Source organism: Hordeum vulgare, chromosome 7H (genome assembly GCF_904849725.1).
Source record: "Hordeum vulgare subsp. vulgare chromosome 7H, MorexV3_pseudomolecules_assembly, whole genome shotgun sequence".
NCBI classification, from domain to species: Eukaryota; Viridiplantae; Streptophyta; class Magnoliopsida; order Poales; family Poaceae; genus Hordeum; species Hordeum vulgare.
The window spans coordinates 235,523,402-235,667,580 of record NC_058524.1 but is presented as its reverse complement, the minus strand read 5'-3'; positions in this window follow the sequence as shown (position 1 = coordinate 235,667,580).

Sequence of the window (144,179 nt, the reverse complement as noted above, 5' to 3'; positions counted from 1 at the left end):
TCAGAAATTCCAATCGGAGAACTACATGCACAAAAATAGAAAGCACAGTGAAAAGTTGATCGCACCTCGTTGGGAGGTGGCCACATCCACGGTATCTACGTCCATGTGGTCCTCGTCTCCTTGCATCGGTGATGTCATGGAAGTTGTAGCTTTGACAAAGAAACTCCATTCGGTCAACATCAACAAAGAAAATTCACTCGGATCAAACGAAAAGGATGAACACTTACGTTGAGGCGACTGGTACGGAGATCCTCATCTGAGGCAGGGCCTTCCAAGACTTTGGCTCACTTGGCTTTGGCTGCTTCGCAGACTTCTTCGCCGACTCGCCATATGCTCCCCTAACCCTCGTGGTGCTTCGGCTACTTGACGCCAAGGCCTTGTTTGGCGTGGCTGCTGGATCATGGAGTTGCTTAGTCCGAGGTTCGACGCGAGAAGGAGATGAGACCTCCTCCTCACTCTCTTTCGAGTCCTCCTCGCTCTCCTCGTTGTCTTCAACGTAGTCATCTTTGGCACTATTATCGATGCTCCTTTCTTGAACATGAAGCAGGGCACCATTTGGTACTGGCGAATACAGGTTCGTCCACACCTCCGAAGTACATATCACCAAGTCAGTCGATAGAAATTGGAGTGACTCGACTACAATTCAAAGATATACAACAATACGCGACTCACCACATTGTCCGGCTGATTCTGAGAAGAATAGGGTAAAACCCGCTTGGATCCTAGAGGATTGTCGCAAGGACCAGTAATGCTTCGGATCCACTTCGCCAACATGTCCTCGTCGACCTCCTCCAGATGAGACCGAGTGGAGTCTTCAGGACCCGAGTAATGCCACATGGCATGATCTCTAACCTGGAGAGGCTGGATACGCCGTGCGATGAACGTCTCCCGCAAATCCATCCATGTCACCCCGCCACGAACCAGGCCAATCAATGCATTCACTATGGGATCTACTTGTTTTTTCTCCTCACTCGACATCTTCAAAGTCCTAGGAGCCTTTAGTCGCTCTAAAGTAAAAGGAGGAAGACCACTCGACATGCCTGGAGAGGCAAGATCGTTGCAATAAAACCAAGTGGATTGCCAATTGCGAACTGACTCGGGGATGGTCATATGGGGATAGGTGCTTTTGCTCCTCTTTTGGAGCCCTAAACCCCCGCACAATTGTATAACTTGAGTTTTGTCGTCGGTCGGATTAGCTTTCTTCACCGACTGAGAGCGCACAGTGAAGAGATACTTAAACAACCCCCAACGGGGAGGACATCCCAAGAAGCACTCACATAGAGCCACGAATGCGGAAAGATGAGCAATAGCATTGAGAGGAAAGTGATGCAATTGAGCCCCGAAGAAATTCAATAACCCACGAATAAAGGGGTGAGGAGGCAGGGAGAAACCTTGCTCGATGCCGGTCAAGAGGAGGACCCGTTCCCCTTCGTGCGGCTCTGGCTCGACCTCTTCGCCGGGCAACCTCCATGATTTCTCCGCCAGCATCCCATGCTCCACGAGCTCCAGGAGATCTTCCTTCCGGACAGAGGAAGGGAGGAAATCCCCCTGGATCCATCTTGGCGGCAACGCCACTCGACCGCCTGATTTCTTTTGCTTGCCGCCCTTCTTCTTGAGCCGCAACAGCTTGCTGGTCTGCCCCTTGGTCATCTTGGCGACAACGCAATCTAATCTAGAGTGCAAAGTTTGGAGGGCGAGAGTGGATGAAGAACAGATAAGAAGAACAATGTTGTTCAAACCCTAGGGCCAGTTGGATTTATAATTGGCCGACCGAGTCTCTGGCTTGTGGGACCGCCAGATCCTTGCCTATCCCTTTACCAGGAGATGCGAGATACGTGGCGAAGATCATGGTGCGGTAACTGAGGCATCGCCTCCCACTTGCCTGACAGTTGCATCATCACCGCGAGGCGCGCGGTAACCAAAAATTTCGAATCCTGGGAAATCCAGGACTGACGGGGTGATCCGTCACATCTCAAGATCCTGTTAGTCACTCGGATCTACTTCAATTCTCAATTTCACTCGTACGTGCTAATCAACGGAATCGATGAGGGCGAATGATGAAGACTTCAATCAACGCATAATTTGGCAAGACCTTGAAGCACGTTCAAGTTCGGTCTGCTGCTACAAGATTTACATCGATACCTTCACCACTCGGACACTAATCCATTCAGGGGATAATGACGGGGATATAGCCCTAGGGTAGGGTCATAGGCCTGACCTATACGTCCTACCCAAGGACACCTCGTTATTAGTTTAAGGACTGCAAGGGAAATTCCGACTGGATCATGACAACATCGAATCCACTCGGTTCGAAACCACTCAGAGGATTCCTCATTCACTCGATAGCGCCCGAAGCCAGTCGACACAGAAGACCAGAAGCCACCCCAGGAGGCCAACGGGTAGGCGTTCAGCTGGTCGTAGGAGACAACATTTATTACGCACGTTATCAGTAACATACACATTTAAACCCCACTACTCGCACCCTTGCATGACGGGCATTGATGAGGGGTTGCGCACTATATAAGCCACCCCTCCCCTCTGGCACAAGGGTTCACATCCCTGTAACATTCATTATTCCACTCGACACAAGCTCCAAGAGCACTGAGACGTAGGGTTGTTACCTCCACTCAGAGGGGCCTGAACTCATACAACCTTGCCGTATCTAGGACTCTTCCCTCTCCATTCGTACCCTACTCATCTACTGTCAGGCTTATACCCGCGACAGTAGCCTTGACAGAAACTTATTTCTATCCCGCGCCACCATCTGGTTGAACCAAAGGTTCTACAATCTCATCATTCTATCTTCCTCCCACTCAATTCTTTCGAGAGAAACTCTTTCTCAAGAAAAGCTCCGTTCTTAGCGACAAAAACTTTGCCCTCGGATCTAAGATAGAAGGTATACCTGATGAGAAGTTGATGGATATACTTCTCGCCCCTCGTTGATTACCCCTAGTGGAAGGTGGAGATGTAGTTAGCAGCAGATTTCCCTTACACGGGGACTGTAAGGTTTATAGAACCAGGAGGACTCCGAGGATCAACAACTAGGTGTCCGCTGCTCTGGCGCTAACAGAAGACATGGACCTGCACACACAACAAATAACTTTGCTCCCAACAAGTTCAGAGAGGTTGTCAATCTCTCCGGACTTGTAGTTTGCAAAGGATCAAAACACAAGCGGGAATAGCGATAGTGATTGCAAGGGAAAAGTAAATAAAAAAAGTAAATGGCGGAGGTGTAAACAATGGTGGTAATATGGACCAGAGTCCCATGATGTTCACTAGTGATGTCTCTCTCCCAAAAGACGAGAAACAACTATGTTGGGTAAACAAATTACAGATGGGCAATTGATAGAATTATAAACACACCACAGTGCTAATCATGCTACAAGAAAGTTAGAGGCTCAAAAGTAATGGGCTGTATGCCAAGACAAGTACATCGTTTATCAATCAGCATCCACTCTCTAATCATCAATCTTGAGATATCTATCCAGAACATCTCGCTGGTATTAAGTTGCGAGCCCCACCCAAAGTGTAAACTGAAAGCAACGGAAAACTACATTAACAAACTTTGCGTAAGGTAAGCAATCCTTGCAACCGTGGTTACAAGCACCATTGTTTTCTCCCTGGTGGTAACAACACTTCCCCTTGTCTCATGTTTCTGTCACTCAAGCTAGACATCAGGGGGCATGAACTCAAAATCATGCATAACACTCCCTCTTGGAGTTACAATCTACTACTTGGCCAAAGCAATGAAAAGCAACGGAGAACATGCATGAATTACTTAAGAACATAATATAAAAGGAGAACCAAATATATAACTCATCACAATCTGAACATAATCTCATAATCCATCGGATCCCAGCAAACTCAGCATAGCAATAGTAGGTAAATTACATAGATGCCTTGATCATGTAGGGCAACTCACAAGGGCTAAGCATTGAAGCACAAGATTGGAGAGAAGACATCACATACCTACTGCTCATGGACTCATGGTCCAAGGAGGACTACTCACGACACGTTCGGGAAGCGTCCATGGTGTTGGAGAAGCTCCCAGAGGTCAATCCTCCGTCCGGGAGGGTGCCGGGAAGAGGTCTTCTGGCGCTCCCGATCTCGAAAGCACTACGGCGGCGGAATGGTGGGGAAATTCACGATTCTGGATATATCTTTAGGGTTTTCCGCCTGAGGGGTAAATATAGGCCAAAGGAGGGCGCGAGGGGGTGGACTAGCCGCCCAGGCGGCCTGGTGACATGGCCAGGAGGGGGACCGCGCCAAGTGGCCGCTTCGGTGAGGCATGGCTCCCCTCTGGCCCACCTTGGTGCTTCGTGAATCTTCCGTCACGCTGATTTTTATATATTTTTCTCGGGATTTTCGGGGCGTTGTAAATTGGGGTGAAGTCCCTGCAATTGAAAGACATCAGCAGACAGAAACTGGCACTGGGTGCACTGAGTTAGTAGGTTAGTCCAAATATGTGTAAAAAGGTATAAAAGTGTAGCAAAACATATAACAATGTCACCCAAAAGAGCATGGAACAAACAGAAATTATAGATACCTTTGGGACGTATCAACACCCCCGAGCTTAATTCCCGCTCGTCCTCGAGTAGGTAAATGATAACACAAATAATTTCTGTGGTGACATGATAACACACATATAAGAACTTCAAAGTAAAGCAAGTAAGATATGCAATTCAAGTCAAGACAATAACAAGTAAGAGTCTATATTTTGTATTGAAAATAACAAAGTAAGAACATAAAGGTGCAAGAGCTCTCGCTGTCCGTGACTCGAATATCTCCAAATGGTGCTTGCGTGCAAGAAGTGGGAGATGGGTTTAGAGCATAAAAATATTATATAGTTTAATTGAGAACTCAATCTACTAAAAATTCACACTTGGTCTCCTTCAGAATCTTATTTTGACTCATCCCCAGACCACTAGTTAGGCACAAGTCAAAATGATCCTCTCCCTTTCGATTTTGAGCACTCATGTAATGGATGAGCGCAAGCATGATATGTTGGCACTTAGTATGGCAAAGATAATAATGATGGGGAAGGAAGACAAAAAAAGGTGTGAAAGGCTCACATCAATGAGGATAACCATAGGTGAGAGAAAGCCAAATGATAGATATGATGTGTGGAGTAGGGATTGCCATGCAATGGATGCACATATGAGCTAAGGTAAGCTCTCCAATGGAACTAGTGGGGGTGCATCCAACTTTCTTTCTCATGAAGACTTAGTGATCATTTGAGGAGGCTCATCATTGGAATATACAAGCCAAGTTCTATAGTGTAAGGGTCCCCACATAGTTATGCATGAATGTTAATCTCTATGGAGTACAAATATAACAATGGAATAGGAGTGTGGATCCTTCAAAAGGAATAGTAGTGTTGCCCCCTTCTCACTTTTTATTTTTTCCTTTTTTTATTTTTTTGTGGCCTCTTTGGCTCTTTCTATTTATCTCTCATTTGTCCTCTTTGGGTTCTTTTTATGTGTCCTCTTTTGGGATCTTTTAATTTGTCCTCTTTCGGATCTTTTCCTCACTTAAGGGTAACACTCTATATTTTGCAAGAATAAAAAGAACATCTTCACACTTTTTAAGAAGTACTCAACATAAACACAAATGAAAACTATCATGATCTATGCAAATGTATGCCTATGTTAGTGTAGGAGGATATGCAATGAAACTAGCGCGTCATGTAGCAATAATAAGGGAAAGGCCCACCTAGCATGCGGATCCTCGATCAAGCAAAAACATGTATGACATGAAGATCAAGTCATGAGATGGTGGATGTTGCATGGCAATGTATCTCGGAAAGGCTATGGAAATGCCTTAATAGGTAGGTATGGTGGCTGTTTTGAGGAAGGATATTGAAATGATGTGGATGTCGCCTACAGGGGGGGTGAATAGGAGCTTTAAAATAATTACGGTTTAGGCTTGAACAAATGCGGAATAAAACTAACGTTTAATTTGTCAAGCACAAAACCTACAACAACTAGGCTCACCTATGTGCACCAACAACATATGCTAAGCAAGATAAACAACTAAGTGATAGCAAGATATATGACAATAAACAATATGGCTATCACAAAGTAAAGTGCAAAAGTAAAGGGTTCGGGTAAGAGATAACCGAGGCACACGGAGACGATGATGTATCCCGAAGTTCACACCCTTGCGGATGCTAATCTCCATTGGAGCGGTGTGGAGGCACAATGCTCCCCAAGATGCCACTAAGGCCACTGTAATCTCCTCACGCCCTCGCACAATGCAAGATGTCGTGATTCCACTAAGGGACCCTTGAGGGCGGTCACCGAACCCATACAAATGGCAACCCTTGGGGGTGGTTATCGGTACCCGTACAAATTGATCGGGGCAATCTCCACAACCTAATTGGAGACCCCGACGCTTGCCCGGAGCTTTACACCACAATGATTGAGCTCCAAGACACCACCAAGATTCTAGGACGCCAAAGCATCCACGAAGAACAATCTCTAGGGTACTAAGTACCAAAAGGTAATATGGCTTCTCAAACTTCACTTCCACGTATCACCGTGGAGAACTCAAACCGATGCAACTCATGCAATGGCAAGAACACACGAAGTGGTCAAGTCCCTCACACTCAAATCCCTCCACAACAACAAAAGCTATGGAGAAATATGAGAGGAAGAACAAGGAGTTTACAAAGAACTCCAAGATCTAGAACCAAGGGGTTCCCCTCACATAGAGGAGAAAGTGATTGGTGGAGATGTGGATCTAGATCTCCTCTCTCTTTTCCCTCAAGAACTAGCAAGAATCATTGGAGGGATTGAGAGTTATCAAGCTCTAAGAAGGTCAACAATGGGGGAAGAACACGAGCACAATGGATAGAAAAGACCAAGGGGGAATAAGACCCCTTTTATATAGTGGGGGAAGCAATCAGACCGTTACCCCCACTTACAGCCCGCGCACAGCGGTACTACCACTCGCGAGGAGAGGTACTACCGCTAGCCCTGGCGGTACTACCGCTAGCCGTGGCGGTACTACCGCTAGCACCTGGCGGTACTACCGCTCGAGAAAGTCTTCGCAAAAAGTCCCCCGGAGAACAACCGCTCAAGGAGAGGTACTACCGTCCCGAAGCGGTACTACCGCCCACCCGATGAAGACTAGTTGATTGCTCCCCCATACTCACTATGGGTGAGCCACTCTTCAACATATCTTCACAAGTCCATTGCCACCACAATGGACGGCAAGCTTGAAGCATGATATATTCGTGCTGATCCACTTGAACTTGTACACCGCAATCTTGATGACGATCACCACTTGACGTCATGCTTCATGGGTTGTATGAGATCTTCCTTTTGACGCAAGCCCATGGAAACATAACTACCCCCACATAGAACCCTCACGAAGACCATGGGTTAGTACACAAACACGTAAAGGACAATGCTTACCATACCGTGGGATCACTTGATCCCTCTCGGTACATCTTCTACGCTTTGTGTGTTGATCATCTTGATTTACTCTGTGTGTGACGATCTTGATCAACCTTGTGTCTCTATGACCATTCTTTGGATAATACCTTGAATACCATCTTGGTCATCATATAAACTCCTTGAACCCAACAGATGGACTTCAAGAAGTGCCTATGGACAAATCCTATAAATATAACTTAAGGCAACCATTAGTCCATAGGAATTGTCATCAATTAGCAAAACCACATATGGAGAAATATGCTCTAACAATCTCCCCCATTTTGGTAATTGATGAAAACCACCTAAATAGAGTTTATATAAGGAAAATAAGCATAACCATGCACACCGATGCAAAGCAATAATGCATGCGTACAAGATGTAAATGCTTATGCAATAAAAGCAAAACCCTTGCACAAAGATAGATGAGACAACCAAAACTTTGTTGAGGAGTGCAAGAAGATAGATGAGACAATAAGCATATCACTTGCACCAAACAAATGGTTGAGCAACATGTAAAAGAAGCAACTTAAGAATAGGCTCAACCAAAATAATGTGTGTGAGTCATGGCAAAGCACTTGAGAAGACTAAGATAAGGATGAGCATTACTCATCAACATAGTCTTGATGAAATGAGAAACAAAGTGCAAGAAATATCATTCCCACACACACACACTAGAAAATGGGTTCACAAGCTTACTAATAAACAAAATAAGAACCAATGCTTGTGACAACCCATCGTCAAGAAAGGAAATAAGAACCTTGTCAAGAGGAGGGATACCAATCGAAATGGCAAAACCTTTATCAAGACAAGCATGAGGAAAAATAATCTTCACGGCCAAGGAGTGCATCAAGATGTAGGAATATAAGATACGCACTCAAGACAAATCCTTTCACGAAGCCACCAAAAATTGAAAAAGGAAATGCAACGATGGACATGAAAGAAAAGAGGATATAAATTAGAGATGTAACTTCTCTCATGTGTAAAATATTCTAAGTAGAAGACAATCATGATGATATATATCCACAAAGAAGGATGTACACACGAAATGGTTACAAGAAGGAACAAACAAGATATCCAAAAGGAAGTCATAAATATATAAATAAGATCTTTGCTTGGAAGCATATCACATGGCCTAATATTTTCTTATTGTACAATATGAACTTCCAACATATGAACATCAAAGACATCCCATCTAGCAATAAGACATCATCGTTCGGATGCTTTGATAAAGGAAACAAGAACTACAAGAACGAATCAAGAGATTCATGCCATGATGCAACGTGGCCAAGAAAAGACAGGTTTGGGCTTTTGCAAGAAATGAATGCATGAAATAGGTACTTGTTACCGCGACAACATTGGATTGATGTAGTAGATAGTTGTTCGTTGATCATCCTAATTTGGCTCCAATAATCACATGGTCTCAACACCTTCCTTCTAGGTGAGCCGAGCATCCAACGCATCTCCAATTGTTCCCGGAACAAAAAAACAAACAAAATGGTGCCCAAGCTCATTGGGACCAAAGAGTTAGAAAACCAACAATACATAGGACAAACTCCACATACATATGTGCACATAGATATGAATTTGAATTTCATGCAAACTTTAGCCAATTTATGACAAGGTGGAGTTTCCCCTATATATTGGGTCAAAGAAAGAAAGCAAGCAAAAGAAGCCATATATAGTAAATATGCATGCTCAAGGCTTTCAAGAATCAACTTAACAAAAAGTTTATAATACACCAAAAGACAAGGTATCAAGTAATAATAAGATACCAAACAGAAAACCATCACTTGAAGGACATCAATTAAAAGATACCTCAAGGAATGAGATATCCATTGACACATGCCAAATAAAAGGAAACAAGATACCAATTCAAGGAAAACAAACACGAGGTATCTAGTTTACAAAAGAGAGCTTGGTTCCAACAAACCAAACCCTCGACAAATTTTCATGATGGCACAAAGCATCATAAAGATCAAAACTTGCCTCCCATCAACACACACTTGATGAGGATCAAAAGATTTTATGATGGGCGAGTAAAGAGAGTGTTCTAAAGAAAATAGGATAGCTCCCCAAGAGATGTGCATTATATATAATTTGCATTTAAATACAAAATGCACAAGATGGGATCATCACTTTATCTATATCTATAAAAACACTAGACATGTTAAAATAGATCTACAAGAGGCAAGGAAGACAAACGAAACACAAAATCCAATGTAAAAAAAGATTAGCAATTCCTACCACATGATGGGAATACCAATTGTCAAGGAAAACAAGTATTTTGGAAATAATACTCATTGGTAGATCGCAAATATATCCAACATCATCTTTACCCATAAAACGCAAGCAAATGACACTTGTAGAGCTAACATGCCACCTAGGAACAAGATAATTTACAATATCAACACTAAGTGGCAATACCTCAAATGTACACATTTTCTAGGCTTGTAATATGCACATATCATATTACTCCCCCATAATGTGATAACCCAACAATATTAACAAGTGGCAAATTAAAACCAACAAGAGATAATTAATGGACCATATAGAATTTGAATTTCTCATGAGTAAGACATACCACATAGAGACTAGATAATCTTGAAATATCAATAGTAAGTGGTACTCCCCATGTATAAACATTTATAGGATTGTGAGGTGTGCAAAGCACATCACTCCCCCACAATGGGATAATCCATTAATCTCTCACAAGAGCCAACAAAGATACAAACAAGATGCAATAAGGCTCAATACAAGACTCACATGTACATGATGTGCAAACCAACATACACATACCCGATTACTCAAGATAAGCAAGTTGGAAGCACAACATATACAAACACATGCAAGGTACAAAACCACAACATGCAAAGGGGCAAGTAACTAACAATGTAAACAGTTTAAGTACAAGTTACCGTAAGGAGGCACATTGGATATAAGATAGAAACTCAATAATCCAAATGGCTTGGCTTGAGATAATATGAATGATCAAGACCCCTTAATTCTTCATTATATATCAAAGTCTCCAATGTCCTCCACAATCACCTATTGATCAAGTTTGAGCTTGTTGGTCCCCAACCACGTTGGGTCCTAAGAGGTTAGTCACAATAGGCTTGGCAACCCAAATGGTACTTTTCTTGACACCACTTTGAGTACCAACAAACTTGGCAAACACATTGCCAACCTTATCCTTCCCAAGATAATATATATCATCAATAATGATTGGGTTGGATAAATTACCTCTCGTGCATGAAGAAGCGAAGTGACCCTTCTCACGACATAAGTAGCGACATCTACCCTTTAATTTCTTCCCTATTGATTTCTCAACATGAGGAGTGTTTGCTTGGGTCTTCTTGGGAAGAGGCGTTTCTTCAACTTGTAGTTGAGTATGTGATTGAACTTGTGGCCGCTTCCATTGTTGCTTGTGACTTTGGGACTTCTTCTTTAGTGGGAAAGATCTAACATGGTGCCCTTCAATTTTTCACTTGAAGCAAATAATCTCGGCTGAATTCTTGACTTGTTCTTGGCCCTTCTTATTTAAGTGTTTGGATTTCTTCTTCTTGTTGGAGTTGAATCCAAGTCCATCTTTGTCATTCGGGGATTTTTTACCACACAAGACATTGTTGAGTGTGGACATCCCTTCATGACTCTTTTCCAGGTCTTTCTTCAAAGAAGTGACTTGGGCCTTGAGCTCTTCGATTTCCTCTACATGGTTAGTATCAACACAAGTACTAGAGGAAGTATACACTTCATTGTTAGAGCAACAAGGAATGGAAAGTAATTCATCACAAGAGGTAGAAACATTATGAGTAGAAGAATTACGAGGCCTAGCACATGACAATATAGCATTTTGACTAGAAGTAGTGCGATTGTCCACATGAGGCTCACTTGATGTTACCTTGGTAGTAATAGCCTCACGAGCTAATTTTAGCGCATTATGGGATGCTAGAAGATCATCATGAGTGCTTGTGAGCATTACATGACATTCTTCCAATTTCCCATAATTGCTAGATAGCAACTTGATACATCTCGAACGTATCTATATTTTTTGATGGTTCCATGCTATTATCTTGTCAAACTTTGGATGTTTTCTATGCTTTTATATCTTGTTTGGGACTAACTTATTAACTCAGTGCCAAGTGCCAGTTCCTGTTTTTTCCGTGTTTTTGACCCTTTTGAGAGGAGAATATTAAACGGATTCCAAATGGAATAAAACCTCCGAAAAGATTTTTTCCGGAACAGAAGATACGCAGGGAGCTTGAGAACCAAGGCACAAGGAACTAGGGGAAGCCACAAGCCCCCTAACCGCGGCCTGTGGGGGCCCGCACCTAGTAGGCTTGTGGGCCCCCTGTGGCTCCTCTACCCTACTTCTTCTGCCTATAAATCCCCAAAAAATCCAAAACCACGGGAGAGAGCCCCGAAAATACTTTTCCGCTACCGCAAGCTTCCATCTCAGCAAGATCCCATCTGGGGCATGTTCTGGTGCCCTGCCAGAGGAGGGATTCGGACACGGAGGGCTTCTTCATCAACACCATTGCCTCTCCAATGATGCGTGAGTAGTTCACGATAGACCTTCGGGTCCATAGCTAGTAGCTAGACGGCTTCTTCTATCTCTTGGATATTCAATACAAAGTTCTCGATGATCTTCATGGAGATCTATCCGAGGTAATCTTCTTTTGCGGTGTGTTTGTTGAGATCCGATGAATTGTGGATTTATGATCAGATTATCTATGAATCTTATTTATGTTTCTTCTAATCTCTTATATGCATGATTTCATATACTTGTAATTCTCTTCTAGTTGTGGGTTTTGTTTGGCCAACTTGATCTATGATTCTTGCAACGGGAGAAGTTCTTGGTTTTGGGTTCATACCGTCCGGTGACCTCACCCAGTGACATAAGGGGTAGCGAGGCACACATCATGTTGTTGCCATCAAGGGTAAAAAGATGGGTTTTATATCTATTGCATGAATTTATCCCTCTACATCATGTCATCTTGCTTAAGGCGTTACTATTTTTGTCATGAACTCAATACACTAGATGCGTGCTGGATAGCGGTCGATGTGTGGAGTAATAGTAGTAGATGGAGAAAGTATCGGTCTACTTGTCTCGGACGTGATGCCTATATGTATGATCATTGCCTTATATATCGTCATGGCTTTGCAGAGTTCTATCAATTGCTCGACAGTAATTCGTTCACCCACCGTAATATTTGCTATCATGAGAGAAGCCTCTAGTGAACACTATGGCCCCCGGGTCTACTTCACATCATATTTTCAGCCTTACACTTTTACTTTGTTGCACTTTCCGCCTTCAGATCTCACCTTGCAATCAACCGTGAAGGGATCGACAACCCCTTTGTAGCGTTGGGTGCAAGTTTGTTGTTTTTGCGCAGGTACGGTGGAGACTTGGCTTGATACTCCTACTGGATTGATACCTTGGTTCTCAAACTGAGGGAAATACTTACTGCTACTGTGCTGCATCACCCTTTCTGTTGGAATTATGCCCTAGAGGCAATAATAAATATAGTTATTATTATAATTCCTATATCAAGATAATCGTTTATTATCCATGCTATAATTGTATTGAATGAAGACTTATATACATGTGTGGATACATAGACAAAACACTGTCCCTAGCAAGCCTCTAGTTGGCTAGCCAGTTGATCAAAGATAGTCAGGGTCTTCTAATTATGAACAAGGTGTTGTTTCTTGATAACTGGATCACATCATTAGGAGAATCACGTGATGGACTAGACCCAAACTAATGGACGTAGCATATTGATCGTGTCATTTTGTTGCTACTGTTTTCTGTGTGTCAAGTATTTGTTCCTATGACCATGAGATCATATAACTCACTGACACCGAAGGAATGCTTTGTGTGTATCAAACGTCGCAACGTAACTGGGTGACTATAAAGATGCTCTATAGGTATCTCCGAAGGTGTTCGTTGAGTTAGTACGGATCGAGACTGGGATTTGTCACTCCGTGTGATGGAGAGGTATCTCGGGGCCCACTCGATAGTACAACATCACACACAAGCCTTGCAAGCAATGTGACTTAGTGTAAGTTGTGGGATCTTGTATTACGGAACGAGTAAAGAGACTTGCCGATAAACGAGATTGAAATAGGTATGCGGATACTGACGATCGAATCTCGGGCAAGTAACATACCGAAGGACAAAGGGAATGACATATGGGATTATATGAATCCTTGGCACTGAGGTTCAAACGATAAGATCTTCGTAGAATATGTAGGATCCAATATAGGCATCCAGGTCCCGCTATTGGATATTGACCGAGGACTCTCTCGGGTCATGTCTACATAGTTCTCGAACCTGCAGGGTCTGCACACTTAAGGTTCAACGTTGTTTTATGCGTATTTGAGTTATATGGTTGGTTACCGAATGTTGTTCGGAGTCCCGGATGAGATCACGGACGTCACGAGGGTTTCCGGAATGGTCCGGAAACGAAGATTGATATATAGGATGACCTCATTTGGTTACCGGAAGGTTTTCGTGCATTACCGGAAAAGTTTCGAGCTCATCGGAAGTGTACTGGGAGTGCCGGGGACCATCAGGAGGGGTGTCACGCCCCCAGGGGTCCTCGGGCGGAGCTCGGGCGGAGCCCTGCTGAGATTAGGTCACCTCCAACCTCCGGAGCGCCATCACGCTGCCGGAGAACTCATCTACCTCTCTGTCTCTCTTGCTGGATCAAGAAGGCAGAGATCATCGTCGAGCTGTACGTGTGCTGAACGCGGAGGTGTCGTCCGTTCGGCACTAGATCGTGGGACTGATCGTGGGACGGTTCGCGGGGCGGATCGAGGGACGTGAGGACGTTCCACTACATCAACCGCGTTCACTAACGCTTCTGCTGTGCGATCTACAAGGGTACGTAAATCGAATATCCCCTCTCGTAGATGGACATCACCATGATAGGTCTTCATGCGCGTAGGAAATTTTTTGTTTCCCATGCGACGTTCCCCAACAGTGGCATCATGAGCTAGGTTCATGCGTAGATGTCTTCTCGAGTAGAACACAAAAGTTTTTGTGGGCGGTGATGTGCGTTTTGCTGCCCTCCTTAGTCTTTTCTTGATTCCGCGGTATTGTTGGATTGAAGCGGCTTGGACCGACATTACTCGTACGCTTACAAGAGACTGGTTTCATCGCTACGAGTAACCCCGTTGCTCAAAGATGACTGGCAAGTGTCAGTTTCTCCAACTTTAGTTGAATCGGATTTGACCGAGGAGGTCCTTGTATAAGGTTAAATAGCAATTCATATATCTCCGTTGTGTTGTTTGCGTAAGTAAGATGCGATCCTACTCGATACCCATGGTGACCACGTAAAACATGCAACAACAAAATTAGAGGACATCTAACTTGTTTTTGCAGGGTATGCTTGTGATGTGATATGGCCAACGATGTGATGTGATATATTGGATGTATGAGATGATCATGTTGTAATAGATAATATCGACTTGCACGTCGATGGTACGGCAACCGACAGGAGCCATAGGGTTGTCTTTAAACTAACGTTTGTGCTTGCAGATGCGTTTACTATTTTGCTAGGATGTAGCTTTACTAGTAATAGCATGAGTAGCGCGACAACCCCGATGGCGACACGTTGATGGAGATCATGGTGTGACGCCGGTGACAAGAAGATCGTGCCGGTGCTTTGGTGATGGAGATCAAGAAGCACATGATGATGGCCATATCATGTCACTTATGAATTGCATGTGATGTTAATCCTTTATGCACCTTATCTTGCTTAGAACAATGGTAGCATTATGAGGTGATCTCTCACTAAAATTTCAAGACGAAATTGTGTTCTCCCCGACTGTGCACCGTTGCGATAGTTCTTTGTTTCGAGACACCACGTGATGATCGGGTGTGATAGACTCAACGTTCACATACAACGGGTGAAAAACAGTTGCACACGCGGAACACTCGGGTTAAGCTTGACGAGCCTAGCATGTGCAGACATGGCCTCGGAACACATGAGACCGAAAGGTCGAGCATGAATCGTATAGTTGATATGATTAGCATAGAGATGCTTACCACTGAAACTATTCTCGACTCACGTGATGATCGGACTTGAGATAGTGGATTTGGATCATGTACCACTCAAGTGACTAGAGATATGTACTTTTTGAGTGGGAGTTCTTAAGTAATATGATTAATTGAACTAATTGTCATGAACATAGTCTAATGGTCTTTGCGAATTACGATGTAGCTTGCGCTATAGCTCTACTGTTTTTATATGTTCCTAGAGAAAATTTAGTTGAAAGTTGATAGTAGCAAACTTTGCAGACTGAGTGTGTAGAACCGAGGATTGTCCTCGTTGCTGCGCAGAAGGCTTATGTCCTTAATGCACCACTCGGTGTGCTGCACCTCGAGCGTCGTCTGTAGATGTTGTGAACATCCGACATACACGTTTCTGATGACTACACGATAGTTCAGTACAAAATACTTAATGGCTTAGAAGCAAGGCGCCGAAGACGTTTTGAAACGTCACGGAACATGAGAGATGTTCTAAAGAGATGAAATTGTGATTTCATGCTTGTGCCCTTGTTAAGAGGTATGAGACCTCCGACAAGATTCTTTGTCCACGAAGTAAAGGATAAAATCTCAATCATTGAGCGTGTGCTCAGATTATCTGAGTAGGACAATCGCTTGAATCAAGTGGGAGTTGATCTTCCAGATAAGATACTGATGGTTCTCCAAAGTCACTGCCACCAAGTTGTGAGAGCTTCGTGATGAACTATAACATATCAGGGATAGATACAATGATCCTTGAGCGATTCGCGATGTTTGACACTGCGAGAGTAGAAATCAAGAAGGAGCATCAATAGTTGATGGTTAGTAAAACCACTAAGTTTCGAGAAAGGCAAGGGCTAGAAGGGATACTTCATGAAACGGCAAAGCAGTTGCTGCATTAATGAAGAGACCCTAGATTAAACCCAAGCCCGGGACTAAGTGCTTCTGTTATGAGGGGAACGGTCACTGAGGCGGAGCAACTCTAGATACTTGGTAGATAAGAAGGTTGGCAAAAGTCGAAAGAAGTATATTTGATATACATGATGTTGATGTGTACTTTACTAGTACTCCTAGTAGCACGAGGGTATTGGATACCGGTTCGGTTGCTAAGTGATTAGTAACACGAAATGAAAGCTACAGCATAAACGGAGACTAGCTAAAGGCGAGGTGACGATACGTGTTGGAAGTGTTTCCAAGGTTGATATGATCAAACGTCGCACGCTCCCTCTACCATCGGGATTGGTGTTAAACCTAAATAATTGTTATTTGGTGCTTGCGTTAAGCATGAACATGATTGGATCGTGTTTATTGCAATACGATTATTCATTTAAATAGAATAATGGTTACTCTATTTGCTTGAATAATCACCTTCAATGGTTTATTGAATCTCGATCGTAGTGTCACACATGTTCATGATATTGGTGCCAAAAGATACGAGGTAATGATGATAGTACCACTTACTTGTGGCACTTCCGCTTGAGTCATGTTGGTATAAATTGCATGAAGAGGCTCCATGCTTATGGATCTTTATACTCACTTGATTTTGAATCACGAGTGACATGCAAATCATACCACATGAGCAAGGCCTTGTTTTCATTGAGATGAAACAAGATAGTAACTTGTTGGAAGTGATACATTTTGATGTATGCAGTCCAATGGGTGCTGAGGCACGTAGTGGATATCATTATGTTCTTACTTCAATGACGATTTGAGTAGATACAAGAGTATTTACTTAATGAATCACAAGTCTGAAATATTGAAAAGTTCAATTTTGTTTCGGAGTGAAGTTCGTCATAACAAAAGGATAAACTGTCCACGAGATGATCATAGAAATGAATATCTAAGTTACGAGCTTTGGTACGCAGTTAAGACAATGTGGAAATTGTTTCGCAGTTCATGCCACCTGGAACATCATAGTGTGATGATGTGTCTGAACGTCATAGCCACGCACTATTTGGTATGGTGCATGCTATGATGTCTCTTATCGATTTGCCGTTATTGTTTTGGGGTTATGCATTAGACACAGCTGCATTCACTTTAAATAGGGCACTATCAAAATCCGTTGAGACGACACCATACGAACTGTGGTATGGCAAAAGGCCAAAGTTGTCATTTCTTAAAGTTTGGGGTTGTGATGCTTATGTCAAAAAGCTTCAGCCTGAAAAGCTGGAACCCAAAGCGGAAAAGTGCATCTTCATAGGTTACCCAAAAGAGACAGTTGGGTACACCTTCTATCTCAAATCCGAGGGCAAAGTGTTTGTTGCTAAAAACGGAGCTTTCCTCGAGAAGGAGTTTCTCTCGAGAGAATTGAGTGGGAGGAAGATAGAACTTGATGAGGTTGTCGAACCTCTCATCCCTCTAGATGGTGGCGCAGGGCAAGGGGAAACCTCTGTCATTGCGACGCCGGTTGAGGAGGAAGTTAATGATGATAATCATGAAACTCTGGTTCAAGTTCTAATCGAACCACGCAGGTCGACGAGACCACGTGCTGCTCCAGAGTGGTACGGTAATCCCATCATGTCAATCATGTTGTTAGACAACAATGAACCTGCAAATTATGAAGAAGCAATGGTGGGCCCAGATTCCAACAAATGCCTAGAGGCCATGAAGTCCGAGATAGGATCCATGTATGAGAACAAAGTATGGACTTTGGAAGTAAAACCTAAGGGCCGCAAGGCTATTCAGAACAAATGGATCTTTAAGAAGAAGACGGACGCTGACGGCAATGTGACCGTTTATAAAGCTCGACTTGTGGCAAAGGGTTTTTCACAAGTTCAAGGAGTTGACTACGATGAGACATTCTCACCCGTAGCGATGCTTAAGTCCGTCAGAATCATGTTAGCAATAGCTGCATTTTTGGATTATGAAATCTGGCAGATGGATGTCAAAACGGCGTTCCTTAACGGTTTCATTAAGAAAGAGTTGTATATGATGCAACCCGAAGGTTTTGTCGATCCTAAGAATGCTAACAAGGTGTGCAAGCCCCAGCGATCCATTTATGGGCTGGTGCAAGCATCTCGGAGTTGGAACAAACGCTTTGATGAGGTGATCAAAGCATTTGGGTTATACAAGTGGTTGGAGAATCTTGTATTTACAAGAAAGTGAGTGGGAGCTCTGTGGCATTTCTAATATTATATGTGGATGACATATTGCTGATTGGAAACAACGTAGAGTTTTTGGAGAGCATAAAGGATTACTTGAATAAAAGTTTCTCTATGAAGGACCTAGGAGAAGCTGCTTACATTCTAGGCATTAAGATCTACAGGGATAGATCGAAACGCCTCATAGGACTTTCACAAAGCACATACCTTGATAAAGTTTTGAAGAGGTTCAAAATGGAACAGTCCAAGAAAGGGTTCTTGCCAGTTTTACAAGGTACGAGATTGAGTAAGACTCAGTGCCCAGCAACTGATGAGGATAGAGAGCATATGAGCACCGTCCCCTATGCTTCAGCCATAGGTTCTATCATGTATGCAATACTGTGCACTAGACCGGACGTTAGCTTGGCCATAAGTATGGCAGGCAGGTTCCAGAGTAATCCAGGAGTGGATCACTGGACGGCGGTCAAGAATATCCTGAAGTACCAGAAAAGGACTAAGGAGATGTTTCTCGTATATGGAGGTGACGAAGAGCTCGCCGTAAAGGGTTACGTCGATACAAGCTTTGACACAGATCCGGACGACTCTGAGTCGCAGACCGGATACGTATTTATTCTTAATGAGGGTGCGGTAAGGGTGCAGTTCCAAGCAAAGCGTCGTAGCAGATTCTACATGTGAAGCGGAGTACATGGCTGCCTCTGAGGCGGCTAAGGAGGGTGTCTGGATGAAGCAGTTCATGACGGATCTTGGAGTAGTGCCAAGCGCACTGAATCCAATAACCTTGTTCTGTGACAACACGGGTGCCATTGCCCTAGCAAAGGAACCACAGTTTCACAAGAAGTCCAGACACATCAAACGACGCTTCAACCTCATCCGCGACTACGTCGAAGGGGAGGACGTAAATATATGCAAAGTGCACACGGATCTGAACGTAGCAGACCCGCTGACTAAACCTCTTCCACGGGCAAAGCATGATCAACACCAGAACTGTATGGGTGTTAGATTTATTAGAATGTAATTCACATGATGATGTGAGGGCTAGATTATTGACTCTAGTGCAAGTGGGAGACTGTTGGAATTATTCCCTAGAGGCAATAATAAATATAGTTATTATTATAATTCCTGTATCAAGATAATCGTTTATTATCCATGCTATAATTGTATTGAATGAAGACTTATATACATGTGTGGATACATAGACAAAACACTATCCCTAGCAAGCCTCTAGTTGGCTAGCCAGTTGATCAAAGTTAGTCAGGGTCTTCTGATTATGAACAAGGTGTTGTTTCTTGATAACTGGATCACGTCATTAGGAGAATCATGTGATGGACTAGACCCAAACTAATAGACGTAGCATATTGATCGTGTCATTTTGTTGCTACTGTTTTCTGCGTGTCAAGTATTTGTTCCTATGACCATGAGATCATATAACTCACTGACACCGGAGGAATGCTTTGTGTGTATCAAACGTCGCAACGTAACTGGGTGACTATAAAGATGCTCTACAGGTATCTCCGAAGGTGTTCGTTGAGTTAGTATGGATCGAGACTGGGATTTGTGAATCCGTGTGACGGAGAGGTATCTCGGGGCCCACTCGGTAATACAACATCACACACAAGCCTTGCAAGCAATGTGACTTAGTGTAAGTTGCGGGATCTTGTATTACGGAACGAGTAAAGAGACTTGTCGGTAAACGAGATTGAAATAGGTATGCGGATACTGACGAACGAATCTCGGGCAAGTAACATACCGAAGGACAAAGGGAATGACATACGGGATTATATGAATCCTTGGCACTGAGGTTCAAACGATAAGATCTTCGTAGAATATGTAGGATCCAATATGGGCATCCAAGTCCCGCTATTGGATATTGACCGAGGAGTCTCTCGGGTCATGTCTACATAGTTCTCAAACCCGCAGGGTCTGCACACTTAAGGTTCAACGTTGTTTTATGCGTATTTGAGTTATATGGTTGGTTACCGAATGTTGTTTGGAGTCCCGGATGAGATCACGGACGTCACGAGGGTTTCCGGAATGGTCCGGAAACGAAGATTGATATATAGGATGACCTAATTTGGTTACCGGAAGGTTTTCGTGCATTACCGGAAAAGTTTCGAGCTCATCGGTAGTGTACTGGGAGTGCCGGGAGGGGTGCCAGGGACCATTAGGAGGGTTGTCACGCCCCAAGGGGTCTCATGGGCTATGGGAAGAGATAAACCAGCCCCTAGTGGACTGGAATAAGTTCCCACTAAGGCCCATAAGGTTTGAGAAGGGAAAAACACAAGGTGGAAAGAGTTTCCAAGTGGGAAGGTGGAATCCTACTCCAAGTAGGATTGGAGTAGGACTCCTCCACCTCCAATTTCGGCCAAACCTTTAGGTTTTGAGGCTGCCTCCTCCCCTCCCTCCCTCCTATATATAGTGGGGTTTTAGGGCTGATTTGAGACAACTTTGCCACGGCAGCCCGACCACATATCTCCACGGTTTTACCTCTAGATCGCATTTCTGGGGAGCTCGGGCGGAGCCCTGCTGAGATTAGGTCACCACCAACCTCCGGAGCGCCGTTATGCTCCCAGAGAACTCATCTACCTCTCCATATCTCTTGCTGGATCAAGAAGGCCGAGATCATCGTCGAGCTGTACGTGTGCTGAAAGCGGAGGTGCCGTCCGTTCGGCACTAGATCGTGGGACTGATCGCGGGACGGTTCGCGGGGCGGATCGAGGGACGTGAGGTCGTTCCACTACATCCACCGCGTTCACTAACGCTTCTACTGTGCGATCTACAAGGGTACGTAGATCGAATATCCCCTCTCGTAGATGGACATCACCATGATAGGTCTTCGTGCGCGTAGGAAATTTTTTGTTTCCCATGCGACGTTCCCCAACACTTTCCTCTTCAAGGGAAAAACCAACGCAAGCTCAAGAGGTAGCAAGAAGAATTTATGGCGCCGTTGCCGGGGAGCATCAAGTAAAGCTTATCCAAGTAACCGTTGCAAACTCATCTCTTGCATTTACTTTTTTTTGCCTCTCGTTTTCCTCTCCCCAATTCTGAAAAACAAAAGTTTACAAAAATATTTGCCTTTTTCGTTCGCCCTTTTCTTTCGCTTGCTTTCTGTTCGCTTGTGTGCTTGTCTGCTTGTTGAAGTCACCATGACTGAAAACACCAAAATTTGTGACTTCTCGAATAATAATAATAATGATTATATTAGTACTCCGATTGTTCCCGCCACTAGTGCGGAATTATATGAAATCAACGTTGCTTTGCTGAATCTTGTTATGAAAGAGCAATTCTCCGGCCTTAATAGTGAAGATGTCGCATCCCATCTTAATACCTTCATTGACTTATACGATATGCAAAAGAAGAAAGATGTGGATAATGATGTGATTAAATTGAAGCTATTTCCGTTCTCGTTGCGAGATCGAGCAAGAACTTGGTTTTCATCTTTGCCCAAAAATAGTGTTGTTTCTTGGAACAAGTGCAAAGATGCTTATATATCCAAGTATTTTCCGCCGGCTAAGATTATCTTTCTCCATAATGATATCATGAATTTTAAGCAACTTGATCATGAACATGTTGCACAATCTTGGGAGAGAATGAAATTGATGATTAGAAATTGTCCCGCTCATGGCTTGAGTCTTTGGATGATTATACAAATCTTCTATGATGGTTTGAATTTTGCTTCTAGAAATATCTTGGACTCCGCATCCGGTGGAACCTTCATGGAAATGACATTAGGAGAAGCCACAAAACTCCTAGACAATATCATGACAAACTATTCCCACGGGCACACTTAAAGGTCACCTACTAGTAAAAAAGTACACGCTATAGAAGAAATTAACTCGTTGAGTGCTAAGATGGATGAGTTAATGAAATTGTTTGCTAGTAAAGGTGCTCGTTTAGATCCAAATGATATGCCCCTGTCTTCCTTGATTGAGAGTATCAATGAAAGCTTGGATATTAATTTTGTTGGTAGGAATAATTTTGGCAACAACAATGCTTTTAGAGGAAACTATATTCCTAGGCCTTTCCCTAGTAATCCCTCTAAAAACTTTGGAAAATCCTACAACAATTCTGATGGAAATCACAATAAATTACCCTCTGATCTAGAGAATAATATTAAAGAGTTTATCAACTCGCAAAATATTTTCAATGCGTCCAAAGAAGAAAACTACTCAAAATTGATGATTTGGCTAGGAGCGTTGATAGAATGTCTCTTGATATTGATGCTTTGAAAGTTAGATGTGCTCCTCCCAATATCAATATGGATGAAACTTTGAAAGCTATGCTTGTTTCCATGAATGAGAGTAAAGAAAGAACCGCTCAAATTTGTGCTAGACATGAATGGCTTAAAAAGATGTGTTCTCGTGATGAGAATCACGAAGATCTTAAAGTTCTTGGTGTGACTCCCATTGAATCCTTTTTTCTAATGTCTAACCTAATGATGATGGGGCTGGATATGAATCCACTTTGGTTGAAAAACACCCCAATGATTCGGAATCCATATATCTTGATGCTAAAAGTATTGAAAGTGGAGTAGAGGATATCAAAACTTTGAGTAGTAATGAAACTACTACTTTGGATTTCAAGGAATTCAAATATGATAGTTGCACTTTGATTGAATGTATTTCCTTGATGCAATCCAAGCTAAACTCTCCACACGCTTATAGCGAAAAGAAGGCCTTTACCGATCATATCGTCGATGCTATGATGAAATCTCTTGAAGAGAAACTTGAATTGGAAGTTTCTATTCCTAGAAAACTTCATGATGAGTGGGAACCTACTATCAAAATCAATATAAAAAACTATGAATGCAATGCTTTGTGTGATTTGGGTGCTAGTGTTTCCGCGGTTCCAAAGTATTTATTTGATGTTCTAGGCTTCAATGAGATTGATGAGTCCTCTCTTAATTTGCATCTTGCGGATTCTACTGTTAAGAAACCTATGGGAAGGATCAATGATGTTCTTATTATTGCAAATAGGAACTATGTACCCGTAGATTTCATGGTGCTTGATATTGATTGCAATCCTACATGTCCTATCATTCTTGTTAGACCTTTCCTAAGGACTATTGGTGTTGTCATTGATATGAAGGAAGGGAATATTAGATTTCAATTTCCATTAAATAAGGGCATGGAAAATTTTCCTAGAAAGAAAATAAGATTGCCTTATGAATCCATGATGAGGGCTACTTATGGTTTGAGTACAAAAGACGACGATACGTGATTCTATCGCCTTATGCCTAGCTAAGGGCGTTAAACAATAGCGCTTGTTGGGAGGCAACCCAATGAATTTATCTTTGCTTTTTTGCTTTCTGTTTTGTTGCGTCCACACCATCATAATTCTGTTATGATTGTGTTTTTTGTGTTCCTTTTTGTGTTTGAGCCAAGTAAAACCTTTATGACTAGTTTTGGTGATGGTTGTTTGATCATGCTGGAAAAGGACATAAAATTTTCGCTCACGAAATTATTTTTCATTTTTATCCAGAAAGAGATTTTGAGTTGATTCTTTTTGCTGCTGGTTGATATGCCAATTTCCCAAATTTCATAAGTTTTCAGAATTTTTGAGATACCAGAAGTATACAAAGTATACAGATTGCTACAGACTCGTCTGTTTTTGACAGATTCTGTTTTTTTGTCGTGTTGATTGCTTATTTTGATGAAACTATGGATAGTATCGGGGGGGGGGTACTAGCCATGGAAAAGTGAGAATACAGTAATATAACACCAATATAAATAGAAATCAAGTTTACTACAGTACCTAAAGAGGTGGTACTTTGTTTTCTTGTGCTAATGATATCACGAGATTCTGTTTAAGTTTTGTGTTGTGAAGTTTTCAAGTTTTGGGTGATGTTCCCATGGACAAAGGGATAAAGAGTGGAAAGAGCTCAAGCTCGGGTATGCCCAAGGCATCCCATGACAAATTCAAGGACACCAAAAAGCCTAATCTTGGGGATGCCCCGGGAAGGTATCCCCTCTTTCGTCTCCAATCCATCGGTAACATTACTTGGAGCTATATTTTTATTCACCACATGATATGTGTTTTTGCTTGGAGCGTCGTGTATTATAGGAGTCTTTTCTTTTTGTTGTGTCACAATCATCCTTTCTACACACCTTTTGTCACATCCCTAGATCCCTAACTAGGGTTTAGTATTTGTGCTCATGTTTTCTTCCATTGCATTCAAGAAATTGAAACAAACTCCAAGAAGTGGTGAAACTCAAACAAACAAAAAACCCTAGCCACTTTTAATTCAAGGAAAATTCAAATCTTGTCAAAATCGATGAACGCAAAATGGCCTTCTTAAAAGTTCAACATTTCTGATAAATACTGAAAACAAATTATCAGGGGAGAAAACTATTTTCCAAACACCTTGGCATTTATTCTTAATTCAGAAAGCTCGTGAATTCAAACTTAAATTTTAATTCAAATATTTTCAAGTTTCAAAAATGTTGCAAACCTCAGGAGTAGTTGGGAATATTCCAACTATCACTCAGGGCTTTTCAAACTAATTTTTGAATTACTTTTTGAAGCCAAAATAAATAGTAAATAAAATCAGCAAGTAAACTAGAAAACAGAAATAACAGAAAATGAAAAAAAACCTAAGCTACGCTCACCTGTGCGGCCCAGCCCACCAGGGACAGGGTCATCTTCTTCCTGTGCCTGCTGGCAGAGGAGAGATCGACCACGGCGGCCTCCTCCACCTCCTGCTTCGCCGTGGCGACCTCCGGTGCCCCCAAGGACAGCGCGACAACGGGGATGACTACCCCGAGCGCGTCCCTATCCATCCCCGCTCTCCATTCCTCCCCCTCCTCTCGGTTTCTTTCCTCTCCTCCTATCACCATTGACAGAAGCTTGAGCTTGAGGATCCCGAGCTCTCTGGCCACAGGGAAGCCCTCCCGAGTGCTCCATCCTCTCTGCAACATCGAGCTCGACGCGCACGTCAATGAAATCGTCCTCTCCGAGCCCTGCAACACCCCAGTGCCGTCGTCTTCAACCTTCGGCCGCCGGCAAATCGATGGTGGATCGCCAGCTACAGCCCCCCGAGCAGTCTGAGCCCAGCTTCGTCTCCACCGTGAGCTTGCGAGCATTTCCCCTCTGTTTCCCCTCTCTCTCCGGCACCCTAGACCCGAGACCCATGAACCCGAGCTCCGGCAGCCGCCTCGGCTCGTCGCCGGCATGTTGCGGCCACCTATAGCCCTCCCGATGCCCGTAGAGGATGAGGCCGAGCCTGGGGATCATCCCAGTGCTCTCGGCACTCGATCCCGAGCACCACAGCGCGATTTGGTGCGTCTCCGGCGAAGATCCGCCGCGGATCTGGTCGCGGCCGGTCAGTCTCCGGCGAGGGACGACATGGCCGGCCTAATCCCGATGGATTAGCACTAAGTAGCCACTCACAGTGGGCCCTAGCAGTGGGTCAAACCCACTTAGGGGCTGGTCAGCGCGGGATTAACTCCTGAGACGCTCACCAGTGGCCCCCACGTGTCAGGTTTGACCTGACCAGGTCAGTTGACCTGCTGACACAGTGCTGACGTGGTTATGATGCCCAAAACTTCTAAAAATCATAGAAAATAATCTCTAACTCCAATGAAAATAATTTATATATGAAAAAGTATGAGAAAAATCCAAGGAATCTGATTTTGATATTTTCAAACATGTCTGAAAATGTTAACATCACCAAACAGATTAAATGATGATTGGGATAACCTTACTAAATAATATAGATTTGGAATTTGAAATCCATTTGAATTCCACTTCAAATATTATGACCAAGCCATGATCAAGAACAACCAGCAACCCAACATACCATCATCTTGCATGCTAAAACAAGATTTCCTGAGCATCAGGTCGAATGAATTAAAAGGGTACATGAAAATACCTTGTTTGAAGTTATATTTGAATCTTGATTCAAATCAACTTCAACTTGAGAAATGGTAGTCACATTAGCCTACCACCTTTCATTTTCATACCATGTCCATGCATCATCTTGTTGCATATGATTGTTATTGATTGATATTGTTTTTACCGGTAGGCCCTGCTCCTCCTGATTCCACCGAATATCCGACTGACGGATATTGTGCCTCTGCTGAGCAACAAGGCAAGCAACCATTTTGATTATCCCGATAAATCCCATGATCTTGCTCCTGCACTTACTTATTGCATTAGGATAAAATGCTTCAAATGCTTTTGCCACGTTAGTTGAACCCACTTCCTTTGCATGACCTGTCTTTGTCACAGTAATTTGCTGAACCTTGCAACCTAGCATACCTGGTAGATGCTTGAGCCATGATGTGCCTTATCCTGCTATGCATGCGATGCTTAGAGTTATGTATGGTCTGTCATCTGGGTGATGAACAAAATTGTGAGAATGTGTTCAGTAAGTAAAGGTTGTGTGTTGAACCTGATTTGGTAAAGGTACCGGTTAAAGGCTATCTAGGAGTACATGGCAGGTTGTTTCATTGGAACCGTCCTTAGGAACTGAGTTCCGTGTATGTAATCCAAGACGAGATACTACCACATACTGGGCCCTGAAATATGACCCCGTTCGACTTATTAACCGCTTAGTACTCGGTCCAGGAGTTGCAAGTAGTTTCTGGTGTTTATAGTCATGCTGGAGGCCGTGCGTAGCGCTGACTTGAGAGGTGGGCTATGATGCGGTAGGCAGTGGCACGGTGTACCAAGTGGAACCCGGATGGTGGTCTTGGGAAGCATGCGCACATCGTTTGGGGCCGTGGCGGAAACCTCGGCCGGACTTCCGTGCGGGTTACCCTCAGATAGGCGATAGACCTGGACTAAGTATTAACGTGGTTAACGGTCGTGGCCGACTCCCTCACTGGGCTTCCGCTTGAAGGTTGCCGAGGTGCATGATGTGCACATGGCGATAAGTGGCGAGAGCGTGTGTGAAGAAGTACACCCATGGAGGGTTATGATCTATTCGAATAGCCGCGATTATGGACTACTTGGAAGCATATGTTGTTCATAGATAACTTTAATGGCTACTCATAAAATTGTCAAGATAAGCGTGAGTGTCGTGGATGGCATTTCCGTATGGAGACGGAATGATTCCACAATGGAGTATTGTTGTGGTGTTAGTGGACTCGTTGCGAGAAATCAAAGTTCTCAAAATTATTTAAAAATGCAAGTTGTCTAGCCACGAATCAAATGCTCGCTTTCCGCATGAAACCCCACAATTCCTTATTGATACATTGCATGAGTAGAGACCTTATCCTAAAGTCTTGCTGAGTACTTTTGTACTCACATTTGCTTAATAATTGTTGCAGAGGTTTTTAATGACCCTAATGGAGGGTTCTACCTAGACATCGACGCCAACGAGTAGCTGGTATCTCAGCTACGATCTGGCCCTAGGATGGGTATGTAGATAGTCAGGCCATGTGCCTTTATCTCTCCATCTGTCTGTACTCAAACAGCTTTACTCTTCCGCTGGTTTGTAAGAATTGTGTGTATGACTTGTGATGATGGGTCGTGAGATCCCTACCTTGTAATATTATGTGTGTGGCTCTTCCGAGCCTTCTAAATAAAGTTTGTATGTTTATGGTTATGTTGTGATGCCATCTATGTATCTATACATATCGGTATCCATGCGTACATGTGTGGTACTTGATATGTATGGGGTTCGATTACCTAGCCGTAGGCTTTAGTAGCACTCCTTACAGGGAAATGCCCCTTTGTGATCTAACGAGCCATGGTAGTTCGCTACTGCTCCGGACACATTGGTTGACCGGCATGTGTCCTTCTTAGCTGCTGTCTGTGTCCCCTTTGGGGAAATGTCACGCGATGTAATGGAGTCCTTGTGGCTTGCTACGACTCGTCTACATTCGCTGGTGACCGACACCTGCTTTGCTGGGTCATGTATGCCTGTTCCTGTGCGGAACTGCCGCTGAGGTTTATGACTAGACATGTCGATTCGGGTTCTTTGTCATTGGATTGCTAACGACACAATTGCATACGCGAGTCAAAAGGCGCAAACGGTCCCGGCTAAGGTAAGGCTGCAGCCGTGGGGATAACCGTGCGTGAGACCGCAAAGAGATGCAATGTGTTACAGGCTTGATTCCTATGGCTTAGGATCGGGATCCGGACAGCATTGGTATGAGAGCCTGATTGACTGTAGGATTACTAAGCCAAACTGGTCGAAGTTTAGTCTAGAATTGCTTTAGTTATATATAAGGGAATTTTTTGTGGAAGGGAACGTATGACTCTTGTTCTCTTCTCAAGTTATTCGATTCTGGTCATCCTCGTCTTTTCTGCGGGGATTAAGGACTAGGTTACTCATCTTCTCTTAGGCTCGTGTTTCTGATCGGTAGATTATAGGACAATGGGTCGAGAGTTATTTCGGGTTTCTTTTATCCCTGGGAAAAGGAAGTAAGTTTGATGATCAGACAATTGAACTTGATAGTTGAGTGGTTACGCTATCCTATTTTATGGGTTGTCTCAAATTTGTTTTTGAGCATTTACAGCCGTTATGCTGCCCAATTTTGTCTTCAGAGCTCTAATGCTTTTGCATTACTCTCTATTTTTCAGATGCCTGGCCGTCCTTCTCGTCAGGTGGTTCGTCTGACTAGGTGCATTGATGTGCCGGGTCATACGGCCATGCTAGTCAGGATGATGTCAGTGTCCGGTTACCGCTGGTACCCAGAGTACACAGTGGAGGAGGAGTACCGGGATTTTAATCAAAGCCAGTACCTCTGCACTGTTAGGGTATTCCCAGATTACCCTGGAGCTGAGGAGCCAATCCATAGGTCTTATGGATTGGGAATCACTGTTGACATGGCAGTACAAGATGCTACCTATTCAATGCTGACCATCATGAGGGCTAGACATGCACTGCTGCAGAATTCGGAGTTCTGCTATGTTCCTGTCTCTCAGCCAGGTGAAGAAGGATACCTCAGTGGGGTCTACTTTGATTCCTCTATGGAGGATCCGCTGCTGCAGTCCACTGCTGAGATGCTAGAGAATAGAGACAGGGATGCTCGTGCCCTTCGTATCGAGCTCTATGCTACACGTGCCCATCTGTGGACGGCTTTGACGCAGCTGGCACCTATAGTCCAGACAAGGTATGGAGATATGGAGATGTTGAACCCTGTTAGGACCCATCTTCCGACTCATGTTGGCTGGTCTGCTATAGGAGGAGTCACCCCTCTTCGGCGACCTCTACTACCACCAGTAATGGGACCAAGGCCACACCCGTGTCCTTATGGATCCCAGGGGTCTCAGGCTGGAGTATTTCCTGATCCGCATGTTGAGCTTCGAGGCCATCGAGGCAATCTTTATGAGATGTTCTACGCGGATGCCTGAACCGTGAGTGGAAGGATAGTATGGTAGTAGCTGTACTTTCACAGTCCTCTGCGACTTGTGAAGTATGCTTGTGTAGTGAAATGAATTCCGGAGGCATAGATGAATAATGTATAGGAAGCTTGGAAGACTGTGATGAGTAGTTTCATATATTCCGTAGTTTGTTCTTCGGTTAAGGATGTACTGAACTATGTAATGGTGTGTATGAACCATGGCGTATATATAGAAGTTTCTTGTTACCATGCTATTCGGATATTCATTTCCGCATTCCATGTGTTCGGTGCATTCTTAATCCATAGTTAGCATTGATGTTGATATTGGTCTAAGCTATGAGTTTGTTTGTCAGGATGGTGTTCACTAGGTTGAACCGTGCCCCTGCTCATGAGCAAGGCGAGGGTAGTCAAGCGTCGCAGGAAGAACTGCCTCACCCGCCCTCTCTGGAGGAAGTTATGCTTGAGGCAGAGAGAAACAAAAGGGAGACCAACCGACTGTTAGAGCGTATTGAGCAAATTACGGCTCGTCAGCCTAGGAATGCTGCAGTGTCCCTCAATGACTTTGTGAAGCTGAATCCACCAAAGTTCCATCACTCAGTCGATCCTCTCGACGCTGATGATTCGTTGTGTAGTATTTCACGCAAGATTCGCTCTGTGAATGTTTCCGAGGCCGACAAGGTGACCTTTGCGGCATACTTTCTGGAAGGACCCGCCAATTTGTGGTGGGAGAACTTTGAAGCTATGTGTCCTGCTGAGCCAGCAGCCACATGGGCAGACTTTAGTGCAGCCTTCCGTCTGTACCATATTCTAGAGGGACTGATGGACAGAAAGAGAGAGGAGTTCTGTGCATTCACCCAGGGAAAGTTGACCGTGGATGCCTATAGCCGCGAGTTCGGTAACCTCGCCCGCTATGCAACACAGGAGGTGTCTACTGATGCCAAGAAGCAAGCAAGATTCCGTAAGGGTCTGAGCCCTGAGCTTCGTCGTGATTTGCGCCTCCACGAATGTACAAGCTTCCAAGCCCTGGTCAACAAGGCGATCAGTGCCGAGACTGGTCATACCGACTATGAAGCCACAAACAAGCACTCCCGTGACTTTGGCTCGTCATCTGGTTCCGCGTTTCCAAAACACAGGCTGTTGGTTCCAAATAGTTCTCTGCCGCCAAGATACACTCCGAGGCCATCTTATGTGGCGCCTCAGACGAATCAGACCAACCCTCCAGCAAAAACCTATGGTGGTCCAGCTAGCAATGCTGCACCACGTGCCAATCAGGTGATCTGTTACAAGTGTGGAGAACCAGAGCACTATTCCCGAGAGTATCCTCAGAATGTGGGTGCCAAGCAACCCGGAAAGTATGTTGGGCAAGGCAAGTCGGGCAAAGCTTACTATGTGAAGCCAACTCCTGCACGTGGCCGTGTGAACTATGTTTCAGCAGAAGAAGTTGTAGAGGATCCCGACGTCATACTGGGTATGCTCCTTGTTAATCATCACCCAGCGTCTGTACTTTTTGACACTCGGTCTTCTCATTCCTTCATTTCAGAAAGTTATGCACAGTTGCATAACATGTCTTTCTCTGATATGCCAATCCCATTGGTTGTCCAAACCCCTGGTAGTAAGTGGCAAACCTCCAGGATAACCTATGATAATGAAATTCTAGTAGACAGGCTAGTTCTTCTAGCATCATTGATAGCCCTGAAATCTTCGGATATTAATATCATCTTGGGTATGGACTGGATGTCAGCTCACTATGCCAAGATTGATACTCATTCTAGAAATGTTGAGCTTACCCATCCCTCGGGCGAGATAGTCAATGTCTCTACTCGAGTTGCCAAATGCCAACTCTATTCCCTCAATGCCAACCCTCTTCCAGAACTTGAAGACATTCCGGTAGTCCGTGACTTCCCGGATGTTTTTCCAGAGGAACTGCTAGGAATTCCACCTGACAGAGATGTAGAGTTTGTGATAGATCTTGTTCCGAGAACCGTTCCAATAGCCAGAAGACCATATAAGATCGCACCCCTGGAGCTAGCCAAACTTAAGAAGCAACTAGATGAGGCCTTCAATAAAGGTTTCATTTGTCCTAGCTCTTCTCCTTGGCTTGTCCCGTCCTCTTCGTCAAGAAGAAAGACAAAACGGATCGGATGGTTGTAGATTACCGACCAGTTAATCTGGTCACCATAAAGAACAAGTATCCGCTCCCCAGGCTCAACGATCTGTATGATCAGCTCGCTGGATCCCCAGTCTTCTCAAAAATGGATTTGAGGTTGGGGTACCATCAAATCAAGATCAAGAACGGGGACATTCCAAAAACGGCTTTTGTCACTCGTTATGGCCAATACGATTACACCGTCATGTCCTTTGGTTTAACCAATGCCCCAACCACCTTCTCTCGTTTGATGAATTCAATCTTCATGGAGTATTTGGACAAATTCGTCGTGGTATACCTCGATGATATTCTCATCTACTCGAAGAATGAACAAGAACATGCCGAGCATCTAAGGCTGGTATTGATGAAACTTCGAGAGCATCGCCTTTATGCCAAGTTTTCAAAATGTGAATTTTGGTTACCAGAAGTGACCTATCTAGGTCACGTAATCTCTGGTAAGGGTATTGCTGTCAATCCTGAGAGAGTTCAAGCTGTCCTTGATTGGACTCAACCTCAATCGGTTAAGCAAGTTAGGAGTTTTCTTGGTCTAGCGAGCTATTGTCGCCGCTTTGTCGAGAATTTTTTCAAGGTTGCAAAGCCTCTAACTTCTGCACCATAGTGTGAGCATAGTTTTCAAGAACTGAAAAGACGCCTGACTTCCGCACCTGTGTTGCTACCACCAGATTTCTCTAAAGACTTTGTTATCTACTGTGACGCCTCGCGACAAGGATTAGGTTGCATTATCATGCAAGATCGTCATGTGATTGCATAAGCATCTCGACAGTTGCGTCCACATGAGGATAATTATCCCACACATGATCTTGAGCTTGCAGCTGTAGTCCATGCACTTAAAACCTGGCGATATTACCTTCTTGGTAATCGTTGCGAAATATTCAGTGATCACCAAAGTCTGAAATATATCTTCACCCAGCCGGATTTGAATCTTAGGCAAAGACGGTGGGTTGAGTTGATCACGGATTACGACTTAGGGATAACTTACACCCCGGGGAAGGCCAATGTTATGGCTGATGCACTAAGTCGTAAGTCTTATTGTAACAATTTGACGCTATAACGAGGTCAACCACATCTCTATGAGGAATTTCGGAAGTTAAATCTCCATATTGTTCCTCAAGGATTCCTTTCTACCCTCGTGGAGAAACCTACTCTTAAGGATCAAATCATAGCTGACCAGAAGCGTGATATGGGTATCTCACGGATCAAGGAGAATATTATTTGCGGAAACGCTAACGAATTCTCCATGAATGATCAAGGTGTTGTGTTCTTTCAGAATCGTCTAGTGGTTCCTAAGAATCCACATCTAAGGCAGTTAATCCTTAAGGAGGCTCATGATTCTCCTCTTACCATTCATCCTGGTAGTACTAAGATGTATCTGGACCTACGCCAGAGGTTTTGGGGGACTAGGATGAAGAGAGAAATTGCTGAGTTCGTTGCTAACTGCGATGTTTGTCGTCGAGTTAAGGCAGAACATCAAAGGCCTGCTGGCACCCTTCAACCTTTAGCTATTCCTGAATGGAAATGGGATAAAATCAGTATGGATTTCATCACCGGATTTCCCAAGACCAAGAAGGGAAATAATGCTATCTTTGTGGTCATTGACCGTCTTTCCAAAGTAGCTCATTTTCTTCTAGTTCGTGAGAGTATAACAGCTAGCTAGCTAGCAGAGTTATATATTTCTCGAATAGTGTCTCTTCATGGTGTTCCTTTGGAGATTAACTCAGACCGTGGAAGTATCTTTACTTCTCGCTTCTGGGAGAGTTTTCAGAATGCTATGGGGACTCACTTATCTTTCAGTACTGCTTTCCATCCTCAATCAAGTGGTCAAGTAGAAAGAGTGAATCAAGTCCTAGAAGATATGCTCCGAGCTTGTGTTATATAGTTCGGTATGAATTGGGAGAAGCACCTTCCTTTCACCGAATTTGCCTATAACAATAGTTATCAATCAAGCTTGGGCAAAGCTCCTTTTGAAGTTCTTATGGACGAAGATGTCGAACACCTCTTAATTGGTCAGAAACCGGAGAGAGGCAACTCTTTGGCCCGGATATGATCCAGGATGCTGAAGAGCAGGTTCGCATTATTCGTGAAAAGTTGAAAACAGCCCAGGCTCCTTTAAAGAGCCAATATGATCGTCATCATAAGGCTGTTACCTTTGAAGTTGACGAGAAGGCTTACCTCCGGGTTACACCTTTGAAGGGTACCCATCGATTCGGTATCAAGGGCAAGTTGGCTCCTCGTTACATTGGTCCCTTTCGAATTCTTGCCAAACAAGGAGAAGTTGCCTACCAATTAGAACTTCCTCCACATCTTTCCAAGGTTCATGATGTCTTCCACGTCTCGCAACTCAGGCGTTGCTTTTCGGATCCTATCCGTGAAGTGGACCACGAAAACCTTGATCTCCAAGATAACCTTTCATACCGAGAATACCCTGTGCGTATTCTTGATCAAGCTGAGCGTACCACTCGACGTCGAAATCTCATGTTTCTTAAAGTTCAATGGTCAAATCATTCTGAAAAGGAGGCAACATGGGAAAGAGAGGATCGTCTACGACTTGACTATCCCGCGCTATTCCCGACGACTTGTAAATCTCGGGACGAGATTCTTTTGAGTGGGGGTGAGTTGTCACATCCCTGGATCCCTAACTAGGGTTTAGTATTTGTGCTCATGTTTCCTTCCATTGCATTCAAGAAATTGAAACAAACTCCAAGAAGTGGTGAAACTCAAACCAAAAAAACCCTAGCCACTTTTAATTCAAGGCAAATTCAAATCTTGTCAAAATCAATGAACCCAAAATGGTCGTCTTTAAAGTTCAACATTTCTGATAAATAATGAAAACAAATTATCAGGGGAGAAAACTATTTTCAAAACACCTTGGCATTTATTCTTAATTCACAAAGCTCCTGAATTCAAACTTAAATTTGAATTCAAATATTTTCAAGTTTCAAAAATGTTTCAAACCTCAGGAGTAGTTGGGAATATTCCAACTATCACTCAGGGCTTTTCAAACTAATTTTTGAATTGCTTTTTGAACCCAAAATAAATAGCAAATAAAATCAGCAAGTAAACTAGAAAACAGAAATAGCAGAAAATGAAAAAAAACGTAAGCTACGCTCACCTGTGAGGCCCAGCCCACCAGGGGCAGGTTCGTCTTCTTCCTGTGCCTCCTGGCAGAGGAGAGATCGACCACGGCGGCCTCCTCCACCTCCTGCTTCGCCGTGGCAACCTCTGGTTCCCCCCAGGACAGCGCGACAACGGGGATGACTACCCCGAGCGCGTCCCTATCCATCCCCGCTCTCCATTCCTCCCCCTCCTCTCGGTTTCTTTCCTCTCCTCCTGCCGCCATTGACAGAAGCTTGAGCTCGAGGAGCCCGAGCTCTCTGGCCACAGGGAAGCCCTCCCGAGTGCTCCATCCTCTCCACAACATCAAGCTCGACGCGCACGTCAACGAAACCGTCCTCCCCGAGCCCTGCAACGCCCCCAGTGCCGTCGTCTTCAACCTTTGGCCACCGGCAAAGCGACGGTGGATCGCCGGCTACAGCCCCTCCCCGAGCAGTCTGAGCCCAGCTTTGTCTCCACCGTGAGCTTGCGAGAATTTCCCCTCTGTTTCCCCTCTCTCTCCGGCACCCTAGCCCCGAGACCCATGAACCCGAGCTCCGGCAGCCGCCTCGGCTCGTGGCCGGCATGCTCCGGCCACCTATAGCCCTCCTGATGCCCGTAGAGGATGAGGCCGAGCCTGGGGATCATCACAGAGCTCTCGGCACTCGATCCCGAGCACCACAACGCGATTTGGTGCGTCTCCGGCGAAGATCCGCCATGGATCTGGTCGCCGCCGGCCAGTCTCCGGCGGGGGACGACGTGGCCGGCCTAATCCAGGTGGATTAGCACTAAGTAGCCACTCACAGTGGGCCCTAGCAGTGGGTCAAACCCACTTAGGGGCTGGTCAGCGCGGGATTAACTCCTGAGATGCTGACCAGTGGCCCCCACCTATCAGGTTTGACCTGACCAGGCCAGTTGACCTGCTGACGCAGTGCTGACGTGGTTATGATGCAATAAAGAGTTTTCTGATTTAAAAGAATTCCATAAAATGCCCAAACCTTCTAAAAATCATAGAAAATAATCTGTAACTCCAATGAAAATAATTTATATATGAAAAAGTATGAGAAAAATCCAAGGAATCTGATTTTCATATTTTCAAATATGTTTGAAAATGTTAACATCACCAAACAGATTAAATGATGATTGGGATAACCTTATTAAATAATATAGATTTGGAATTTGAAATCCATTTGAATTCCACTTCAAATATTATGACGAAGCCATGATCAAGAAGAACCAGCAACCCAACATACCATCATCTTGCGTGCTAAAATAAGATTACCTGAGCATCAAGTCGAATCAATTAAAAGGGTACTTGAAAATACCTTGTTTGAAATGATATTTGAATCTTGATTCAAATCAACTTCAACTTGAGAAATGGTAGTCACATTAGCCTACCACCTTTCATTTTCATACCATGCCCATGCATCATATTGTTGCATATGATTCTTATTGATTGATATAGTTTTTACCTGTAGGCCCCGCTCCTCCGGATTCCACCGAATATCCGACTGACGGATATTGTCCCTCTGCTGAGCAACAAGGCAAGCAACCATTTTGATTATCCCGATAAATCCCATGATCTTGCTCCTGCACTTACTTATTGCATTAGGATCAAATCCTTCAAATGCTTTTGCCACGTTAGTTGAACCCACTTCCTTTGCATGACCTGTCTTTGTCACAGTAAATAGCCGAACCTTGCAACCTAGCACACCTGGTAGATGCTTGAGCCATGATGTGCCTTATCCTGCTATGCATGCTATGCTTAGAGTTGTGTATGGTCTGTTATCTGGGTGATGAAAAGAATTGTGATAATATGTTCAGTAAGTAAAGGTTGTGTGTTGAACCTGATTTGGTAAAGGTACTGGTGAAAGGCTATGTAGGAGTACATGGCAGGTTGTTTAATTGGAACCGTCCTTAGGAACTGAGTTCCGTGTATGTAATCCAAGACGAGATACTACCACATGCTGGGCCCTGAAATATGACCCCGTTCGAGTTATTAACCGCTTAGTACTCGGTCCAGGAGTTGCAAGTAGTTTCTAGTGTTTATAGTCATGCTGGAGGCCGTGCGTAGCGCTGACCTGAGAGGTGGGCTATGATGCGGTAGGCAGTGGCATGGTGTACCAAGTGGCACCCGGATGGTGGGCTTGGGAACCCTGCGCACATCGTTTGGGTCCATGGCAGAAACCTCGGCCGAACTTCCGTGTGGGTTACCCTCAGATAGGCGATAGACCTGGACTAAGTATTAACGTGGTTAACGGTCGTGGCCGACTCCCTCGCTGGGCTTCCGCTTGATGGTTGCCGAGGTGCATGACGTACACATGGCGATAAGTGGCGAGAGCGTGTGTGAATAAGTACACCCCTGAAGGGTTATGGTCTATTCGAATAGCCGCGTCCGCGGATATGGACTACTTGGAAGCATATGTTGTTCATAGATAACTTTAATGGCTACTCATAAAATTGTCAAGATAAGTGTGTGTGTCGTGGACGGCATTTCCGTATGGAGACAGAATGATTACACGATGGAGTATTGTTGTGGTGTTAGTGGACTCGTGTGCGAGAAATCAAAGTTGTCAAAATTATTTAAAAATGCAAGTTGTCTAGCCACGAGTCAAATGTTGGCTTTCCGCATGAAACCCCACAATTCCTTATTGATACATTGCATGAGTAGATACCTTATCCTAAAGACTTGCTGAGTACTTTTGTACTCACGTTTGCTTAATAATTGTTGCAGAGGTTGTTAATGATCCTAATGGAGGGTTCTACCTCGACATCGACGCCGACGAGTAGCTGGTATCCCAGCTACGATCTGGCCCTAGGATGGGTCTGTAGATAGTCAGGCCATGTGCCTTTATCTCTCCATCTGTCTGTACTCAGACAGCTTTACTCTTCCGCTGGTTTGTAAGAATTGTGTGTATGACTGGTGATGATGGGTCGTGAGATCCCTACCTTGTAATACTATGTGTGTGGCTCTTCCGAGCCTTCTAAATAAAGTTTGTATGTTTATGGTTATGTTGTGATGCCATCGATGTATCTATACATATCGGTATGCCATTCGTACATGTGTTGTACTTGATATGTATGGGGTTCGATTACCTAGCCGTAGGCTTTAGTAGCACTCCTTACAGGGAAATGCCCCTTTGTGATCCAACGAGCCATGGTAGTTCGCTACTGCTCCGGACACATTGGTTGACCGGCATGTGTCCTTCTTAGCTGCTGTGTGTGTCCCCTTTGGGGAAATGTCACGCGATGTAATGGAGTCCTTGTAGCTTGCTACGACTCATCTACATTCGCTGGTGACCGACACCTGCTTTGCTGGGTCATGTATGCCTGTTCCTGTGCGGAACTGCCGCTTTGGTTTATGACTTGACTTGTCGATCTGGGTTCTTTGTCATTGGATTGCAAGCAACACAATTGCATACGCGAGTCAAAAGGCGCAAACGGTCTCGGCTAAGGTAAGGCTGGAACCGTGGGGATAACCGTGCGTGAGACCGCAAAGAGATACTCATTGAGCTTCGCTTATATCTTTTGAGTTAGGCAATTTAGCTCACATGTGCTTCACTTATATCTTTTGAGCTAGATAACTTTGCTCTAAGTGCTTCACTTGGATATTTCAGACCACGGCAGTGTCATATTTTGGAGAAATAAGAACTCTCGATCTTCACTTATATCTTTTTGAGAGTGCTTTCTCTGAGTAACTTGGTAGTTGGCTTGTGCTATGAAAGTAGTCCTAAAGATGATAGGCGTCCAAAGAGGATACAATAAAACTTCCATATTCTTGTGCATTTATTAGAAAGAGAAGTATGATTCCTCTCAATTAGTTTTGAGACATGGATTTGGTAATATTAAGAGACATGTTAGTAGGGTGTTGTGAATCTAGAAATACTTGTGATGAAGTTAGTGATTCCCGTAACATGCACGTATGGTGAACTGCTATGTTAGGAAGTCGGAGCATAATTGATTTATTGATTGTCATCCTTTGTGTTGCGGTCAGGATCGCGCGATGGTTAACACCTACCAACCCTTCCCCTAGGAGTATGCGTTTAGCACTTTGTTTTGATTACTAATAAAAATTTCACAATAAGTATGTGAGTTCTTCATGACTAATGTGAGTACATGGTATAGATCCACTTTCACCTTTCACCATTGCTAGCCTCTCTAGTGCCACGCAACTTTCGCCGGTACACAAAACCACCATAGATCTTCCTCAAAACAGCCACCATACCTACCTATCATGGCCTTTTCATAGCCATTCCGAGATATATTGCCATGCAACTCCCACCATTCTGTCTCATGACTTATGCCGTCACTTACATATTGCCATTGCATGATCGTAAGATAGCTAGCGAGATGTTTGAACGTCATACGCCAAGCTAGATCGTTTCACATCCCGGTACACTGCCGGAGGCATTTCCTATAGAGTCATCATCGTTCTAAGCATTGAGCTGTGAGTAAATGAAAGTGTGATGATCATCATTATTAGAGCATTGTCCCATGTGAGAAAAAAGAGGCCAAAGTTGCCCACACAGAAAAATATATATGGAAAGAGGCCAAAGATCCCAAACAAAAAGAAGAGATAAAAAGAGAGAAGGGACAATGCTACTATCTTTTTCCACACTTGTGCTTCATAATAGCACCATGTTCTTCATGATTGAGAGTCTCTTGTTTTGTCACCACCATATACTAGTGGGAATCTTTATTATATAACTTGGCTTGTATTGCAATGATGGGCTTCCTCAAAATTGCCCTAGGTCTTCGTGAGCAAGCAAGTTGGATGCACACACACTAGTTCTCCTTTTGAGATTTCACACACTTATAGCTCTAAGTGCATCCATTGCATGGTAATCCCTACTCCTTCACATTGATATCTATTAATGGGCATCTCCATATCCCTTTGATACGCCGAGTCAATGTGACCATCTCCTATTTTTTGCCTCGCAACCTTCACCACACTCTATTCCACGTGTAAGTGTTATATCCATGCCTCACACTCATGTATTGCGTGAGAGTTGAAAAAGGTTTGAGAAAGTAAGAGTGCGAAAACAATTACTTGGCCAATAGCGGGGTTGTGCCTGATTTAAATTCGTTGTGTGGTGATGATGGAGCATAGCCAGACTATATGATTTTGTAGGGATAACTTTCTTTGGCCTTGTTATTTGGAAAGTTCATGATTACTTGATAGTTTGCTTGAAGTATTATTGTTTTCATGTCAATAGCAAACTATTGTTTTGAATCTTACGGATATGAACATTCATGTCACATGAAAGAAGTTACAAAGGAAAAATATGCTAGGTAGCATTCCACATCAAAAATTCATTCTTTATCACTTCCCTACTCGAGGACGAGCAGGAGTTAAGCTTGGGGATGCTTGATACGTCTCCAACGTATCTATAATTTTTGATGGCTCCATGCTATTATCTTGTCAAACTTTGGATGTTTTTATGCCTTTTATATCTTTTTTGGGACTAACTTATTAACTCAGTAGTGCTAGTTCGTGTTGATTCCGTGTTTTTGACCCTTTTCAGAGGAGAATATTAAACGGAGTCCAAACGGAATAGAACCTCCGAAAAGATTTTTTCCAAAACAGAAGATACACAGGGAGCTTGAGAACCAATGTAGAAGGCACCAGGGGAGGCCACAAGCCCCCTAGCCACGGCCTGGGGGGCGCGCCTAGCAGGCTTGTGGGTCCCCTGGGGCTCCTCTGCCCTACTTCTTCTGCCTATAAATCCCTCAAAAATCCAAAACCACGGGAGAGAGCCACGAAAATACTTTTCCGCCGCCGCAAGCTTCCGTCTCCGCAAGATCCCATCTGGGGCACGTTCTGGTGCCCTGCCGGCGGGGGGATTCGGACACGGAGGGCTTCTTCATCAACACCATTGCCTCTCCGATGATGCGTGAGTAGTTCACCATAGACCTTTGGGTCCATAGCTAGTAGCTTGACGGCTTCTTCTCTCTCTTGGATCTTCAATAGAAAGTTCTCCATGATCTTCATGGAGATCTATCTGATGTAATCTTCTTTTGCGGTGTGTTTGTCGAGATCCGATGAATTGTGGATTTATGATCAGATTATCTATGAATCTTATTTGAGTTTCTTCTGATCTCTTATATGCATGATTTCATATTCTTGTAATTCTCTTCGAGTTGTGGGTTTTGTTTGGCCAACTTGATCTAGGATTCTTGCAATGGGAGAAGTGCTTGGTTTTGGGTTCATACCATGCGGTGACCTCACCCAGTGACAGAAGGGGTAGCGAGGCACGCATCGTGTTCTTGCCATCAAGGGTAAAAAGATGGGGTTTATATCTATTGCATGCATTTATCCCTCTACGTCATGTCATCTTGCTTAAGGCGTTACTCTGTTTGTCATGAACTCAATACACTAGATGCATGCTGGATAGCGGTCGATGTGTGGAGTAATAGTAGTAGATGTAGAAAGTATCGGTCTACTTGTCTCGGACGTGATGCCTATATGTATGATCATTGCCTTATATATCATCATGACTTTGTGCGGTTCTATCAATTGCTCGACAGTAATTCATTCACTCACCGTAATATTTGCTATCATGAGAGAAGCCTCTAGTGAACACTATGGCCCCATAGGTCTACTTCACATCATATTTTCAGCCTTACACTTTTACTTTGTTGCACTTTCCGCCTTCACATCTCACCTTGCAATCAATCGTGAAGGGATTCACATCCCCTTTGTAGCGTTGGGTGCAAGTTTGCTATTTTTGCGCAGGTACGGTGGAGAATTGGCTTGATACTCCTACTGGATTGATACCTTGGTTCTCAAACTGAGGGAAATACTTACTGCTACTGTGCTGCATCACCCTTTCCTCTTCAAGGGAAAAACCAACGCAAGCTCAAAAGGTAGCACAACTCAAGTTGAGCCCTTAGCTCAACATTCTCCTTTAAAATGGATGCTTCACAAGAAGTAGAGTTAGTAGCACAAGCATCATTAGCAATAAGAGGAGAATGCACCTTGGCAAGCTCTTTAGCATACGAAGCTTCAAGTTGAGCATGAGACTCGGTGAGTTTGATGAGCGAACTCTTAATAGCCCTTGATCCATTTTTGAGGTGCTCATAGTCCTCAAGGAGTTTAGCATGTGCAACTTCAAGCTTATCATTTTTAGTTCTAAAATCATTAGCCACCTCGAGAGCTCTATCATGGGATTCCTTTAATCTAGATAATTCTAGAGCAAAGGTTTCCTCAAGAGATTCCATGGTGGTTTGTTCATTTTCGAGAGCTTGAGATAGCTCCGCGATCTCATTAGCGCAATCCCGCTCATGACCTTCCATTGTCTCAATGGTGGCCTCATTCTCCTCAAGATGAGCTTCCAACTCCTCCATGTATTTCTTGCCCTCAGTGGCAATAGACATGATTTCCAAGAAGTTGGAACAAGCAAGTTTATTCTTATAAAGAGATTTAAAAATTATTTCACCCTTAATTTTTAAAGATGCAATATTATCACTCTCTTCATCATTATCCTCATCCCCATTATCATCCACATCATCATCATGAGATATATTGGGATTCAAAGTAGGAGATACCTTTGAAGCCTTAGCCATAAGGCAAAAGTGAGTAACAATAGATGATGATGTAGGATCCCTTGAAGCATCATTCAAGGCCACATCTTGTTCCATGGAGTGATGAATTTCCTCTACATTGTTAGCACAACAACTCGAGGAAATAGATACATTTTTATCATGGTAACAAATATAGGAAGCATACCATCATGAGATTTAGTCAAGCAGTTTTTACATGATATGCAAGGCCTATCAACACAAGCATGTAAAACATTTAGAGTGCTCGAAGTGTTAACGCCCAAAGATGACGCATTGCAATAATATACTGATGAAGGATCATCAACAATAAGCCCACTATCATCATTGCAATGATCTCCACTACTCACCATATCATTACCTTGTGGCAATCCACATGTAGGTGCAGTAGATGAAGTTGAGAAGACCATACGACCGGAGGTGGAGGGAGAACAATCATTCCCACACATCTTGGACATACCATATTTATCTTGAAGCTTTGTCCACAACTCATGAGCATCCCGGAATGGCATGAGTTGAAATATAATTACATTGCTCAAAGCATCAAAAAGCACATTAGAAGCTTGAGCATTGAGATAAGAGTTTTTCTCATCCTCTAAAGGTATATTTTGAGAATCCTTTGGAGTAGAAAAACCCATATCTACAATTCACTCTAAATTTGGGTCCAAGACATCAAAATTTATGCCATCGAAACTAAGAGTGTCAGTGAATCCTAAACCCCTAGTCGACATCCTTACTCCCTAGGTGGTTAAACCTAATAAAGAGAGACCTAGCTCTAATACCAATTAAAAGGATGTGGATGTCGCCTAGAGGGGAGGTGAATATGTGCTTTAAAATAATTACGGTTTAGGCTTGAACAAATGCGGAATAAAACTAACGTTTAATATGTCAAGCACAAAACGTACAACAACTAGGATCACCGATGTGCACCAACAACTTATGCTAAGCAAGATAAACAACTAAGTGATAGCAAGATATATGACAATAGACAATATGGCTATTACAAAGTAGAGTGCATAAGTAAAGGGTTCGGGTAAGAGATAACCGAGGCATGCGGAGACGATGATGTATCCCGAAGTTCACACCCTTGCGGATGCTAATCTCCGTTGGAGCGGTGTGGAGGCACAATGCTCCCCAAGATGCCACTAAGGCCACCATAATCTCCTCACGCCCTCGCACAATGCAAGATGTCGTGATTCCACTAAGGGACCCTTGAGGGCGGTCACCGAACTTGTACAAACGGTAATCCTTGGGGGCGGTTACCGGTACCCATACAAATTGCTTGGGGCAACCTCCACAACCTAATTGGAGACACCGACGCTTGCGCGGAGCTTCACACCACAATGATTGAGCTCCAAGACACCACCAAGCTTCTAGGACGCCAAAGCATCCACGAAGAACAATCTCTAGGGTACTAAGTACCAAAAGGTAATATGGCTTCTCAAACTTCACTTCCATGTATCACCGTGGAGAACTCAAACCGATGCAACTCATGCAATGGCAAGAACACACAAAGTAGTCAAGTCCCTCACACTCAAATCCCTCCACAACAACAAAAGCTATGGAGAAATATGACAGGAAGAACAAGGATCTCACAAAGAACTCCAAGATCTAGATCCAAGGGGTTCCCCTCACATAGAGGAGAAAGTGATTGGTGGAGATGTGGATCTAGATCTCCTCTCTCTTTTCCCTCAAGAACTAGCAAGAATCATTGGAGGGATTGAGAATTAGCAAGCCCTAAGAAGGTCAACAATGGGGGAAGAATGCGAGCTCAACGGATAGAAAAGACCAAGGGGGAAGAAGACCCCTTTTATATAGTGGGGGAAGCAATCAGACCGTTACCCCCACTTACTACCGCTAGAGAAAGTCTTCGCAAAAAGTCCGACGGAGAACAACCGCTCAGAGAGAGGTACTACCGTCCCTAAGCGGTACTACCGCCCACCCGGAGCGGTACTACTGCTCCTAGAGAGGTACTACCGCTAGGGAGCGGTAGTAAAAAATTACTACCGCTCCTGGGGCGGTACTACTACTCCGGGGCGGTACTACTGCTACAGGAGCGGTACTACCGCTCGCACCAGTAGCGGTACTACCGGTGGATACCAAAAATGTTCTAACTTTTGCATACGAACTCCGAATTCAACGAAACCAAGTTTGTTGGAAAGCTAACGACATAGGCTAACACAATATTGATAGAAATATCAATCAGAAGCAAGTGAGTAAAGGCCCATAAGAAAATGGATAGAACCTTCTTCGAAGAAGACCGGTAAAAACTCCCAACATCGAAAACATCATAGAAAATGCATATGGACTCCGTTTTCGATGAACTCGAGCTTGTCATGAAGATGACCATAAGATCTAAAACTCATAAAGAGAAACACCAAACAAGAACCAAGAAGTATGATGCAAGGATGCAAATGGTTTGAGCTCTCAATGAACGATACGATCAAGCTACTCACTTGAGAGCCCCCCTTGACAGTATGACAATCTATCCTAAAATAGAAATCCTATCAAGGGCAAACCTATACCTTGCACCTCGTCCTCTTGAGCTAGATGATTACGATCTTGGCTTCCTCAAAATGGACCACCTTTCTAGATTGCGTTGGCTTGATGAAGACTAGTTGATTACTCCCCCATACTCACTATGGGTGAGCCACTCTTCAACATATCTTCACAAGTCCATTGCCACCACAATGGACGGAAAGCTTCAAGCATGATATATTCGTGCTGATCCACTTGAACTTGTACACCGCAATCTTGATGACGATCACCACTTGACGTCATCCTTCATGGGTTGTATGAGATCTTCCTTTTGACGCAAGCCCATGGAAACACACCTAATCCCCACATAGAACTCTCACGAAGATCATGGGTTAGTACACAAACACGTAATGGACAATGCTTACCATACCATGGGATCACTTGATCCCTCTCGGTACATCTTGTACGCTTTGTGTGTTGATCATCTTCATTTACTCTTTGTCTGATGATGTTGATCAACCTTGTGTCTCTATGACCATTCTTTGGATAATACCTTGAATACCATCTTGGTCATCATATAAACTCCTTGAACCCAACAGATGGACTTCAAGAAGTGCCTATGGACAAATCCTATAAATATAACTTAAGTAAACCATTAATCCATAGGAATTATCATCAATTACCAAAACCACATATGGAGAAATATGCTCTAACGGATATAATGAGGCTTATGATGACAGATCGTATCATGCTAAGGGTTTGGATGCACCGGCAAAGTTTGCACCAACTCTCAAGATGAGAAACGGCAATGCACGATACCGAAGAGGCTAGCAAAATATGGATGGTGGAAGTACCAACAATCGAATACTCGCATTAGTCCAAAGAACTCATGCACTTATTATGGGTAACTCTCTCTAGTCAGGAGATTCAAAAAGACACAAGTACCCCGAGGAGGAGTGTTTGGGGGTTCGGTTATCCTTGCGCATCCTCGACCCATGGTAACGTGAGGGTACTCTATATATTCCAACCCCTCGAGAGCTTAGCGATCCATCTAGTAGCTAGAGTTCTCAACTAATTTTTTTAGTTTTTGAAAATACACACGATTTCCCAAAATACGACACCTATCAGTAATAGTCTCAAGCTTTTGACACCAATAGTCCAAACATTACTCAAATCAATACCTCAAAACTATTGCAAGTTACTACTATACTTATATAGCAACCTCAATTACCTACTCATGCAAGACACACAACTCAGTGCAACAATCCAACTCTCTAAAAAATATAAGCATGATAACTCACGAGAGTTCCAAAAGTAACCCAAATAAAATCTCTTAAAAGATAAAGCATGAAAACTAAGAGCTAAGCATGACATCAGCTATGAAAAGATAAAGAAGACACAAAAAGATAAGCATGAAAACCTATGTTGGGTCCTAGGATGGAGTGGAGCGTGTTTCTCTCCCAAACAAAGAAGTCTAGGTTCTAAATTGTTATGAACAACAAGAAAATTAAAACAAACTAAAAATTAAAGAGCGGGACGCTCCAAGCATCGCACATAACTTATGAAGTGATAAAAATATAGCATGGAGAAGGGCGAACTGATGATTGTTGATGGAGAAGGGGATGCACGGGGGCATCCCCAAGCTTAGACATTGAGTCTCCTTGAATATTTATTGGGGGTGCATGGGGGCATCCCCAAGCTTGAGCACGTGATAATCCTGGATCTTCTTTCATCATCTTCCATCACATACTTGAAAACTCCCTTCATAAGAAACTCATCATAAGCTGATTATATTGGTTAGTGCCCATAATAAAATAATTTATTCTCTACTGGAAATAAAGATTTTCTGGAAGAGCTACTGTTTCTCAAAATTGCCAAAACGTTTTTTCAAAGAAAAAGCAAGCTTAAGATTTGCAAAACAATGAAAACGCAAAATAGGGCAGAATGAGGGAAAAACAAAATAGCGGGTAGTAAATAATTTTTTCGGGGCACTTCTGCAACTCAAATCACACAACTCAGAACAGAATCAAGAAAGAAAATTATATAGAGCGTACTTTCAAAAAAATTCAGATCAAAAAGATGATCTGGTATTTTTTGGCGAATTTTTCCTTCAAGCAGACATAATCTGTTTCTGGACAACAGGTCACAACTTTTGAACTTTCTTGCAATCGGAGGCTAAAACTTGGGACAAACCTTGAAAATAAAGATACAATGTTGTAGCTACAGTATTAACAAGCATCAAGACCACTAAAACTGAAAGTAAAAACAAATTGGGTTGCCTACCAACAAGCGCTTTCTTTTATGCCTTTGAGCTAGGCATGATGCAAAAAGAAGGATCAAAATTCACCAAAGCCATTGGAGTCATGAAAACCTTCAAACGGATCCTCAAGAAGTTCATCCTTTTTTTCCTAGGGAACGGGTACGTACCTTTAGCTTCCTCATGTAAGTGTATGTGTCCTTTACCTATATCAATGAAGCCTTTCATGGCTCGGAAGAAGTCCCTTCCAAGCACAATGTTTCCTTGGTTTGGCTTGATGATGAAGAAATCAACCATTGCATTCCTTTTAGAGAATGTAACCTGGACATCTTTTACCTTTCCCCGGATCTCAGAAATATCCGCATTAGCATGTTCAAGATAAGATAAAAAATTGTCCATGTTTAAAAGGCTTAGAGAATCATAAACAACTTTTGGCATTGTAGAAACCATGGATCCAATATCACAATAAGCAAGGAAGTCTTGGTTAGAGATGCTAATTCTAACAAAAGGCTCCCAATCATCATCTATTTTCAAAATCTTTTTCTTATCAACCATGGGTTTCTCTCTTTCTCTTAAGTCTAGAGCATGTATTCTTCTTCCAATGGTAGCAAGTCTATCTATAATAGTGTCCAATCCACGATGATAAACAAGGCAATTAGATAGACCATGTAGAATATCAAGAGCTCTAGCCTCATCACACTCTAAAAAATCTCCTTCAGCTATAATATCAAGAGAATGTTTAATCCATATAAAAAGACCATGATAAAAATTTCTAAGCACAATTTTGATAGGTATCCAAGGCATAATTCTTTTATGTGCTTCAGAAATTCTATCCCAAGCCTTCTTCATACTTTCTCCATTCCTTTGATGGAAATCTAGGACCTCAGATTCCCTCAAAGCATCAAACCCTAACATGTTGGACTAAGAAGAAAGGAGAACTAAAAGCAAATCAACTATTTTTTGTGCTTTTTGGTATAAGACTCTAAAGCAAAAACTAGAAAGCAAATTAACAAGTCTAAAAGCAAAGGTAAAAGATAGTGTGCAACTCCCCTATCTTGAAGATTGGAGTCCCCGGCAACGGTGCCAGAAATCTGCTTGATGACGAGTTGATGGATATACTTCTCACCCCTCGTTGGTTACCCCAAGTGGAAGGTGGAGATGTAGTCAATAACAGATTTCCCTTACATGGAGACTGTAAGGTTTATCGAACCAGGAGGACTCCGAGGATCAACAAGTAGGTGTCCGCCGCTCTGGCGCTAGCAGAAGACGTGGACCTGCACGCACAACAAATAACTTTGCTCCCAACGAGTTCAGAGAGGTTGTCAATCTCTTTGGTCTTGTAGTTTTCAAAGGATCTAAACACAAGCAGGAATAGCGATAGTGATTGCAACGGAAAAGTAAATAAAAAACAGTAAATGGTGGAGGTATAAACAATGGTGGTAATATGGACCAGAGTCCCATGATGCTCACTAGTGATGTCTCTCTCCTAAAAGACGATAAACAACTATGCTGGTTACACAAATTACAGCCAGGCAATTGATAGAATTATAAACGCACATCAATGCTAATCATGCTACAAGAAAGTTAGAGGCTCAAAAGTAATGGGCAGTACGGCAAGACAAGTAGACAATTTATCCATCCTCATCTACTCTGTAATCATCCACCTCGAGATATCTATCCAGAATATCTCACTGGTATTAAGTTGCGAGCCCCACCCAAAGTGTAAACTCAAAGCAACGGAGAACTGCATTAATGAACTTTGTGTAAGGTAAACAATCCTTCCAACCGTGGTTACAAGCACCGTTGTTTTCTCCCTGGTGGCAACAACACATCCTATAGTCTTTTCTGTCAGTCAAGCTAGACATCAGGGGGCATGAACCCACAATCATGCATATCACTCCCTCTTGCAGTTACAATCTAATACTTGGCCAAACCAATAAAAAGCAACGGAGAACATGCATGAATTACTCAAGAACATATTACAAAAGGAGAACCAAATATATAACTCATCAGAATCTGAACATAATGTCATAATCCATCGGATCCCAACAAACTCAGCATAGAAATAGCATGTAAATTACATAGATGCCTTGATCATGTAGGGCAGCCCACAAGGGCTAAGCATTGAAGCATAAGACTGGAGAGAAGACATCACATAGCTACTGGTCATGGACTCATGTTCCAAGGAGGACTACTCACGGCAAGTCCGGGAAGTGTCCATGGTGGCAGAGAAGCTCCTGGAGGTCAATCCTCCCTCCGGCAGGGTGCCGGGAAGAGGTCTTCTGGCGCTCCCGATCTCGGAAGTGCTACGGCAGCGGAACGGTGGAGAAATTCGTGATTCTGGATATATCTTTAGGGTTTTCCTTCCGAGGGGTAAATATAGGCCAAAGGAGGGCGCCAGGGGGTGGACCAGCCGCCCACGCGGCCTGGTGGCGCGGCCAGGAGGGGGCTCGCGCCAGGTGTCTGCCTGGGTGAGGCCTGGCTCCCCTCTGGCCCACATTGGTGCTTCGTGAAGCTTCCGTCATGCTGATTTTTATATATTTTTTTCAGGATTTTTGGGGCTTTGTAAATTGGGGTAAAGTCCCTGCAATTAAAAGACATCAGCAGACAAAAACTAGCACTGGGTGCACTGCGTTAGTAGGTTAGTCCAAATATATTTAAAAGGTATACAAGTGTAGCAAAACATATAACAATGTCACCCAAAAGAGCATGGAACAAACATAAATTATAGATACGTTTGGGACGTATCAATACCCAACTGTCTCTTTTGGGTAACCTATGAAGACGCACTTTTCCGCTTTGGGTTCCAGCTTTTCAGGCTAAATCTTTTCGAGCTAAGAATCACATCCCCAAACTTTAAGAAACGACAACTTTGGCTTCTTGCCGTACCACAGTTCATATGGTGTCGTCTCAACGGATTTTGATTGTGCCCCATTTAAAGTGAATGCAGTTGTCTCCAATGCATAGCCCCAAAACAATAATGACAAATTGGTAAGAGACATCGAAGAATGCACCATATCTAATAAAGTATGATTATGACGTTCGTACACACCATTACGCTGTGGCGTTCCAGGCGGTGTGAACTGTGAAACAAATCCACATTGTATTAAGTGAGCACCAAACTCGTAACTCAGATACTCATCTCCTTGATTAGATCATAGGAATTTGATCTTCTTGTTATGATGATTTCCAACTTCACTCTGAAATTGCTTGAACTTTTCAAACATTTAAGACTTGTGCTTCATCAGGTAAATATAACCATATCTACTCAAATCATCATTGAAGGTGAGAAAATAATGATATCCACCGCGCGTCTCTATGCTCACCGGTCCGCACACATCATTATGTATGATCTCCAACAAGTCACTTGCATGCTCCATTGTTTCGGAGAACGAAGTCTTAGTCATCTTTCCCATGAGGCATGGTTCGCATGTGTCAAGTGATTCAAAATCAAGTGACTCCAAAAGTCCATCAGCATGGAGTTTCTTCATGCGTTTTACACCAATATGACCTAAGCAGAAATGCCACAAGAAAGTGGCACTATCATTATCAACTCTACATCTTTTGATCTCAATGTTATGTATATGTGTATCATCACTATCGAGATTCAACATGAATAAACCCCTCAGATTGAGTGCATGACCATAAAAGATATTACTCATATAAATATAACAACCATTATTCCATGACTTAAATGAGTAACTATCTCGCAATAAACAAGATCCATATATAATGTTCATTCTTAATGCAGGCACTAAATAACATTTATTTAGGTTCATAACTAATCCTGATGGTAACTGAAGTGAGATCGTGCCGACGACGATCACATCAACCTTGGAACCATTTCCCGCGCGCATCATCACTTCATCCTTCGCCAGCCTTCGTTTATTCTGCAGTTCCTGTTTCGAGTTTCAAATGTAAGCAACAAAACCGGTATCAAATACCCAGGCACTACTACGAGAGCTAGTGAGGTACACATCGATAACATGTATATTGAATATACCTTGTTTGACGTTGGCTGCCTTCTTATCGGCTAGATACTTGGGGCAGTCCCGCTTCCACTGACCAGTCCCCTTGCAATGATAAGACTCAGTCTCCGGCTTGGGTCCACACTTGGGTTTCTTTGTTGGAGGGGCAACAACTTTACCACTGTTCTCGGAGTTACCCTTCTTTCCCTTGCCATGTTTCTTGAAAATGGTGGTCTTATTGACCATCAACACTTGATGCTCTTTCTGGATTTCTGACTCTGCGACTTTCAGCATCGCAAACAGCTCGACGAGTGACTTATTCATCCCTTGCATGTTATAGTTCAACACACAGCCTTTGTAGCTAGGTGGCAGTGATTTAAGAACTCTATCAGTGATAGCTTCTGGTGGGAGAGCAATTCCCAGCTCAGCCAGATGGTTAGAGTACCCAGACATTCTGAGCACATCTTCAGTGACAGACCCGTTCTCCTCCATTTTGCAAGCATAGAACTTATCGAAGGTCTCATACCTCTCGATCCGGTCATTCTTCTCAAAGATAAACTTTGACTCCTAGAACATCTCATATGCTCCATGACGTTCAAAACGTCTTTGAAGTCCCGGTTCTAAGCCATTCAAACCTGCACATTTAACTAACGGGTGGTCATCCTTGCACGTCTGCAAATGTTTATAACATCTTGCAATGCCGGTTAGGGTGGGTCATCACCTAGCGGTTCATCAAGGACATATGACTTTTGGGAAGCCTAGAGGATAAGCCTCAGATTACGGGTCTAGTCAATAAAGTTGCTTCCATCATCTCTCGGCTTAGCTTTCTCTACGAACGCATTAAAATTCAGGGTTGCTACTATGCAAGCCATTGATCTACGACATAAAATTTTGCAAAGATTCTTTATACTATGTTCAAGATAATTGAGTTTAGCTAATCATATTACTAATAAAATCCCACTCAAATAGACATCCCTCTAGTCATTCGAGTGTCGCATGATCCAAATCCAGTAACTCAAGTCCGATCATCACATGAGTTGAGATTAGTTTCAATGGTGAACATCTCCATGTTGATCATATCAACTATATGATTCATGTTCGACCTTTTGGTCTCTTGTGTTCCGAGGCCATGTTTGTACATGCTAGGCTCGTCAAGTTTAACCAGAGTGTCCCGCATGTGCAACTCTTTTGCACCCGTTGTATGTGAACGTAGAGTCTATCACACCCGATCATCATGTGGTGTCTCGAAACGACGAACTATCGCAACGGTGCACAGTCAGCCCCATCGGTGTTCCGGTGCCACCGGGAGAGAGGGGGGAGAGCCCCCTCCTTCTTCTTCTTCCTTGTCCTCCCCCTAGATGAGAGAAGGGTTTGCCCTCTGGTCCATGGCCTCCATGGTGGCAGAGGGGCGGGAGCCCCTTCAAGATTGGATCTATCCACCAGGGCGCGACCTACGCCCCAGGCCGCGCCCCTCTGGCTTGTGGTCCCCTCGGGCACCGCCTTCTGTTGATTCTACTTCCCAAAAATTCACAAGTATTCCAAATAAAATCTTCGTAAGTTTTTATCCTGTTTGGACTTTGTTTGATATGGATTTTCTATGAAACAAAAAACATGCAACAAACAGGAACTGGCACTGGGCACTGGATCAATATGTTAGTCCCAAAAATAGTATAAAAAGTTGCCAAAAGTATATGAAAGTTGTAGAATATTGGCATGAAACAATCAAAAATTATAGATACGACGGAGAGGTATCAGCATCCCCAAGATTAATTCCTCCTCCTCCTCGAGTAGGTAGATGATAAAAAGAGATAAATTTTGATTCGGAATGCTACCTAGCATAATCTTGATCATATAATCTAATCATGGCATGAATATTTAGACATGAGTGACTCAGAGCAATAGTCTATCATTTGAAATTAAGACAATAATACTTCAAGCATACTAATAAAGCGATCATGTCTCCTCAAAATATCATGGCTAAAAGAAAGTTATCCCTACAAAATCATATAGTCTGGCTATGCTCCATCTTCATCGCACAAAGTATTAAATCATGCACTACCATGGTTTTAGCCAAGCAATTGTTTCATACTTTTGTATTCTCAAACTTTTTCTACTTTCACACAATACATGAGCATGAGCCATGGATATAGCACTATAGGTGGAATAGAATATGGTGGTTGTGGAGAAGACAAAATGAAGGATATAGTCTCACATCAACTAGGCGTATCAACGGGCTATGGAGATGCCCATCAATAGATATCAATGCGAGTAAGTAGGGGTTGCCATGCAACGGATGCACTAGAGCTATAAGTGTATGAAAGCTCAAAAGAAACTAACTAGGTGTGCATCCAACTTGCTTGCTCACTAAGAACTAGGGCAATTTGAGGAAGCCCATCATTGGAACATGCAAGCCGAGTTCTATAATGAAAAATTCCCACTAGTATATGAAAGTGACAACATAGGAGACTCTCTATATGAAAAACATGGTGCTACTGTGAAGCACAAGTGTGGTAAAGGATAGTAGCATTGCCCCTTCTCTCTTTCTCTCTTTTTTTGTTTTTTGTTTTTTTGGTGGGCTTCTTTGGCCTCTTTTTTTATTTGGGATTGTTTGGCCTCTTTTATTTTTCATAAAGTCCGGAGACTCATCCCAACTTGTGAGGGAATCATAGCTTCCATCATCCTTTCCTCACATGGGACAATGCTCTAATAATGATGATCATCACACTTTTATTTACTTACAACTCAAGAATTACAACTAGATACTAGGACACAATATGACTCTATATGAATGCCTCCAGCGGTGTACCGGGATGTGCAATGATCTAGCGTAGCAATGACATCAAAAAATGGACAAGCCATGAAAAATCATGCTAGCTATCTTACGATCATGCAAAGCAATCTGACAATGATGGTGCGTATCATAATAAACGGAACGACGGAAGTTGCATGCCAATATATCTTGGAATGGATATGAAAATGCCATAATAGGTAGGTATGGTGGCTGTTTTGAGGAAGGATATATGGTGGGTGTAATGCCCCGGCGGAAGTTGCGCGGTACTATAGAGGCTAGCAATGGTGGAAGGATGAGAGTGTGTATAATCCATGGACTCAGCTCTGTGGGGACCCCGACCTACGAGTCGAGATCACCGAATGAACGTGCTCAGTGATCCTAGAGATCAATGCTCACCGAACACACAGAAACTAAATAACAAGAATCTTACATCCATACATACCGATTGATACAATAAATGACCCCTGCGGTAAAGTCTTTACATATATAGGGCCTGGAGGGCCCACACAACAAACTTGACCAATAGCGGAAATATTGGTCAAAGCATGAACCCATGCCATCAGCCTTAATCTACATGCATTCTCACTGGGGAGTGTCCTAGCTCACAGGAACGTCATCAATTACTCCTCACCTTATCCCGATCTCTCATACCTAGTCAATAAAGTAACTAGTGGCAAGCCAATGTCTACTTTGAATGTACTCGCAAACAGCCCATGATGTGAATAATGTAGTATCTACGATAACAAGTAATATGCAATATTGGTGGATAGCAGCTTAACTATAAATAAACATGATCATAGATGGATGTGCATCATAAGCTAGATGGTATTTAGAATAACAGGTTACATATATCAACATATCTGGTATGGGCTGAACACTTCGGGTTCACCCGATATGCCAAGTTACCAAACTTGGCCCTATCAACTCTTTCCCAGATAATACCATTAACCACACACACACTTTGTTTATGCGGAAACGACTGGACATAGTTTAAGCAGCACCACCCAACTGTCCTTGACTGTGGACACAAATTTTCGAATAGTTTTACACTCTGCAGAGGTTGTACGTTGTACCCACGAGATCCGGGAAACTTCTGTGTCATCCTCGACTCGTGGTATATAACATACCCGAGGTAAGTACCCGATCAATGCTTTTCCACTGATGATACTAGACAAAGAGGTCCACTCGATTGGTACCCAGCCCACATGATGTACCTCTTACGAGAACCGAATCTGGACAGTATCATCCATGCGGGGACCAACAGTGTGCCCGGAACACTTAAAAATGGCATAGTCGCCCTATGTGGTAAGACCCCGTCATGAGAGTGACCACACATCACTCCCGCCACTAGTAATGTGTCTCTTTGCTCGCACCGACCAGAGTAATCAACAGAGCCCCGTCCCATAAAGGGGTAACGTGGTCGCACATGTAAGGTTGGGACGGTCGACACAACATAAATCTATCCCCATTTCCGAAACCACTCACACCAAAATACACCCGGTGCACCACTTCACCAAAAGTGGCCACCCATCTCATCATCACCCTCGGGCATTAGTGGCACTCGACGGGGTTTTCATAAACCTTTGATATTTACCATCATCATGCTCGTGCTACTACCATGCGTAGCTCTACTTGTCAACATGATATTAGCGTGACCCTCATGGGTGGTATGATGATGCTCAAAATGCAAGTGCTCCGAAGGAGCTATCGGTAACATCACATCGGTGATTCACCAAATATTTATGATCATATGCAACGGAAAATAATGGCTTTACTAGCTTGCAATATAACATATGCTCAAACATGGTCAAAAAGGGCTGCTTGCCCTTGCTCAAATAAGTCCTCGGGGTCTTCGAGGTCTTCCGGTCCAACTCCGAGTACTCCGTCTACTCCGTCCACTATCGTCAGAAACAATGCAGTAAGCCACACAGCAAGCAGAAACAAAAGTGCTACATAAATAGGAGTTATATTTTTCTTGGACCTCTCTGGTCATAAGAAATATACCTCAAGCTTTCCATAGGAGGTTTGGATCATCAAGGAATTTTGAATGGATGAAAGGAAGAATAGGTGATCCTTATAGAAGACTACAGAAAATATTATGATAAAAATGTGTGGAGGCACTCATTTAACAAAGAACAATTGTAGAAACATTAGAAAGCTGTTTCACTCGATTTGGAGCTAATATGAATATACTAGGAATTTTCTAATACTGGATAAATAGGAAAAGCAAGCTATTTATTTATTGCAGCAGAAATATGCGAGATAAAAATGTTGGCTATGGCTCCAAAAATAGGGCATGATATTAGAAGGCTCTGGAATTTGGAATCACTCCATTTGGAGTGGATTTGAATCCTCTAGGATTTTTGAAAGGGGGCTAGAAGCGCCCCAAATCTGTATTTAAATATAAATACAGAATAAAAGTGGTTTGGAGAAATGTGCAAAGCACACCTCTGGATAGATCTTGATTTTTGGGACCTGCAGAAATTTGAATCAACCAAATTGGAGTTCAAATAATTTTTCAAGTGGAATTTGAAGTTTTTGATAAAAGAAATAATGAAAAGAGGGTAACCCAGAGGCTATATTGCGCCAGCGGCACTAGAGAGGGTCTGGGCCGGCCAAGTGGCTCGGCCTGGCGTGCAGAAGGGCCACGTCGAAGGCTCCTTTTATTGAGTGCGTCTTCCGCACTCGAAGGCGCCAGAGCCAGTGCCATATCCACTTAGCCCGACCGGCGGGCCTAGCAGGCTAGTCCAGAGACTGACCAGTGGCGTAGCCGGCCCCATTGGCAGGTTCATCCCCTTCCTCGCGTCGTGCTCACTTGAGGGAAAGGGAGCCATGGCCGAGCGCTCCTGGTGCTAGCTCCGGCGACACTAGCCATCTCCGGTGAGGCCAGGAACACCGACGGGCTCGGGCGACCGTGCCGCATCCAACTGGGACCTAAGCGCCGGCGGGGAGGGGCTGTAGCGGCATCAGCTAGGGCTGGCCACAGCGTTTGCCGTCGGCTGTCGTGGCTCCGTGCACACGGTGTCCTAGAGGGAAAACGGTGGCGACAGGGCTTGAAAGAGGAAGAGGGGGATGCTCCACGCCAACCAGAGGGAGAGGAGGAGCTCGGGGAGCTCGTAGTCGGGCGAGTCGAATGAGTGTCCTCGTAGCCATGGGAGGAGTAGGAAAGCTAGGGAGGTCTAAGGGGAGGCTCCGAGGGTGGCTAGGAGAGAGGAGGGACGCGGGGAGAGCAAGCGAGGGCTTGGGGGCGAGGCATAGCAGAAGGGCTACGAGGGAGAGCTCGGATCCGCCTCTGGTGCTCACTGGCAAGGCCGACACACGAGGCGTGAGCAGCTTGGAGTCTTCCTGGCGTCGTGGAGGGTTGAAAGGTTGCTCAGCGGCACTCTGGGACACGCTTCCCTCGCTGGACCCGAGCTGCAGCTAGAGCCCAAGGTGCAAAGCACCGTTTCAGCATGCCAGGGAGGTGGTCACCATCCCTTCTATGTGTCCAAAGTCACCCCTGGCCATAGCAAGGTGTCAAACATGCAAGGCATGTGTGCCACGACACACTTGTGGAGTTTGGAGCAAAGTGGAGCTGCTTAGGTGAGGTTTTGTCTGAGGTTTAGTTTGTAGCAGCAAACTTAGGGCTAGGATTGAGGGTGCTTCATTGAGTGATCTCAGGATGGAACCTTTTCTAGCATGCTTGTCTATGCAAGGATTACAACACTGCCAAGTTTGAGCTCAAGCAGAGGAGGGTAGCTAGTACTTGCTATACAAGGCTACATTTCAGCCAGAATTCAACTTGTAGATGTGCTGCTCATTTTTCCCACATGAGAATGCCATAACTTGGTTTGAAATGATGCCTTGGGATGCTAGGAACCCTCTTGAAAAGATAGGGCCATTAGCTTAAGCAGAGGTGGGGCAAGATGGGTAGAAATGGTGATCCAAGTGTAAAAGTGAGAGGTAGCTACATGGAGCCTCTCTCCAATAATTGACCAGAGGTCATGGAAATTCTACTGGAGGTAAAATGTAACTATATGAAGCAGTGGTAGAAAGTTGAGGTCAAGGGTAAAAGTGAGAGGGGCCAAGGTAGCCTTTAATGTGAGTGCACACAAGCTGTTTGATGAGTGTCAGGGAAACCATATGGACTTCAATGGATATGAAACTTAACAAGATCAAATAATAGATGAAAACAAACTTGGACACCAAATTTGGGATTTGGTGGAGAAGGTTGCCAATGTAGACTTGGAAAACCCATGAAATGGGCAGAAACGGCCGTCTGCTTACAAAGCTATTCAAATCAATTCCCACAAATCCAATATTTGGTGTGGGTGCATTATTTGAGCATTAAGGCATGCCCAAAAAGTATGGAGTCAATTGGAGAAACTTTATAATGTAAAGTTTCCCAAAGTCAAAACTCAACAAAGAGGGTTTTGAGGGGCTTGGGACAAGTTCTTATATTCTCCTTGATTCACCACTTGTTGTGGATGCATTATTGGAGTATCACAACATCTCCACCAAATTTGAGCACAACTGGATACACTTGGCAATGTAGAGTTGCTCAAAATTAGATCTGGACTGATAGGGATTTAGAATAATTAGGGAAACCAAATCAACTTGGATTGAGATGAAACTTGGCAAGATCATCACATATATCATATGTGACATGCTAGAATTTTACTAGAATTAATTGAGGATATTTCTTATAGAAATATTCCAAAATCTTGAAATAAGCAGGAAGGGTTTTGAAGAGGTTTGCCCAATATTTTGAACATGACCATGTGTTTAAACTCATATATATGAAATTTATATGTCCACTGAGTTTCCCTAAATTTTCTGAAATATTTTGAAAGCAATAAAAATAACTTTCCTTCATAAGAGACCATTTCTGGCCTCATAGGAAGGCATTTAATTAAAATAGTAAAATGACTTTTAAAATAATAATATTGTGGTTTTGGGAAGCCATTTTGATAATGGATTTTAAATAAAATAATTGGTGCAAAATAAATTCCCTAATTTGAGGACTTGTAGTACAAATCCAATCTTAGGGGTTTTGAAAGTTTAATTCAAAGAAATGCTTTTAGGTGAAAGTAATATTTTGTAAAAATAGTTTCTAGTCCTAAACACATGGCATGATCATTAGGTAGGTGTTTTGGGCTAAGGAGGTGAGTCTGGAGAGTAACATGAATTATTGAGAATAAAAAACAAGCATACAAGCAAGCAAGCAAACAATAGTCACTTCGAGCATCACAAGCATTCACAAAAAATTTAATTGGTCCTAATTTTTAAAATAATTTAATTAGTCACAAAAGCTAAACACACGGTGTTACAGACCTTGCCCCCTTAAGAAAATCTCGTCCCCGAGATTTGTTAAGGTGATTACAAGGGCCTGCTTCTGCTATGCTACTGAACACAGCAATAGCAATTTATTCTAAACACGCGGTCTGGCATGGTCATCACAATAACGCCACTTATTGGTGCACCTACGGTTCACGAAGACATTGGAGGAAGGGAAAAATTTGGAATTCCTGGTTGTGCTAATCGTACCCGGTGCTTGGCACCTACTTCGGCCGACAGGTGGGCCTAGGGGCCGCTGTCAGCCTCTTCTTCTTCCTCTGATTCTTCTTCCTTGGTTGAGTCCCATGTGCTGCCCTGTGGTGGTGCACGGTGAGCCAGCTGCCGGTGCAGCGAGAACTCACCTCGCGGGCCTGCGCGTGTCGGCACTGCTCTGGGATTCCCAACAAGCACCGACGGCCGAGCGGTGAGCGGGGCTGGTAGCCTTGCCAGTGGCTCAACGAGCCTGGCTATAAATTGGCCTGGGAGTCGTTCTCGTTCTTTCACCCGGCCTCGTCCCATGCTGCTGCTCCGGTCCTCTTCCTCCTTCTTCTTATCCTTGCAGGTGCTCGAGGAGAGACTGCAATGGCAGACGAGACCCCGGGGTGGCTCATAATCTTCCTGTCTGGAGTGGTGGCGATGTTGGTCAGGGTCTCGACACTGTACTGCGCGATCATCCACGATGATCGTCATGATGATGTTGCCGGAACAACGGGTCTCCGCGGCGGTAGGGTTCATGACGACTAGGGAACTACTCAGTGTACGTGTGGTGCTAGTGTGTTAGCGGTGACTCCACGAAATAAATACGTATGCGGGTTTCTTCCCACGAAGGAACTGAGGTGTGCCATAGTGGAAAGCGGTTAAGTGTTAATGTGTGTGTGGTCGTGAACGTGGTTGTGGTCCGGGTGGAGGTTGCTTCCGGTGCGTCTGTCCTTGCTCGTCTTATAGTTTTGCATGTGGTAGTCAGCGTACTTGACATCGGAGCTGCAATAAAACTTCTTGTTTCTTCTCCATTGTCGTGGCTCCTTGATCATGTCGATGCTTCACCATGCTTGCGGGGAATTGTCTTCAGTTGTGGAGGGTTGTAATGTCTCTCTCTCGGGAGGCATGGCGATATGTGGAGTCTGAGGCTCATCCAAACAGGAGTAAGGTGTTCAACCTCTTATTAGGCTAATAAGTATGACATCCGTGAGGATAACAACATATTTCCCCCAAGCATGACATAAGCACAGTGCTCAGGAGACAGGTGAGGAGAACGGGGACTTGCTATGGGTGGTTGCTGGCCGAGGGGTTTTTGATCCAACATGGCCTAGTCCTTCATGTCCATGTTTGTTATAGACACGATGGGTGGTGGTCGGGCGGAGTACTGACCATATTCCAATGACTTATAGTCGTTTTCTATGGTCGTAATCCGACCTCCTTATGGCTTGGTGAAGCTTTAGGGTCTCAAGGAACGTAGGATGTGGGTGAAAAGTTATCATCTTTATCCTTAAGCAGATTCCTTAGATGTTAATAGTCTGACCTATTGTTCTGGACAAAATCACTCTATTTATAAAAGGCACCAACTCCCATAAGTCAACTCCATACCACTCATGCTAGTCAACTCCGAGATCTGAGGGAAGACCCTAACCTAAATCTCATAGGCTTACTATAACTACGTTACTCATGCACCTCTATGTAAAAAAAAAATCCTCAGAAGAGCGTACAAGATTCTAAGCTTGAACTCAGATGCCACCAATCCAAGTGCTCAGCTAGGTCATCCTATGGACAGGGTACTGCATTTCTATATTAAGAAACACATAGTACACTAATCCAAGATCTGGTTTCCTTTCTACGAATTTGATCAAGTGGTCCATCAATCCGGTCGATCATCACTCGACCCATTACTCCTACAATCCAATATGGATGGGGTTCTACAGGATCACTTAGAGTCCTCATAATTCAAATATCACCACAAGGATTACGTCATAGTATATCCACCAACTTCCAATATCATGGCCGAATAATCTCCAAGGCCATGCTTATCTAGATTTGTAAGTCATTTCCACAACTCCAAATACTACTACTGGTTATCCACCGAGAAACATGGTATCATGATCGAGATCATTGGGCTAAATCTAATTTACTCCGAACCATGTGGTCTCCGTCATCGTCGATACCCTATTGAGATTACCTATTTAAATCCAAAACTCAAGTCCAATAAGAACTGTTACTCGATACTCCAAGTCATTATGGTAAAATCCAAATCACGTCAACTACTTGATAAAGACAATTATACCACCAAGAATTATTGCTCGCGATCATAGTCGTCCTACTCGATCCGAATTTACTCCAGGAACATGTAGGTTACGCTACTATCAATTTGTTCCACCGAGTTCACATACCTTTATAAGTGTCTTACAATCCTCCAAGATAGTCTAGCTATATCCTCAAGAAAACTATAATCATCACAGCAACCTTAGTCTAATACTCTTATATCCGAGAATGGTCCTTCTTATGGCATCAGGGTTATGGTGCTAGCTTAAGAATGAGGGATACTCGTTCACCGTGATCACTTGTTCCTTAAAGAACCCGGTGCCATTCTGGGGTTTATCGGGGCTCGACGGCTGTTCTGGCGAATCCGTGTATTAGACATGTGATCGGAAATTTGAGCCGGAAAGGCTTGTGGAGGTTAGGCTAGGCTAGAGAGGGTTTTCGGTCTTGAGGGAAAACATCACTTCTGGACATCACGTCTGGCGAAGCACGTCATAGTTAGTGTCTTCGGTGTTGGTTGTTCGTTGAAGTGTATCCTTGGTGCATCTTGTCTTGCTGGTATTCAGTTGTCGAGAGGGCTGAGAGAGAGGGAGAGAGTAGTAGCACAGAGGAGAGTGCCTAAGGGGTGCTATAGTGCAGGTGTGATACGTCCCAAACGTATCTATAATTTCGGCTTGTTCCACGATCTTTTGGGTGACATTGTTATATGTTTTGCTACACTTTTATATCTTTTTACACATATTTGGACTAACCTACTAACTCAGTGCACCTAGTGCCAGTTTCAGTATGCTGATGTCTTTTTTGCAGCGGCTTTTACCCAAATTTCCAAAGCCCCAAAAATCCCGAGAAAAATATATAAAAATCAGCGTAACGGAAGCTTCCAGATCACCGAAGATGGGCCAGAGGGGATCTAGGGGCTGCCCACGCGACCTCCCGGCGCGGCCTGGCCCCTCGCCGCACCCACAGGCTTCCTGGGTGGGCCCCACCTTCTCTAACGCCCTCCTTTGGCCTATATTTACCCCTCCGATGAAAAACCCTTCCAGCATATCCAGAATCACGAATTTCTCCATCGTTTCATCGCGGCAGCGCTTCCGAGATCGGGAGCGTTAGGAGACCCCTTCCCGGCACCCTGCCAGAGGGAGAATTAACCTCCAGGAGCTTCTCCACCACAATAGACGCTTCCCGGACGTATCGTGAGTAGTCCTCCTTGGACCATGAGTCCATGACCAGTAGCTATGTGATGTCTTCTCTCCAATCCTGTGCTTCCATGATTAGCCCTTGTGAGCTCCCTACATGGTCAAGGCATCTATGTAATTTTCCTGCTATTGCTATGCTCGGTTTGCTGGGATCCGATGGATTATGAGATTATGTTCAGATTATGATGAGTTATATATTTGATTATCATTTTATATTATGTTATTTAGTGATTCATGCATGTTCTCCATTGCTTGGTATTGCTTTGGCTGAGTAATAGATTATAACTCCAAGAGGGAGCGTTATGCATGATTGTGGGTTCATGCCCCCTGATGTCTAGCTTGAGTGACAGAAACATGAGACTAGGGGGTGTGTTGTTGCCACCAGGGAGAAAACAACGGTGCTTGTGACCACGGTTGCATGGATTGTTTAGCTTACACATAGTCCGTTAATTCAGTTGTCCGTTGCTTTGAGTTTACAATTTGGGTGGGGCTCGCAACTTAATACTATCAAGATGTTCTGGATAGATATCTCAAGGTTGATGATTAGTAAATAGATGCTGATGAATAAACGGTCTACTTGTCTTGGCGTACTGCCCATTACTATTGAGCCTCTAACTTTCAAGTAGCATAACTAGCATTGCGGTGCGTTTATAATTCTGTCAATTGCCCAGCTGTAATTTGTTTACCCAAGCATAGGTATTTATCGTCTTTTGGGAGAGAGACATCACTAGTGAACATCATGTGACTCCGGTCCATATCACCACCATTGCTTACACCTCCATCATTTACTGCTTTTATTTACTTTTCCGTTGCAATCACTATCACTATTCCCGCTTGTGTTTTGATCCTTCGCAAATACAAGGCCGGAGAGATTGACAACCTCTCTTTACTCGTTGGGTGCAAAGTTATTTGTGTGTGTAGGTCCACATCTTCTGCTAGGGCCAGAGCAGTGGACACCTACTTGTTGATCCTCGGAGTCCTCCTGGTTCGATAAACCTTACAGTCTCCGTGTAAGGGAAACTTGCTGCTGACTACATATCCACCTTCAACTTGGGGTAACCAACGAGGGGCAAGAAGTATATCTATTAAGTCATCATCAAGCAAGTTTCTGGCGTCGTTGTCGGGAACTCCAGTCTTCAAGATAGAGGAGTTGCACACTATCTTTTACATTTGCTTTTTAGTCTTGTTAGTTTACTTTCTACTTTTTGCCTTTGAGTCTTATACAAAAAACCACAAAAAACCAGTTGCTTTGTTCTTGCTTGTTGCTGCAGCTATGGGTTCCACTGAAAACACCAAGTTGTGTGACTTGACTAGTCACAACAACAGTGACTTTATCTGCACTCCTATTGCTGCTCCCGCCACTTGGGCTACCTCCTATGAGATTAAACCTGCTTTACTGAACCTTGTTATGAAAGATCAATTCTCCGGTGCTGGAGATGCTGCTGCTTTGCACTTGAATAATTTTGTTGAGCTTTGTGATATGCAAAAATATAAAGAAGTAGATGCTGATATTGTTAAACTTAAGCTTTTTTCCTTTCTCCTTGAGAGGATGAGCTAAAGTGTGGCTTCAATCTTTTCCTAGGAATAACATAGATTCTTGGGATAAGTGCAAATATGCTTTTATTGGGAAGTATTACCCGCCTGCTAAGATTTTCCAGTTAAGAAGTAACATTATGAATTTTAGGCAACTGGATAATGACCACGTTGCTCAAGCTTGGGAACGTATGAAATCTCTTGTTAAGAATTGCCCTACACATGGTTTGACTACTTGGATGGTTATCCAAACTTTCTATGGAGGATTGAACTTTACCTCGCGGAATATGTTAGAATCGGTCGCGGGAGGAACCTTTATGTCAACTACACTTGGTGCTGCCACAAAACTATTGGATGCGATGATGACAAATTATTCTCAATGGCACACCGAGAGAGCTCCAACAGGTAGGAAGGTAAACTCTGTTGAGGATATCTCCTCCCTTAATGATAAGGTTGACATGATCATGACTTTACTCACTAAGGAAGCTCCTATTGATGCTCATGATGTTCCTTTAAATTCTTTGGTTGCTCAAGAAAGGAAGCAAGTTGATGTTATATTTATCTCTAGGAACAACTTTAATAATAATGCTTATAAGAGTGATTTTGGTAGCAATCCTAGACCATTCCCATCCAACAACTATGGGAATAGCAGCACCTATAGTTACACACCTAATGATAGAAGATTGCCTAGTTATGAAAAACTTTTAGAGATAGAGAAGGCTACAAAGAATTATATGCACACCCAATCTGAACAAAACAAGGCCTTCTCTAGACAATTAGATGAGCATTCTTCTATCTTGCAAAACATTGGAAGACAACTTGAGAGCCTGAATAGTCAGATTTCCAATCTCCAAACTAGACTCACCACCACGGAGACCCAAGTTTCCAATATGTCTCACACACCGGCCAGTTTGATAAATCAAATGGCAGCCAAACCCGAAGTAGTTGTAACTCAAGAAGAGAAAGATAGGATTAATAGCCTTCCTACACACACTACCATTGCTACTATACACGTTGTTGAGGATCTCAAAACTTTTAGCACCCATCACACCCCTAGTCCCAATGGACCTATTAATGGTGATGCTAATACCTCAACTATAGGACAAGAAGGTCCTTTGAATTTAGAGACTACCAAAAGAATGAGCTTAGATGACATTACCACCACTTTAATTAATGGTAGTAATCTTGATTTTGATAATTGTAGTCTTTTCGAAGTTATAACCTTTTTGCAAAGAATGGCTAAAGACCCCCACATTAGTACACTCAATATTGCCTTCACCGAGCATATTACCAATGCTCTTATCAAAGAAAGGGATGAGAATCTCAAGCAAGATACTTCTATTCCTAGGAAACTATAAGATGGTTTGGATCCTATGGTCAAGATTAAATTGAATAATATCTCTTGCTTTGCTTTATGTGATGTTGGAGCTAGTGCCTCCGTTATGCCCAAAAGAATGTATGATATGCTTGATTTGAAACCTTTTGATCAATGTTCTTTTGGTGTTCTTCTTGTTGATTCTTCCAAAAATATACCTTTAGGGAGAATTGGTGATGTTCTTATAGTTTTCAATGATAATTATGTGCTCGTTGATTTTCTTATTATGTACATTGAGTGTGATCCCTCATTTCCACTTATTTTGGAACGCCCTTTTCTCCGCACCGTTGGTGCTATCATTGACATGAAAGAAGGGACCATTAGATTCCAATTTCCCCTTAAAAAGGGAATGGAACACTTCCCTTGAAAGAAGATTAAGTTATCTTATGAGTCCGTTATTCGGGCAAGTTATTCTTATGGAGTTGATAAACCTTAATCTTTTTGCAACATGCCTAGCTCAAAGGCATAAAAGAAAGAGCTTGTTGGGAGGCAACCCGATTAGTTTTTACTTTCATCTTTAGTGGTATTGATGCTTGTTACTACTGTAGCAACATCATCGTATCTTTATTTTCAAGCTTTGCGCCAAATTTAGCCCCCGATTGCAAGAAAGTTCAAAAGTTGTGACATGCTGTCCAGAAATAGATTATGTCTGCTTGACGAAAAAATTCACCAAGAATCACCAGATCATCTTTTTGATCTGACTTTTTTTTGACATCATGCTCTATATAATTTTCTTTTTGGTGTCTATTCTGAGTTTTTTGACCTGAGTTGCCAAAGTGCCCCGAAAAATTTATTTACTACCTGCTGTTCTGTTTTCACAGATTCTGCCACGTTTTGCATTTTCATCATTTTGCAAAGATTAAGCTTGTTTTTCCTTTGCAAAAACTTTTTGTCAATCATGAGAAACAGTAGATTTTCATGAAAATATTTATTTTCAGTAGATAATGAATTGTTTTATCATGGGTACTAACCACTCTAATCAGCTTATGATGAGTTTCGTATGAAGGGAGTTTTCTAGTTTGCAACGGAAGATGATGAAAGAAGATCCAGGAGTGTCAAGAGCCTAAGCTTGGGGATGCCCCCATGCACCCCCAAGAAATATTCAAGGAGACACAAGCGTCTAAGCTTGGGGATGCCCATGTGCATCCCCTTCTCTATCAACAATCATCAGTTCCTCCATCTCCATGCTATATTTTTATCACTTCATATGTTATGTGCTACGCTTGGAGCGTCCCACTCTTTACTTTTTAGTTTGTTTTAATTTTTCTTATTGTTCATAACAAGTCGGAACCTAGACTTCCTTTTTTGTAAGAGAAACACGCTCCATTCCACTCTAGAGCACAACATAGGTTTTCATGCTTATCTTTTTTGCGTGTTCTGTATCTTTACATAGCTGCTGTCATGCTTAGCTCTTAGTTTTCATGCTATATCTTTTTAAGAGCTTTTATTTAGGTTGCTTTTGGAACTCTCTTGAGTTATCATGCTTATCTTTTTAAGATTGTTGGCTTGTTGCACTAAGTTGTGTGTCTTGCATAAGTAGGTAATTGAGGTTGCTATTTAAGTATAGCAGTAACTTGCAATAGTTTTGAGGTATTCATTTGAGTAATGTTTGGACTATTGGTGCCAAGGGCTTGAGCCTATTAGTGATAGGTGTTGTATTTTGGGAAATCCGTGTGTTTTTCAATAACTAAAAATTAGTTGAGAACTCTAGCTACTAAATTGATCGCTAACCTCTAGAGGGGTTGGAATATATAAAGTACCCTCACATTACCATGGGTCAAGGATGCGCAAGGATAACCAAACCGCCAAACACTCCTCCTCGGGGCACTTGTCTCTTTGTGAATTTCCTAACTAGATAGAGAGTTACCGATAATAAGTGTATGAGTTCTTCGAACTAATGCGAGTATTCAATTCTTGACACTTCCACCATCCCTATTTTGCTAGCCGGTACCGCACATTGCCCTTTCTCATCTTGAGAGTTGGTGCAAACTTCGCCGGTGCATCCAAACCCTTAGGATGATTTGCTCTGTCATCATAAGCCTCATTATATCTTTCCTCAAAACAGCCACCATACCTACCTATTAAGGCATTTCCATAGCCTTTCCAAGATACATTGCCATGCAACATCCACCATCTCATGACTTGATCTTCATGTCATGCATGCTTTTGCTTGATCGAGGAGTCGCATGCTAGTTGTGCTTTGCCCTTATTATCGCTACATGACGCGCTAGTATCATTGCATATCCTGCTACACTGGTAGAGGCATACATTTGCATACATCATGATAATTTTCATTTGTCTTTATGCGAGTACTTCTTATAAAGTGTGACGATCTTATTTTTATTCTTGTAAAACATAGATTGTTTCCCTTAAGTGAGGAAAAGATCCCAAAGAGGACAAATTAAAAGATCCCACAGAGGACAAATGAGAGATAAAAATAAAGAGCCAAAGATGCCACACAAAAATTAAAAATAAAAAAGAAAATAAAAAAGAAAATAAAAAATAGAAATAAAAAGAGAGAAGGGGCAACACTATTATTCCTTTTGAAAGATCCACACTCGTACTCCATTGTTATATTTGTACTCCATAGAGATTATCATTCATGCATAACTATGTGGGGACCCTCACACTATAGAACTTGGCTTGCGTATTTCAATGATGAGCCTCCTCAAATGAGCTCTAGGTCTTCATGAGCAATCAAGTTGGATGAACCCTCACTAGTTCCATTGGAGAGCTTACGTTAGCTCATATGTGCATCTGTTGCAAGGCAATCCATACTCCTCACATCATATCTATCATTTGGCTTTCTCTCACCTATGGTTGTCCTCATGGATGTGAGCCTTTCACACATCTTTGTCTTCCTTCCCCATCATTATTATATTTTCAATCCTAAGTGCCGATATATCTTGCTTGCGCTCATCCATTGCATGAGTGCTCAAAGTCGAAAGGGAGAGGATCATTTTGACTTGTGCCTGACTAGTGGTCTGGGGATGAGTCAAAATAAGATTCCGAAGGAGACCAAGTGTAAAGTTTAGTAGATTGAGTTCTCAATTAAAAAATATTTTATACTCTCAACCCATCTCCCATTTCTCGCATGCAAACACCATTTGGAGACATTCGAGTCACGGACAGCGAGAGCTCTTGCACCATTATATTCTTACTTTGCTAATTTCAATACTAGATATAGACACTTGCTTGTTATAGTCTTGACTTGAATTGCATATCTTACTTGCTTTACTTTGAATTTCTTATATGTGTGTTAGCATGTCATCACAGAAATTATTGTGTTATCATTTACCTACTCGAGGACGAGCAGGAATTAAACTTGGGGATGTTGATACGTCCCAAACGTATCTATAATTTTTGCTTGTTCCATGATCTTTTGGGTGACATTGTTATATGTTTTGCTAAACTTTTATATCTTTTTACACATATTTAGACTAACCTACTAACTCAGTGGACCCAGTGCCAGTTTCTGTCTGCTGATGTCTTTTTTGAAGGGGCTTTTACCCAATTCTCAGAGCCCCAAAAATCCCAAGAAAAATATATAAAAATCAGCATAACGGGAGCTTCCACATCACCGAAGATGGGCTAGAGGGGAGCCAGGGGCTGCCCAGGCGACATCCCGCCACGGCCTGGCCCTTGGCCGCGCAAATAGGCCACCTGGGTGGGCCCCACCTTCTCCGACGCCAACCTTTGGCCTATATTTACCCCTCCGATCGAAAACCCTTCCAGCATTTCCTGAATTGCGAATTTCTCCATCGTTCCACCGCTGCACGGCTTCCGAGATCGGGAGCGTCGGGAGACCTCTTCCCGGCACCCTATCGGAGGGAGAATTAACATTCGGGAGCTAATCCACCGCCATGGACGCTTCCCGGACGTGCCGTGAGTAGTCCTCTTTGGACCATGAGTCCATGACCAGTAGCTATGTGATGTCTTCTCTCGAATCTTGTGCTTCCATGATTAGCCCTTGTGAGCTGCCCTACATGGTCAAGGCATCTATGTAATTTTCCTGGTATTGCTATGCTCAGTTTGCTCGGATCCGATGGATTATGAGATTATCTTCAGATTGTGATGAGTTATATATTTGATTATCATTTGATATTATGTTATTTAGTGATTCATGCATGTTCTCCGTTGCTTTGTATTGCTTTGGCTGAGTAATAGATTGTAACTCCAAGAGTGAGCGTTATGCATGATTGTGGGTTCATGCCCCCTGATGTCTAGCTTGAGTGACAGAAACATGAGACTAGGGGGTGTGTTGTTGCCACCAGGGAGAAAACAACGGTGCTTGTGACCACAGTTGCAAGGATTGTTTAGCTTACACATTGTTTGTTAATTCAATTGTCGATTGCTTTGAGTTTACAATTTGGGTGGGGCTCGCAACTTAATACCATCGAGATGTCCTAGATAGATATCTCAAGGTGGATGATTAGTAAGTAGATACTGATGAATAAACGGTCTACTTCTGTTGGCATACTGCCCATTACTATTGAGCCTCTAACTTTCAAGTAGCATAATTAGCATTGCAGTGCGTTTATAATTCTGTCAATTGCCCAGCTGTAATTTGTTTACCCAAGCATAGTTGTTTATCGTCTTTTGGGAGAGAGACATCACTAGTGAACATCATGTGACTCCGGTCCATATCACCACCATTGCTTACACCTCCATCATTTACTGCTTTTATTTACTTTTCCGTTGCAATCACTATCACTATTCCCGCTTGTGTTTTGATCCTTTGCAAACTACATGGCCGGAGAGATTGACAACCTCTATGTACTCGTTGGGAGCAAAGTTATTTGTGTGTGTGCAGGTCCACGTCTTCTGCTAGCGCCAGAGCAACGGGCACCTACTTGTTGATCCTTGGAGTCCTCCTGGTTCGATAAACCTTACAGTCTCCGTGTAAGGGAAACTTGTTGCTGACTACATCTCCACCTTCCACTTTGGGTAACCAGAAAGGGGCGAGAAATATATCCATAAACTCGTCATAAAGGTGTAATCAAACAAGTGTTAGGAAGTCAATTCAAGCATCAAGATGAGGCAAGTGATATAAACGCATGCTTGTTGCCTAGAGCAAAATGTGACTTACATCAAAGGACAAACAACAAAAACAAGCAACACACAACATGGTTCCATCTGAACCATTTCACGGACTCGACTTCGTATAAAGGATTTACGACTCCTCCTACCCTAGGGGTTCTCGGACTCGACAGTCGTGCTTGCTTAATGTCCCAAAGAGGGTTCGCTTAGTCTTTTGTATCTTCTAATGGTGTTGCCACGTCTCTTGTTGTTGCTTGCCGAAACGACTCGGGTTGAGATAAAGGATTCTTGATGACTTCTTGTGTGGTGAGTTGCCGACGAAGGTGGTTCCTCATGGCTGTCGTTGACATGATCTTTTGTTGTCTTCATAATCTTGCCATTGTCTTCTTCCCTTTCAAGGCATCAGGAGTTTTAAGTGGACGACCTTCATGCAATGATGTCAGCAAGGCATGATAGAGTTCCGACCCGTCAGTCATGTTGATCGCGATATCGGCACCTAGGGTGAGGCGGACCAAATGGCGAGGTTCTCATCCATCGGTGGTGGTCGACATAACCTTAATGTTGACGGGGTCACTCTATTAGCGATGCAGTTCATGGCCTTGCATATATTACGTCATGCTAATCGTAGGTGAAGGTAGCATTACCCCGGATCTGTGCCAAGGGTGTCTCCATCTTCTGGGGCTCGATGTCATGGTTCCTCATGGAGGTACTTCTGTTGGTGTCGTCTGGTCGTAGCGTTTTCAACATGGGTGGCTGCTTGGAAATGTTGCTTCCCTCCGAGTTACCCACGAGGATTTTTGGTAATCCCGTGGTCAGACATAAGGATACTAGCGAACATTTGCAAGTTTTGAAAAATTAGACGAGAAGTGTCAGAGAATATGGTTAAAAGTCGTAACGCAATAACCTTACTTCTCTTGAAATTTCAGAAGAGGTGAGAAAGGTACATGTTTAGCAAGTACTTTTGAAAGGTTTGGAAAGCAGTTTTATCCTAACTAACGTCCGTGCTAACTAAGGGCTTCCTAAAGACAGGATGACTCTGATACCGGCTCTATAGGGACGCCGACCTACGAGTCGAGATCGCCGAATGAACATGCTCACTGATCACAGAGATCAATGCTCACCAAACACAAAAACTGAATAACAAGAGTCTTACATCCATACATACCGACTAATACAATAAATGACCCTTGCAGTCAAGTCATTACATATATAGGGCCTTGAGGGCCAACACAACAAACTTGACCAATAGCGGAAATATTGGTCGTAAAGCGTGAACCCATGCCATCAGCCTTAACCTACATGCATTCTGACTGGGGAGGGTCCTATCTCACAGGAACATCACCAATTACTCCTCACCTTATCCTCATCTCTCATACCGGGTCAATAAAATAACCAGTGGCAAGCCAATGAGTACTTTGAATGTACTCGCAAACAGCCCATGATGTTGATAGCAGTTTAACTGTAAATAAACATGATCATAGATGGATGTGCATCATAAGCTAGATGGTATTTAGAAGAACAGGTTACATATATCAACATATCTGTTATGGGATGAACACTTCGGGTTCACCCGATATGCCAAGTCACGAAACTTGGTCCTATGAACTCTTTCCCAGATAACACTATTAAGCACACACACACTTGGTTTATGCGGTAACGACTGGATGTAGTTTAAGCAGCACCACCCAACTGTCCTTGACCGTGGACATGGCTATTCGAATTGTTTTACACTCTGCAGAGGTTGTACATTGTACGCACGAGATCCGAGAAACTTCCGTGTCATCCACGACTCCCGTATATAACATACCCGAGGTAAGTACCCGATCAATGCCTTTCCCCTGATCATACTAGACAAAGAGGTCCACTCGATTGGTACCCAACCACATGATGTACGTCTTAGGAGCACCGACTCTCGACGGTATCATCCATGGGGTCCAATGGTGTGCCCGGAACACGTAAAAACGGCATAGTCGCCCTGCCTGTCACGACCCCTTCACGAGAGTGACCACACATCACTCCCGCCACTAGTAATTTGGCTCTTTGCTAGCACCGAACAGAGTAATCAACAAAGCCCCATTCCATAAAGGGGTAATGTGTTGCACATGTATGGTTCGGACGGTCGACACGTCATAAATCTATTCCCATTTCCAAAACCACTCACACCAAAATACACCCGGTGCACCACTTCACTAAAAGTGGCCACCCATCTCATCATCACCCTTGAGCATTAGTGGCACCCGATGGGGTTTTCATAAACCTTTGATATTTACCATCATCATGCTCATGCTACTACCATGCTTAGCTCTACTTGTCAACATGATATTAGCATGATCCTCATAGGTGGTAGGATCATGCTCAAAATGCAAGTGCTCCGGAGGAGCCATCGGTAACATCAGGTCGGTGATTTACCGAATATTTATGATCATATGCAACGGAAAATAATTTTTCTACTAGCTTGCAATGTAACATATGCTCAAACATGGTCAAAGGGCTGCTTGCCTTTGCTCACATAAGTCCTCGGGGTCTTCAAGGTCTTCTGGCACAACTCCGAGTACTCTGTTTACTCCGTCCACTATCATCGGAAACAACACACTAAGCCACACAACAAGTAGAAACAAAAGTGCTACATAAATAGGAGTTATATTTTTCTTGGACCTCTGTGGTCATAAGAAAAATACCTGAAGCTTGCCATAGGAGGTTTGGATCATCAAGGAATTTTGAATGGATGAAAGGAAGAATAGGTGATCCTTATAGAAGTCTACAGAAAATATTATGATAAAAATTAGTGGAGGCACTCATTTAACAGAGAACATTTTAGAAACATTTAGAAAGTTGTTTCACTAGATTTGGAGCTGATATGAATATACTAAGAATTTTCTAATACTGGATAAATAGCAAAAGGGAGCTATTTATTTATTACAGCAGAAATATGCCAGATAAAAATGTTGGCTATGGCTCCAAAAATAGGGCATGATATTAGAAGGCTCTGGAATTTGGAATCCCTCCATTTGGAGTGGATTTGAATCCTCTAGGGTTTTTGAAAGGGGGGCTAGAAGCGCCCCAAATCTGTATTTAAATATAAACACAGTATAAAAGTGGTTTTGAAAAATGTACAAAGCACACCTCTCGATAGATCTTGAGTTTTGGGACCTGTAGAAATTTGAATCAGCCAAATTGGAGTTCAAATGGTTTTCCAGTGGAATTTTGAAGTTTTTGATAAAAGAAATAATGAAAAGAGGGTAACCCAGAGGCTATATTGCGCCAGGTGCGCTAAAGAGGGGCTGGGTCGGCCCAGTGGCTCGGCCTGGCATGCAGAAGGGCCACATTGTAGGCGCCTTTTCTGGAGTGCGCCGTCCGCACTCGAAGGCACCCAGAGCCAGTGTCGTATCCACTTAGCCCGACCGGCGGGCGTAGCATGCCGGTCCACAGAGTGACCAGTGGGGTAGTCGGCCCCACTTGAAGGTTCATCCCCTTCCTTGCGCCGCGCTCACTTGAGGGAAGGGGAGCCATGGCCGAGCGCTCCCGGTTCCAGCTCCGGCGATACTGGCCGTCTCCGGTGAGGCCAGGCACACCGACGGGCTCAGGCGATCGTGCCGCATCCAACTGGGCCCTATGCGCCGACAGGGAGGGGCTGTAGAGGCGTCGGCTAGGGCTGGCCACAGGGTTTCCCGTCGGCTGCCGTGGCTACGTGCACATGGTGTCTTAGAGGGAAAACGGCGAAGACATGGCTTGAAAGAGGAAGAGGGGGGATGCTCCACGACAACCAGAGGGAGAGGAGGAGCACAGGGAAGCTCGTATTCGGGCAAGCCGAATCAGTGGCCTTCCGGCCATGGGAGGAGGAGGCGATCTAGGGAGCTCGAAGGGGAGGCTCCGTGGGTGGCTAGGAGGGAGGAGGGACTCGGGGAGAGCAAGAGAGGGCTCAGGGGCGAGGTATAGCAGAAGGGCTACAAGGGGGAGCTGGGATCCGCCTCTGGTGCTCACTGGCAAGGACGGCACACGCGGCTTGAGCAGCTTGGAGTCTTCCTGGTCTCGTGGAGGTGTCAAAGGATGCTGTGCGGCGCTCTGGGACACGCTCCCCTCGCTGGACCCGAGCTACAGCTAGATCCCAAGGTGCAGAGCATCGTTTCACCTTGGCAGGGAGGTGGTCACCACCCCTTCTGCGTGTCCAAATCCACCCTTGGACATAGCAAGATGTCAAATATGCAAGGCGTGTGTGCCACGACACACTGGTGGAGTTTGGACCAAAGTGGAGCGGCTTAGGTGGGGTTTTGAGAGAGGTTTAGTTTGGAGTAGCAAACTTAGGGCTAGGATTAAGAGTGCTTAATGGAGTGATCTCAGGATGGAACCTTGTCTAGCATGCTTGTCTATGCAACGACAACAACACTGCCAAGTTTGAGCTAAAGCATAGGAGGGTAGCTAGTACTTGGTGTACAAGGCTACATTTCAGCCAGAATTCAACTTATAGATGTGGTGCTCATTTTCCCCACATGAGCATGCCATAACTTGGTATTAGATGATGCCTTGGGATGCTAGGAACCGTCTGAAAAAATATGGGGGCATTAGCTTAAGCAGAGGTGGGGCAAGAGGGGTAAAAATGGTGATCCAAGGGTAAAAGTGAGAGGTAGCTTCATGGAGCCTCTCGCCAATAATTGACAAGAGGTCATGGAAATGCTACTCGAGGAAAAATGGAACTATATGAAGCTGTGGTAAAAAGTTGAGCTCAAGGGTAAACGTGAGTGGGGCAAAGGTAGCCATTAAATTGAGTGCACACAAGGTGTTTGATGAGTGTCAGGGGAACCATATGGACTTCAATGGATATGAAACTTAATAAGATCAAATAATAGATGAAAACAAGCTTGGACACCAAATTTGGGATTTGGTGGAGAATATTTCCAATGTAGACTTGGAAAACCCATGAAATGGGCAGAAATGACCTTCTTCTTACAAAGCTATTCAAATCAATTCCCACAAATCCGATATTTGGTGTGGGGCATTATTTGAGCATTAATGCATGCCCAAAATGTTTGGGGTCAATTGGAGAAACTTTATAATGTAAAGCTTCCCAAAGTCAGAAATCAACAGAGAGGGTTTTGAGGGCCTTGTGACAAGTTCTTATATTCTCCTTGATTTACCACTTGGTGTGGATGCATTATTGGAGTATCACAACATGTCCACCAAATTTGAGCACAACTGGAGACACTATTCAATGTAGAGCTTATTAAATTTGGATCTGGACTGATAGGGTTTTAGAATAATTAAGGAAATTAAATCAACTTGGATTGATATGAAACTTGGCAAAATTATCACATATATCATATGTGACATGCTAGAATTTTACTCGAATTAATTGAGAATATTTCTTATTGCAATATTCCAAAATCTTGAAATAAGCAGGAAGGGTTTTGAAGAGGTTTGCCCAATATTTTGAACATGACCATGTGTTGAAACTCATATATATTAAATATATATGTCCACTGAGTTTCCCTAAATTTTCTCAAATATTTTGAAAGCAATAAAAATAACTTTCCTTCATAAGAGACCATTTCTGGCCTCACATGAAGGCATTTAAATAAAAGAGTAAAATGAATTTTAAAATAAATATATTGTGGTTTTGGGAAGCCATTTTGATAATTGGTTTTAAATAAAATAATTGGTGCAAAATAAATTCCCTAATTTGAGGACTTGTAGTACAAATCCTATCTTAGGGGTTTTGAAAGTTTAATTCAACGAAATGCTTTTATATGAAAATAATATTTGGTAAAAATAGTTTCTCGTCCTAAACACATGGCATGATCATTAGGCAGGAGTTTTGGGCTAAGGAGGTGAGTCTCGAGAGTAACAGGAATTATTGGGAATCAAACACAAGCATACAAGCAAGCAAGCAAACAATAGTCACTTCAAGCATCACAAGCATTCACAAAAAATTTAATTGGTCGTAATTTTTGAAATAAGTTAATTAGTCAGAAAAGCTAAACACATGGTGTTACAACATTAGTCATAAATAACTCACATACTTATTGCAAAAATTTATTAGTCATCAAAACAACGTACTACACGCATGCTCCTAGGGGAAAAGTTGGTAGGAGTTAACCATCGTGCGATCCCGACCCCCACACAAAGGATGATAATCAATAAATAAATCATGCTCCGACTTCATCACATAACGGTTCACCATACGTGCATGCTACGGGAATTACAAACTTTAACACAAATATTTCTACTAATCCACAATTACTCACTAGCATGACTCTAATATCACAATCTTTATATCGCAAAACTATTGCAAGGAATCAAACATATCATATTCAGTGATCTACAAGTTTTATGTAGGATTTTATGACTAACCATGTGAATGACCAACTCCTATTAACTTTCTAAATAGATATAAGTGAAGCATGTGAGTTTAATTCTTTCTACAAAAGATATGCTCCCGCTCTAACAAATATAAGTGAAGCAAAAGAGCATTCTACAAATGGCAGTTTTCTATGTGTAGAGAAACAAGCAATCCAAACTTCAAATGATATAAGTGAAGCACACGAAGCATTCTATAAAGCCATACTCAAAAGATATAAGTGAAGTGCATGAAGCATTCTATAAATCGACCAAGGACTATCTCATACCAGCATGGTGAATTACTAAAAGAAAAAGAAAAAAGCACCCGACGCTCCAAGATTTACGCTTATCATGTGACGGATAAAAATATAGCTCCAAATAAAATTACCGATTGTTGTTAGAAGAAAGAGGGGATGCCGTTGCTTGGGAGTCCTTGAATATTACCTTGGGGTGCCTTGGGCATGCCCAAGCATAGTCTCTTTCCACTCCTTATTCCTTCATCCATCGTGATGTCGCCCAAAACTTGAAAACTTCAATCACACAAAACTAAACAAAACCCTCGCGAGATCCGTTAGAAATAATAAAGCAAATTACAACTTCAAGTAATGTCGACAACCAATTCAAATTTTGTTTTTGCATTGTAGCTACTGTAATATAACTTTTCAATGGCTTATACCACCGATACAATCGATGGTGTCATCAAAATGATCAAAACAATGTATCAAAAACAGAATCTGTCAAAAACAGGACACTTGATACGTCCCAAACGTATCTATAATTTCTGCTTGTTCCATGATCTTTTGGGTGACATTGTTACATGTTTCGCTACACTTTTATATCATTTTACACATATTTGGACTTACCTACTAACTCAATGCACACAGTGCCAATTTCTGTGTGCTGATGTCTATTTTGCAGGGGCTTTTACCTAATTTTCTGAAGCCCGAAAAATTCCACAAAAAGTATATAAAAATGAGCGAAACAGAAGGTTTCGGATCACCGAAGCTGGGCCAGAGGGGGCCAGGGGCCTCCCAGGCGACTTCCTAGCGCGTCCAGGCCCTAGGCCGCGCCAGGAGGCCACCTGGGTGGGTCCCACCTCCTCCTGTGCCCTCCTTTGGCCTATATTTAGAGTCCCGATAGGAAACCCTTCCACAACTTCCAGAATCACGAATTTCTCCATCGTTCTGCCGTGGCATCGCTTTCGAGATAAGAAGCGCCAAGAGACCTCTTCCCGGCACCCTACCGGAGGGAGGATTAACCTCCGAGAGCTTCTCCACCGCCATGGACACTTCCCGGACGTGCCGTGAGTAGTCCTCCTTGGACCATGAGTCCAAGACTAGTAGTTATGTCATGTCTTATTTCCAATCTTGTCCTTCAATGGTTAGTCCTTGTGAGCTGCCCTACATGATCAAGGCATCTATGTAATTCTCTTGCTATTGCAATGCTTGGTTTGTTGGGATCCGTTGGATTATGAGATTATGTTCAGATTGTTATGAGTTATATATTTGATTATCCTTTTATATTATGTTCCTTAGTGATTCATGCATGTTCTCCTTTGCTATTTATTGCTTTGGCCGAGTAGTAGATTCTGATTCCAAGAGGGAGCGTTATGCATGATTTTGGGTTCATGCCCCTCGATGTCTAGCTTGAGTGACACGAACATGAGACTAGGGGATGTGCTTGTTGCCACCAGGGAGAAAACAACGGTGCTTGTGACCACGGTTGCAAGGATTGTTTACCTTACGCATAGTTCGTTAATGCAGTTGTCCGTTGCTTTGAGTTTACACTTTGGGTGGGGCTCGCAACTTAATACCAGCGAGATGTTCTGGATAGATATCTCAAGGTGGATGCTTAGTAAGTAGATGCCGATGATTAAACCATCTATTTGTCTTGGCGTACTGGCCATTACTATTGAACCTCTAACTATCAAGTAGCATAATTAGCATTGCGGTGCGATCATAATTCTGTCAATTGCCCAACTGTGATTTGTTTACCCAAGCATAGTTGTTTATCGTCTTTTGGGAGAGAGACATCACTAGTGAACATCATGTGGCTCCGGTCCATATCACCATCATTGTTTACACCTCCATCATTTACCGCTTTCATTTACTTTTCCATTGCAATCACTATTACCTTCCCGCTTGTGTTTTGATCCTTTGCAAACTACAAGGCCGGAGAGATTGACAACCTCTCTATACTCATTGGGAGCAGAGTTATTTGTTGTATGTGCAGGTCCACGTCTTCTGCTGATCAGGACAGGAGACACCTACTTGTTGGTCCTAGGAGTCCTTCTAGCTCGATAAACCTTAGAGTCTGTGTGTAAGGGGAAAACTTGCTGCTGACTACATCTCAACCTTCCACTTGGGATAACCAACGAGGTGCGAGAAGTATATACATCATCTCATCATCAAGCAGGAGTTTTCCTGGCACCATTGCCAGGAACTCCAGTCTTCAAGATAGGGGAGTTGCACGCTATCTTTTATCTTTGCTTTTTAGCCTTGTTATTTTGCTTTTTAGTTTTTGCTTTAGAGTCTTATAGCAAAAACCACAAAAAAAATTAGTTACTTTGCTTTCAGTTGTCAAGCATGTTAAGGTTTGATGCTGGGAAGGAATCTGAGGTCCTAGGTTTCCATCAAAGGAGTGGAGAAAATATGAAGGAAGCATGGGATAGAATTTCTGAAGCACACAAAAGAATTATGCCTTCGATACCTATCAAAATTGTGCTTTGAAATTTTTATCATGGTGTCTTTATATGGTGCAAACACTCTATTCATATTATAGCTAAATGAGAATTTTTTAGAGTGTGATAAGGCAAGAGCTCTTGATATTGTACATGGTCTATCTAATAATCTTGTTTATAATCATGGTTATAACACTATTATAAATAGACTTGCTACTATTTAAAGGAAAATAGATGCTCTAGACTTAAGAGAAAGAGAGAAACCCATGGTTGATATGAAACTGTTTTTGAAAATGGATGATGAGTGGGAACCTTTTGTTAGAATTAGCATCTCTAACCAAGACTTCCAGAATCGCGAATTTCTCCATCGTTCCGCCGCCGCAGCGCTTTCGAGATCGGGAGCGTCCGGAGACCTCTTCCCGGCACCATGCCGAAGGGAGGATTGACCTCCGGGAGCTTCTCCACCGCCATGGACGCTTCCCGGACGTGCCGTGAGTAGTCCTCCTTGGACCATGAGTCCATGACCAATAGGTATGTGATGTCTTGTCTCCAATCTTGTGCTTCAATGGTTAGTATTTGTGATCTGCCCTACAGGATCAAGGCATCTATGTAATTCTCTTGCTATTGCTACGGTTTGTTGGGATCCGATGGATTATGAGATTATTTTCAGATTGTTATGAGTTATATATTTGATTATCCTTTTATATTATGTTCCTTAGTGATTCATGCATGTTAGCCGTTGCTATTTATTGCTTTGGCTGAGTAGTAGATTGTAACTCCAATAGGGAGCGTTATGCATGATTGTGGGTTCATGCCCCTCGATGTCTAGCTTGAGTGACAGAAACATGAAACTAGGGGATGTGCTTGTTTCCACCAGGGAGAAAACAAAGGTGCTTGTGACCATGGTTGCAAGGATTGCTTACCTTACACATAGTTCGCTAATGCAGTTGTCCGTTGCTTTGAGTTTACACTTTGGGTGGGGCTCGCAACTTAATACCGGGGAGATGTTCTGGATAGATATCTCAAGATGGATGATTAGTAAGGAGATGCTAATGAATAAACAGTCTACTTGTCTTGGCGTACTGCCCATTACTATTGAACCTCTAATTATCAAGTAGCATAATTAGCATTGCGTGGCGATCATTATTATGTCAATTGCCCAACTTTGATTTGTTTACCCACGCATAGTTGTTTATCGTATTTTGGGAGAGAGACATCTCTTGTGAACAACATGTGGCTCTTATCCATATCACCATCATTGTTTACACCTCCATCATTTACCGCTTTCATTTACCAGGACAGGAGACACCTACTTGTAGGTCCTAGGAGTCCTTCTGGTTCGATAAACATTACAGTCTCTGTGTAAGGGAAAACTTGCTACTGACTACATCTCAACCTTCCACTTCGGGTAACCAACGAGGTGCGAGAAGTATATACATCATCTCGTCATCAAGCAACAGTCTGTAGAAATTTGAACATTTACCATACTTTCGTAACATTATGTAGTCAAATGTCTTTGCAATCCGAATCGCAAGCGTCCCACGAACTCCTTGCCGTTCTAGCGCCGAACGGACGGCACATCCGCGTTAAACACACGTACAACTCGTTGACGATCTCCACCTTCTTGATCTAGCAAGAGGAGCGAAGAGGTAGATGAGTTCTCCGGCAGCACAATGGCGTGGCGGCGGTGTTGGTGGAGCTGTTCCGGCACGGCTTCGCCAAGCAAAATCGGAACCGATCTAAGTGGAGAAAACTGATCTATGGGAGAGACGGGGCTGCACCCTAGCATAAGTTGGATGCAGCGCTCTCTCCCCATCTATATATAGGGGTAAGGGGAGAGGTGCTGCACCCTAGGGTTTCCACCCTAGGGGGCGACGACCAAAGGAGGGAGGGCGGCAGCCCTAGGGGTGACTTGGCCCCCAAGTTAGGGTGGCGCCACCCACTAGGGTTGGCCCTCAACCAGCCTAAGTCGCATGGGTCTTAGGTGGGAGGTATGCCCAGCCCACCACGGGCTGGTGTGCATCCCTCTCAGCCCATGTGCCCCCTTCCGGTGGACCCCCGGAACCCTTCCGGCACCCCTGGTACGGTAGCGGTTATGCCCGAGCTTTTTTCAGTGACCAACACGGTACTTCCCATATATCAATCTTTACCTGCGGACCATTCTGTAGCTCCTCGTAACATCCGGGATCTCATCCGGGACTCCGAACAACCTTCGGTCACCAATATACATAACTCAACTATACTGAAACGTCACTGAACCTTAAGTATGCAGACCCTGCGGGTTCAAGAACTATGTAGACATGATCGAGACACTCTCCGTCAATATCCAACAGCGGGACCTGGATGACCGTATTGCATCCTACATATTCTACGAATATCTTAATCGGTTGAACCTCTATGTCAAGGATTCAGTTAATCCCGTATAACATTCCCTTTGTCCTTCGGTATGTTACTTGCCCGAGATTCGATCGTTGGTACCTTCATACCTACTTCAATATCGTTACCGACAAGTCTCTTTACTCATTATGTAATACAAGATCCCGTGGCTAAATTATTAGTCACGTTGCTTGGAAGGCTTGTTTGGGATGTTGTATTATCGAGTGGGCCCCAAGATACCTCTTCGTCATACGGAGTGACAAATCTCAGTCTTGATCCATGCTAACTCAACGGACACCTTCGGAGATACATGTAGAGAAAATTTATAGTCACCCAGTTACGTTGCGACATTTGATACAGAAGGCATTCCTCCGGTGTCAGTGAGTTACATGATCTCATGGTCATAGGAATGCATACTTGACTATGCAGAAAATGGTTGCAACAAAATAACATGATTACATGCTACATTTATAGTTTGGGTCTTGTTCATCACATCATTCTTCTAATGATCTGATCCCGTTATCAAGTGACAACACTTGTCTATGGCTAGGAAACCTTAACCATCTTCGATCAACGAGCTAGTCAACTAGAGGCTTACGAGGGACATTATTTTGTCTATGTATCCACACATGTATTTGTGTTTCCATTTAATACAATTCCAGATGGATAATAAATGATTATCTTGAGACAGGAAATATAATAACAACTATTTTATTATTGCCTCTAGGGCATATTTCCAACAGAACCACGATGTCAAGGATTCAATCAATCCCGTATACTGATCCCTTTGTCCATCGGTATGTTACTTGCCCGAGATTCGATCGTCAGTATCTCTATACCTAGTTCAATCTCATTACCGGCAAGTCTCTTTACTCGTTCTGTAATACAAAATCCTATGACTAACTCCTTAGTCACATTGCTTGCAAGCTCATTGTGATGTTGTATTATCGAGTGGCCCCTAGAGATACCTCTCCGTTAAACGGAGTGACAAATCCCAGTCTCGATTTACGCCAACCCAACAGACACCTTCGGAGATACCTGTAGAGCACCTTTATATTCACTCAGTTACGTTGTGACGTTTGATACACAGAAGGCATTCCTCCGATTCCCAAGATTTGCATGATCTCATAGTCATAGAAAGAGATACTTGACATATAGAAAACAGTAGCAACAAACTGACACGTCACATGCTATGTTCATAGTTTGGGTCTTGTCCATCACATCATTCTCATAATGATGTGATCCCGTTATCAAATGACAACTCATCTGTATGGTTAGGAAACCTTGACCATCTTTGATCAAGGAGCTAGTACTTAGAGGCTCAATAGGGATAGTTTGTTGTCTATGTATCCGCACGTGTATTTGAGTTTCTAATCAATAAAATTCTAGCATGGATAATAAACGATTATCATGAACAAGGAAACCTAATAATAACTAATTTATTATTGACTCTATGGCATATTTCCTATAGCTATCTCTTATTAGATCTGATTGTATCCCTATTTGTGGTGATTGGTTTGGTGCAGATGAGTAGACAATGAAGCTCACGGACGTGATATGGCGCTCGGTGTAGGTATCCATGGTGGACCTGAAGCTAGCTGAGATATGCGATGGGGTGAGTGTTATGCTCCTCCCTTTCTTGTTAACCAAATAGTGCACATTGTGGCTACACGACTGGTGTATATATCAACTTGGACCATCAAAATCAAACTGAAAGGAAGAACCAGATATGTTCGATGTTTTGCCAAATATTACTTAAGGAATTTTCCCTTAAGAATTATTAAATTTGAGGGGATTTAGTTTCGCTAAAGTAATGTAAAACTAAAACTGTTAATAGATAAAAAAAAGAAGAAAAAACAGAATCTGAAAAGAAAAAGAAAAAGACCCTCCCCACCCCACTGGGCCGGCCCCAACCGGCCCATCTAACCAGCACACCTAAATTGGGGGGGGGGGTATAAAACCCCCCTCTAATTCCCAAACCCTAAGCGCTATAAGGCCTCCCCGTTTCTCTGTCCCCCCCCCCCACCGCCAGGGGAACCCCCCCTCGCGAGCGCGCCCCGCCTCACCTAACTCACGCTCGGGCCTACCCCCACGAGCGCGAGCCTCCACGACGCCTCGCTCCCCAATTACCCGTGTCGCCTCACTCTCCCCTGCCCTCTCGCTCCCGATCCGAATCTGGATCGGGGCGGGGCACTCTCGCCTCCGGCCCTCTTCGCCGTTCCCTGCGCGCCAACCCCTCGCAGCGCCCCCTCGCGCGCCACCGTGCCTCCCCCCCCCCCCCCCCCCCCCCGCCGACACGGCGCCCCTACCGCCCCTTGTGGGCGCCTCCTCCTCCCTGGCGCCCCTCCCATCGCCCCTCATCTTCCCCAGCACGCGCCCGCGCTCGTCCCTCATCCCGTCACCATCCAGCACCCCACCGCGCCTCCCCTCTCTTCTCCCCTTGACGGCCCACTGCCTCCCACGTCCCACCGGCGGCCCCGCCTCCTCCCTCGCCTCTCCACAGCGCCGCCACTTCACCACCCGTCGGCCGAGCTCCCTGCCTCCCGCACCGGCGGCCCCCCTCATCCGGGCCCCGCACCTCCGGGCCAGATCTGGCCGGCCCCGGCCCCCCCCCTCATCACCCCGGCCGGCCCCATCACCAACAGCGTCGCCGGATCCACCACCACCGGCCCGGGATTGCCTCCCCAACGTCGTCACCATCACTGGGAGCTCCTCCTCGCCGGAACCGAGCCGACTCCCCGTGCACTCCGGCTACACCGGGCCCTCACGTCAACGCCGGTGAGCTTCGGACCCCGGCCATCCTCTCCTCCTCCCTCTCCCGGTTCCATTCCAGCGATCGTCGCCGCATTCTGGCGCCGTTGGGCTCGTGGAGGTGGAGGTCGACCTTGCCTCCTCTCTCTCTCTGTTTAGGTTCCTGTGAGTTGAGAGAGATGCCTAGGAGGTTGGAGATGAGAGAAAGAGAAAAGAAAAGGTGAAAAATGTATTATGAATGTATTATACATATGTATGTATCATGTATGTATGTGTGTATGTATTGGGTATATATGCATGTACGTAAAAAGAATACAATAGGTGTATGTGTGTTTTGTGTGTATGTGGCCAATGCCACTTACCGGTGGGGCCAACACCCCCATTGTCTATGGCAGGGAGGCCCCACACCCTGTGTAAGAAAAGTAAATAATAATAACAAAAAAATATTAACATAAAAATATTAATGTGTTTTTATTAATAAAATATGTAAATAAATAATTAGATATATTATTTAATTAATTAGTTAATTAATTAAATAGATATTTAGATAATCTGTTAATTGGGATAATTAAATTATCAGATTAGAGTATGACACGTGGGTCCCCCACTAAATTAATCTGATTAATTAATATTAAACCTAATTAAAAATTGAGTCTATGACACACGGGACCCACTGGTCAGTTGACCAGTCAACTGCTTATGTTAGCGTGACATCACGCTGATGTCATAATTGCATTTAATAAAATTAATTAAATATGTTTTTAATTCCTAAATATTGAATAAAACTTTAAAAATTAATATTAAATAATCCGTAAGTCATATCAAAATATTTTCAACATGAAAGTTGTTCAGCAGAACGAGACGAACCCGGATACGCGGTCCATTCGTGTGTCACGCGTCCCTAGCATAGCAAACGTGGAACTTTTCCATTGTTCTCAGTCTGACCGGTAGTAGCCCGAGACCCGGAAAATATCATCAGATATTCTTCCGACACGTCTATGACAGATGTTACTGCGTTAGCTCATGCCTAGTGTGCATATTGCCATGTCATGCTTAGTGTTGCACATGTTGCTATATTTATTGTTTCTCCCCCCTCTTCTTACCGGTAGACCCCGAGACTGACGCTGCTGTCAGGTACACCTACGACCCTGCCGACCAGCACTTTGCCGCAGATCAACAAGGCAAGCAAACCCCCTTGATCATCCCTATATCGCCTATGTCTTTCTCCCTCATGCTTGCATTAGTCTTTCGCTACTGTTGTAGTTAGCTCCTATATCTGATGCATAGCCTATTTTTGATGAACTGCTACTTTCAGTACCGTACTTTAAACTGTTTAGTATAGGTGGAGCAGTCTTCCCCTCTGACCCCGTAGTCTAGTTGCCCCGCTTTGTTTTCAATGTCTCAATCCCTGATCGATGAGCCAGGCCCGACACTGCACTTACACCCCCTTAGTTGTGCGACCCTACAGAGATACTATCGGGTACCGAGGGTGACACCTCGCGAAGTACTCCTGATGATATCTCTGTAGTACAACTAGTCGGTCGTGGTTATCGAGGGTGATTCCTCTTTCACCATTCCCAACGATGCCTTTGTCGTGCAACCCCTCAAGTGTGGGACTCTCGAGGGTGATTCGTCTAAGTCCACCTTGACGGTCACATCGTTCGGAATCGAACGAGGGTGATACCTCGGATTCCCCCCGATGTTACACCCACACAGTTACTTGACCATGTTACTCGGATCTTTGATGAATAGATGTTAGGCGGGTGGATTCTCGCGTGTTTGTGTCGATGGCCTAAGTAAAATGATAATGGATTTGGGTATTTGATCTGGGTTGGTTGGAGACCTTTTCGTACTAACCGGCTACGCGGGAAGAATTATGGGTACTCGACGTCGCGGTATCAGTCGAAGCTTTTCAGAAGTCAGCAATAGAGCGGCATGCGCCCAAGTGGTCCCGAGATGCATCGGGTTGTGATTAAGGGGTGTTAGGACTGACCTCGGCCTTCCACGCATCATGCAGGAGCGCGGAGGGCAAGTGGGCCCACGAACCCTTCGTGCTTAGGAGTTAGACCGGCGGGCTGGCCTCTCTGTTGAGTCTTAGGTGGGGCTGCGATGTGTCGATATTCCGATGTCAGGCATGACCCAGAAAGGTGTGTCCTGCCAGAGTGTTATCGAGCGTGACAGGAAACTTGGTGCACCCCTGCAAGGATGAAAATTAACTATTTGGATAGCCGTGTCCACGGTTACAGGACTTGGAGTTGTGCCGTGATCTTATACAATTACAATTGTTACTTAACTGGAAATAGTTGCTCCGGGATTGCTTCCTCGCAGGGAGTCGAGGGAGGATCTTTGGACGTGACCTCATATTAATATTGCTGCAACAATATGACTATAATATTTGTGTTACCTTGCTCTACTCTCGTCTATTGCTGCAAGACCCTGAAGATGCTAGTCTTCGATAGGACTAGGCATTCTCCCTCTTTTCTCGCATTGTTGTAGTCAGTCCACATATAACCCCCTTCTTTGATACTGATGCATACTTAGGATAGTTCTGATATAAGTCTTGCGAGTACTTTGGATGAGTACTCACCGTTGCTTTGCTCCCCCTTTGTCCCCTTGATCCGTTGCTGCGACCAGATGATGGAGCCCAGGAGATGGAGTTTCCTGCCGACGCCTGCCACCCCGATGGTGCCTTCTTCGTGGAGGCCGTTGAAGACCAGGAGTAGTTAGGAGGTTCCCAGGCAGGAGGCCTCGCCTCATTCGATCGTTGTATCTTTTGTGCTAGCCTTTTCTAAGGCACCCCTTGTTTTTGTCTGTACTCGGATATTGTTGCTTCTGCTGACTCGTGTGTTTCTCGAGCTTCTGTATTCTAGGCCTCAAGGCCCCCTGGCTTCTAATATGAAGCTTGTATTGTTTTATTTGTGTCTAGAGTTGTGTTGTGATATCTTCCCGTGATTCCTTGAGTTTGATCGTACGCATTTGCGTGTATGATTAGCGTACGATTATCGAGGGCGTCACACTATCACTCACACAGTTCTTCAGTCACTGCCACCAAGCTACAAAGGCTTTCTGTTGTACTATAATATGCAAGGGATGAATAAGTCACTCGCCAAGCTGTTTGTGATGCTGAAAGTTACAGAGTCAGAAATCGAGAAAGAGCATCAAGTGTTGATGCTCAATAAGACAACGAGTTTCAAGAAAAATGGCAAGGGAAAGAAGGGTAACTCCAAGAAGAGTGGCAAAGTTGTTGCCCCTCCGACAAAGAAACCCAAGACTGGACCCAAGCCGGAGACTGAGTGCTACCATTGCAAGGGGACTGGTCACTGCTACGGCAACAAAAGTCCTTCCCCGGCAATGCCAGGAATTCTTCTTGCTACTTCTCTTGTTTGCGTCGGTTTTTCCCTTGAAGAGGAAAGGGTGATGCACCACAGGAGTAGTAAGTATTTCCCTCAGTTTGAGAACCAAGGTATCGATCCAGTAGGAGGATCTCGTCAAATGCACAGTACCTGCGCAAACACAAACGAGCTTGCACCCAATGCTTCAAAGGGGTTGTCAATCCCTTCAAGATTGTTTGCCAAGTGAGATCTAAAGGCGGAAAGTGCAACGAAATAAAAAGTGTAAGGCTGAAAATATGGCTGAAGTAGACCCAGGGGCCATAGTGTTCACTAGAGGCTTCTCTCAAAATAGCAAATATCATGGTGAGTCAACAAATTACTGTCGAGCAATTGATAGAACCGCGTAAAGTCATGACGATATCCAAGGCAATGATCATACATATATGCATCACGTCCGAGACAAGTAGACCGATACTTTCTGCATCTACTAGTATTACTCCACACATTGACCGCTATCCAGCATGCATCTAGTGTATTGAGTTCATGACCAACAGAGTAATGCATTAAGCAAGATGACATGATGTAGAGGGATAATCTCAAACCAATGATGAAAACCCCATCTTTTTACCCTTGATGGCAACAACATGATGCGTGCCTCGCTACCCCTTCTGTCACTGGGTGAGGTCACCGCATGGTATGAACCCAAAACCAAGCACTTCTCCCATTGCAAGAATCATAGATCTAGTTGGCCAAACAAAACCCACAACTCGAAGAGAATTACAAGGATATGAAGTCATGCATAAGATAGATCAGAAGAAACTCAAATAAGATTCATAGATAATCAGATCATAAATCCACAATTCATTGGATCTCGACAAACACATCGCAAAAGAAGATTACATCAGATAGATCTCCATGAAGATCATGGAGAACTTTGTATTGAAGATCCAAGAGAGAGAAGAAGCCATCTAGTTACTAGCTATGGACCTGTAGATCTATGGTGAACTACTCACGCATCATCGGAGAGGTCATGGTGTTGATAAAGAAGCCCTCTGTATCCAAATCCCCCCTCCGGCAGGGCACCAAAACGTGCCCCAGATGGGATCTTGCGGAGACAGAAGCTTGCGGCGGCGGAAAAGTACTTTCGAAGATCTCCTGATTTTTTGTGAAATTTTTGGGGATATATAGGCGCAAAACCTAGGGAAAAGGAGGTCCAAGGAGCCCACAAGCCTGAGGGCTGCGGCCTCCCCCCTCGACGCGGGGTGGGGGCTTGTGGGGCCCCTAGGCCCCCTACCTTGGCTCTCAAGTCTCCTGATCTTCTTCCGTTATGGAAACAATATTTTCGGGGATTTTATTCCGTTTGGACTCCGTTTCAAATTCTCCTTTGAAAGGGGTCAAAAACATGAAAAAAAACAGGAACTGGCACTTGGCACTGAGTTAATAAGTTAGTCCCAAAAAATATATAAAAGTCATGCAAAACATCCAAAGTTTGACAAGATAATATCATGAAACCATGAAAAATTAAAGGTATGTTGGAGACGTATCAAGCATCCCTAAGCTTAACTCCTGCTCGTCCTCGAGTAGGGAAGTGATAAAGAATGAATTTTTGATGTGGAATGGTACCTAGCATAGTTGTCCTTTGCAACTTCTTTCACATGACATGAATGTTCGGATCCGTAAGATTCGAAACATTAGTTTGCTATTGACATGAAAACGATAATACTTCAAGCAAACTAGCAAGGTAATCATGAACTTACAAAATAACAAGGCCAAGGAAAGTTATCCCTACAAAATCATATAGTCTGGCTATGCTCCATCATCCTTACACAACTAATGTAAATCATGCACAACCCCGGTATTGGCCAAGTAATTGTTTTCACACTCTTGCTTTCTCAAACTTTTTATAACTATCACGCAATACATGAGCGTGAGCTATGGATATAGCACTATAGGTGGAATAGAGTGTGGTGGTGGTTGTGAGACAAAAAGGAGGAGATGGTCACATTGACTCGGCGTATCAAAAGGCTATGGAGATGCCCATTAATAGATATCAATGTGAATGAGTAGGGATTGCCATAGAAGAGATGCACTAGAGCTATAAGTATGTGAAAGCTCAAAAGGAGAACTAGTGGGTGTGCATCCAACTTGCTTGCTCACGAAGACCTAGGGCAATTTTGAGGAAGCCCATCATTGGAATATACAAGCCAAGTTATATAATGAAGATTCCCACTAGCATATGGTAGTGACAAAGCAAGAAGCTCTCAATCATGAAGAACACGGTGCTATTATGAAGCACAAGTCTGGAAAAAGATAGTAGCATTGTCCCTTCTCTCTTTTTCTCTCTTTTTTTGTTTGGGCTCTTGGCCTTTTTTTCTTTTTTTTGGCTCTTTGGCCTCTTTTTTTTATTTCCTCACATGGGACAATGCTCTAATAATGATGATCATCACACTTTTATTTACTCACAGCTTCAAAGCTCAAAATGATGATGACTCTATACGAAATGCCTCCGGCAGTGTACCGGGATGTGCAACGATCTAGCAAGGCGTATGACCTTGAAACATATCGCTAGCTATCTTACGATCATGCAATGGCAATACGAGAGTGACGACACAAGTCATCAGACGGAACGGTGGGAGTTGCATGGCAATATATCTCGGAATGGCTATGAAAATGCCATAGTAGGTAGGTATGGTGGCTGTTTTGAGGAAGGCATATGGTGGGTTTGTGTACCGGCGAGAATTGCGCGGCACTAGAGAGGCTAGCAATGGTGGCAGGTGAAAGTGCATCTATACCATGGACTCATATTAGTCATGAAGAACTCACATACTTGTTGTGAAAGTTTTTATTAGTAATCGAAACAAAGTGCTAAACGTATGCTCCTAGGGGAAGGGTTGGTAGGTGTTTAACCATCGCGCGATCCCGACCTCAACACAAAGGATGACAATCAATAGATCAATTATGCTCCGACTTCCTAACATAGCGGTTCACCATACGTGCATGCTACGGGAAACACGAACTTCAACACAAGTATTTATAGATTCACAACACCCTACTAACATAGCTCTTAATATTACCAAATCCACGTCTCAAAACTAATTGAGAGGAATCAAGACTTCTCTATCTACTCAATGCACATGAAGATGGAGGTTTTTGCATCCTCTTTGGGTACCTATCACATTTGGGACTACTTTCATAGCATAAGCCGACTACCAAGTCACGCACCGTCGTGCTCTAAAAGATATAAGTGAAGAACATCGAGCAAAAGTATCTAGCTCAAAAGATATAAGTGAAGCACTACTGGAAAGCAGTTTTTTGCCATCTGCCTAGTCTTTGTCGTCTGCTAGCTGATGGCAAAGAGTGTCTTTGCCGTCAGCTTCAGCAAAACAGACGGCAAAGGACAGGATGATGGCATAAAGCCTTTTTGCCATCTGTCACATCTTTGTCATCTGCTAGCGGACGACAAAGAGTCTAGAGGGAGACGGCAAAGATATAGATAGGCTCACCTGACCGCGGGGTGGCTAGGTCAAACTGGAGTCGGACCTTTGCCGTCTGCTAGCGGACGGCAAAGAGTCCGGAGGCAGACGGCAAAGAGTCTAGACTCTTTGTCGTCCGCCGGCAGACGGCAATGCTCTAACACCGTTAACGGCTCCTCTCCCCCACCCACCCCGCCCCTCTCTCTCTGTAACGGTCACCCCGCGCGCCCCTCTCTCTCCCTCTCCCCACCCCGCGCGCCCCTCTCTCTGTAACGGCCGCCGCCACAACCGTCGCGCCCCCGCCCCCGTCGCGTCGCCGCCCCTGTCGCCCTCGCCGCGGCCTGTCGCCCCCACTGCCTCCCCTGTTGCCCCCGCTGCCGCCCCTCTCTCTCTCCCGCCACCTCGCCCCCGCTGCCATTGCCACCACCGTTGCGTCGCCGCCCCTGTCACCTCCACAGCCGCCCCGGCGCCACCACTGCCCCCCACTGCCGCATTGCCCCATCGCACCCGTCCTCCTCACAGCCCCGACGCCCCCGCTGGTGAGTTCCCCCATTTTTTTTCCTTATTTTTATTTATGTTAAATTAGTTAGGTTAGTTTTTTAGTTTATTAGGTTATTTAGGCTAGTTAGTTAGGTTGTTAAATTAGTTTAGTTTAGGTTCAGTTTTAGTTTAGGTTTAGTTAGGTTAGTTTCCTGTTTAGTAAAGGAGAAAAGGAGAAGAAGAAGAAGGAGAAAGGAGAAGAAGAAGAAGGAGAAAGGAGAAGAAAAAAATAAGAAGAAGAAGGAAAAGAAGAAGGGGAGAATTGATTATCAACCCCCCCCCCCTGTTCGTGCGCCACCACAACATAAGCCCCCCTGTTTGCCTGGCTCCCTTTTAACCCCTCCAGTTTTCACCATGCTGTAGCTAATGCCCCCCTTTGCAATGTTTAACAGATTTGTCAATGGATAAATAACAAATGGGTACATCAATAGACAAAACTAGTTCACAGTTCACTTAATTTCTTCTTCTTTGTAGTCATCTTCTTCTTCTTCCCTTTTGCTGGAGACTTTGTTGGTGTAGCAGCAGCAAAAGTAGTTCATGGCAGCACAAACGAGTTCACAGTTCACTTAATTTCTTATTCTTTGGAGTCATCCTCTTCTTCTTTCCTTTTGCTGGAGACTTTGTTGGTGTAGCGGCAATGGGGAGGCTAGGGAAAGGAAGAGGCTTGCCTTACCTTGGAGCAGCAATGGAGATGGGTCGGCTTGGGCAGATGCGGCGGCTGGGGCAGCTGCAGCGGAGGCGAGGCGCAGCAGCGCTTGGGGCGGCTAGGTCAGGGAGGGGTACGAGCAGAGAACGGGAGGAGCTTCTGCCCAGCTCGTGTGACTTATACTAGATGAGGGAGGGCAGTTTTGTCATTTCAGAAAATAATTAGACTAGTCGGTGCTATTATTTGCTTAATGTAGAGCTAATCAACTCAAAGGGGGGCATTAGCAACATCGTTAGCACAACTGGGGGGTTAAAAGGGAGCCAGGCAAACAGGGGGGCTTATGTTGTGGTGGCACACGAACAGGGGGGTTAAAAGGAAAAGGAAGGGAAGGAGAAGAAAGAAGAATAAGAAGAAGGAAAAGGAAGGGAAGGAGAAGAAGAGGAAGGAAATTTAAGGGAAGGAGAAGAAAGAAGAAGAAGAAGAAGAAGAAGAAGAAGAAGAAGAAGGAAAATGAAGGGAAGGAGAAGAAAGAAGAAGGAGAAGAAGAAGGAGGAGAAAGAAGAAGAAGAAGAAGAAGAAGGAGAATAAAAAAAATAAGAAGAAGAAGGAAAAGAAGAGAAGAAGGAGAAGGAGCAGGAGGAGGAAGAGGAGGAGGAGGAGGAGAAGGCCAAGGACCTTTTAGTCCTTCTCCTCCTCCTCCTTCTCCTCCTTCTTCTTGATTTCTTCTTCTTCTCCTCCTCCTCCTCCTCTTTATTCTCCTCTTTCATATTATCCTTGCTTTAACTAACCCAGCAATGACATAATTAGCCCATTTAGCTCCAAAATACCATAATAAGCTCAAAATGGCATAAGAACCTTGGTTAGCTCATGAATATTATATACATAGCTTGTTTTCCTATAAAATGGGCTAATTAGCCCATTTATCTCCAAAAAGACATAATTAGGTAATTTAGCTCCAACAAGAGGAGAAGAGGAGAAGAAATAGGCAAAATGAAAAGAAAGAAGAAGAAGAAGAAGAAGAAGAAGAAGAAGAGAAGAAGCAGAAGGAGGAGGAGGAGGAGGAGGAGGAGAAGGCCAAGGACCTTCTAGTCCTTCTCCTCCTCCTCCTTCTCCTCCTTCTTCTTGATTTCTTCTTCTTTTCCTCCTCCTCCTCTTTCTTCTCCTCTTTCATATTATCCTAGCTTTAATTTCCCCAACAATGACATAATTAGCCCATTTAGCTCCAAAATACCATAATAAGCTCAAAATGGCATAAGAACCTTGGTTAGCTCATGAATATTATATACTTAGCTTGTTTTCCTCTAAAATGGGATAATTAGCCCATTTAGCAAAAAAAAGACATAATTAGGTAATTTAGCTCCAACAAGAGGAGAAGAAGAGAAGAAATAGGCAAAATGAAAAGGAAGAAGAAGAAGAAGAAGAAGAAGAGAAGAAGGAGAAGGAGGAGGAGGAGCAGGAGGAGGAGGAGAAGGCCAAGGACCTTCTAGTCCTTCTCCTCCTCCTCCTTCTCCTCCTCCTCCTTCTCCTCCTTCTTGATTTCTTCTTCTTCTCCTCCTCCTCCTCTTTCTTCTCCTCTTTCATATTATCCTTGCTTTAATTAACCCAACAGTGACATAATTAGCCCATTTAGCTCCAAAATGCCATAATAAGCTCAAAATGGCATAAGAACCTTGGTTAGCTCATGAATATTATATACTTAGCTTGTTTTCCTCTAAAATGGGATAATTAGCCCATATAGCTCCAAAAAGACATAATTAGGTAATTTAGCTCCAACAAGAGGAGAAGAGGAGAAGAAATAGGCAAAATGAAAAGAAAGAAGAAGAAGATGATGATGAAGAGAAGAAGGAGAAGGAGGAGGAGGAGGAGGAGGAGAAGGCCAAGGACCTTCTAATCCTTCTCCTCCTCCTCCTTCTCCTCCTTCTTATTGATTTCTTCTTCTCCTCCTCCTCCTCCTCTTTCTTCTCCTCTTTCATATTATCCTTGCTTTAATTAACCCAACAATGACATAATTAGCCCATTTAGCTCCAAAATGCCATAATAATCTCAAAATGGCATAAGAACCTTGGTTAGCATATGAATATTATATACTTAGCTTGTTTTCCTCTAAAATGGGATAATTAGCCCATATAGCTCCAAAAAGACATAATTAGATAATTTAGCTCCAACAAGAGGAGAAGAGGAGAATAAATAGGAAAAATGAAAAGAAAGAAAGAAAGAAGAAGAAGAAGAGAAGAAGAGAAGAAAATACCTTCTTCTCCTTCTCCTTCTTCTCCTCCTCCTCCTTCTCCTCCTTCTCCTCCTTTTTGATTTCTTCTTCTTCTCCTCCTCCTCCTCTTTCTTCTCCTCTTTCATATTATCCTTGCTTTAATTTCCCCAACAATGACATAATTAGCCCATTTAGCTCCAAAATGCCACAATAACCTCAAAATGGCATAAGAACCTTGGTTAGTTCACGAATATTATATACTTAGCGTGTTTTCCTCTAAAATGACATAATTGGAATATTTGTGTTTATCGGGTGGATTTACATGTGATAGTTGTCTCGTGCTGTGAGGTCTGCTGTGCGAAGACCTGCCCGTGCGTTGTACGAGCTCCGCCCCTGCATTCGTGGGTCAGTACAAATTTCATCTCCTCCCCGCCCCTTCATTTACTGTGGCTCGGTTTCCGGATGAAACTTTCTAGATTTAGGTAATTCAATTAATTTATCAGTATGCGTGACCAGTATGTGTCTCCCGTTCGAAAGGGCGACATCAACAAATATGCATGTCTTTGCATATTTATAACCGCCATCCTTTTGAATTGTCCAACATTATCCATGGACATCCCGAGTATGTGTAGATTTGGTTCGTTTTCCCGTATGCTATGCTCTGGATCTGATGCGGAATTTCGTCAGTGCCTCCCTGTTGTTATCTGGATGCACATCCTCTCTGTTTATTGCGGAGACGTGTATCCGGAGAACAACGGGGAGGTGCTGCCGAAATTTTGCGTTGGATCCGGTGCAGAGCATGGGAAAACGAACCCACTCTACACATACTCGGGTGGGATTAGGACCTATCTTTACCTATTAGCGTGTAGGTTGCCTGGACGTAATAAAAATGGCGAACCTGATTAACCGATGAATATAAATGCTAAATTATATAGAAATATATTTCGTCTGTCTTTAGTAGCTACGCAAGATGAGTGATCGTGCGTGGATGTATACCGGTCACCCTAGTCCGAAAGAGATGACGAAAGAATGGTTTGTAAAAACAAAGGAATTTGTGAAAGCCGCATTCGGAAATGGCTAGGAAAGAAACTATTGCCCTTGTCCTGGATGCGACAACTATAAAAAGGCGACAGAGGCTGTAATGATTAAACACCTGTAGAGGAGGGGTTTTAAGCCTAATTATACGGTGTGGACATTTCATGGTGAGTCTATACAACGCACAAGAGTTGAGGTGGTCCGTCGTCGCATGGACGAGCATGGTACCGGGATCGAAGACATGGTGCAAGACTTTGATGATGCTCGGGATTCGGAAGATGAGATGGAGGAATCTGCAAAGGCCTTTTATGAAATGTTGGAGTCTTCAAAACATCCTCTCCATGAGCACACTGAGCTCTGTCAGGTGGATGCAATTGCACAAGTAATGGCTCTAAAGGCTCAGTTCAACTTGGGAAGAGAATGCTACGACGCGATGATGACACTATTTGGACGTTTCCTACCCAAAGGCCATGTCATGCCTCCAAACCTGTACCAGTCGGACAAAATACTTCATGTACTTAAGATGCCCTATGAGAAGATAGATGCATGTGAGAAAGGATGTGTCTTATTTAGGAAGGAGTATGCACACTTGGACTATTGTCCCAATTGTGAGTCTTGCAGGTATCTTGTGGTAGACAACGGTATGGGTGAGAAGAGGCAGACCAAAATCGCAATTAGTGTTCTTCAGTATATGCCAATCGTACCAAGACTTCAACGTCTTTTCATGGTCGAAGAGACAGCCAGACAGATGACATGGCACAAATTGGGAAAAAGAACCGAACTAGATGCGGATGGGAATAATATGATGGTACACACATCGGATGGGGAAGCGTGGAAACATTTCGATGGATTGCATCAGGATAAAGCGGCAGATCCAAGGAATCCTCGAGTCTGCGCCGCCACGGATGGTTTTAATCCCTTCGGCATGACGGCAACCCAATACAGTTGTTGGCGTGTATTTGTCATTCCACTCAATCTCCCCCCCCCCCCCCCCGGGCAGATTATGCAAAGAAAGAACATATTTTTGACGTTGATAATTCTAGGGCCCAATTATCTGGGGAAGAATATGAATGTGTACCTGCAACCGCTTAATGATGAATTGGAAGAAGCTTGGGAAAATGGGGTCAAGACATATGATGCCGCTAGAAAAGAAAACTTCAAAACGCATGTGTGGTACATGTAGTCTATTCATGACTTGCCAGCGTATGCGCTATTCTCTGGATGGTGTGTGCATGGAAGGTTCCCGTGCCCCCAATGCAAGGCAGCTCTTCATTTTCATTGGTTGCAGGAGGGTCGGAAGTATTCTTGCTTTGACTTGCATCGACAGTTCCTGGATCCTGACCATCAGTTCAGAAAAGACAAGAAGAACTTTACCAAAGGTAAAGTTGTCAAAAACATGGCACCACCTGCGTTCACAGGCCAACAGATCCTGGATCAGTTAAACGCCCTTGAGCCTGATCCAGTGCGTCCAGGGTATTTCAAGGGGTATAATTCAAAACACGCCTGGACTCACAAGCCATGCTTCTCGGATCTGCCTTACTTCAAAGACCTCCTTCTTCCACACAATATCGACATGATGCACATTGAAAAGAATATCGGAGAGGCTATTTTTGGTACATTGTTCGACATAGATGGGAAGACAAAGGATAATATTAAGGCTAGAGTCAATCAAGAGATACTATGTCATAGACCGTTACAGAACATGCGAGAAGGCAAAGGAAAGCAAAAGTGGTCGAAGCCAAAGGCCTGGTTCAAGCTTGGAAGGCCAGCTATGAGGGAAATTATCTTGTGGGTCAAAATGCACTTGATGTTCCTCGATGGGTATGCAGCGAATCTAAAGAGGGGAGCGAGTCTTGAAAACTTAAAAATCTTTGGTCTCAAGAGTCATGATTGGCACATATGGCTAGAGCGGGTAATGTCGGTGATGTTACGTGGCTTTATTCCTGAGGATGAATGGCTAGTACTGGCGGAGCTGAGCTATTTCTTCTGTGTTCTTTGTGCGAAAGAATTGTCGCCTGGCATGGTAGAAGACATGGAGGAGTTTGCACCGGAGTTGTTGTGCAAGTTAGAGAAGATCTTTCCACCGGGCTTCTTTAATCCAATGCAGTATTTGATTTTACATCTACCGACCGAGGCAAGAATGGGTGGGCCCATGCAAGATCGTTGGTGCTATGCAACTAAGAGGATGCAGAAGATCCTTCGAGCTAAATGTAAAAATAAGCGTAGAATTGAAGCATGGATGGCTGAGGCATTCATTACTGAGGAGTTGGCAAACTTTGTGAAAGCACACTACGAAGCCAAAAATCATCATTTGCATAATCCGAAGCCTCGGCACAATGATGCAGACCCTAAAAAAGGTGGGTCCAACCTCAGCCTATTCAAAGGGAAGCTCGCACCAGCCGGTGCTTCGAAACCAATAACGTTGGATGTCGAAGAATGGCGGAACATTTCGTTGTATATTGTAAGTGCATCTAGTGCCCCTTAGTGATTTTGGTGGTTTGAAGACTTATAGGTTAAGTATCCAATGTGTTTGTGAGTGTACATAGGATCTATAAGTCATTGAGGAGTTTGAGATATTTGAAGAATATCGACCCCTAAAATTATATGTCTTCAGTTGAAGAAATTGGTCTGAAGCTGAAGAAATGAATCGCGAAGAATCTGCGATGAAATTGATATTCCTCATGAAGATACTGATATTGAGAAGTCCGGTGGTTCCTGAAGAAAATCATTCTGGAGAATTTGAAGCATGAAGATTTACATTTCTGCTTTACTTTCTTCGCATTTGAGTAATAGGAACACCGTACTGTTAAAGGGGGTCGAAGTTACACTATGGAATGAATTTCCCCATGATGCTCAACCCAAGCCTAATCTTATCAAAAGCCTCAAGTGAGGAATATGATTGACATGAGGACTCTCTCAATTGAGGGTTCCGACCGTTTCAATAACCATGCCAAGTCACTGGTCTTATCCACTCCAACGGTCATATTATTTAAGGGCATTAGTGTCAAATCATGTCGGGATGCTCCCAGGCTATAAATAGCCGCCCCCCACAACCACTAGCTGGTTGGCTGCTCCGTTTGAAACTGACACTTGTCATAAGAGCAACCCAAATTCCTCAGAGCCTTCGAGAGTAATTCATCAGTGAGGAAATACACCACCCACCGAAACCACAAACCAAACCTAGTGATTGAGCATCACTGAAGAAGTTGTTCCTGTGTGGGACTGAAGCCTTTTACCTTTGAGGACTGTGCATCCTCCAGACGGTTAGGCGTCATGGTCTAGAGCTTTCCAGCAGTCAATTGTGGATCGCCGGGTGACCAAGTTTGTGAGGGTTTGGAAGACTTACCACGAGTGTTGGGCGAGGACAGTGTGTCCTTAGCTCAAGGAGAATACGGTAGGGACTGTGTGTCCCGGGACTGGGTGTCCTTTGGTTTCAATACCAAGCCGCTCCAAACCAAATGTACGACTATCACAGCAGTTGGAACTGGGTCATCAACGACTGTCTTCACTGAGAAATGGGTTCTAATTCCTCAACTCTTTACTTTCCCCGTATTATGTGTTGATGACTTTCACTGTGACTGTTTGAAGAATTTGCTGAAGACTTTCTCTGAATTTCCTCAACCCCAAATTCTTCACGTTAGTTATTCCTCATCTGTATTCTGCGTGCCTGCTCTCTATGCAATCTGTTTTCACATTCTTCACTCTGAAAAACTGCTGATGTGAAACTTTGCACTTCTGATCCTTTACTGTCTCCGCTGTAAGTTAGTCATCAGTGAGGAATTTCCTCAAAAGGAATTTCCTCAGTGATGAAATTCTAAAAATCTACTATTCATCCCCCCTCTAGTCGATATAACACACTTTCAATTGGTATCAGAGCAAGGTACTCCCTTGTTCTGTGTGATTTTGGTTTAACCACCTGGAGTTTTAGTTATGTCGACTGCAGGCATGTTTAAGGTGACTGCAGCATGTCCTACCTACGAAGGACAGAACTTTCCCTTCTGGAAGAACAAAATGCAAATGCATCTACAAGCTATTGATAATGATCTCTGGTATATTGTGGAAAATGGTGTCCCCATCATCTCTGCCAGTGTCACTGCGGATGATGTGAAGAAATTCAAGCAACTCGATTCTCAAGAGAAGAACATCATCTGTGGCCATCTGAGCCTAGGCCAGTTTGGAATGGTAAGTGCTTTGGGCTCTGCAACACTGATCTGGTAGAGACTGTGCAAGGTAAATGAAGGATTATCAACCCAGCATGACTCTCGTGTTGATATTCTTCGCAATCTCTTCAATCTCTTCAAGAGACATGACAATGAAAGATGCCAAGACACCTTTGATCGCCTCACTGACATATCAAATGAACTGCAAGCACTGGGAGCTCGACACATCACTGATCACGAAGTTGTGAAGAAACTGTTGAGATCTCTGGATTCTTCATTTGATACTTTAGTTCTGATGATTCAAGAAAGACCAGATTACAAGATGCTTGATCCAGCTGATATACTAGAAAGGCTAAATACTCATGAATTCCAGCTAGAAGAAAAGAGAGATCTATATGGACCAAGCTATTCCAGACCACGTGCACTGAAGGCTAGAGCAATTTCCTCATCTGAAGACGAAGACACAGATGACAGCATTTGTGACCTTGAAGAATTTGGACAAGAGCTTGCAATGCTCGTTAGGAAATTGCAGAAATTTACACGATGTGGTCAGTTCAGTAAATCTTCAACAAGAGACATGAGGAAGTCAGAATCTTCATCTGAGGACTACAAGAATTGAACCTGTCACAAGTGCAAGAAATCAGGTCATTACATTGTTGATTGTCCTCGTTGGGGAAAGGAATCAAAGAAGAAGAAATACAAGGATGACAGTTCTGATGACTCAAAGAAGAAGAAGAAATCTTCAAAATCCTCATCTTCAAAGCCCTCATCGCACAAGAAGACTAGTTTCAGAAAGGCTTGGGCACTTATTGGCAAGGAAATGGACTCCGAGGCAGAATCAGAGGAATGTGATGAAGAAGAGGGTTTTGATGAAGACTCAGAATCCGGACAGGCTAGTCTTGCACTGGCAACCACTTTTGTCAGCAAGTCAATCTTCAATCTTGAAGAAAATGATTGCACCATCCATACTGATGACTATGCTGATGACTTCGCTCCAACCTATTGCTTCATGGCAATGGGTTCAAAGGTACCAAATAATGCCTCCTCCTCTGATTCAAGTGACTGTGAACCTGATAATTATAAGAAACCCAGTTACAGTAAACTTGCTATCATTGCCACTAAACAACAAACTGCTCTGGAAAAGCTTCAGAAACTGCTAGATAAAAGTGATGATCTGTTGAATGATGAAATGAATCGTACCCAAATCCTCACTGAAGATGTGAAAAGTCTTCAGTCTAGATTTGATAATCTTCAGGATCGTTATGATACACTCCTCACTGATCATGAGAAGCTTTCCTATGAATTTCTTCAAAGGAAGCTTGATCTTGAGAAGCTGAGGATGTCTCATGATGATCTTCGTATGGAAAATGATTCATTACTAGCTCAACAGATTAGCGCTGGTCAAGTTGAATTCATTCCTCCATGTCTTAAATGCATTCAACGTGAAACTGCTAATTCCTCACCACAATCATCAAATGCTACTATTGCTACAAATTCTTCAACTGCACCTGCTGTGTCCATTTCCTCACTTGAGAAAAACACAAATGTTACTGATGAAAATGCAGGGTTGAAGGAATTGTACGTGACAGGCATGTACAAAAGCCTCAAAGGACATCAAACCCTTTGTGATGTGCTCAAAAAGCAGATCTTGAACAGGAACCCGAGGAACGAAGGAATTGCCTTTGAGAGGAAATTAAATGTTGATGGATCTTATTGGAAACATGAGCAGTATCCCAAAACCTCATGGGTTGCTGCTACTGGGCCTCCTTTTGATCCATCTAATCTAATTGGTTTTTCATGTGAATTATCCTATTCCTCATATGAGTCATTTGACTTCAAATATAAACTGTTCAAAAATCAATCTGGTGAAGTATTTGCTCGATATGTTGGAACTAACTGCAGGAATGGCCCTCCTCTGAGGAAAATCTGGGTTCCCAAAAGTTGTCTTGAAAATCTTCAGGTGAATGTCCTCATGACACCACCACTGAAGAATCTGAACCCCAGATCAAATTCCTCACGAGGACCAAAGTCTTCAAGAGGATCAAAATCCTCAACTGGTCAAAATTATGCTCGTACCCGTGCTAATGCGTCTAACATGCAGGGACACTACAAGGAATATGAATATGAGCGTTACTCCTCAAATCATTATGTTCATAAATCCTCAAACCAGTTCTCTGCATATTCATATGAGTACTTTAATCCCCCTACTATTAAGAGAAGTGCATTGGCCTCAATGCCACCTTTCTCATATGGTGCTCGCAGGATGATGAACGCTTTGCCACCCCTTCAGATGTGGGTGGTGAAGAAATCAAACTAATCACTTCTGCATGACAGGTCTCCAGATGAAAATCATCATCTAAAGAATTTGCTGGAGACCTGAGGAAATGCTTGATAGGACGCAAGCTAAAAATTGATGAAATAGAAATATTTCACTCGTCCTTACATTTCTGTTATGATGAAATTACCGATCTGATGAAATTAGTATCATATTCTTCAAATCTCAAGCATATGAGATGGTAAGCTGTACTAATTCATCTGCAGGATGACAAACCAAAGAATACTGAGTGGGTTCTTGATAGTGGCTGCACACATCACATGACTGGTGATAAAAGCCTACTGATGAATATGCCACTAACTCCATCACCTCTTAAGCAAATCACATATGCTGACAAAGGTAAAAGCAAGGTATTGGGACTTGGCAAAGTGGCTATTTCCAAGGATAGACATATGGACAAAGTGATGCTTGTTGAATCCCTTGGTTTTAACCTTATGTCAGTCTCGATGCTTTGTGATCTAGATATGATTGTTATCTTTGGTAGATACAGATGTGTAGTCATCATGGAATCTAACAGATCCAAAGTCTTCGAAGGTGTAAGAAGAGGGGATTTGTACATTGTTGATTTCTCTACAGGTCCTCAACCAGCCACTTGCTTACTAGCAAAAACCTCATAAGGATGGCTGTGGCACCGAAGACTAGGTCATGCAGGCATGAGGAATTTGCACATGCTCACGAAGAAGAAGCATGTCATCGGCATCGAATCAGTAAAATTCCTCAAGGATCATCTCTGCGGTGCTTGTGAATCTGACCAGATCCAAGCATCCCTCTAAGACTATCATGACCACTACACGTCCATTCGAATTGCTTCATATGGATCTATTTGGACCTACTCACTATGCCACACTAACCAATGGAGCATCTTTATATGGCTTCGTAATAGTTGATGATTATTCCAGATATACTTGGGTGCATATCATAGTGTATAAAACTGAAGTGCAGGAAATCTTCAAACGATTTTCTTCAAGGGCCTCGACAAACTTTGGCATCAAGATCAAACATATCAGGAGTGATAATGGAACCGAGTTCAAAAACACTGGTCTTGATGATTATCTTGATGAACTTGGTATTACTCACGAATTGTCTGCTCCTTATACTCCTCAGCAGAATGGTGTCGTCGAAAGGAAGAACTGGACTTTGGTTGAAATGGCTAGAACTATGCTTGAAGAATATCAGACTCCTCGTCGCTTTTGGCCTGAAGCAATCAACACTGCATGTCATATCACAACAGGGTATATCTTCACAAATTCCTCAAGAAAACCTCATATGAACTCCTCACTGACAGGAAACCCAATGTAAGTTATTTCAAAGTCTTCGGTGCAAAATGCTGGATTAGAGATCCTCACCATAGCTCAAAATTTGCACCTAAGGCACATGAAGGTTTTATGCTCGGTTATGGAAAGGACTCGCACACTTACAGAGTCTTCAACAACTATCACAACAAAGTTGTTGAGACTGTAGATGTGCGGTTCGATGAAACTAATGGCTCGCAAAAAGAGCAATTGCCTTCTGATCCAGATAAGCTGTCTCCTGAGGAAGCAATAAAGCTTAAGCCCACTGAATACATTGTTCCCACTAAGGAAATTGGTGAAGAAACGATCCCCATCACTGATAAAAACCAAGAAGATGCTCCTGAGGAAATTGCACCAGCACCAATTGCTCAGCCGAGACAAAATCCTCAACCAGCTCATCCGAGGATTGCGAACGAAGTAGAACTTGACAAAATCCTCAACGACATCAACGCGCCAGGTCCTCTCACTCGCTCAAAAGCTTCACACTTAGTTAACTTTTGTGGGCACTTTTCCTTTGTATCCATCACAGAACCATCAAAACTTGCTGAGGCTTTTCTGGAACTGGAGTGGATCCAAGCTATGCAAGACGAACTTCTTCAATTCAAGCTGAATGACGTATGGGAGCTCGTCAAACGACCAGATCCTCACAAGCACAACATCATCGGCATCAAGTGGATTTTCCGAAACAAGCCAGATGAGTACGGTCAATTGGTGAGGAACAAGGCACGACTTGTAGCCCAAGGCTACACCCAGGTTGAAGGAATAGATTTCGATGAAACTTTTGCACCTGTTGCTAGACTTGAAGCTATTCAAATATTACTTGCTTATGCTAATCATCATAACATCACCTTATATCAAATGGATGTGAAAAGTGCATTCCCGAATGGTAAGCTTGAGGAAGAAGTATATGTTGCTCAGCCTCCAGGTTTTGAGGATCCAAAGAATCCAGACAAAGTCTTCAGACTCAAAAAGGCTCTGTATGGCCTCAAGCAAGCCCCTCGGGCATGGTATGATAGATTGAAGGAATTCCTCATGAAGAAAGGCTTCAAACCTGGTTCACTCGATCCTACTCTTTTCACAAAATCCTATGATAATGAGTTGTTTGTATGTCAAATATATGTCGATGATATCATATTTGGCTATACTGACAAAAGATACAGTGATGAATTTGCCTACATGATTAGTGAAGAATATTAGATGTCCATGATGGGGAGCTGGAATTCTTCTTAGGTCTTCAAATTCGTCAACAAAGTAATGGAATCTTCATATCATAGGAGAAATACCTCAAGGATGTTCTGAGGAAATTCGACCTGCACGAATGCAAAGGTGCCAAGACTCCGATGCCTACCAACGGCCACCTCGGCACTGATGAAAATGGTGAAGATTTCGATCAGCAGGTATACCGTTCTATGATTGGCTCCTTATTGTATCTATGTGCATCTAGGCCAGACATAATGCTTAGTGTTTGCATGTGTGCACGTTTTCAAGCAAAACCGAAGGAATCACACCATAAGGCTGTGAAACATATTCTTCGATACTTAGCTCACACACCAACACTAGGATTATGGTATCCCAAGGGCTCCAATCTTCATCTGGTAGGGTATTCTGATTCAGACTATGCTGGTGACCGTGTGGATTGCAAGTCAACTTCTGGCACATGCCATTTCCTCGGAAGATCACTAGTTTGCTGGTGCTCAAAGAAGCAGAACTGCGTATCACTCTCCACTGCCGAAGCTAAGTACATTGCTGCTGGTTCTTGCTGTGCTCAATTGCTATGGATGAAGCAAACCCTCAAGGACTACGGCATCAACATGAAGAATGTGCCTCTCTACTGTGAAAATGAGAGTGCTATCAAGATTGCATACAACCCAGTACAGCACCCGAAGACTAAGCACATCCAGATTCGTCATCATTTTCTTCGGGACCATGTCCTCAAGGGCAATATCCTCATCGACCATGTGAAGACTGATGATCAACTGGCAGATATCTTCACTAAGCCCTTGGATGAGAAAAGGTTTTGCAAGTTGCGGTGTGAGCTAAATATCTTAGAGTCCTCAAATGTTTTGTAATAAACATGCACACATCCTAACACTTATGCAAAGTTGATGACTTAGATGTGCAACACATGATGAATCGATTTTCTTAAACCGATGAAGAATGTTACTCTGAATGTGAAGAAATTAACGAAGCAATTGATTCTCAGGGCCCTACGACAATTGTAGGCGGCGTCTGTAATCAACATTCTTATATGGTGGGTAACGCCACCGCCCAATGTGAAATTCCTCAAGTTGATTTTCTTCAAAAGATCAATTTCCTCACAATGCGTTTTTCTTCAAAACAGATGTTCTTCATTGTGATGATTTATTACGAAATCTTCAAAAACACTTGATGACTTTCATTTGACTAGATAGACTGTGATTTCAAGTCCTCAACAGCATTCACTTATTGCTATTTCTTCAAGTTGATGTTTCTGCTAAGTGAATGTGATCGGACCCTACTTTCCCTCTATGCTATACTTATCCAGTCTATTCAATTCTTCATATGCGTTCTACCTGAAACTTTGTTCAAAATCCTCACTGCATCCTTGTCAGCTGATGATTTTGTAACGAAAATCCTCAAATCTTCAAAAATTGCTTCTTTAAAGGCACAGTAACTGAAACCCCACTTCCCACGATCGGATAACCACGATCTCCACTATCTCCACCGCATCGTACGGGAGCTACACGTGTCCTGCGGAGACGTAGAGGCGGGGGCTATTTGGTCCGACATTCTCGCGCCAACAGTAACTTTTGGCTATAAATTTGTCCTTATCCCCATCGGCATCCTCTTCTTCGCCTCATCGCTCTCCTGCCACAGCACACTCCACCAAACCCTAGCGCCACCGCTAGTAATCTCGTCGCCGGTGAGGAAGAGCTTCACTGCCTCGACTTCTCCGTCGCCAGAACCACGCCGAAGTCGGACCATCTTCGTCCGCCGCCGCCGTAGACGTCCTCTGTCTCCGAGTTAGGGTGCATTGGACACTCGAACGAAGAGCGTCTCCACACACAACTTTCTGTGTTCTTCGTCCGCACCTTCCAGGGTAAATATATCCCATTTTTACAGCAGATTAGATCTAAAATTTTACATCGTCTATGTGAAATCTGTTTTTCCTCAAGATACGATGCGCACATGATTCCTCAAACACTACCTATCACCACAATCATTGATGAACTATGCTAAGCATCTAAGATTTTCACGAGATTCCTCAATTGTGTGAATTTTCGGATCTGTAGAACTCTGGAACCCAAGAACAGTATGCTTAGGCAAATTCCTCAACTACTGATTATATTCCTCAAACTGTCAGACTTTTTCATTTTCTTCAAATCTGAGAACGCATATGACCTCTCCAAATTCCTCGCAACTATACTCTGTTCACAGGTACACACATGTCAGCTGATGAATCTCTCGGTTCTCATCACATTAACTCATTTGCAGCGTTTCTGGAAGAAACTCTTCAAGGCTCATCAGAATCCTCAAGAGTTCAAAATCATCAGCAAAATCCTCAACTGAAGAAAATGGAGGAAGAAAGAAAATAGAAGGGAGGAAAGAAACTTGAGCAAAACACAGCTGCTGATATCCCTGAGGACATTTAGTTGGACTATTGCACACCTGATGAAAATGAGACAATGGCCAAGAGAAAGATACGGCTACAGAAGATTGAATGCCGATGGGCGAAGGAATGGAAGGAGTACAGGTTTGTGACTCCCAAATACGCGAAGAAATTTGCTCTGAAGCCTCCTGGCAGAAGGGCCCCACTTCAGGATCATCAAGTAGCACATCGCTCAAGTCTCATGACCATTGATGACTATCCAGATGAGAAAGAAAATCATCTGGCCAAGCTCAAGAAGCAGGCAAAAGCTGCAGTGAGGAAATTTAATGAATCCTCAGCTGTTGCTAATTCCTCAGCTGCAGATACCTCAGGCTCAGAAATTCCTCAAATGCAGTCTGTGCCATCAAAGCCAAGGGCTCCAAAGACAAAAGAGAAGTCTGCTCAGGCTTCTGTCACAAAACCCTCAGCACCAAAACCCTCATTGCCAAAACCTTCAACACCAAAACCATCAGCGCCAAAACCATTAGTACCAATCTCCTTAGCACCAAAATCCTCAGCTCCACCTCCAAAGCCTCAAGAGAGACCAGTACAGAAGCAAGTCGTAAAGCCTACGACCGCCAGCTCCAGCTCCTCACTCCCAGCTGCAACCAACTCAGAGACAAAGTCTTCAACACCTCCTGCGAAGACTTTGGTAACTGCTGAACGTGCACCTCTGCCCAGCCCCAGCAAAAATCATCACAGTCCCGTCTACATCAGAGGGAAGTGATGAATATGATGATGAAACCCTGCAAGCCATCATCAGAAACAAGCAAGAAAGAGTAGCTCAAGCATCAGGCAGTGCTATTCCTCTAGCCATGGATCCCGAAGTCCTCCTTGACTACATCAATATCTGGTATGAGGACCCAAACACTCCTATTGATGACCTGAAGCTTCCGCCTGGAATCAGTCACATGGTGACCACTTTCATCAGTTAAGCCAAGTGGAAAGAACAGCAGGCCAGACAGGCCAAAGTTGCAAAGATCAAAAATGAGAAATTCCTCAGGCAGAATCTCCTCAAACTGACTCCTGATGCACTGGTGACAACGCAGCCAGAGCTGCAAAAATTGACTAACAAGTACGCCAAGCTGTCAGATCGCAAAAACCTCAAGAGCAATTTCATCAAGCTGGCCACTAGTGTTGTTGATGACTACAACAAGAGAACCGCACCCCCAGCACCAACTCCTCAGCCCTTGGTTGAGGAGCCAGCAGATGAATCTCCTCAGGAGGAGGAAACTCCTCAAGCTGAGGAAGTACACCAAGAGCGCCGTGTTGATGAACCAGCCATTGAAGAAATCATCATGGAAACTCCAACTGATGAACTTGCTGCCACTGATGAGACTACTCCTGTTCCAGTTGCTTCATTAAAGCAGACTGATGACTCTGTTCCAGCTGGTTCCTCAATACCAGCTGAAGAAACTGTAGAAAGAACACCTTCCCCAAAAGCTTCAAAGGTGAAGAAGATAATTCCGTCTGCATCAGACGTGAAGAAAACAAGGGCTGCTGAAAAGGAAGCCAAGAAGAGAAAAGCCTCCTCGGCAGTAGAAGAAACAGAGGCAAAGCGCCTCAAAGAAATTAAAGAAACTGCTCCTCTAGACCCGGTGCCTCTCAATGTAGCCCCTTCCTATGAGATGGTCGTCATTGATGACCCAGCTACGAAGGCAGATGAGGAAATGAAGGATGTCGCCCCTGAGGAACACACTGACGAGGAAATTCAGATAGACGACCGTCCTCAACCTCTCATTCCTCAGACAGAAAATGTTCAAGCATCAGCTGCACCAGCTGATGAAACTGCCTCTGCCACAAAGCCAGCTGAAGAAAAACAAGCTGAAAATCCTCAAGCTGAAGAAATTCAACACTCTGTGCAGACTCCTCAAGATGAGGAACAGGCCGATCCAACTCCTTCAACTGAGAAAGAAGCAGAAATTCCTCAGCCTGAAGCTCAGCCAGAGCAAGCACCATCCCCTCAGCCTGAAGTACCAGCTGCTGAAATTCCTCACCCTGAGGAAAATGCTGAAGAAAAATGCACCCGCCCAAGACAATGCATTGATTGTGCTTAACCCAGAGACTGCTATGGTTGTCTCCCCCCCTATTCCTCAGCAAAATCTTCAGCCAGTTCAGCGTCAGCCATTCTCCAAGCGTCCAAAGTTTCAGAAAGAAAATTTCTTTGAAGAACGCATGTACTTCATCGGAGAGAACCCTTATGACAAGCCTCAAATGAGGCATCTGAAGTTTTGGACAAGGACTCAGATGAACTACTATGCATCTGTGCTTTGTGGACGAAACAAGATATTCCATCACAGGAATATTCCTCATGTTGAGCTTGAAGCAATACCTTGCCTAGAGCCAGTCCTCAGTGTACTCCACGATGCAGGTTTGCTCCCAATGTGCTCAGACATATCAGACTGGAACAACGAGCTTATTCTTCAGTTCTATGCCACTCTTCACATATCTGGCAACCCTGAAGACATCAACACTTGGGTGTTTGACTGGATGTCACAAAACACTCACTGAACTCCTCCGAGAACTACCCGTACCAATTCCCTCATATGGGGATGTGAAGCTTTATGGTGAGCGTGAGCTGCCAAATGGAATGATGGAAGTCCTCATGAAGCCTTTGGCTGAAGGCAAATCTTCAAGAACAACCTTCCTCGTCCACGAGCTCAAGTACACACCCCGGTCTGTCTACAGAATCCTCTGCAGTGTGCTCGCACCGATCAAAGGCCATGACAATGAAGAAGATGTTGTAGGCCTCATGAAGAATATCCTCTTCAACATCATTCATGGTATTCCTATCAATATCCATGATTTCTTCTTGAGGACTTTGGCCGACAATTCCATGTGCCCCTTTGATCACAAGATATATGCCCCGTGGATCATGAGATTCATCAGGACAAGGACAGGCATCAACTTACATGCTGATTTCCAAAACCACATGGGTTATATGCCTCCTATCCGGGTCAACAAGAAGACTTTCGAGCCCATTGAAGGAAAAGGAAAATCTATGATTGAAGAAGGCAGCAGGCCCCTTGATGGCCAGTTCAAAGAGCCAGAAGCTTATTCTTCATGGGACGATACTGAGACTCGTCCAGCAAGCCCCGTTCCTCCTCGCGTGCTGAATACCAGAGAGCTCCTCCTCAGTCTTCACCAGAAGGTGGATCGCAACCACACATGGGTCAAACGCCAGTTTGATGCCATTGTGAAAACCCTCACTGAAACACGAAACTCTGTGGAGATTAACCATCACTATCTGCATGAGGTTTTCGATCGCACCTGGGCTACATTTGCACATCTGAAGACTCAGACTGATCTTGAAGAAATGAACTTTGAGCGAGACTTTGACTGGTCGTGGCCTCCCAAGAAGAAGTTCAGGCCCATTCCAATGCCAGACCTTGAAGACAGCTCCTTTTCTTCATTCCGCACTGCTGAATCTGATGAAGAACAGCTCGACACTGCAACCGACCCAAGGAAGAAGACTACTCCCAAGAAACATCACGGCTCTTCCTCAACCGCCAAGAAATGAAGTCTTCACGGGCGTTAGTCCTCAGTTTGTCCCTTTTTGTCACTTGATGACAAAGTGGGAGAAACTCGAGAGTTAGTCTTCAAGCGGGATATTTTTGGGGCTTATAAACTATATTTAAGTTACAAACTCTTGGCTCTTCTGAAGTTTTTATGTAATGAGTTGAAACTTAAGCCCGATGGTACTCTGACGCTTTTGAACGTTTTTCTTCGCATGCTTATTCCTCAAGTTTTAATGCACGCATGCTGGAATTCGTCAGATACCATTTGCCATCATGCATCTTCATTTTCTTCATATGATATGTTATATGTATGCATGATTTACAAGACTCAGGGGGTGATCTCCATGATATAAATCATCAATGTGCATTTGCTGTGAAAAGCAAAATCCTCAAGATATGCACATTTTCAGGGGGAGTCTCTCTGAATTTTGTTTTCAAATTCCTCAAATGAGTATTTACACTTCATATTTTTAATCCTTGTTGAAGCCTTAACCTAATTGTCATCAACCACCAAAAAGGGGGAGATTGTAAGTGCATCTAGTGCCCCTTAGTGATTTTGGTGGTTTGAAGACTTATAGGTTAAGTATCTAATGTGTTTGTGAGTGTACACAGGATCTATAAGTCATTGAGGAGTTTGAGATATTTGAAGAATATCGACCCCTAAAATTATATGTCTTCAGTTGAAGAAATTGGTCTGAAGCTGATGAAATGAATCGCGAAGAATCTGCGATGAAATTGATATTCCTCATGAAGATACTGATATTGAGAAGTCCGATGGTTCCTGAAAAAAATCATTCTGGAGAACTTGAAGCATGAAGATTTACACTTTCTGCTTTACTTTCTTCGCATTTGAGTAATAGGAACACCGTACTGTTAAAGGGGGTCAAAGTTACACTATGGAATGAATTTCCTCATGATGCTCAACCCAAGCCTAATCCTATCAAAAGCCTCAAGTGAGGAATATGAGTGACATGAGGACTCTCTCAGTTGAGGGTTCCGACCGTTTCGATAACCACGCCAAGTCACTGGTCTTATCCACTCCAACGGTCATATTATTTAAGGGCATTAGTGTCAAATCATGTCGGGATGCTCCCAGGCTATAAATAGCCACCCCCACAACCATTAGCTTGTTGGCTGCTCCGTTAGAAACTGGCATTTGTCATAAGAGCAACCCAAATTCCTCAGAGCCTTCGAGAGTAATTCATCAGAGAGGAAATACACCACCCACCGAAACCACAAATCAAACCTAGTGATTGAGCATCACTGAAGAAGTTGTTCTTGTGTGGGACTGAAGCCTTTTACCTTTGAGGATTGTGCATCCTCCAGACGGTTAGGCGTCATGGTCTAGAGCTTTCCAGCAGTCAATTGTGGATCGCTGGGTGACCAAGTTTGTGAGGGTTTGGAAGTATGCCCTGAAGACTTACCACGAGTGTTGGGCGAGGACTGTGTGTCCTTAGCTCAAGGAGAATACGGTAGGGACTGTGTGTCCCGGGACTGGGTGTCCTTTGGTTTCAATACCAAGCCGCTCCAAACCAGATGTATGACTGTCACAGCAGTTGGAACTGGGTCATCAACGACTGTCTTCACTGAGAAACGGGTTCTAATTCCTCAACTCTTTACTTTCCCCGTATTATGTGTTGATGACTTTCACTGTGACTGTTTGAAGAATTTGCTGAAGACTTTCTCTGAATTTCCTCAACCCCAAATTCTTCACGTTAGTTATTCCTCATATGTATTCTGCGTGCCTCCTCACTTTGCAATCTGTTTTCACATTCTTCACTTTGAAAAACTGTTGTTGTGAAACTTTGCACTTCTGATCCATTACTGTTTCCGCTGTAAGTTAGTCATTAGTGAGGAATTTCCTCAAAAGGAATTTCCACAGTGATGAAATTCTAAAAATCTCCTATTCAAACCCCCCCTCTAGTCGATATAACGCACTTTCATATATCTTCAACAACCTAAAAGAAGTGTGGCCGTACATCGAGTGAGTTCTCGGCACATTTTCCCGTAACTTATAATTCATTTGAACTGCTCTTATTCCCGAATATTTCAAATAGCCGTTACGTCGTCAAATTCTTGGATGGAGCGGTGATCGAAAATGATTCCGTCAAAGAGTATGAGCTTGTGTCAAAGACAGGAGGCGGCTATCCTGGTTTCATCTCTTGGTTCAAACAAACGGTAATTATCAATAATGGACCATTGCATTCTTGGTCTAACTTGCGGCTAATGCAACAACTGTTTCGTATTAAACTTGTAGGGTAATTCAGAGTCTATGGATGCCGAATTGAGACAAGTCGCTAATGGTTTTGACTATAAGGTCCGTTCATTTGAGAAATACAACATCAATGGGTATCTCTTTCGTACCTTTGGCAAAGAGCTATCTATGCCCGACCGGAAATCTACAAATTGTGGTGTCTCTGCTATCGGCGAAGGTGTTATCGAGTATTATGGAAGAGTTGAAGCAATTTATGAACTTCAATTCGATGGTGAAAACCCACCGAACGTCGTAGTCTTCAAATGTTATTGGTTCTAGCCGAAAAAGACTAGAAGGACTCATGAACATATAGGACAAGTCTAAATCAATCCAAACACCCATTTAGATGTTCCCGATGTCTATATTATGTCTCAACAGGCGACTCAAGTTTTCTATCTACCGTGGGCATGCCAAACGGATAAGAATCTGGAAGGTTGGTATGTTGTTTATGAAGTGCCGCCACATGTCAGACAACCTCTCCCAAATGAACAGGATTATGAACCTCACATTAACCCAGACACATATGATGGAGAATTCTTCCAAGAAACACGTCTTTCCAAGAAACGTTTCTAGAACCGTCGTGCTTCACCCAAGAACATGGAAGTAGACAGCGACAATGAATCCAACTCCAGCCCTGAGCCGGAACCAGAAGACCTGGAACTCGTAGAGGTTACTGATGCGGATGACGTATCAATGCTTCAACAATTAAAGGAAGGCCTTTCACAACTTCACGCTGTTGAACCCGACGAGCACGTCATTCATGAAGACATGCGTGATAGTGATGATGATGATGCATTTATTGATGATGATTATTAGTTTGCAAGATTCACAACTTAACTTATATATTTTTTAATCTTTATTATTCATGTACATATTATTATTCATGTCAGTTATTCAATTTTTTTATGTTGTACTAATTTCTTTAAATCTTTATCATGGCAGGTCACCACGTGTGGAAAGATGGTGGGTGCTGGTCCAGAGCGCTCGACGGGTTCTTCCCAGGCACCCCGCACGAGGGGTGGTACTTCCCTTCCACCCCTATCTCTCCGTAGAGCCTTGGCAGACAGTCTGTCGACACCACCCGTGGGTTCTTCTTCGTCGGCGGCATTGCCCACTGGGAGAGGTGCTGGTCGGGTAGGGAAGAAGGGGAAGGGTACAGGGAGAGGTGGTGGCCGCGAAAGATCCAGGAGGACTGTTGAGCCGTCCTCGCCACCACCACCAGCTCATTCACCCGAGCATAGGACTAGTATGGTCGACCCGTTTGCGGAGGAGGCTACGGGGACTCCGGTCCAGGAGCCTGGTGTTGACGGGCATTCGTCCCATGAGACTCCGGTCCAGGAGCAGCCTCGGGTCGAGGTGCATTTGGCCCAGGAGCTGCCGGAGGAGACTACGGTTCCGGAGGCTTCACCCGACGTGGAGAGGCCCGGATGGGAGACCTAGCCGGATCGTACCGAGTTGCCGGATTGGACCGAGGGTTCGGGTGGCTCAGGGGGCGGGGATGGCGGGGATGAGCTTATGGATAGTGAGGGCGATGTGCAGGTGGACGGGGCCACCGTGTACAAGCGTGGTAGTACACGTCTCCCGGTCGCCCCGGTTACCCGCGAGCAGAGGCCGGTGATTAAACCTGAAGGAGATAGGTCAGTACATTTACCCTTTTTTAGCTTTTGCCTTCAAGTTTGTTCAAATATCTAATGCGTTGACCTTATCATACTGCAGGGTATAGGTACACCCTCTTGGAGTCCGCAGGCCGAACTCCGTCCTTGGTGTGCTTTGCCGGACAAATTTCCCGGGGTTTGTCACGTTGGCTGGTGAGGGTCAGGTTCCTACACTAGGATTTACCTGGGAGCACTACCAGACTGCGCAGGCCCCGCCGGAGGATATTATAGATGGTGTCTTGTGCCACACGAGGGCCGAGATGGTGATCAAGAGCTTTTTGGTAAATTATCCTTTTACAGAATCTAAAATTAACAATATAGCTAATTATTGTACTAATCGGTGTTTTCACGTTTGATTGCAGACCTTCTATAGGTGTGAGGATGGATATGAGGAGGAGGCGGCCAGGGTTCTCGGGGCCGAGTGTAGGCGGTTACAACAGAACTTGCGCCATGAGGCTCGGTCGCAGGCTATTCGAGATTACTACGCCACGCGTGGTATTAAGAAGCAGAAGAAGGATTGCCGTGGAATGTTTCTGAAGAAGGAGCAATACATGAAGGTAATTACCTATCCTTAAGTCCTTCTACGTAGTTTTCTTGATTTCATTCAGAGGCGTAGTGCTGAAAATTCTTTCTAATAACTTACAGGTGCCCCCGAGATGGTGCGCGGATAAGATGGATTGTTGGGAGGCGTTGGTTGATGAGTGGTGCACAGGCAGCTGGCGAGCCGTCCACGAGAATGTGAAGGATCGGCATAGCCAAATGGTTGGTGTGCCACACCATCAAGGCAGCACCAACTTACTTCAGTTTGGACGAAACTGGGTATGTGATTTGCTTCATGATTCATGCAATTCATTATTGATGCTAATATTTTGTTCCTCTCTTTTAGGCGCATCACAATAAGACTGAGATGCCACACTTGTACGACCTTTATGGCATGGCCCATACTGCCTCGTACAAGAAGGCGAAGGCATTCTCTGAGTCTGACCTGGATGATCCCAATAACTTCACCAACATATCATCCCACCAGAAGCTCGTGGCATATAGGGACGCGGGGAAGGCTACAAAAGGGGATGACTCTAACCCTAGCCAGGAACCTTTGGATCCAGAGCTGGTGATGATATCTGGTGGCGGGAGGCCCCATGGCTCGATAGCCATTGGAGATGGGATAATACGTTGTCCACTCACTCTTCCGGAGATCAAGGCGCGCCAGTCGAGCAGCTGTCCTGAGATAATGCGTCGTCCACGGCCAGTCGAACTTGCCATCGAGGTTAGTTGTACGGACTAAGAACACTTTCATCCATTTCATTATGTGTGTCACCATAGATCATTACTGTGGTAACGAGGAATGGTGTTTCAGGCTGCTCTTCAGAAAGAGAGAGCGGCAAACCAGGCTGCTCTTGAGAAAGAGAGATTGGCAAGCGAGGCTACTCTTCAGGCTGCTCTTGATGAGAGGGACCAGACCACGACACGATTTCTTGAGGAGGAGAGGGCCCGGAATGAGGCGGGTCAACGGGCCCTGTACGAGCTTTTTGTGGTATGTTTTTTTTCACATTAGCCAAATCATGTGTGTAATGTTTGTTTAAATACTAACTAATACGACCCACTCTTCAGGGTCTGTGCGAGAAGAGCGGTCAAGTCCCTCCGCCGATGCCCGTCTTCTCTTCGATTGGCGCGGTGAGTTTCATTACAAACTAGTATTAATAATTGAGTGTCATCATGCTAACTGAGACATTGCAAAATATCTTATCTGCAGAATAACTCCCGAGCGGCATCGCACGACCCTTCCCAACGGCAACCGTCTCCAAACGAAGCCGCCGCGAGCAACCGTGGTGTTTCTCCTCCTTGATGACCACTACGGTAAGTTTCTCCTCCAAACTTAGCTTGTTTTCCTCTAAAATGAGATAATTAGCCCATTTAGCTCCAAGAAGACATAATTAGGTAATTTAGCTCCAACAAGAGCAGCAGAAATAGAAAAAATGAAAAGAAAGAAGAAGAAGAAGAAGAGAAGAAGGAGAAGGAGGAGAAGGAGGAGGAGGAGGAGGAGGAGGAGGAGAAGGAGGAGAAGGCCAAGGACCTTCTAGTCCTTCTCCTCATCCTCCTTCTCCTCCTTCTCCTCCTTCTTGATTTCTTCTTCTTCTCCTCCTCCTCCAATTTCTTCTCCTCTTTCATATTATCCTTGCTTTAATTTCCCCAACAATGACATAATTAGCCCATTTAGCTCCAAAATACCATAATAAGCTCAAAATGCCATAAGAACCTTGTTTAGCTCATTAATATTATATACTTAGCTTGTTTTCCTCTAAAATGGGATAATTAACCCATTTAGCTCCAAAAAGACATAATTAGGTAATTTAGCTCCAACAAGAGGAGAAGAGGAGAAGAAATAGGCAAAATTAAAAGAAAGAAGAAGAAGAAGAAGAAGAAGAAGAAGAGAAGAAGGAGAAGGAGGAGGAGGAGGAGGAGGAGGAGGAGAAGGCCAAGGACCTTCTAATCCTTCTCCTCCTCCTCCTTCTCCTCCTTCTCCTCCTTCTTCTTGATTTCTTCTTCTTCTCCGCCTCCTCCTCTTTCTTCTCCTCTTTCATATTATCCTTGATTTAGTTAACCCAACAATGACATAATTAACCCATTTTGCTCCAAAATACCATAATAACCTCAAAATGGCATAAGATCCTTGGTTAGCTCATTAATATTATATACTTAGCTTGTTTTCCTCTAAAATGGGATAATTAGCCCATTTATCTCAAAAAGACATAATTAGGTAATTTAGCTCCAACAAGAGGAGAAGAGGAGAAGAAATAGGCAAAATGAAAAGAAAGAAGAAGAAGAAGAATAAGAAGAGAAGAAGGAGAAGGGGGAGGAGGAGGATGAGGAGGAGAAGGCCAAGGATCTTCTAGTCCTTCTCCTCCTCCTCCTTCTCCTCCTTCTCCTCCTTCTTCTTGATTTCTTCTTCTCCTCCTCCTCCTCCTCTTTCTTATCCTCTTGCATATTATCCTTGCTTTAATTAACCCAACAATGACATAATTAGCCCATTTAGCTCCAAAATACCATAATAAGATCAAAATGGCATAAGAACCTTGGTTAGCTCATTAATATTATATACTTAGCTTGTTTTCCTCTAAAATGGGATAATTAGCCCATTTAGCTCAAAAAAGACATAATTAGGTAATTTAGCTCCAACAAGAGGAGAAGAGGAGAAGAAATAGGCAAAATGAAAAGAAAGAAGAAGAAGAAGAAGAGAAGAAGGAGAAGGAGGAGAAGTAGGAGGAGGAGGAGGAGGAGGAGGAGAAGGCCAAGGACCTTCTAGTCCTTCTCCTCCTCCTCCTTCTCCTCCTTCTTCTTGATTTCTTCTTCTTCTTCTCCTCCTCCTCTTTCTTGTCCTCTTTCATATTATCCTTGCTTTAATTTCCCCAACAATGACATAATTAGCCCATTTAGCTCCAAAATACCATAATAACCTCAAAATGGCATAAGAACCTTGGTTAGCTCATGAATATTATATACTTAGCTTGTTTTCCTCTAAAATGGGATAATTAGCCCATTTAGCTCAAAAAAGACATAATTATGTAATTTAGCTCCAACCAGAGGAGAAGAGGAGAAGAAATAGGAAAAACGAAAAGAAAGAAGAAGAAGAAGAAGAAGAAGAAGAAGAAGAGAAGAAGGAGAAGGAGGAGGAGGAGGATGAGAAGGCCAAGGACCTTCTAGTCCTTCTCCTCCTCCTCTTTCTCCTCCTTCTCCACCTTCTTCTTGATTTATTCTTCTTCTCCTCCTCCTCCTCTTTCTTCTCCTCTTTCATATTATCGTTGCTTTAATTTCCCCAACAATGACATAATTACCCATTTAGTTCCAAAATACCATAATAACCTCAAAATTGCATAAGAACCTTGGTTAGTTCATGAATATTATATACTTAGCTTGTTTTCGTCTAAAATGGGATAATTAGCCCATTTAGCTCAAAAAAATACATAATTAGGTAATTTAGCTCCAACAAGAGGATAAGAGGAGAAGAAATAGGCAAAATGAAAAGAAAGAAGAAGACGAAGAAGGAGAAGAGAAGAAGGAGAAGGAGGAGGAGGAGGAGGAGGAGAATGCCAAGGACCTTCTAGTCCTTCTCCTCCTCCTCCTTCTCCTCCTTCTCCTCCTTCTTCTTGATTTCTACTTCTTCTCCTCCTGCTCCTCTTTCTTCTCCTATTTCATATTATCCTTGCTTTAATTAACCCAACAATGACATAATTATCCCATTTAGCTCCAAAATACCATAATAAGCTCAAAATGGCATAAGAACCTTGGTTAGCTCATGAATATTATATACTTAGCTTGTTTTCCTCTAAAATGGGATAATTAGCCCACTTAGCTCAAAAAAGACATAATTAGGTAATTTAGCTCCAACAAGAGTAGAAGAGGAGAAGAAATAGGCAAAATGAAAAGAAAGAAGAAGAAGAAGAAGAAGAAGAAGAAGAAGAAGAAGAGAAGAAGGAGAAGGAGGAGGAGGAGCAGGAGGAGGAGGATAAGGCCAAGGACCTTCTAGTCCTTCTCCTCCTCCTCCTTCTCTTCCTTCTCCTCCTTCTTGATTTCTTCTTCTTCTCCTCCTCCTCCTCTTTCTTCTCCTCTTTCATATTATCCTTGCTTTAATTAAGCCAACAATGACATAATTATCCCATTTAGGTCCAAAATACCATAATATGCTCAAAATGGCATAAGAACCTTGGTTAGCTCATGAATATTATCTACTTAGCTTGTTTTCCTCTAAAATGGATAGTTAGCCCATTTAGCTCAAAAAAGACATAATTATGTAATTTAGCTCCAACCAGAGGATAAGAGGAGAAGAAATAGGAAAAATGAAAAGAAAGAAGAAGAATAAGAAGAAGAAGAGAAGAAGGAGAAGGAGGAGGAGGAGGAGGAGAAGGCCAAGGACCTTCTAGTCCTTCTCCTCCTCCTCTTTCTCCTCCTTCTCCTCCTTCTTCTTGATTTCTTCTTATTCTCCTCCTCCTCCTCTTTCTTCTCCTCTTTCATATTATCGTTGCTTTAATTTCCCCAACAATGACATAATTACCCATTTAGTTCCAAAATACCATAATAACCTCAAAATTGCATAAGAACCTTGGTTAGCTCATGAATATTATATACTTAGCTTGTTTTCCTCTAAAATGGGATAATTAACCCATTTAGCTCAAAAAATACATAATTAGGTAATTTAGCTCCAACGAGAGGATAAGAGGAGACGAAATAGGCAAAATGAAAAGAAAGAAGAAGACGAAGAAGGAGAAGAGAAGAGAAGAAGGAGAAGGAGGAGGAGGAGGAGGAGAATGCCAAGGACCTTCTAGTCCTTCTCCTCCTCCTCCTTCTCCTCCTTCTCCTTCTTCTTCTCCTCCTGCTCCTCTTTCTTCTCCTATTTCATATTATCCTTGCTTTAATTAACCCAACAATGACATAATTAGCCCATTTAGCTCCAAAATACCATAATAAGCTCAAAATGGCATAAGAACCTTGGTTAGCTCATGAATATTATATAGTTAGCTTGTTTTCCTCTAAAATGGTATAATTAGCCCATTAACTCAAAAAAGACATGATTAGTTATTTTAGCTCCAACAAGAGTAGAAGAGGAGAAGAAATAGGCAAAATGAAAATAAAGAAGAAGAAGAAGAAGAAGAAGAAGAAGAAGAGAAGAAGGAGAAGGAGGAGGAGGAGCAGGAGGAGGAGGATAAGGCCAAGGACCTTCTAGTCCTTCTCCTCCTCCTCCTTCTCTTCATTCTCCTCCTTCTTGATTTCTTCTTATTCTCCTCCTCCTCCTCTTTCTTCTCCTGTTTCATATTATCCTTGCTTTAATTAACCCAACAATGACATAATTAGCCCATTTAGCTCCAAAATACCATAATATGCTCAAAATGGCATAAGAACCTTGGTTAGCTCATGAATATTATATACTTAGCTTGTTTTCCTCTAAAATGGGATAATTAGCCCATTTAGCTCCAAAAGGACATAATTAGCTAATTTAGCTCCAACAAGAGAAGAAGAGTAGAAGAAATAGGCAAAATGAAAAGAAAGAAGAAGAAGAAGAAGAAGAAGAAGAAGAGAAGAAGAAGAGAAGGAGGAGGAGGAGGAGGAGAAGGCCAAGGACCTTCTAGTCCCTCTCCTCCTCCTCCTTCTCCTCCTTCTCCTCCTTCTTCTTGATTTCTTCTTCTTCTCCTCCTCCTCGTATTTCTTCTCCTCTTTCATATTATCCTTGCTTTAATTTCCCCAACAATGACATAATTAGCCGATTTAGCTCCAAAATACCATAATAAGCTCAAAATGGCATAAGAACCTTGGTTAGCTCATGAATATTATATACTTAGCTTGTTTTCCTCTAAAATGGGATAATTAGCCCATTTAGCTTCAATAAGACATAATTAGGTAATTTAGCTCCAACAAGAGGAGAAGAGGAGAAGAAATAGGCAAAATGAAAAGAAAGAAGAAGAAGAAGAAGAAGAAGAAGAGAAGAAGGAGAAGGAGGAGGAGGAGGAGGAGGAGGAGAAAGCCAAGGACCTTCTAGTCCTTCTCCTCCTCCTCCTTCTCCTCCTTCTTCTTGATTTTTTATTCTTCTCCTCCTCCTCCTCTTTCTTCTCCTCTTTCATATTATCCTTGCTTTAATTTCCCCAACAATGACACAATTAGCCCATTTAGCTCCAAAATACCATAATAAACTCAAAATGGCATAAGAACCTTGGTTGGCTCATGAATATTATATACTTGGCTTGTATTCCTCTAAAATGGGATAATAAGCCCATTTAGCTCAAAAAAGACATAATTAGGTAATTGAGCTCCAACAAGAGGAGAAGAGGAGAAGAAATAGGCAAAATAAAAAGAAAGAAGAAGAAGAAGAAGAAGAGAAGAAGGAGAAGGAGGAGGAGGAGGAGGCCAAGGACCTTCTAGTCCTTCTCCTCCTCCTCCTTCTCCTCCTTCTTCTTGATTTCTTATTCTTCTCCTCCTCCTCCTCTTTCTTCTCCTCTTTCATATTATCCTTGCTTTAATTCACCCAACAATGACATAATTGGCCCATTTAGCTCCAAAATACCATAATATGCTCAAAATGTTATAAGAAACTTGGTTAGCTCATGAATATTATATACTTAGCTTGTTTTCCTCTAAAATGGGATAATTAGCCCATTTAGCTCCAAAAAGACATAATTAGGTAATTTAGCTCCAACAAGAGAAGAAGAGTAGAAGAAATAGGCAAAATGAAAAGAAAGAAGAAGAAGAAGAAGAAGAAGAAGAAGAAGAAGAGAAGAAGAAGAGAAGGAGGAGGAGGAGGAGGAGAAGGCCAAGGACCTTCTAGTCCCTCTCCTCCTCCTCCTTCTCCTCCTTCTTCTTGATTTCTTCTTCTTCTCCTCCTCCTCGTATTTCTTCTCCTCTTTCATATTATCCTTGCTTTAATTTCCCCAACAATGACATAATTAGCCGATTTAGCTCCAAAATACCATAATAAGCTCAAAATGGCATAAGAACCTTGGTTAGCTCATGAATATTATATACTTAGCTTGTTTTCCTCTAAAATGGGATAATTAGCCCATTTAGCTTCAATAAGACATAATTAGGTAATTTAGCTCCAACAAGAGGAGAAGAGGAGAAGAAATAGGCAAAATGAAAAGAAAGAAGAAGAAGAAGAAGAAGAAGAAGAGAAGAAGGAGAAGGAGGAGGAGGAGGAGGAGGAGGAGAAGGCCAAGGACCTTCTAGTCCTTCTCCTCCTCCTCCTTCTCCTCCTTCTTCTTGATTTTTTATTCTTCTCCTCCTCCTCCTCTTTCTTCTCCTCTTTCATATTATCCTTGCTTTAATTTCCCCAACAATGACACAATTAGCCCATTTAGCTCCAAAATACCATAATAAACTCAAAATGGCATAAGAACCTTGGTTGGCTCATGAATATTATATACTTGGCTTGTATTCCTCTAAAATGGGATAATAAGCCCATTTAGCTCAAAAAAGACATAATTAGGTAATTGAGCTCCAACAAGAGGAGAAGAGGAGAAGAAGTAGGCAAAATAAAAAGAAAGAAGAAGAAGAAGAAGAAGAAGAAGAAGAAGAAGAAGAGAAGAAGGAGAAGGAGGAGGAGGAGGAGGCCAAGGACCTTCTAGTCCTTCTCCTCCTCCTCCTTCTCCTCCTTCTTCTTGATTTCTTATTCTTCTCCTCCTCCTCCTCTTTCTTCTCCTCTTTCATATTATCCTTGCTTTAATTAACCCAACAATGACATAATTAGCCCATTTAGCTCCAAAATACCATAATAAGCTCAAAATGGGATAAGAAAGTTGGTTAGCTCATTAATATTATATACTTAGCTTGTTTTCCTCTAAAATGGGATAATTAGCCCATTTAGCTCAGAAAAGACATAATTAGGTAATTTAGCTCCAACAAGAGGAGAAGAGGAGAAGAAATAGGCAAAATGAAAAGAAAGAAGAAGAAGAAGAAGAAGAATAAGAAGAAGAAGAGAAGAAGGAGAAGGAGGAGGAGGAGCAGGAGGAGGGGGAGAAGGTCAAGGACCTTCTAGTCCTTCTCCTCCTCCTCCTTCTCCTCCTTCTCCTCCTTCTTCTTAATTTCTTCTTCTCCTCCTCCTCCTCCTCTTTCTTCTCCTCTATCATACTATCCTTGCTTTAATTAACCCAACAATGACATAATTAGCCCATTTAGCTCCAAAATACCATAATAAGCTCAAAATGGCATAAGAACGTTGGTTAGCTCATGAATATTATATACTTAGCTTGTTTTCCTCTAAAATGGGATAATTAACCCATTTAGCTCCAAAAAGACATAATTAGGTAATTTAGCTCCAACAAGAGGAGAAGAGGAGAAGAAATAGGCAAAATGAAAAGAAAGAAGAAGAATAAGAAGAAGAAGAAGAAGAGAAGAAGGAGAAGGAGGACGAGGAGAAGGCCAAGGACCTTCTAGTCCTTCTCCTCCTCCTCCTTCTCCTCCTTCTTCTTGATTTTTTCTTATTCTCCTCCTCATCCTCTTTCTTCTCCTCTTTCATATTATCCTTGCTTTAATTTCCCCAACAATGACACAATTAGCCAATTTAACTCCAAAATACCGTAATAAACTCAAAATGGCATAAGAACCTTGGTTGGATCATGAATATTATATACTTGGCTTGTATTCCTCTAAAATGGGATAATAAGCCCATTTAGCTCAAAAAAGACATAATTAGGTAATTTAGCTCCAACAAGAGGAGAAGAGGAGAAGAAATAGGCAAAATAAAAAGAAAGAAGAAGAAGGCGAAGAAGAAGAGAAGAAGGAGAAGGAGGAGGAGGAGGAGGAGGAGGCCAAGGACCTTCTAGTCCTTCTCCTCCTCCTTCTTCTCCTCCTTCTTCTTGATTTCTTATTCTTCTCCTCCTCCTCCTCTTTCTTCTCCTGTTTCATATTATCCTTGCTTTAATTAACCCAACAATGACATAATTAGCCCATTTAGCTCCAAAATACCATAATCAGCTCAAAATGGGATAAGAAAGTTGGTTAGCTCATTAATATTATATACTTAGCTTGTTTTCCTCTAAAATGGGATAATTAGCCCATTTAGCTCAGAAAAGACATAATTAGGTAATTTAGCTCCAAGAAGAGGAGAAGAGGAGAAGAAATAGGCAAAATGAAAAGAAAGAAGAAGAAGAAGAAGAAGAAGAAGAAGAGAAGAAGGAGAACGAGGAGGAGGTGCAGGAGGAGGGGGAGAAGGCCAAGGACCTTCTAGTCCTTCTCCTCCTCCTCCTCCTCCTCCTTCTCCTCCTTCTTCTTAATTTCTTCTTCTCCTCCTCCTCCTCCTCTTTCTTCTCCTCTTTCATACTATCCTTGCTTTAATTAACCTAACAATGACATAATTAGCCCATTTAGCTCCAAAATACCATAATAAGCTCAAAATGGCATAAGAACGTTGGTTAGCTCATGAATATTATATACTTACTTGTTTTCCTCTAAAATGGGATAATTAACCCATTTAGCTCCAAAAAGACATAATTAGGTAATTTAGCTCCAACAAGAGAAGAAGAGGAGAAGAAATAGGCAAAATGAAAAGAAAGAAGAAGAAGAAGAGATGAAGGAGAAGGAGGAGGAGGAGGAGGAGGAGGAGGAGAAGGCCAAGGACCTTCTAGTCCTTCTCCTCCTCCTCCTTCTCCTCCTTCTCCTCCTTGTTCTTGATTTCTTCTTCTTCTCCTCCTCCTCCTCTTTCTTCTCCTCTTTCATATTATCCTTGCTTTAATTTCCCGAACAATGAAATAATTAGACCATTTAGCTCCAAAATACCATAATAAGCTCAAAATGGCATAAGAACCTTGGTTAGCTCATGAATATTATATACCTAGCTTGTTTTCCTCTAAAATGGGATAATTAGCCCATTTAGCTCCAAAAAGACATAATTAGGTAATTTAGCTCCAACAAGAGGAGAAGAGGATAAGAAATAGGCAAAATGAAAGGAAAGAAGAAGAAGAAGAAGAAGAAGAAGAAGAAGAGAAGAAGGAGAAGGAGGAGGAGGAGGAGGAGGAGAAGGCCAAGGACCTTCTAGTCCTTCTCCTCCTCCTCCTTCTCCTCCTTCTTCTTGATTTTTTCTCCTTCTCCTCCTCCTCCTCTTTCTTCTCCTCTTTCATATTATCCTTGATTTAATTTCCCCAACAATGACATAATTAGCCCATTTAGCTCCAAAATACCATAATAAGCTCAAAATGGCATAAGAACCTTGTTTAGCTCATTAATATTATATACTTAGCTTGTTTTCCTCTAAAATGGGATAATTAACCCATTTAGCTCCAAAAAGACATAATTAGGTAATTTAGCTGCAACAAGAGGAGAAGAAATAGGCAAAATTAAAAGAAAGAAGAAGAAGAAGAAGAGAAGAATGATAAGGAGCAGAAGGAGGAGGAGGAGGAGGAGGAGGAGGAGAAGGCTAAGGACCTTCTAGTCCTTCTCCTCCTCCTCCGTCTCCTCCTTCTCCTCCTTCTTCTTGATTTCTTCTTCTTCTCCACCTCCTCCTCTTTCTTATCCTCTTTCATATTATCCTAGCTTTAATTAACCCAACAATGACATAATTAGCCCATTTAGCTCCAAAATACCATAATAAGCTCAAAATGGCATAAGATCCTTGGTTAGCTCATTAATATTATATACTTAGCTTGTTTTCCTCTAAAATGGGATAATTAGCCCATTTAGCTCAAAAAAGAGATAATTAGGTAATTTAGCTCCAACAAGAGTAGAAGAGGAGTAGAAATAGGCAAAATGAAAAGAAAGAAGAAGAAGAAGAAGAAGAAGAAGAGAAGAAGGAGAAGGAGGAGGATGAGGAAGAGAAGGCCAAGGACCTTCTAGTCCTTCTCCTCCTCCTCCTTCTCCTCCTTCTCCTCCTTCTTCTTGATTTGTTCTTCCCCTCCTCCTCCTCCTCTTTCTTCTCCTCTTTCATATTATCCTTGCTTTAATTAACCCAACAATGACATAATTAGCCCATTTAGCTCCAAAATACCATAATAAGCTCAAAATGGCATAAGAACCTTGGTTAGCTCATTAATATTATATACTTAGCTTGTTTTCCTCTAAAATGGGATAATTAGCCCATTTAGCTCAAAAAAGACAAAATTAGGTAATTTAGCTCCAACAAGAGGAGAAGAAATAGGCAAAATGAAAAGAAAGAAGAAGAAGAAGAAGAAGAAGAAGAAGAAGAAGAGAAGAAGGAGAAGGAGGAGAAGGAGGAGGAGGAGGAGGAGGAGAAGGCCAAGGACCTTCTAGTCCTTCTCCTCCTCCTCCTTCTCCTCCTTCTTCTGGATTTCTTCTTCTTCTCCTCCTCCTCCTCTTTCTTCTCCTCTTTCATATTATGGTTGCTTTAATTTCCCCAACAATGACATAATTAGCCCATTTAGCTCCAAAATACCATAATAACCTCAAAATTGCATAAGAACCTTGGTTAGCTCCTGAATATTATATACTTAGCTTGTTTTCCTCTTAAATAGGATAATTAGCCCATTTAGCTCAAAAAATACATTATTAGGTAATTTAGCTCCAACAAGAGGATAAGAGGAGAAGAAATAGGCAAAATGAAAAGAAAGAAGAAGAAGAAGAAGGAGAAGAGAAGAAGGAGAAGGAGGAGGAGGAGGAGGAGGAGAATGCCAAGGACCTTCTAGTCCTTCTCCTCCTCCTCCTTCTCCTCCTTCTCCTCCTTCTTCTTGATTTCTTCTTCTTCTCCTCCTCCTCCTCTTTATTCTACTATTTCATATTATCCTTGCTTTAATTAACCCAACAATGACATAATTAGCCCATTTAGCTCCAAAATACCATAATAAGCTCAAAATGGCATAAGAACATTGGTTAGCTCATGAATACTATATACTTAGCTTGTTTTCCTCTAAAATGGGATAATTAGCCCATTTAGCTCAAAAAAGACATAATTAGGTAATTTAGCTCTAACAAGAGGAGAAGAGGAGAAGAAATAGGCAAAATGAATAGAAAGAAGAAGAAGAAGAAGAAGAAGAAGAAGACAAGAAGGAGAAGGAGGAGGAGGAGCAGGAGGAGGAGGAGAAGGCCAAGGACCTTCTAGTCCTTCTCCTCCTCCTCCTTCTCTTCCTTCTCCTCCTTCTTGATTTGTTCTTCTTCTCCTCCTCCTCCTCTTTCTTCTCCTCTTTCATATTATCCTTGCTTTAATTAACCCAACAATGACATAATTAGCCCATTTAGCTCCAAAATACCATAATAAACTCAAAATGGCATAAGAACCTTGGTTAGCTCATGAATATTATATACATAGCTTGTTTTCCTCTAAAATGGGATAATTAGCCCATTTAGCTCCAAAAAGACATAATTAGGTAATTTAGCTCCAACAAGAGAAGAAGAGTAGAAGAAATAGGCAAAATGAAAAGAAAGAAGAAGAAGAAGAAGAAGAAGAATAAGAGAAGAAGGAGAAGGAGGAGGAGGAGGATGAGGTGGAGAAGGCCAAGGACCTTCTAGTCCTTCTCCTCCTCCTCCTTCTCCTCCTTCTTCCTGATTTCTTCTTCTTCTCCTCCTCCTCCTCTTTCTTCTCCTCTTTCATATTATCCTTGCTTTAGTTAATCCAACAATGACATAATTAGCCCATTTAGCTCCAAAATACCATAATAAGCTCAAAACGTCATAAGAACCTTGGTTAGCTCATTAATATTATATACTTAGCTTGTTTTCCTCTACAATGGGATAATTAGCCCATTTAGCTCAGAAAAGACATAATTAGGTAATTTAGATCCAACAAGAGGACAAGAGGAGAAGAAATAGGCAAAATGAAAAGAAAGAAGAAGAAGAAGAAGAAGAAGAAGAAGAAGAAGAAGAAGAAGAAGAAGAAGAAGAAGAAGAGAAGAAGGAGAAGGAGAAGGAGGAGCAGGAGTAGGGGGAGAAGGCCAAGGACCTTCTAGTCCTTCTCCTCCTCCTCCTTCTCCTCCTTCTCCTCCATCTTCTTGATTTCTTCTTCTCCTCCACCTCCTCCTCTTTCTTCTCCTCTTTCATACTATCCTTGCTTTAGTTAACCCAACAATGACATAATTAGCCCATTTAGCTCCAAAATACCATAATAATCTCAAAATGACATAAGAACGTTGGTTAGCTCATGAATATTATATACTTAGCTTGTTTTCCTCTAAAATGGGATAATTAACCCATTTAGCTCCAAAAAGACATAATTAGGTAATTTAGCTCCAACAAAAGAAGAAGAGTAGAAGAAATAGGCAAAATGAAAAGAAAGAAGAAGAAGAAGAAGAAGAAGAAGAAGAAGAGAAGAAGGAGAAGGAGGAGGAGGAGGAGGAGAAGGCCAAGGACCTTCTAGTCCTTCTCCTCCTCCTCCTTCTCCTCCTTCTTCTTGATTTCTTCTTCTCCTCCTCCTCCTCATCTTTCTTCTCCTCTTTCATACTATCCTTGCTTTAGTTAACCCAACAATGACATAATTATCCCATTTAGCTCCAAAATACCATAATAAGCTCAAAATGGCATAAGAACCTTGGTTAGCTCATGAATATTATATACTTAGCTTGTTTTCCTCTAAAATGCGATAATTAACCCATTTAGCTCCAAAAAGACATAATTAGGTAATTTAGCTCCAACAAGAGAAGAAGAGGAGAAGAAATAGGCAAAATGAAAAGAAAGAAGAAGAAGAAGAAGACGAGATGAAGGAGAAGGAGGAGGAGGAGGAGGAGAAGGCCAAGGACCTTCTAGTCCTTCTCCTCCTCCTCCTTCTCCTCCTTCTCCTCCTTCTTCTTGATTTCTTCTTCTTCTCCTCCTCCTCCTCTTTCTTCTCCTCTTTCATATTATCCTTGCTTTAGTTTCCCCAACAATGAAATTATTAGCCCATTTAGCTCCAAAATACCATAATAAGCTCAAAATGGCATAAGAACCTTGGTTAGCTCATGAATATTATATACTTAGCTTGTTTTCCTCTAAAATGGGATAATTAGCCCATTTAGCTCCAAAAAGACATAATTAGGTAATTTAGCTCCAACAAGAGGAGAAGAGGATAAGAAATAGGCAAAATGAAAAGAAAGAAGAAGAAGAAGAAGAAGAGAAGAAGGAGAAGGAGGAGGAGGAGGAGGAGAAGGCCAAGGACCTTCTAGTCCTTCTCCTCCTTCTTCTTGATTTCTTCTTCTTCTCCTCCTCCACCTCTTTCTTCTCCTCTTTCATATTATCCTTGCTTTAATTTCCCCTACAATGACATAATTGGCCCATTTAGCTCCAAAATACCATAATAAGCTCAAAATGGCATAAGAACCTTGGTTAGCTCGTGAATATTATATACTTAGCTTGTTTTCCTCTAAAATGGGATAATTAGCCCATTTAGCTCAAAAAAGACATAATTAGGTAATTTAGCTCCAACAAGAGGAGAAGAGGAGAAGAAATAGGCAAAATGAAAAGAAAGAAGAAGAAGAAGAAGAAGAAGAGAAGAAGAAGGAGGAGGAGGAGGAGGAGGAGGAGGAGGAGGCCAAGGACCTTCTAGTCCTTCTCCTCCTCCTCCTTCTCCTCCTTCTTCTTGATTTCTTCTTCTTCTCCTCCTCCTCCTCTTTCTTCTCCTCTTTCATATTATCCTTGCTTTAATTAACCCAACAATGACATAATTAGCCCATTTAGCTCCAAAATACCATAATAAGCTCAAAATGGCATAAGAACCTTGGTTAGCTCATTAAAATGTTGGGGAACTTCGCATGGGAAACAAAAAATTTCCTACGCGCACGAAGACCTATCATGGTGATGTCCATCTACGAGAGGGGATTTCCGATCTACGTACCCTTGTAGATCGCACAGCAGAAGCGTTAGTGAACGCGGTTTATGTAGTGGAACGTCCTCACGTCCCTCGATCCGCCCCGCGAACCATCCCACGAACTGTCCCGCGATCCGTCCCACGATCTAGTGCCGAACGGACGACACCTCCGCGTTCAGCACACGTACAACTCGACGATGATCTCGGCCTTCTTGATCCAGCAAGAGAGACGGAGAGGTAGATGAGTTCTCCGGCAGCGTGACGGCGCTCCGGAGGTTGGTGGTGATCTAATCTCAGCAGGGCTCCGCCCGAGCTCCGCAGAAACGCGATCTAGAGGTAAAACCGTGGAGGTATGTGGTCGGGCTGCCGTGAAAAAAGTTGTCTCAAATCAACCCTAATAGCTCCATATATATAGGAGGAGGGGAGGGGAGGCTTGCCTTGAGGCTCAAGGCGCCCCAAGGTATGCGCCACCAAGGGGAGGAGGAGTCCTCCTCCAATCCTAGTCCAACTAGGATTGGAAGGTGGAGTCCTTCTCTTCCTTCCCACCTCCTTTTTTTTCTTTTCTCTTTGATTTTCTATCTATGGCGCATAGGGCCTTCTTGGGCTGTCCCACCAGCCCACCAAGGCTGGTGCGCCACCCCCAAGGCCTATGGGCTTCCTCGGGGTGGGCTGCCCCCCCCCCCCCGGTGAACATCCGGAACCCATTCGTTATTCCCGGTAACTCCGAAAACCTTCCGGTAATCAAATCAGGTCATCCTATATATCAATCTTCATTTCCGGACCATTCCGGAAACCCTCGTGACGTCCGTGATCTCATCCGGGACTCCGAACAACATTCGGTAACCAACCATATAACTCAAATACGCATAAAACAACGTCGAACCTTAAGTGTGCAGACCCTGCGGGTTCGAGAACTATGTAGACATGACCCGAGTGACTCCTCGGTCAATATCCAATAGTGGGACCTGGATGCCCATATTGGATCCCACATATTCTACGAAGATCTTATCGTTTGAACCTCAGTGCCAAGGATTCATATAATCCCGTATGTCATTCCCTTTGTCCTTCGGTATTTTACTTGCCCGAGATTCGATCGTTAGTATCCACATACCTATTTCAATCTCGTTTACCGGCAGGTCTCTTTACTCATACCGTAATACAAGATCCCAAAACTTACATTAAGTCACATTGCTTGGAAGGCTTGTGTGTGATGTTGTATTACCGAGTGGGCCCCGAGATACCTCTTCGTCACACGGAGTGACAAATCCCAGTCTCGATCCATACTAACTCAACGAACACCTTCGGAGATACCTGTAGAGCATCTTTATAGTCACCTAGTTACATTGCGATGTTTGATACACACAAAGCATTCCTCCGGTGTCAGTGAGTTATATGATCTCATGGTCATAGGAACAAATACTTGACATAAAGAAAACAGTAGCAACAAAATGACACGATCAATTTTCTACGTCTATTAGTTCGGGTCTAGTCCATCACATGATTCTCCTAATGATGTGATCCCGTTATCAAGTGACAACACTTGCCTATGGTCAGGAAACCTTGACCATCTCTGATCAACGAGCTAGTCAACTAGAGGCTTACTAGGGACAGTGTTTTGTCTATGTATCCACACATGCATTGTGTTTCCAATCAATACAATTATAGCATGGATAATAAACGATTATCATGTGTGAAGAAATATAATAATAACTAATTTATTATTGACTCTAGGGCATATTTCCAACAGTCTCCCACTTGCACTAGACTCAATAATCTAGTTCACATCACCATGTAATTCCAACGAATCCAACACCCATATAGTTATGGGGTCTGGTCACGTCTTGCTCGTGAGAGAGGTTTTAGTCAACGGTTCTGAAACTTTCAGACCCGTGTGTTCTTTACAAATCTTTATGTCATTTTATAGATGCTGCTACTATGTGCTATTCGGAAATACTCCAAATATCTACTCTACTATACGAATCCGTTTCACTACTCATAGTTATTCGGATTAGTGTCAAACCTTGCATCGACGTAACTCTTTACGACGAATTCTTTAACCACCTCCATAATCGAGAAAAATTCCTTAGTCTATCAGTTTCTAAGAATAAATTTTGACCGCTGCTAGTGATTCAATCATGGATCACTCTCTGTACCTCTCAACAGACTTTGAGTCAAGGCACACATCAGGTGCGGTACCCAGCATGGCATACTTTAGAGTCTACGGCTAAGGCATAGAAGACGACCTTCGTCTATTCTCTTTATTCTGCCATGGTCGGGTTTTGAGTCTTACTCGAATTCACACCTTACAACGCAAGCAAGAACTCCTTCTTTTGGTGATCTATTTTGAACTCCTTCAAAAACTTGTCAAGGCATGCATCTTGTTGAAACTTCTATTAAGCGTTTTGATCTATCTCCATAGATCTTGATGCTCAACGTTCAAGTAGCTCAATCCAGGTATTCCTTTGAAAAACTCCTTTCAAACAACCTTTTATGCTTTACATAAATTCTACATTACTTCTGATCCACAATATGTCAACCACATATACTTATCAGAAATTCTATAGTCCTCCCACTCACTTCTTTGGAAATACAAGTTTCTCCTAAACCTTGTACAAACCCAAAATCTTTGATCATCTCATCAAAGTGTATATTCCAACTCCGAGATGCTTGCACTAGTCCATTGAAGGATCGCTGGAGCTTGCATACTTGCTAGTATCTTTAGGATCGACAAAACCTCCTGGTTGTATCACATACAATGTTTGCTCAAGGAAACCGTCGAGGAAACAATGTTTTGACATCCTATGTGCAATATTTCATAAATAATGTAGCAACTACTAACATAATTCTAACAAACTTTCAGCATCGCTACGAGTGAGAAAGTCTCATCGTAGTCAATTGTTTGATCTTGCCGGAAACATCTTTGCGACAAGTCGAGCTTTTCTTAATAGTGACTTATCACCATCATCGGCTGTCTTCCTTTTAAAGATCCATCTTTACTCAATAGTCCTATGACCATCAAGTAGTTCTTCCAAAGTCTACACTTTGTTTTCATACATGGATCCTCTTTCGGATTTCATGGCTTCCAGCCATTTGTCGGAATCCGGGCCCACCATTGCTTTCTCCATAACTCGTAGGTTCAATGTTGCTCAACAACATGACCTCCAAGACAGGGTTACCGTACCACTCTGCAGTAGTACGCGACCTTGTCAACCTACGAGGTTTGTAGTAACTTGATCCGATGCTCGATGATCACCATCATCAGCTTTCACTTCAATTGGTGTAGGCGCCACAGGAACAAATTCCTGTGCCCTGCTACACACTGGTTGAAGTGATGGTTCAATAACCTCATCAAGTTCTACCACCCTCCCACTCAATTCTTTCGAGAGAAACCTTTCCTCGAGAAAGGATCCGTTTCTAGAAACAAACACTTTGCTTTCGGATCTGAGATAGGAGATGTACCAAACTGTTTTGGATATCCTATGAAGATGCATTTATCCGCTTTGGGTTTGAGCTTATTCGACTGAAACTTTTTCACACAAGTGTCGAAGCCTCAAACTTTCAAGAAACGATAGTTTAGATTTCTCTAAACCTCAGTCTATACTGTGTCATCTCAACGGAAATACGCGGTGCCCTATTTAAAGTGAATGTGGTTGTCTCTAATGCATAACCCATAAACGATAGTGGTAATTCGATAAGAGACATCATAGAATGCACCATACCAAATAGTGCGTGTCTATGACGTTCAGACACATCATCACACTATGATGTTCCAGGTGGCATGAACTGTGAAACAATTTCCACATTGTCTTAACTACGTACCAAAACTCGTAACTCAGATATTCATTTCTATGATCATATCGTAGACAGTTTATCATCTTGTTACGATGAACTTCACTCCCGAAACAGAATTGAACTTTTCAATATTTCAGACTTATGATTCATTAAGTAAGTACTCTTGTATCTACTCAAATCGTCATTGAAGTAAGAACATAATGATATCCACTGCGTGTCTCAGCACCCATTGGACTGCATACATCAAAATGTATCACTTCCAACAAGTTACTATCTTGTTTCATCTCAATGAAAACAAGGCCTTGCTCATGTGGTATGATTTGCATGTCACTAGTGATTCAAAATCAAGTGAGTATAAAGATCCATCATCATGGAGCCTCTTCATGCAATTTATACCAACATGACCCAAGCGGCAGTGCCACAAGTAAGTGGTACTATCATCATTACCTCGTATCTTTTGGCACCAATATCATGAACATGTGTAACACTACGATCGAGATTCAATAAACCATTGAAGGTGATTATTCAAGCAAATAGAGTAACCACTATTCTCTTTAAATGAATAATAGTATTGCAACAAACACGATCCAATCATGTTCATGCTTAACGCAAGCACCAAATAACAATTATTTAGGTTTAACATCAATCCTGATGGTAGAGGGAGTGTGCGACGTTTGATCATATCAACCTTGGAAACACTTCCAACACGTATCGTCACCTCACCTTTAGCTAGTCTCCGTTTATGTTGTAGCTATCATTTCGTGTTACTAATCACTTAGCAACCGAACCGGTATCCAATACCCTCGTGCTACTAGGAGTACTAGTAAAGTACACATCAACATCATGTATATCAAATATACTTCTTTCGACTTTTGCCAGCCTTCTTATCTACCAAGTATCTAGAGTTTCTCCGCCTCAGTGACTGTTCCCCTCATTACAGAAGCACTTAGTCTTGGGTTTGGGTTTAATCTTGGGTCTCTTCATTAGTGCAACAATTGTTTTGCCGTTTCACGAAGTATCCCTTCTTGCCTTTCTTGAAACTTAGTGGTTTTACTAACCATCAACTATTGATGCTCCTTCTTGATTTCTACTTTCGCAGTGTCAAACATCGCGAATCGCTCAAGGATCATTGTATCTATCCTTGATATGTTATAGTTCATCACGAAGCTCTCACAGCTTGGGGGCAGTGACTTTGGAGAACCATCACTATCTTATCTCGAAGATCAACTCCTACTTGATTCAAGCGATTGTCATACTCAAATAATATGAGCACACGCTCAATGATTGAGCTTTTCTCCTTTACTTTGTGGACAAAGAATCTTGTCGGAGGTCTCATACCTCTTAACAAGGGCACAAGCATGAAATCACAATTTCATCTCTTCAGAACATCTCTTATGTTTCGTGACGTTTCAAAACGTCTTCGGTGCCTTGCTTCTAAGCCATTAAGTATTTTGTACTGAACTATCGTGTAGTCATCAGAAACGTGTATGTCGGATGTTCACAACATCTACAGACGACGCTCGAGGTGCAGCACACCGAGTGGTGCATTAAGGACATAAGCCTTCTGCGCAGCAACGAGGACAATCCTCGGTTTTATAGACTCAGTCTGCAAAGTTTGCTACTATCAACTTTCAACTAAATTTTCTCTAGGAACATATAAAAACAGTAGAGCTATAGCGCAAGCTACATCGTAATTCGCAAAGACCATTAGACTATGTTCATGACAATTAGTTCAATTAATCATATTACTTAAGAACTCCCACTCAAAAAGTACATCTCTCTAGTCATTTGAGTGGTACATGATCCAAATCCACTATCTCAAGTCCGATCATCACGTGAGTCGAGAATAGTTTCAGTGGTAAGCATCTCTATGCTAATCATATCAACTATACGATTCATGCTTGACCTTTTGGTCTCATGTGTTCCGAGGCCATGTCTGCACATGCTAGGCTCGTCAAGCTTAACCCGAGTGTTCCGCGTGTGCAACTGTTTTGCACCCGTTGTATGTGAACGTTGAGTCTATCACACCCGATCACGTGGTGTCTCGAAACGAAGAACTGTCGCAACGGTGCACAGTCGGGGAGAACACAATTTCGTCTTGAAATTTTAGTGAGAGATCACCTCATAATGCTACTGTCGTTCTAAGCAAGATAAGGTACATAAAGGATTAACATCACATGCAATTCATAAGTGACATGATATGGACATCATCATGTGCTTCTTGATCTCCATCACCAAAGCACCGGCACGATCTTCTTGTCACTGGCATCACACCATGATCTCCATCATCATGATCTCCATCAACGTGTCGCCATCGGGGTTGTCGTGCTACTCATGCTATTACTACTAAAGCTATGTCCTAGCAATATAGTAAACGCATTTGCAAGCACAAATGTTAGCTTAAAGACAACCCTATGGCTCCTGCCGGTTGCCGTACCATCGACGTGCAAGTCGATATTAACTATTACAACATGATCATCTCAAACATCCAATATATCACATCACATCGTTGGCCATATCACATCACAAGCATACCCTGCAAAAACAAGTTAGACGTCCTCTAATTGTTGTTGCATGTTTTACGTGGTGACCATAGGTATCTAGTAGGATCGCATCTTACTTACGCAAACACCACAACGGAGATGTATGAATTGCTATTTAACCTCATCCAAGGACCTCCTCGGTCAAATCCGATTCAACTAAAGTTGGAGAAACTGACACTTGCCAGTCATCTTTGAGCAACGGAGTTACTCGTAGCGATGAAACCAGTCTCTCGTAAGCGTACGAGTAATGTTGGTACAAGCCGCTTCAATCCAACAATACCGCGGAATCAAGAAAAGACTAAGGAGGGCAGCAAGACGCACATCACCGCCCACAAAACCTTTTGTGTTCTACTCGAGATTACACCTACGCATGAACCTAGCTCATGATGCCACTGTTGGGGAACGTCGCATGGGAAACAAAAAAATTCCTACGCGCACGAAGACCTATCATGGTGATGTCCATCTACGAGAGGGGATTTCCGATCTACGTACCCTTGTAGATCGCACAGCAAAAGCGTTAGTGAACGTGGTTGATGTAGTGGAACGTCCTCACGTCCCTCGATCCGCCCGCGAACCGTCCCACGAACCGTCCTGCGATCCGTCCCACGATCTAGTGCCGAACGGACGACACCTCCGCGTTCAAGACACGTACAGCTCGACGATGATCTCGGCCTCCTTGATCCAGCAAGAGAGACGGAGAGGTAGATGAGTTCTATGGCAGCGTGACAGCGCTCCGGAGGTTGGTGGTGATCTAATCTCAGCAGGGCTCCGCCCGAGCTCCGTAGAAACGCGATCTAGAGGTAAAACCGTGGAGGTATGTGGTCGGGCTGCCGTGGAAAAAGTTGTCTCAAATCAACCCTAATACCTCCATATATATAGGAGGAGGGGAGGGGAGGCTTGCCTTGAGGCTCAAGGATCCCCAAGGGCTGCGCCACCAAGGGGAGGAGGAGTCCTCCTCCAATCCTAGTCCAACTAGGATTGGAAGGTGGAATCCTTCTCTTCCTTCCCACCTCCTTTTTTTCTTTTCTCTTTGATTTTCTATCGATGGCGCATAGGGCCTTCTTGGGCTGTCCCACCAGCCCACCAAGGGCTGGTGCGCCACCCCTAAGGCCTATGGGCTTCCTCGGGGTGGGCTGCCCCCCCCCCCCCCGGTGAACATCCGGAACCCATTCGTCATTCCGGGTACATTCCCGATAACTCCGAAAACATTCTGGTAATCAAATGAGGTCATCCTATATATCAATCTTCATTTCCGGACCATTCCGGAAACCATCGTGATGTCCGTGATCTCATCCGGGACTCCAAACAATATTCGGTAACCAACCATATAACTCAAATACGCATAAAACAACGTCGAACCTTAAGTGTGCAGAGCCTGCGGGTTCGAGAACTATGTAGACATGACCCGAGTGACTCCTCGGTCAATATCCAATAGCGGGACCTGGATACCCATATTGGATCCCACATATTCTACGAAGATCTTATCGTTTGAACCTCAGTGCCAAGGATTCATATAATCCCGTATGTCATTCCCTTTGTCCTTCGGTATGTTACTTGCCCGAGATTCGATCGTTAGTATCCACATACCTATTTCAATCTCGTTTACCGGCAAGTCTCTTTACTCGTACCGTAATACAAGATCCCGCAACTTACATTAAGTCACATTGCTTGCAAGGCTTGTGTGTGAAGTTGTATTAACGAGTGGGCCCCGAGATACCTCTCCATCACACGGAGTGACAAATCCCAGTCTCGATCCATACTAACTCAACGAACACCTTCGGAGATACCTGTAGAGCATCTTTATAGTCACCCAGTTACGTTGCGACGTTTGATACACACAAAGTATTCCTCCGGTGTCAGTGAGTTATATGATCTCATGGTCATAGGAACAAATACTTGACACGCAGAAAACAGTAGCAACAAAATGACACGATCAATATGCTACGTCTATTAGTTCGGGTCTAGTCCATCACATGATTCTCCTAATGATGTGATCTCGTTATCAAGTGACAACACTTGCCTATGGTCAGGAAACCTTGACCAACTCTAATCAACGAGCTAGTCAACTAGAGGCTTACTAGGGACAGTGTTTTGTCTATGTATCCACAGATGCACTGTGTTTCCAATCAATACAATTATAGCATGGATAAGAAAAGATTATCATGAACAAATAAATATAATAATAACTAATTTATTATTGCCTCTAGGGCATATTTCCAACATAATATTATATACTTAGCTTGTTTTCCTCTAAAATGGGATAATTAGCCCATTTAGATCAAAAAGACATAATTAGGTAATTTAGCTCCAACAAGAGGAGAAGAGGAGAATAAATAGGCAAAATGAAAAGAAAGAAGAAGAAGAAGAAGAAGAAGAAGAAGAGAAGAAGGAGAAGGAGGAGGAGAAGCAGGAGGAGGAGGAGGAGAAGGCCAAGGACCTTCTAGTCCTTCTCCTCCTCCTCCTTCTCCTCCTTCTCCTCCTTCTTCTTGATTTCTTCTTCTTCTCCTCCTCCTCCTCTTTCTTCTCCTCTTTCATATTATCCTTGCTTTAATTAACCCAACAATGACATAATTAGCCTATTTAGCTCTAAAATACCATAATAAGCTCAAAATGGCATAAGAACCTTGGTTAGCTCATGAATATTATATACTTAGCTTGTTTTCCTCTAAAATGGGATAATTAGCCCATTTAGCTCCAAAAAGACATAATTAGGTAATTTAGCTCCAACAAGAGGAGAAGAGGAGAAGAAATAGGCAAAATGAAAAGAAAGAAGAAGAAGAAGAAGAAGAGAAGAAGGAGAAGGAGGAGGAGGAGGAGAAGAAGGAGAAGGCCAAGGACCTTCTAGTCCTTCTCCTCCTCCTCCTTCTCCTCCTTCTCCTCCTTCTTCTTGATTTCTTCTTATTCTCCTCCTCCTCCTCTTTCTTCTCCTCTTTCATATTATCCTTGCTTTAATTTCCCCAACAATGACATAATTATCCCATTTAGCTCCAAAATACCATAATAAGCTCAAAATGGCATAAGAACCTTGGTTAGCTCATGAATATTATATACTTAGCTTGTTTTCCTCTAAAATGGGATAATTAACCCATTTAGCTCCAAAAAGACATAATTATGTAATTTAGCTCCAACAAGAGGAGAAGAGGAGAAGAAATAGGCAAAATGAAGAAAGAAGAAGAAGAAGAAGAAGAAGAAGAAGAAGAAGAAGAGAAGAAGGAGAAGGAGGAGAAGGCCAAGGACCTTCTAGTCCTTCTCCTCCTCCTCCTTCTCCTCCTTCTCCTTCTTCTTCTTGATTTATTCTTATTCTCCTCCTCCTCCTCTTTCTTCTACTCTTTCATATTATCCTTGCTTTAATTAACCCATTTAGCTCCAAAATGCCATAATAAGCTAAACATGGCATAAGAACCTTGGTTAGCTCATGAATATTATATTCTTAGCTTGTTTTCTGCTAAAAATGACATAATTAGCTGAAAAACATCATATTTTGTTCTTCTTCTGACTTTCTTATTCACATTTTTACAGATTGGATATACTACATGCATGGAAGCTGGCATTCATGGAGTTGAACAATGTCGATGGATGATCTTTATATGTATATCGTCTAGTTTTCATTTGAGTTGATGAACAATGTCGAACTATATGTATATGTATATATGGATAAACAGTGTAATACTTTGTATGTTGATTCTCTGGATATATGGGGATGTACATTGATTTATATGTATATCATATATGTGTGGTGAATTATATATATATATGTGTTGGCAAGTATATGTGTGGTGAACTATATATCATATATGTGTGGTGAATTATATAAATGTGCTGTCAAATATATATATATATATATATATATATATATGTGTGTGTGTGTGTGTGTGTGTGTGTGTGTTTGTGTGTGTGTGTGTGCTGTGAAATAATATAAAACAAAAAAAACAAGTACTATATGGGCTCTTTGCCGTCTGCCAGCTGATGGCAAAGACCTGTGCCATCAGCTGGCAGATGGCAAAGGGGCCACATGGCACCCAGCTGTGCATCCTGGGGTATCTATATAGTCTCTTTGCCGTCAGCCTCCAGGGTGGGAAGACGGCAAAGAAGAGGGCACAGAGGAGGGGGAGGAGGAGGTAGACGGCAAAGAGTGGAGGGGGAGAGGCAGACGGCAAAGAGTGGAGGGGGAGGGGAGGAGTAGGCAGACGATAAAGATGGAGGGGGGAGGCAGACGGCAAAGATGGAGGGGGGAGGGAAGGAGTAGGCAGACGGCAAAGATGGAGGGGGAGGCAGACGGCAAAGCCTCCGTTAACCCCTAACGGAGGCAACGCCTGTCGGCTACCATCTCAAGTACTTTGCCGACTGCTCGTAAGGAAAGCTGACGTCAAAGAGCTTTGTCGTCCGCTTTGGGGGGCAGAAGGCAAAGAAGGTCCTATGTCGTCGTAGGCTGACGCAGAAATTTTGCCGGCCGTGAGAATCTTTGCCGTCTGTGATTTTGTCTTTGCCGTCCGGGATTTTGTCTTTGCCGTCTGTGATGGCAGACGGCAAAGAAGTTGATTCCTGTAGTGGAGCATTCTAGCAAAATCACGATGAGTGCATGTCTCTCTCTCTAAAAAAGGTGTGCAGCAAGGATGATTGTGACACAACAAAAAGAAAAGACTCCTATGATACAAGACGCTCCAACCAAAACACATATCATGTGGTGAATAAAAATATAGCTCCAAGTAATGTTATCGATGGATTGAAGACGAAAGAGGGGATGCCTTCCCGGGGCATCCCCAAGCTTAGGCTTTTTGGTGTCCTTGAATTTAGCTTGGGATGCCTTGGGCATCCCCAAGCTTGAGCTCTTTCCACTCCTTATCTCTTTGTCCATGAGAACATCATCCAAAACTTGAAAACTTCACAACACAAAACTTAAACAGAAACTCGTGATAACATTAGCACAAGAAAACAAACTACCACTTCTTTTGGTACTGTATTAAACTTGAATTCTATCTATATTGGTGTTGGGCTACTGTATCCTCACTTTTCCATGGCTAGTACCCCCCCCCCCCGATACTAACCATAGTTTCATCAAAACAAGCAACCAACTCAACAAAAACAGAATGTGTCAAAAACAGACTAGTCTGTAGCAATATGTATACTTCGTATACTTCTGGTACCTAAAACAATCTGACAAATTACGACTGCCTGGGAAAACGGCATATCAACCAGCAGCAAAAAGAATCAACTCAAAAGCTCTTTCTAAATAAAAATGAAAAATCATCTTGTGAGCGAAAAGTTTCTGTCTTTTTCCAGGAGGATCAAATAACCATCACCAAGACTAGTCATAAAGGTCTTGCTTGGCTCAAACAAAAAAAGAAACACAAAAAACACATTCACAACAGAATTGTGATGGTGTGGACGCAACAAAACAGAAAGAAAAAGATAAATTCATTGGGTTACCTCCCAACAAGCACTATTGTTTAACGCCCTTAGCTAGGCATAAAAGTGATAGAATCACGTATCGTCGTCTTTGGTGCTCAAACCATAAGTGGCCCTTATCATGGATTCATACGGCAATCTTATTTTCTTTCTAGGGAAGTGTTCCATGACCTTCCTTAAAGGAAATTGAAATCTAATATTCCCTTCCTTCATATCGATGATAGCACCGATAGTCCTTAGGAAAGGTCTACCAAGAATAATACGGCATGTAGGATTGCTGTCAATGTCAAGCACAATGAAATCCACAGGTACATAGTTCCTATTTTCAATAATAAGAACATCATTGATCCTTCCCATGGGTTTCTTGATAGTAGAATCAGCAAGATGCAAATTAAGAGAACACTCTTCAATCTCATTAAAACCCAGAACATCACATAAAGACTTTGGAATCGCACAGACACTAGCACCCAAATCACACAAAGCATTGCATTCATTGTTTTTTATTTTGATTTTGATGTTAGGTCCCACTCATCATGAAGCTTTCTAGGGATAGAGACTTCCAATTCAAGTTTCTCTTCAAGAGATTTTATCATAGCTTCGACGATATGATCGGTAAAGGCCTTGTTTTGGCTATAAGCGTGTGGAGAGTTTAACATGGATTGCATCAACGAAATGCATTCAATCAAGGAGCAACTATCATAATTGAATTCCTTCAAATCCACGGTAGTAATTTCAGTACTACTCAAAGTTTTAACATCTTCTACTCCACTTTCAATGCTTTTAGCATCAAGATAGATGGACTCCGAATCATTGGGGCACTTTTCAACCAAAGTGGATTCATATCCAGCCCCATAATCATTAGGTTTGACACAGGAAAACAAAGATTCAATGGCAGTCACACCAAGTACTTTAAGATCTTCGTGATTCTCATCACGAGAACACGCCTTTTTAAGCCATTCATGTCTAGCAAGAATTTGGGCAGTTCTTTCTTGGCTCTCAATCATGGAAACACGCATAGCTTTCAAAGTTTCATCCATGTTGATTTTGGGAGGAGCACATCTAACTTTCAGAGCATCAACATCACTAGACATTCTATCAACGCTCTTAGCCAAATCGTCAATTTTGAGTAGCTTTTCCTCTATGGACGCATTGAAAATCTTTTGAGAGTTGATGAACTCTTTGATATTACTCTCTAGATCAGAGGGTAATCTATTGTAATTTCCATGAGTATTGTTGTAAGAGTTGCCAAAATTATTAGAGGAGTTACTAGGAAAAGGCCTAGGAACATAGTTTCCTCTAAAAGCATTGTTGTTGCCAAAGTTATTCCTACCAACAAAGTTAAAATCGAAGCTAGCGTTGCTACCCTCAATCAAAGAAGACAAGGGCATATCAATAGGATCTATAGGAGCACTTATATTAGCAACCAAATTCATTAACTCATCCATCTTAGCACTCAACGAGTTAATTTCTTCTATAGCGTGTACCTTCTTACAAGTAGGTGACCTTTCAGTGTGCCACTGAGAGTAGTTCGTCATGATGTTGTCTAGGAGCTTTGTGGCTTCCCCTAACATGATTTCCATGAACGTTCCACCTGAGGCGGAGTCCAAGATATTTCTAGAAGCGAAATTCAAGCCAGCGTAAAAGATTTGAATAATCATCCAAAGACTCAAGCCATGAGCGGGACAATTTCTAATCATTAATTTCATTCTCTCCCAAGATTGTGCAATATGTTCATGATCAAGTTGCTTGAAATTCATGATATCATTACCGAGAGAAATAATCTTAGTCGGCGGAAAATACTTGGATATATAAGCATCTTTGCACTTATCCTAAGAATCGATACTATTTTTGGGCAAAGAAGAAAACCAAGTTTTTGCGTGATCTCACAACGAGAAAGGAAAAAAGCTTCAATTTAATCACGTCATTATCCACATCTATCTTCTTTTGCATATCGCAAAGCTCAATGAAGGTATTGAGATGGGATTGGGCATCTTCACTAGGAAGGCAGGAGAATTGCTCTTTCATAACAAGATTCAGCAAAGCGGCATTGATTTCGTATGACTCCGCACTAGTGGCGGGAGCAATCGGAGTACTAATAAAATCATTATTATTTGTATTCGAGAAGTCACAAAGGTTGG